General features: G+C 43.2%; 6 protein-coding genes and 1 non-coding gene across 16 annotated transcripts; 2 read left to right on the top strand and 5 right to left on the bottom strand.

The window, feature by feature from the left end:
* The first annotated feature begins 969 nt into the window (after positions 1-969).
* On the top strand, positions 970-2,791 carry il-8 (cxc chemokine-like). The gene is made up of 4 exons (NM_001124362.1): positions 970-1,207; positions 1,549-1,681; positions 1,929-2,015; positions 2,309-2,791. Exons 1-4 carry the CDS (start codon positions 1,144-1,146, stop codon positions 2,316-2,318), a joined length of 294 nt encoding a protein of 97 aa, NP_001117834.1. The 5' UTR covers positions 970-1,143; the 3' UTR covers positions 2,319-2,791.
* A 50,863-nt stretch (positions 2,792-53,654) lies between these two features.
* LOC110486528 (sphingosine 1-phosphate receptor 1) lies at positions 53,655-58,296 on the top strand. Its single transcript, XM_021558200.2, has 2 exons — positions 53,655-53,822; positions 55,361-58,296. The coding sequence occupies exon 2, from the start codon at positions 55,631-55,633 to the stop codon at positions 56,831-56,833; it is 1,203 nt and encodes a 400-aa protein (XP_021413875.1). The 5' UTR covers positions 53,655-53,822; positions 55,361-55,630; the 3' UTR covers positions 56,834-58,296.
* Positions 58,297-59,439: 1,143 nt separating this feature from the next.
* LOC110486529 (kinetochore protein Spc24) lies at positions 59,440-61,871 on the bottom strand. Of its 2 annotated transcripts, none has more exons than XM_021558201.2 (6): positions 61,718-61,871; positions 61,316-61,479; positions 61,072-61,216; positions 60,348-60,452; positions 60,132-60,208; positions 59,440-60,003 (listed from the first exon to the last, which is right to left on the bottom strand). In XM_021558201.2, exons 2-6 carry the CDS (start codon positions 61,467-61,469, stop codon positions 59,897-59,899), a joined length of 588 nt encoding a protein of 195 aa, XP_021413876.1. In that variant the 5' UTR covers positions 61,470-61,479; positions 61,718-61,871; the 3' UTR covers positions 59,440-59,896. The 2 variants fall into 2 exon arrangements, with proteins under 2 accessions (XP_021413876.1, XP_021413877.1); XM_021558202.2 differs by having other exon boundaries at positions 61,713-61,861.
* A 595-nt stretch (positions 61,872-62,466) lies between these two features.
* Positions 62,467-68,753, bottom strand: LOC110486527 (protein KRI1 homolog). The gene is made up of 19 exons (XM_021558199.2): positions 68,537-68,753; positions 68,154-68,230; positions 67,879-67,984; positions 67,660-67,762; positions 67,510-67,570; positions 67,372-67,421; positions 67,145-67,235; positions 66,966-67,043; positions 66,768-66,874; positions 66,494-66,626; positions 66,313-66,408; positions 66,035-66,205; positions 65,864-65,939; positions 65,642-65,769; positions 65,331-65,484; positions 65,075-65,205; positions 63,537-63,601; positions 63,331-63,426; positions 62,467-63,253 (listed from the first exon to the last, which is right to left on the bottom strand). The coding sequence occupies exons 1-19, from the start codon at positions 68,619-68,621 to the stop codon at positions 62,761-62,763; spliced, it is 2,301 nt and encodes a 766-aa protein (XP_021413874.2). The 5' UTR covers positions 68,622-68,753; the 3' UTR covers positions 62,467-62,760.
* Positions 64,766-64,863, bottom strand: LOC118938604. The gene has a single exon (XR_005035812.1). It is a non-coding gene; the product is annotated as a Z30 small nucleolar RNA (small nucleolar RNA).
* A 3,936-nt stretch (positions 68,754-72,689) lies between the features above and the next one.
* LOC100135849 (low-density lipoprotein receptor) lies at positions 72,690-86,502 on the bottom strand. The gene is made up of 19 exons (XM_021558198.2): positions 86,364-86,502; positions 86,203-86,263; positions 80,232-80,357; positions 79,985-80,107; positions 79,430-79,807; positions 79,172-79,294; positions 78,941-79,063; positions 78,639-78,758; positions 78,147-78,272; positions 77,852-78,023; positions 77,475-77,702; positions 77,241-77,359; positions 76,987-77,126; positions 76,710-76,851; positions 76,287-76,430; positions 75,924-76,172; positions 75,709-75,783; positions 75,412-75,575; positions 72,690-75,275 (listed from the first exon to the last, which is right to left on the bottom strand). The coding sequence occupies exons 2-19, from the start codon at positions 86,258-86,260 to the stop codon at positions 75,243-75,245; spliced, it is 2,643 nt and encodes an 880-aa protein (XP_021413873.2). The 5' UTR covers positions 86,261-86,263; positions 86,364-86,502; the 3' UTR covers positions 72,690-75,242.
* Positions 86,503-91,932: 5,430 nt separating this feature from the next.
* LOC110486526 (transcription activator BRG1) lies at positions 91,933-120,371 on the bottom strand. 9 transcript variants are annotated; one of them, XR_005035566.1, is made up of 32 exons: positions 111,780-112,446; positions 108,319-108,576; positions 108,010-108,145; positions 106,854-107,279; positions 106,520-106,618; positions 105,722-106,278; positions 104,487-104,660; positions 104,216-104,389; positions 104,014-104,064; positions 103,530-103,660; positions 103,272-103,326; positions 102,165-102,428; positions 101,803-101,966; positions 101,479-101,545; positions 101,225-101,335; positions 100,853-101,095; positions 100,645-100,758; positions 100,384-100,491; positions 100,170-100,256; positions 100,001-100,047; positions 99,717-99,883; positions 99,276-99,439; positions 98,831-99,097; positions 98,293-98,370; positions 97,848-98,066; positions 97,461-97,732; positions 97,028-97,136; positions 94,369-94,470; positions 93,976-94,117; positions 93,116-93,252; positions 92,704-92,810; positions 91,933-92,553 (listed from the first exon to the last, which is right to left on the bottom strand). XR_005035566.1 is itself a non-coding variant. In XM_036941248.1 (31 exons), the coding sequence occupies exons 1-31, from the start codon at positions 120,327-120,329 to the stop codon at positions 92,778-92,780; spliced, it is 4,842 nt and encodes a 1,613-aa protein (XP_036797143.1). In that variant the 5' UTR covers positions 120,330-120,371; the 3' UTR covers positions 91,933-92,777. The 9 variants fall into 9 exon arrangements, 7 of the variants coding, with proteins under 7 accessions (XP_036797143.1, XP_021413867.2, XP_021413870.2 ...); XR_005035565.1 differs by having other exon boundaries at positions 92,390-92,503; XM_036941248.1 differs by lacking the exons at positions 106,520-106,618; positions 106,854-107,279; positions 108,010-108,145; positions 108,319-108,576; positions 111,780-112,446 and adding exons at positions 117,580-117,826; positions 118,093-118,191; positions 118,454-118,855; positions 119,830-119,965; positions 120,153-120,371 and having other exon boundaries at positions 91,933-92,810; positions 105,722-106,022.
* Positions 120,372-120,626: the final 255 nt, after the last annotated feature.

Below are 120,626 nucleotides of genomic sequence, written 5' to 3'. Positions count from 1 at the left end.
AAGATTATTGAATTTAATTCAATTGGATTCAATTCAAGCCTGCTTTCCTCTACTATGTCTTCATTGAAACTCCCCATCATACAGTAGTAGGTGAGCGAACATACAGTATATCATGCCCCATTCAATGGTAGAATAAAATAAATAGGGTCTGAGGCCAGGTTGTCAGGGAAAACTACTGGCCCTCATATCATAGTTAGGGTCAGAAGTTTTGTGATCCGGTGAGCCTAATCACTGGCGATGATGATTCTTTGTTGAAACGTTCCATCCTGTGTGACGAATGTCTTGTGACACAATACGCATATTTCAGCCATTTGTCCACAGCTAGGTTGCATTAGAAATGTTCTATTAGTTGATGTCAGTTATGATTCCAATGTACTCATCTTAAATGTGTTAATACATAGTTGTCAGTGAGCAATATAGCACTGTGCACTTTACTCTTAGTTAGTAAAGACAAAATCTGGTTATTAAAGAATCATCAATGCATTCAAAACTCAAGCATTTCATCAAATTTCATGACACTTTCATTTGGCATTTTTCCATCTGTATGATGTGACAGGTTGTTCCATGAGAAAGCTGTTGATAAATCAAAATCAAATGTGCCGAATACAACTGGTGTTGTATTACCGTGAAATGCTTACTTACAAGCGCTTAACCAACAATGCAGTTTTAAGAAAATAGAGTTAAGAAAATATTTACAAAGTAAACTAAAGTAAAAAATAAAATCTATAGAATAGTAACACCATAAAATAACAATAATGGGGTTATATACAGGGGGTACCGGTACCAAGTCAATGTGTCTTACTGTCACTCATGAGTTAAAGGGAGAAATTCCCTACCTCAATCAGCCCTCAAAGTCAGCCAAATCCCCGATTTCACAATCTTTCACATGCCACAATGACTCACTTCCAGGACTCGGCTTTAAAACAGCTCTCTCCCCACAGTGGCAGACAAAGCGGTTCTCTTCTCACAGCGGCAGATTCAAACTCTCCACAGACAGAGAAGGAAGGAAAGAAAGAACTCGCAACTAGACTGACAAAGAGAGAAAGATATAACAATAAAATACTTTACAATACCTGTTACCAGCTAGATAACAACCGTAGACTTTATTAGAGGATTTCTAGTAGGATCATCTGTAACCCCAAGATGAGCATCAGAATGTCAGCCAGCCTTGTCGTTGTGCTCCTGGCCCTCCTGACCATTACTGAGGGTGAGTTTATATTATTACCTACATCACTCTGACTCAATGCATTGACACCAATGGACATGAATATAATGGTTATGAGCAGTAGGATTACTATTTACCTTTATATACTGTATCTTGTATCTTATTTTACATACAAATAAATCTGCATCTCTCTCTCTCTCTATATATGAAATATATACTGTATATATGCCATTTAACACACACTTTTATCCAGAGCAACTTACAGTCATGCTTGGATTACTTTCTCTCTTTCCCCCTCTCTAACTAATCAAGTGTGTTTGTCATCACGGTGGATGCCTGTGTATTCCTTCTACCGCTGACCCTTGACCTCTTACCTCTAACAGGGATGAGTCTGAGAGGCATGGGGGCTGACCTGCGATGTCGCTGCATTGAGACGGAAAGCAGACGAATTGGTAAACTCATTAAGAAGGTGGAGATGTTCCCTCCCAGCTCGCACTGCAGAGACACTGAGATCATGTGAGTCCTGCTGCTTCCTGATTATAGTCATATTACACTGGCAAATGCTTACTGTAAAATATGGTTATTATATGATGTTGACATTAAATGTGGTTACTATATAATGTTCATTTAAAAAATATATAACTTCAATTAATCAGTCCTACTCCCTGACTACCATCCAATTTCACTAGCTAATGCTGACACTAAAATGTAGTTATTACCAGGTTTCATGATTGTCTGACTGTGCTGTGTGTCTGTCCTGTAGTGCCACTCTGAGCAAGAGCGGTCAGGAGATTTGTCTGGATGTCAGCGCTCCGTGGGTCAAGAGGGTCATTGAGAAGATGCTGGCCAAGTAAGTACAATATAAACTTGTACAGCCCATGGATGTAAACCGACCGGGTAAAACAACACAGATAAGATGACTGTCTTTTAACAAAGACTAAATTGGACAAAATTATGTCAGAAATACAGCAGAACATGACTTGCTTCACCTGACAGAAATATGTCTAGGTTCAAGTGACATTATTTAATCTTTCCTTATCCTGAGCTTGGGGAATTTTCTAATCTAGCTTCACAAAAAGTTGTGAATCAACTTCACATGGGCAATTATATTGTAATAACGTAATCTTTTATTTTCCTCAACAGCAACAAATGAAGAGGGGTCATCATTCCATGGGTCATCATTCCATGGGTCATCATTCCATGGGTCATCATTCCATGGGTCATCATTCCATGGGTCATCATTCCATGAATTCTCAAGATACAAACCAAATAAGTATTTATAAGCTTGATAGGCTGAATTCTATCATGTTCTATCCAGGTTGGAATACAACATTAGATTTAGAGTGGCATGAGACTGTTTTAAGTGAAAAGACAGTCGGTTTCTTATATACAACCAAGTACTATGTACTAAACTTATATTTTATTTTAATTTATAAATTGTTTTTCTTTCATTGTTATAATCAAATTATGAGATTTACATGCATTCCGGTTGTATTGGAATGATTTCGTAATACAAACCTCAGTATATTTATTGATATATTTATTTGCCTATTTATTCAAATTAAACTGTTGGATCATGTTGAAACTTCCAATCTAATTCAATTACAATAAATGCGTGAAAAAAAACCTCTGAAATCTGCCTCTCACTGTCTCTATTTCCTGTATTTAACCATTACTCTAAAATGCAATCACAGCTTTTTACAACAGCTGGACTTAGACAAGCCGTATGACACTTTTCCCTGAAGCAAGGGAGGGTAGAGCATTGTAACAACAATACTAACAAGCAATCATTCAGTAAAAATAAGGACATCTCCTCACAGTAAAGCAAAAGTTGGATTTCCATTTGAAAGGAAAATGGTAATTTATTGTTGCCCGTTTGAGTCATGGATTAAGATAGTGCTTGTTTCTACACAGTGGCCAATGAGCTCGGCTTGGATACAAGTCACTTTAGAGCAGTGGTTCTCAGCTAATTTTGCCTGGGGACCCAAATTTGACAATGACAATTGAGTTGGGACCCAATATGATGGACTGTTGATGATTACATTTTGTATTGTTGTATTGCAGCTGCTTTCTTGGGCAGGCTTCACTTGCAAAATAGACTCAATTATGGTATTAAAGAAAGGCATTACACAGCCATATTAACAGAGAAAACATGTAGTATAAATTCATGAAGTAAGTCATTTAATTAAGCGACCAGTTCAGGAGTTGGTTGTAATAAATGATCAGAACTGTGGCAGTGTCATTTCCGTGAACTTCCTGCGAGATCAAATGACAGCTCCAACAGCAGATCCTTTTCGTTGCTTGGCAACATGATGCTTCCCATCTCCACTCAAAAGGTGTCCGGTGTCCAAGTCTACTGTTCTCCTCCGACAAGTAGTCGCCAAATTTTCCCTGCAAGTTGACAAGATGCTGTTTAGCGGGTTTTTTCAGTGTGTCGAGATGCGCTATGCTGATCAGATTCTGAATCTCGAAATCAGCATTGGGAAACATGTCAAACCTCCTGTTAGAAACATGATATGCCCAAACAGTAAGCTTAATATTGAAGGAATCCACTTCATCTGTTCAAATTGATTGCGCCCCCTCCCTCCCTTGCATTGACACATTGAGCAAATTCAGATGATCAAAAATATCCGCCAGGTAGGCAACCTGCGCAAGCCATTCCTCACAATCAAAATGTTCGAAGCTCATAAAAGCGACCCAAAAGTTTACCCTGGAAAGCCAGTGGACCCCTGCATGATAAAGCACCTGCTGGTGCTCCTTCCCCATATCCCCGCAGAAGGCCTGGAAACACCTGCTTTTCATGGAACTCTTTTTGATATAGTTGATACACTTGATCACATTCTGGAGAGTGGCGTGGAGCTCAGGCACGATGTCCTTCGCTACCAAAGCCTCCCTGTGTAGGAAACAGTGGTTCCACGTCGCACTCGGTGCTCTCTCCGGGATCAGCTTTACTAATCCTTAGTGCTTTCCCGTTATGACAGCTGCCCCATCAGTGGTCACACCAACGCACCCATTCCAGACCAGTCCCACGGAGCCCAGGTACATATCCATTGTGCTAAAGACATCCTCTGCGGTGGTGGTTGGAAAATCAGCACTAAAGAGGAACTGCTCCTCAAAGTTATTATCCCAGACGTGTCTGACATAGACCATTAGAATTGCATTTTTTAGCCACATCTGTGGATTCATCAAGCTGCTGTGCGTAATGGTAATTTGCAGTGTTGCCCTATGATGTCTGACACGATGTCTCCTCAGACACGTCCTGGATTCTCTTCCTCATGGTGTCATTGGATAGGGGTATGGTTTTAAGTTTGTTGGCGGCTGACTATCCCATGATTTCAGTGCACATAACAATCGCAGCAGGGAGTATGAGATCCTCTGCGCTGGTTGGGCTTTTTTTGCACTTAGCAATATGCTGGGCCACAAGGTACGACGCGCAAAGTGCCTTTTCTTGTACTGTGCATACCTTGTTCAATTCATCATGTGAGGCCTCCAGATATTGAAATTTCCTTTAAAAAAAGTCCGCTGTCTATCTTTGTGGCTTGGATGCTTGGTGCCGAGATGCCTTTTCATTTAGGAAGGTTTCATGCTCTCATTAGCTAACAGCTCATTGCATTGGACCCACTTCCGGCTACACCAGCGGAGGCTCCTCAGAGGAGGACCACCTTCCTCAGTAAAATTTCATAAAAATACTTTTAGTGAAACATTTTTTAAAAAATCATTTTTGAATAAAACTATACTAAATATATATGTCACCAAATAATTGATTGAAATACACTGTTTTGCAATGAAGGGTTGTGTGCGTTTGCTCGGCCATGGAAACCCATTTTATGAAGCTCCCGACAAACAGTTATTGTGCTGACGTTGCTTCTAGAGGCAATTTGGAACTTAGTAGTGAGCGTTGCAACAGAGTACAGACCATTTTTACGAAATTTGATGAACTGACTTCTTGGAAAGGTGGAATCCTATGACGGTGCCACGTTGAATGTCACTGAGCTATTCAGTAAGGCCATTTTAATGCAAATGTTTGTTTATGGAGATTGCATGGCTGTGTGCTCGATTTGCTACACCTGTCAGCAAGGGGCGTCGCTGAAATAGACGAATCCACAAATTTGAAGGGCTGTTCACATACTTTTGTATAAATAGTGTATGATCAGGGCTGGGCCTAGCCTTTTATGTTTTAAAGTTAATTTCCTGCAATTCCATACATTTTGACATTGAGTATAGAGGAAGTATTGCCATTTTAAAGCAAGTTTTCTGCAATTCTACACATTTTGCCATGTGTCAGAGAGAACATCTAGCAATTGTATAACTAATTTCATGCAATTCGGGCTAGGGCCAGCCCAGCTCCCACAGCATCACAACAAAACACACATAGGCTTTTGTTGAAGTAAATACTTATTTTCCTCTCACACTATCGGTTCCTCAAAGTGGTCTAATCCCGCCCCCTCCATTGTCCACTGCCCACCCTTTTCCCATCGTAAACCCCATCTCACAATTCAACGCAGGCCCTGGTGTGGTATCACTTCATGATTTTTCCCCATAGAACATCCGATGAAGGGATTAGGCTAGTTGAAACACACACTTGAATCCCAAATCACCCTCTTCCCCCCTCCATTTGCGTGTTCACGTACAAGCGTCCATAAACTGAAGGAGCAAAATTGTAGCATCTTGCCTATGCCGTTCGGCCATCACTCTTCCATATATTTATATGTACATATTCTTATTCATTCCTTAACACTTGTGTGTAAAAGGTAGTTGTTGTGAAATTGTTAGATTACTTGTTAGATATTACTGCATGGACGGAACTAGAAGCACAAGCATTTCGCTACACTCACATTAATTAATCTGCTAACCATGTGTATGTGACCAATACAATTTGATTTGATCTAATTAGACCCTCCCGTAGACACTTCTATTGAGCCTGCAACGCTGCCGCCTTCATAGCCAATTAGAATACCATAAGGAATAGTGTTATTTGAGTTTGCGCAATTTCACACAAGAATGGAGAAGCGTGACTAATTATGACAAGTGCATTTGTTTATGTCTGAATTCGAGACTTGACAAATACAAAAGATGAGATACTTATGAAAGTAAATGTTTAAGTGTTTATTTAGCCTACTGATGTTTTATTATTTAAAAGTGGAACATGAATTGTCCTGAAGTTGATGGGTTTACTGATCCTGTCACGGCTGATGAAAGGAGCGGACCAAGGTGCAGCGTGGTGAGCGTACATGTTCTTTAATAAAGAAAAAGACGCCGAACAAAACAATACACACTACAAAACAACACCGTGAAGCTTAAGGCTAAGTGGCATAAAGAAAGTCAACCTCCCACACACACAGGTGGGAAAAGGGTACCTAAGTATGGTTCCCAATCAGAGACAACGATAGACAGCTGTCCCTGATTGAGAATCATACCCGGCCAAACAAAGAAATAGAAAACATAGAACACAAAACATAGAATGCCCACCCCAACTCAACTCACGCCCTGACCAAACCAAAACAGAGACATAAAAAGGATCTCTAAGGTCAGGGCGTGACAAATCCTCTCACCACTCAATTCAAGGGACTTTATTGGGTAGGCCGTCATTGTAAATAATAACTTGTTCTTAACTGACTTGCCTAGTTAAATAAAAGGTAAAAAGCACCACTCTGGAAGTTACCCTCTGAGTTATGTCAGCAACACGTGACAATAGAGGGCACTCCGAGCAAGTTGGTAGCAGTCTTGCCAATTTAGCGTCAAAGCACCACTCTGGAAGTTACCCTCTGAGTTATGTCAGCAACACGTGACAATAGAGGGCACTCCGAGCAAGTTGGTAGCAGTCTTGCCAATTTAGCGTCTTTGTCGCTATATTTAGCGATTATTCAGACCCCTCTAGCGACACCTTTTCAAAAAGGTGACTAGCGACAAATCGAGTGACTTTTTCTGGTGTTATTGGAGACTTTTGGAGACTCTGACTTGAAAGCACATATCGTTCTTACTCTTCTCAATGAGCAGCGGGTGGGCCTGTCCCAAACCACTCACAGACGGCGCAGTCCTCGTGCAGCAGTCCCTCCCAGTTACAATCAGAGCAGGAGATGTTCACCCCTCGTCCAGACTGCAAATGAATTGCGCATGCGGGAAGCCGCCACTGGCTGATCCCGCCCTGGCTTACATAAAAAAAACAATTAACCTGAATTAGGGCCAGACTAGTTACCATCATTTTCTCACATTGCCATTGACAGTTTTTTCTGTTGTCTCTTTTTGGTCAATTTAAATTTGTTAATGTAGATTGTATACAAAAAAAAATGTCAAAAATGTTATGGTTAAAAATGTTCATGTTTTACTGTAACTTGTTGTAGGCTCCTAAGTGGACCACACGGTCAAAAACCAAACCGAATTTTGAAAACTAAACTAAAAAAATACTATAAAAATTAAATAAAAAACGAAGTAACTCTGCCAGAGTGTCTCTTTTGGGTCACTTTTGCCGGTCCCAAGCCCGGATAAAGGAGGAGGAGGGTTGGAATTGTGACATAAAAAAAAACAAGAATCGACAGAAGAAAGTTCATTTGTAGTTCTAAACATATTTAGGGTGTTTTTTTACTCACTTTTTGTCTCTCCCACAACGTTATTCCTCTCTCCTACATCGTCCATCACAATTACATGCACATGGCCAATTATGCAAATTAGTTAATGACGTCATCTAGCGACTGCTAGCGACTTTCAGGACAGCCAATAGCTACTTTTCTTACTGAGGAGTTGGCAACACTGGTTGGTCGGAGTGAGACGTGGTTTGGGAATAAACAAGAAGAGCTGCATTCCAAACACTTAGAAGACACACCCATTCCCCTCAAATTATGTGGATACTTCTGATGTCTGACGAGTTGACACTTGCAGGGCAAGGGAAGAGTTAATTAATTTTAGATGGACCGCTCTTGCCTGGAAATTTCTCACTCTTTCCTTCTACTGTTGTGTTTTCAGTTTTCAGTCATAATTTTCTTAGCGGATGTACAATAATCGCAAATTGAATTATAAGGCGTTTCGTGCCCCAGAGTGAATATAATTGTACACTCGCAAACTCGATGAAAAACGAGGGCTGAGGTGCGTAAATTGGCAATTTCTTTAGCCTGGCTAATCATTTGGGCTGACTACAGAGATGGCTGCGGGGATTTGCCCAAGGGCATAAGGCAAAGTAGAGGAGGGTGTCTTTTATGTGTTTGAAAGTTACTTTTGTGATTAAATTTGGCCCGATCACATGACCTGGCCAGCAAAAAAAAATATGGGCGCGTTCTTATCTCTTTTGTCAAATAATTTTGAAGTGTGTTGCATTATGGGGATACAAATTGTCTGACATGCGCCTACATGTCGACTGCAGGAACTTGACAAAAATCATGTGATCAAAGGTAATCAAGTTTTGACTGCGGCCATCGCTTGCATTGTGGGAGGATCTATTGTCAATCAATCAAATCAAATCGTATTTGTCACATGCGCCGATCAGCCCTTAACCACAATGCATTTCAAGAAAGTGTTAAGAAAATAATTACTAAATAAACTGAAGTAAAAATTTTAAAAAGTAACAAAATAATGAGGCTAAATACAGGGGGTACCAGTACCGAGTCAGTGTGTGGGTTACAGGTTAGTGGAGGTCATTTGCACATGTAGGTATGGGTAAAGTGACTATGCATAGATAATAGACAGCGTGTAGCAGCAGTGTAAAAACAAATGGGGGGGTGTCAATGTAAATAGTCTTGGTGGCCATTTGATTAATTGTTCAGTAGTCTTATGGCTTGGGGGTAGAAGCTGTTAAGGAGCCTTTTGGTCCTAGACTTGGAGCTCCTGTATTGCTTGCTTTGCGGTAGCAGAAAGAACAGTCTATGACTTGGGTGACTGGAGTCTGACAATTTTTTGGGCCTTCCTCTGACACCGCCTAGTCTATAGGTCCTGGATGGCAGGAAGCTTGGCCCCAGTGATGTAATGGGCTGTACGCACTATCCTCTGTAGCCTCTATGCCTTGCAGTTGCCATACTAGGCAGTGATGCAGCCGGTCAGGATACTCTTGATGGTGCAGATGTAGAACTTGGATCTGAGGTCCCATGCCAAATATTTTCAGGTGTTGCCGTGCCCTCTTCACGACTGTCTTGGTGTGTTTGGACCATGATAGTTCATTGGTGATGTGGACACCAAGGAACTTGAAACTCTCGACCTGCTCCACTACAACCCCATCGATGTTGATGGGGCCTGTTCGGCCCACCTTTTCCTGTAGTCCACGATCAGCTCCTTTGTTTTGCTTACATTGAGGTAGAGGTTGTTGTACTGGCACCACACTGAAATAAGTTATGAACATTACAGTGTTTGTTTGACCCATGCGAGGGTGACTGAAACAGGAACCAACTTTTCTGCAGTTCATGTATACAGTGGATATGTACAAATTAATGTGATATTTGAGGCTCTCTCTCACACTAATTGATTGTACAATGTACACATATATATTTTCAGTTTGTGAGTTTGTAAATATGAGGGTTGGAAACATGTTTGTTTGGACATAATAAAGAAAAACTTTTGTAAACAATGGGAACACTGCCATTTTGCACTGAGCCTTGCTGTTGGAAAACCACATCAGTTGCTAGGTTTCCATCCATTCGGCAACAGATTTTCATGCAAATATTATGAGAAAAAAAGAAGGAACCCGCACACTGCTCTTGATAGTATCACTGCTCTTTAATAAGCTTTACGTGTTGGCCGCACGGCCTTCATCAGAGCGTTTGTGAGTAAAAAAAAAAAGATCACTCTTATGTTAACCTAGCCTCACCCACATCTGTTCACGGCATCGAATGGGGTTGGAGTCGATATTATAAAATCGGCATAAAGAGTGTGTTTCCACCAAACTGACTTGTTGTTAAGTCAGTGCATGATGACATAGTTGACACAACATGTACTTTTTCCCTTGAGTTTTCATGTACCAAATAAAAATCTAAAGTTCAATGTGTTTCAATTGCATTTTCTACTCTACCGCCATTTTTGTACAAAATTAAAAATGCAAATGTGTCTACTCTCGTCTTGACACATGCACTCTAGCCAACAGCTCACAGTTACAGTGAGGGTAGTCTACATGATGAGTTTACTATAAATAAACACCAGTCTAGCATCAATAATCAGATACAGTGAGGGTAGTCTAGTCTACATGATGAGTTTACTATGGATAAACACCCGTCTAGCATCAATAATCAGATACAGTGAGGGTAGTCTAGTCTACATGATGAGTTTACTATGGATAAGACCGAGAATATGTATATTTGTCCCCCATAAATGTATAATAATAATAATAATTATATATATATATATATATATATATATATATATATATATATATATATATATATATAAATTATGGATAGCTATGTGCACACTCCAACACTAACATAATTTACAAACAAAGCATTTGTGTTTAGTGAATCTGCCAGATCATGGGCAGTAGAGATGACCAGGGATGTTCTCTTGATAAGTGTGTGAATTACACAATTTTCCTATCCTACTAAGCATTCAAAATGTAATGAGTACTTTTGGGTGTCAGGGAAAATGTATGGGGTAAAAAGTACCTTATTTTCACAAGTATTAAGACCTTTTGCTGTGAGACTCGAAATTGAGCTCAGGTGCATCCTGTTTCCATTGATCATCCTTAAGATGTTTATACAACTTGATTGGAGTCCACCTGTGGTAAATTCAATTAATTGAACATCATTTGGAAATGTACACACCTGTCTATATAAGGTCCCACAGTTGACAGTGCATGTCAGAGCAAAAGCCAAGCCATGCAGGCGAAGGAATTGTGCGTAGAGCTCCGAGATAGGATTGTGTCGAGGCACAGATCTGGGGAAGGGTACTAAAACATTTCGGCAGCATTAAGGGGCCCAAGAACACAGTGGCCTCCATCATTCTAAATGTAAAGAAGTTTGGAACTACCAATAATCTTCCTAGAGCTAGCCAGCCGGGCAAACTGAGCAATCGAGGGATCAGGGAGGTGACCAAGAACCCAATGGTCACTCTGACAGAGCTCCAGAGTTCCTCTGTGGAGATGGGAGAATCTTCCAGAAGGATAACCATCTCTGCAGCACTCTACAAATCAAGCCTTTATGGTAGAGTGGCCAGACGGAAGCCACTCCTCAGTAAAAGGTACGTGACAACCCGCTTGGAGTTTGCCAAAAGGAACCTAAAGACTCTCAGACCATGAGAAACAAGATTCTCTGGTCTAATGAAACCAAGATAGAACTCTTTGGCCTGAATGCCAAGCGGCACGTCTGGAAGAAACCAGGCACCGCTGGGGTTGTTTGTCAATGGCAGGGACTGGGAGACTAGTCAGGATCGAGGGAAAGATGAACGGAGCAAAGTACAGAGAGATCCTTCATGAAGACCTGCTCCAGAGCGCTCAGGACCTCAGACTGGGCCGAAAGTTCCCCTTCCAACAGGACAACGACCGTAAGCGCACAGTCAAGACAACACAGGAGTGGCTTCGGGACAAGTCTCTGAATGTCCTTGAGCGTCCTTCACCTCTGCTCAGGTTGGGGCTGCTTGTCGACGTAGACTTAATTTACATACACATGGCATGTAGAACAGGCCAACGAAGCCTCATATGCACCTGAGTATAAATATAGTACCAGATGGTAACAGAACAGATCACAAGTAGACTATGAAATGCAGGCACTGTTGTCTTTCCAAGCAGTATACTAAGACAGAAAGACAATACATTTCAACTTCTTGAGGAACCCATGTCTTTGATCATGGACATGAACGTGGGCTGGATAGAGGATGTTGTCTTCCACATGAGCCTTCACTGGGATTCTCTGTCCTGAGTGGGCTATGTAAGCAACTTTAACTCTGCAGACACAAGTGACAGAGAGCAAAACAATTGGACTACAAGAAAATTATGCTACTTTTGTGGGCAAAACCATTTTTTTCAATAAATGTTAAAAAGATAAGCAAATGGTGGCACTCCCAAACATAAGGCGTATTTCAGTTACTTTTAACACACACATAGAAAATATGCGAAACATATTTGGCCCAATTTCAAAGACATTCCATCATTTCAGTACCTGGTTATAAAGACTCTGTAATAGACTATTTGTACAAATGTTTCAAATTATACCAACTAAAGTATTACAGTTTATCCTATGGTAGTTTCAACGAGCAGCAATAGCCCAAAGGCTGGCAGATATTGAGTCATGTCATCTTACTTTCCAAAGCAGCCGGCTATACATATGCTCGTAACCCCGTGGACTGGTTCATACATAAAACATTCTCCATTCAACCTGCAAATAAGGTTTTCACTAGTTACCACAGTCACAAAGTCAAAATGGCTATATCGTAAAAATGTATGCTTTTTTAAATTTAAGGTTAGGTTAGCAGCGAGTTTTGATTAGGGTTCGGTTAAAATCAGATTTTAAGAAGATAAATCGTAGAATTACATGGGGTGTATGACTTTGTGGCTGTGGTAACTAGTGACAACCATGCTAGAAGTGGATGCTGATTAATGCGTTCAGCCAATCAGGTTGCAGCAGTCTGTTGTTTGTGCCTGGCTAACCTAACAAAGCAGGTGTAAAAGAAAACGCCTAAGCAGAGTTCCCACGTCCGGTTTTCAGAGGGAAAAAAAGCTACACTACATGACCAAATGTATGTGGACACCTGCTCGTCGAACATCTCAGTCCAAAATCATGGGAATTAATATGGAGTTGTTCCCCCCCTTTTCTGCTATAACAGCCTACACTTTTCTGGGAAGGTTTTCCACTAGATGTTGGAACATTGCTGGGGGGACTTGCTTCCATTCAGCCACAAGAGCATTCTACAAACATTTCTGTATGACTTTGTTCACTGGGGTATTGTCATGCTGAAACAGGAAAGGGGATTCCCCAAACTGTTGCCACAAGGTTGGAAGCACAGAATTGTCTAGAATGTCATTGTATGCTGTAGCGTTAAGAATTCCCTTCACTGGAACTAAGGGGCCTAGCCCGAACCATGAAAAACAGCCCCAGACTGTTATTCCTCTTCCCCCTTACTTTACAGCTGACATTATGCTTTCGGGCAGGTAGTGTTCTCCTGGCATCCGCCAAATTCGTCCGTCGGATTGCCAGATGGTGAAGCATAATGCAACACTCCAGAGAACGTGTTTCCACTGATCCAGAGTCCAATGGTGGTGAGCTTTACACCACTCCAGCCAACACTTGGCATTGCACGTGTTGATCTTAGGCTTGTATATGGCTGCTCAGCCATGGAAACCCATTTCATGACGCTCCCAACGATGTGCTGACATTGCATACTTTTGTATATATAGTGTAGGTTGAATTAGCTGTATCCCTGAAAACCGGATGCATCCGGTTGTTGGCAATTCCACTAAGGGTGACCCCTGGCTCTACACGGGGCACAACATCAGGAAGTAGCATTAGCCACTAGTATGGTGGTGGAAAATGACGTTTCATAAAGAAAGAACACACGTTTCCTGTTTTTTTTCCCGCAGTCTCATCATTAAATCGAGTTACAGAGGAAATCGACACCTTTACAGCCTGAACGGAGAATATTTTATGTACGAACCGGTCCACGGGGGATACAAGTTTATAACTAGCTGTATACAACGCCTTTGGACAGTAAGATGAAACAACTCATTATGAGCTCAGGACCTACTTTCAAGGATTTTTGATCCTTATAACATTTGACTGGAGAGGCTTGGGAATTCCCCAGAACAGCGAGCGTCAGTGGAGGAAGTGCAATGATGCGACGGTGTAAAAATTGTGCTGTTAAGGTCAGAGATTTGTCTCCTGAATACACATCTTTGTTCGAGGTGTACATACCTACGTCTCCTGATTACAAACCAATATGACTTATTTCATGCTCTCTTGAGAACGTTGATGATCTTGAAATGGAGTGGCAGTGGTGAAGGCTCAGAGGTTGAGCCAGTCCAGGATGAAGTAGGCCTACCTGCGGTGACAGGTGTAGTGGAGACTTCCAACGTTTGCCCTGAGAATCCTACCAGAGATGAGTTTGGACAGGTAGGAGTGAGACTTTTGGAAAGAGTGGATTCTTGCTTTTTGGCCAACCTATACATTATGTCGGGCTGGGTAAAGGACAAACTGGGAATGGATGCATGTGAAAGTTTCCAGAAGTGGAATTGTTTTGATTTGTTGTGTATCCGTCGCCCAGAGTAAGTGCACGCTTTGAGTCACGCGGCTCGGGGCTCAAACTGTGGTGTGCTTTGCTCTCTGGAGCTGCTGAAAGGGGTGATCAGTGGGGTAGTGTTGAGTGTAAAAGGGGTGATCAGTGGGGCAGTGTTGAGTGTAAAAGGGGTGATCAGTGGGGCAGTGTTGAGTGTAAAAGGGGTGATCAGTGGGGCAGCGTTGAGTGTAAAAGGGGTGATCAGTGGGGCAGTGTTGAGTGTAAAAGGGGTGATCAGTGGGGCAGCGTTGAGTGTAAAAGGGGTGATCAGTGGGGCAGTGTTGAGTGTAAAAGGGGTGATCAGTGGGGCAGCGTTGAGTGTAAAAGGGGTGATCAGTGGGGCAGTGTTGAGTGTAAAAGGGGTGATCAGTGGGGCAGCGTTGAGTGTAAAAGGGGTGATCAGTGGGGCAGTGTTGAGTGTAAAAGGGGTGATCAGTGGGGCAGTGTTGAGTGTAAAAGGGGTGATCAGTGGGGCAGTGTTGAGTGTAAAAGGGGTGATCAGTGGGGCAGTGTTGAGTGTAAAAGGGGTGATCAGTGGGGTAGTGTTGAGTGTAAAAGGGGTGATCAGTGGGGCAGTGTTGAGTGTAAAAGGGGTGATCAGTGGGGTAGTGTTGAGTGTAAAAGGGGTGATCAGTGGGGCAGTGTTGACCTATGTTCCAAACTCGCTTCTGTGCCTTTGGGGCCAAGGATTCGGACATGTTGCAGCAGTTTGTAGAAGGGAGATCCCACGATGTGAGAGGGCATAGTCAGAGGGAGAGTACATTTGGGATAGAGAAAGCACTGTGTCAACTGTAGGGGTGTACAAAAGCTGAAGAACAAACGCACATCCAGGTACGTGCAACAGCACGTCTTCAATCTCAGGAGGCTGAAGAAATTTGGCTAGGACCCTAAGACTCTCACAAACCTTTACATATGGACCATTGAGAGCATCCTGTCGGGCTGTATCACAACCTGATACAGCAACTACACCGTCCTGTCCAGAGGGTGGTGCGGTCTGCCCAACTCATCACCGGGGGCACACTGCCTGCCCTCCAGGACATCTACAGTACCCGGTGTCACAGTAAGGCCAAGAAGATCATTAATGACCTCAGCCACCCAAGCCATGGCCTGTTCACCCTGCTACTATGTAGAAGGTGGGGTCAGTATACTGTAGGTGCATCAAAGCTGGGACTGAGATACTGAAAAACAGCTTCTATCTTAAGGCCATCAGACTGTTAAATAGTCACCACTAGCCGGCATACACCCAGTACCCTGCCCTGAACTGTGACTGTCACTAGCCGGCATACACCCAGTACCCTGCACTGAACAGTCACTGTCACTAACCGGCATACACCCAGTACCCTGCACTGAACAGTCACTGTCACTAACCGGCATACACCCAGTACCCTGCACTGAACAGTCACTGTCACTAACCGGCATACACCCAGTACCCTGCCCTGAACTGTGACTGTCACTAGCCGGCATACACCCAGTACCCTGCACTGAACAGTCACTGTCACTAACCGGCATACACCCAGTACCCTGCACTGAACTGTCACTGTCACTAACCGGCATACACCCAGTACCCTGCCCTGAACAGTCACTGTCACTAACCGGCATACACCCAGTACCCTGCACTGAACAGTCACTGTCACTAACCGGCATACACCCAGTACCCTGCACTGAACTGTCACTGTCACTAGCCGGCATACACCCAGTACCCTGCACTGAACTGTCACTGTCACTAGCCGGCTACCAACCTGTACTAATAGAGACAGCTACCTTATGTACATAGTCATGGAACACTGGTCACTTTAATAATGTTTACATACTGTTTTACCCACTTCATATGTAAATACTGTATTCTAGTCAAGGCCTATCTTATTTAACTATTGGTTTACATATACTATCCATAATGTCTATACATCCCATCATATCTACATGTATATTTACATTCCGGACTCTGACATTGCTCATCCTAATATTTACATATTTCTTAATTTGATTATTTTACTTTAGATTTCGTGTGTATTGTTTTGTATTGTCAGATATTACTTCACTGTTGAAGCTAGGAACATAAGCACTTCAGTACACCCGGCTAAATATGACATCGGCTAAATATGACATCGGCTAAATATGACATCGGCTAAATATGACATCGGCTAAATATGTGTACGCGACCAATAAAAGAAGAAGAAAAAGAAGAATGAAACGATTCAATATCACCATCTGCTGGCATTTGGGTAGAGCAGCCAGAAGTTGGAACAGCGAGAGGACTTCCACTTCCAATTAGATGTTTGCAGGCTTCTTGTCGTGGTTCTGAAAATGTCCATGCTGCATTTCTCTGTCTGCTCAATATTCAAGTATTCAATTGAGGCAAATGAACATTGCCATGAGTGTGTTTAGGTCACACAAAATCGAACTGAACCTAGTCGAGAAACAATGTTGCCAGTTTGAAAAACAATGACACGAAGAAATGATTACATGCAATGGTTGTGGAATTACAAAATATGTCAATAGGCTAATTTTCTTTCTCTCGCCGGAAAGACAAAGCCACACAGTTTGTGTGGCACTTCAATTGCTTTTGACAACAGAGGGAGCTCTTGCATTGCATTTTAAAGAATAGGGCCAACAAGAACCTTTCATCAACAACAACCAGTGGTACATTTTTTGTTGTTGTTGTTATTTATTGAAATGGTAATAACTTTCCCAACAGCCTATACATTTTATGATAAACATTAAATTGAAAATAATGAGGGTAAGGTTAAAACACTAGAAGGCCTACACACACTTTCATGCTGTAATATGGCTGAGATATTCCCCAGAGCACAAACACCACTCTGTCAGGTGTCTCTCTCACACACACTGACAGACAAACTCCCACCTCATTTAGCTTGACTTAATTACCTTCTTTGACTGACACCATACTGCACTAATTAAATACTGCCTAGTCAAATAAAGGTTAAATACAATTAAAATAATACTAGCAGCTGTGCTGGCTGTTACCTCCTGAGAAAGCAGTCGGCTACCACTACATATGTGTTGTAGAGGCACTAATTAAGATACTATATAATGATGGCATATTGCCAACCTGGACTCAGGGGGTAGATGTAACATAGTAAATGTAAATCCTTTACATGTTATTTTTGGTATGGTATGTATTAATTTGTGGATGTCCATCATCCATTTTGTATAATATGTTATAAATTACAATTCATACAATATTTTAGGAATTTGCAAAATGTATGATGTGTTACGAATTCCAATTTGTTGTGGCTAAAATTGGCTAGGTGCCTAACACTAAAGTTAGCTAGGTGGCTAAATTAGGTGTTAAATTCAAGGGTTTGGGTTAGGATTAGGGGAAGACCAAGGTAACAACTAAAAAGTAGTAAATAGTTGCAAAGTTGCTAATTATCTGAAATGATCAGCTTGTCCGTGATGAAATTCAAACACGTATCCTTCAGGTTGCTAGACCTTCGTGTTATATGCCGATCCATCCACCCCAACCAGCCATCCTGCTTTTGTTTTTGCCTTAAGTAGCCTTCTGTTTTATGTAACCGAACTTAACATATCCTACTGATTTGAGCGTCCCAGATTTACATTTACTATGTTACGTCTAGTCTATGAGACCAGGCTGATATCACTGATAAAGGTATTACCTCAGCAGTTGGACATGTCAATTGTGTAGCTCTGCAGTAAAGATGGAAGCACAGATGGAAATCTTACCACACTTCCCATTATTGTAGCTACGGTTCTTGGCACCTAGAACATCCCTTTACCCAGTTGGCCTTGGTCAGTTGTTTGTTATTGTAGGATGTTTGAGGGGCATTAAACATTTTTGTAATATCAATGGTTTTTGGTTGTGTTCCTCACTCAACTCTATGCAGATTGACAGCAGTGGTTACAACTCTGAAACAGTAGTTTCCCCTGAGTTGTTGTCAGTGATCCCACAAAGACTGAGAGTGAGAGGAATGCTTTTGTTTTAAAGCTCAGTGTGTATCAGATTGACAGACGCTCTGAGGTCAGAGTACTAGGGGGGGATTGTGTACAGCAGCGAGTTGTTGGAGCGTATGTGAGATGAACAGTGTTATGACTGGACTCTACTGGGTGAGGAATGGGGAGTGTAAACGTTAGCTCTCAGGCTCTACGCCTCTACAACACAGACAGGATTCTGAGAGAGAGATAAGAGTGTGAAGATGTACTGTAAAGATGTGTACCTGACAGCTTTGTGCTCCTCTCACTTCCTGTGTCCCCTTCCAGGATCTAAGGGCTGCGATGTAATGCCAGTCTTGTATCTCTCATTGTTATCATAACAAGCAGTGAGTTAGGACTTGTCCACAAGGACCATTGAATCACGGCGTGTTTTGAAAAGCGTGGTTTGAAAAGTGTATTGTTTGGTCTAAGATCTGGAGGAACTGTGGAACAATGGGCTAGCCTCAGAGTAACTGGCAGGGATGGATCCTCTGATGTGCGTACATTGGGTCTTGGCAATGATACACGATTCCACTACACAAACACTACCAGAAGGGCTGCAGCCTGCATGTGGTTTTCAATAGTTAGGATTTGGTGGTCCTCAGAGGTCAATGGGATGGACCACCTGGTTTCAATAATCCCCCCCAAATATTACTGTAACGAAAGCTAAAACATGAGATTCCAGAGAAATTAACTCTGAGGCAACTGCACCTCTAGATAATCACTCTAACAGCTGTAAGGGAAAGGTGAGCAATATGTATTTATTTTATTCTATCACATGACATCTAGTGGCCTTTTTGGGTGCTTAAGATGATCACAGATGTCTGTAGTTATCTCTGGCTCTCTGTGTGGCCTTATCACATGTAAAATATATAAAATAATAAAATACTTTTTTTTAATTGATTTTCAAATACAAAATAGAATGACAAAGCTGTAAAACATTATTCTAAAAATAAACTGTCAACTTAGTGAATACCTTTGGTGTTTAATATGAGGGTTTCAGCATGACATATCCTTTCTTTTTTATGCACTTAGATTTTTTACGATGTAAATATGTCTGTCTTTTGGCACCAAACTGGTGGCAGTTGTCAAAAAATCAATAGTTGGAAGAGTTGCAGAGTTAATAGAAAACATTTCCATTGTTGATTTGATGCTTTTTTCAGTAATTACGCTATTTTCTCTTGAACCATGTTGTCTTTCCACTAGAAACTAATGGACAATATGGACACATAGAAAAATGTAATACTATATATGAACACATTTTTTAAAAAGTTATTTAAGTATAAATTACCAAAGTTACCGTAGATTGCCATAGATTTTGGTAACTTTGCTAAATTACTGGTAGTTCCACACACAACCATCACATCATCATTAAAATCATCATAGACCACAGGACAGGACAATACCGGCATTCACATTGACAGGTTTAAAAAGCATAATATAATTTATGTCCATAATAAAAGGTCAAAGGTCAAGTCCATTACCTGATGATGTATGTCTTTACATGGATACAGCCAGACAGAGGGAGCACCAGGCAGCAACTGCTTTCAAGGAGCCCTGGGGGTCATGACCCTGGGGTGGTGTGTGGTTGAGAGAGAGGCGACCGCTGCACTGAGGCCGCGTTGTTCTCGTACCCTGCCCAACCACCCTACACCCCTAATAATCCCCCCCAACCATCCAGGCAACTGCTCCTGACCCCCTCAGCTGTGACGGCACCACATTCCTCGGACAATTCGGCTGACAGATACATTCCGTCAGTGGCATTCTTTACACCCACCTGGGTCTCTCTATAGTTTAGATTACACCCATAAGGCTCCTCCATAACTCCTGTCAAACTAAATATTTTCTGTCCTTTCTGATGTGCTAGCACAGCAGTCATATATATGACAGCTAGGCCTTTGATTACTAGGGAAGTTGCATGTTGTTTGATATTGATGGAGTAGGGGATGCATTCCTACAGTGTCACCAGTCTGTGATGTTTGTACACTTGTGGATACCTCCTATGAATACATTTTCCATGTATTCATGTAGGAGTGAGGTTGTTTGTGCTATGCCTGTCAATGTGTAGGTGGTGATTATGCACGTAGATGTCTGTTGAACTGCTGGCTTACATTCTCTCTGGGCAACAGCCAAAATAATCTGAGGGGACGTCCCACTGTTCTCTCTGACTGCCTGCAAAATCCATTACTATCAGACAGGCCCAGGCGTAACACCACACACTTCAACCCAAAACAGCAAAGAATACACATCGGAGGGGCCATTTCATCTCCAGCTCATCCATTTGGGCCCCCTCTCTCGACACACCTACTGTAGAGACTGGTTGGGGGCCATGCTAAGACAGGTTGGAACCAGTGTCAGGACAGTGCTCTGGTCAAGGATAAACAGTCTTTTGTAAACTTCCCTCTCCTGGAGTCATGTGTCTGTGGACTGGGCATCTGATTTAATTGGTACAGTAGACGTTTCTAACCCTTTATAAAGCACTAAAGACCCGTGAAGCCAGGTATGAGCTGGATAGTCTATGTGTTTATTAAGTTTGCCAGGAGGTTTCTTAGGCATTGCCACAGGTAATACTACATTTAGATGTAGCATTACATTTGGACAGCAGTGAAATGTGTTTTACAATAACTTTACTGGAGGGAGTAACAGTATATACAGTGCCTTGCGAAAGTATTCGGCCCCCTTGAACTTTGCGACCTTTTGCCACATTTCAGGCTTCAAACATAAAGATATAAAACTGTATTTTTTTGTGAAGAATCAACAACAAGTGGGACACAATCATGAAGTGGAACGACATTTATTGGATATTTCAAACTTTTTTAACAAATCAAAAACTGAAAAATTGGGCGTGCAAAATTATTCAGCCCCTTTACTTTCAGTGCAGCAAACTCTCTCCAGAAGTTCAGTGAGGATCTCTGAATGATCCAATGTTGACCTAAATGACTAATGATGATAAATACAATCCACCTGTGTGGAATCAAGTCTCCGTATAAATGCACCTGCACTGTGATAGTCTCAGAGGTCCGTCAAAAGCGCAGAGAGCATCATGAAGAACAAGGAACACACCAGGCAGGTCTGAGATACTGTTGTGAAGAAGTTTAAAGCCGGATTTGGATACAAAAAGATTTCCCAAGCTTTAAACATCCCAAGGAGTACTGTGCAAGCGATTATATTGAAATGGAAGAAGTATCAGACCACTGCAAATCTACCAAGACCTGGCCGTCCCTCTAAACTTTCAGCTCGTACAAGGAGAAGATCAGAGATGCAGCCAAGAGGCCCATGATCACTCTGGATGAACTGCAGAGATCTACAGCTGAGGTGGGAGACTCTGTCCATAGGACAACAATCAGTCGTATATTGCACAAATCTGGCCATTATGGAAGAGTGGCAAGAAGAAAGCCATTTCTTAAAGATATCCATAAAAAGTGTTGTTTAAAGTTTGCCACAAGCCACCTGGGAGACACACCAAACATGTGGAAGAAGGTGCTCTGGTCAGATGAAACCAAAATTGAACTTTTTGGCAACAATGCCGTAAAAGCAACACAGCTCATCACCCTGAACACACCATACCCACTGTCAAACATGGTGGTGGCAGCATCATGGTTTGGGCCTGCTTTTCTTCAGCAGGGACAGGGAAGATGGTTAAAATTGATGGGAAGATGGATGGAGCCAAATACAGGACCATTCTGGAAGAAAACCTGATGGAGTCTGCAAAAGACCTGAGACTGGGACGGAGATTTGTCTTCCAACAAGACAATGATCCAAAACATAAAGCAAAATCTACAATGGAATGGTTCAAAAATAAACATATCCAGGTGTTAGAATGGCCAAGTCAAAGTCCAGACCTGAATCCAATCGAGAATCTGTGGAAAGAACTGAAAACTGCTGTTCACAAAGTCTCTCCATCCAACCTCACTGAGCTCGAGCTGTTTTGCAAGGAGGAATGGGAAAAAAATTCAGTCTCTCGATGTGCAAAACTGATAGAGACATACCCCAAGCGACTTACAGCTGTAATCGCAGCAAAAGGTGGCGCTACAAAGTATTAACTTAAGGGGGCTGAATAATTTTGCACGCCCAATTATTCAGTTTTTGATTTGTTAAAAAAGTTTGAAATATCCAATAAATGTCGTTCCACTTCATGATTGTGTCCCACTTGTTGTTGATTCTTCACAAAAAAATACAGTTTTATATCTTTATGTTTGAAGCCTGAAATGTGGCAAAAGGTTGCAAAGTTCAAGGGGGCCGAATACTTTTGCAAGGCACTGTATGTTAACGGGCAGTATAGTTGCCATCACATGTCTGTCAGGACTGGGCATCAGTGTGTGAAACGTGTGGATGGTAGATGATAGGTAACAGAACTGCCTGCTTCACGGCAGCTTGTCTCTCTCTCTCTCTCTCTCCCTCCCTCCCTCCCGGTGATGAGTGTTCCTGGTGATGGGAATCTGGGTCACCTGCTCCTCACCCGGTCCCAACACACACACACACACACACACACACACACACACACACACACACACACACACACACACACACCTCCATAAAGTATCAGCCCACTCATCCTAAACTCAGCAGCTTGCTCCCAGGAGGCTGCCCATGTGTCCTCACATTCCCCTCTGCTGTAAACCGATCAGTGTTTACCCTCCGTTTCCTCATCATGAGGACATTCTACAGACAGACAGCAGCCCCACTCCACTCATTAGCCCTGCCTTTGATCCCTCTTCCTCCCAGTCTGACTGTCCGTTACCTGTCTGACTGGCCCTCCACTTTAATGGAAGAATCATCTGAATGTAGCACATTTTTCCATCTTGCCTACTTTAGGTTATCATTCACTCAATGCATACTGTTTGTAATGCTAATTATTACATGGCCTTATTGGTCTTCCTCCAAGTTTGGGTTATTGACATAACATGACATGACATGACTAAAGGTATGTTCGGCAGGAATGTGACCTTAACCACTCTCTCTTTCTCTCACTCTCTCCCTCTCTCTCTCTCTCTCTCTCTCTCTCTCTCACACACACACACACACACACACACACACACACACACACACACACACACACACACACACACACACACACACACACACAAATGCAAACAGTACAAATGCAAACAGAAATGTTATTTGTCCACACAGGATCACACACCCATCACTTTGACACTATAAGCTCAGTAAGCATTCATGACAAAAGACAAACAGGTCACAACAAGTGTGCATATTGTTTACAGGGTTGCTCAATTTTCTCTAGAAGCAGAGATACAGTACATTACGAACCGCCTCTGCCACTCCAAGCCAACTCATTTAAAACAGGTTTCTCTATGTGACACCACTTTCAGTTGTGTATATGTGTGGGAAAATGTCACTCTATCTCAAACAAATGAGCAGAGCCACTCAAACTATGAGGAAATGTTTTCCCTCCTATTACAGTGAGGTCCCAGCTTATTATGGCCACCCTAACATGGGTTCTGGGCCAAGAATAGCAGCAATGAAAGAGTATTATCTCTTATCTCTTTTGATTGTGTCAATGCCTTCCAGCTATGAAACTGTCGTCTGGTAAAGAAGTGGATGTTTTTTAAGCTATCATTTTCAATTTGGTAAAGTAAATTATATGGTTAATCACACATACTGGCCTAGGTGTCACAGAGGAAGCAGTGAGTCAAAGAGATTTTGCCATTATCTGTCATTTGATCTTGTTTCTCAGCTTACCTCAAACAGATTTACAGGCTTTTGTATTGATCTTCCACTACGCTGTATTTATTTTCCTTCTCATTCTTTCTGTAACAACAAAACAACCAAACAGAAAGTAAACACAAAGTTCAGTTGAAGGAGAGAGAGTCCGGAACAAAGATGTACCAGTTAAACCTTTCCACCAGTTAAACCTCTCCACCAGTTAAACCTTTCCACCAGTTAAACCTCTCCACCAGTTAAACCTTTCCACCAGTTAAACCTCTCCACCAGTTAAACCTTTCCACCAGTTAAACCTCTCCACCAGTTAAACCTTTCCACCAGTTAAACCTCTCCATCAGTTAAACCTCTCCACCAGTTAAACCTTTCCACCAGTTAAACCTCTCCACCAGTTAAACCTTTCCACCAGTTAAACCTCTCCACCAGTTAAACCTCTCCACCAGTTAAACCTCTCCACCAGTTAAACCTCTCCACCAGTTAAACCTCTCCACCAGTTAAACCTGTACACAAATGATGTCTCAACTCTCCACTTGATGTTTCCGTTTGGCTACCAGCCGTCCACCATGGCTCCCGCAGTTCAGCTAATAGCTGTGTCAGCTCCCTGGTGATGTTACAGTAACTGCCTGGCCTGGCTGTATGCCTTTAGGACAGTGCACTTCTACATAGCTGTAGCGGCACATCCTCTGATGCAGCAGATCAGAGCGAGGCTCTCTCTGTCCACAGGGACTCTTTACTGAGCCAGGGGGAAGATTTATGGGTGCAACGGTCCTGAGGGATGCACACTACACTGAATGTCTTCACTGTGCTGAAAACATGTGTTGAGTGATATTGGGTGAAAGAGAGATGTGAGGCATTTCACAACCTTCCCATGGGATCTAAAGGGCAAACCATACCCCCCCCCCCACCCCCCTGCAGCTGTGATGCTGTGGTGTTCGAAAGAGGTCAAATGTTATTTCTGTACCCAATTTGATGTGATTTATTAATCCATCACATCTTGGAAACATTTTTTTTTTAAAGCAATATATCATGACAGCTCAACGAATTGAGACCAATTCTCTGAAAGCTGAATCCTCTGAAGACGGAGAGGGACAGTTGATGGCTTGAGTGAAGGGAGAAAGACAGAGGATGGTAGATGATGGTGATGGAGTCTGCTGATGATCTTGTAGAGGGCAAGTGTGGGAACCAGCCTGAGTCTTCGAGCCACTGGACTTGGCAGCCACTGGAGTGACGCCTCAGCAGCTCTGGGTGCCAGAAAGCTCACCACACAAAGTTCAGAGTAGTAGCCAGTCGTCTTCTCTACGATCCCTCTGCCTCGGCACTGCTGGATTCCTCTGTCTCCCATTCCAATCAATCTTCAGGCCACTCCTCAAATTATGTTCTCAAAAGATCAGGAATTGGCAGCCAGATGAAACAAGAAAAATACTGTCATCACTAAGCAGATGCATATGTAACATGGGAAACATAATGACTGACCCACCCACCCAAGAGTTCTGGTCCTGGAGTAGACTTTACCCAGGAGCACTATTCTGTCTGAAAGCAAGGCTACAAATCAAGCCTCCTGGCTGTTTAGACCTGTTCCATTTCATCTGGGTTGAATCCACACAGCCAGAGCCCTGGCTCGATGTGCTTGGCAGGAAGGCAGAAATCACACGATACCAAAATCCCTCACACACCGCATGAATTATGTGAGCTGCATCCTTTTCTCGCATTCTTTCTCTTGCTTTAGGCGAGCTTTGTAAAATGGATTTATTTTGTCTTCTAATCTTGACTTCCTTTCTTCACCAGAAGAATCATGTGCCAAAAGTAAAGTTCTGTAATACCAATGTTTGGGAAAAGGAAAGTAACACAGGCTTCCAGTTCAGATAAACCAAGGTTGTTGGAAGTTTGAGTGTCAATAAATCATCTTTGTCAATTTGAAATATATTCTTTCAGTGCTTCAACCGCAGTAGAGTGACATTTGACGGATGTTTCAATTCCAGGGATCTATTCAGAAGGTCACCCCATATTTCCATAAGGATGAGGTTAACAGCTTAGTGTGAGTGTGTTCGTTTGCTCCTGAACGGGTGGCAGGTAGCCTACAGGTTAAGAGCATTGGGCCAGTAACCGAAAAGTTGTTGGATCAAATCCCTGAGCCGACTAGGTAAAAAATCTGTCAATGTGTCCATGAGCAAGGCACTTAACCCTAATTGTTCCTGTAAACACTCCGAAGAAGAGCATCTTCTAAATGACTAGTGTGTGCGCATGCATCTTTTTGAGTGCACTTCAACATTTGTTTGTTTGCTTTTGTGTGTACGCACACATGTGTCTGTTCAGTGCGAGAGTACTACTATGTGAGGCAACTCCCTCTGATTAGAGGGTGGCATTCTGCCTGCAGAGTTCCCCTTGGATCAATTCACCCTGTCATTTTCCTCCACAACCCACACTCTCAATGAGGAGAGAGGGTGCGTGACCTCCTACCTACACACGGCCACAGGAGGTGGAGTTCCCCATTCACACACCCCTGCAGTTTAGGCCTCACTGACCCCTGCAGTACTCTACATTATAGTAAACAGGAGCTTCTAAAGCTCCAGCCTCTTGCTCTTTTGTACTGGAGCTAAAACTGTATGTCCATTGTCCTCCATATGATACAGTATGTACTATGTATACGGAAGCCGTCAGTGAAGATGAACTGATGATATTTATACAGGGTTAAGGCCGTCTTGTGTGGATTTAGGCTCGCTTCCCTAAATCTCTCTGAGCCGGAGAAGACACATAAAAGGGCCCACAAAGACACTAATGTTGAACCAGGCAGCATGTCTTTGAGGATTTATTTGTCAACCTTTTCTCTTTCCCTTGCTCCTCCTGTCTCTCATACTCTCTCACTTTCTCTCCCAGCCATTTGGTTTCAGTCTCTCCTGTCCCTACTCTCTCCCTCTCTCTCTCCACCAGCCTGGCTTTTTGAAATGCTTCTAACTGAGGCACTGGTTTAGTTTCCCTGGCTCTCTCTCCTCTCTTGCACACTTACACTGCACTCACCCACATCCAAGTCCTTCTAAAGACGTCAGAGTCCAGAACCATCCAGAAAGACAGAGGCACTGAAGCAAGCACCACCGCAAAACAAACAGCCTGAGGGCTCCTTGGCCAGGCCATGGCCTCTCTCTGACGGATGGGAAACCTAGTGCCTCAGAAGGAAAAACAAAGGGAAATTCCCCACGCAGACAAAAACACTGGATTCCGTTGTGCTGAAAGTTTGACCTTCGGGACCATTTTAAGGAGAGCTACAACAATACTGGAGGTGGATTAGAGGCTGTACTTCAGAGCAGAACAATGTATGGCAAACAGTGCTGTGGTCCTGCTGTCTGCAGTTTGCAATCAGATGGATCTGATGAAACGCATGGGTCTGAATCCAGGGTTCTAATCTTCTCATAGGGAGGGAATAGGGAACCACACAGTCAGAGCGGGGTTCAGTCTGCAGTGTTGGAGGCCAAGACAGACTCCATGCAAAACAGGCACAATGCATTTGGCAGGTACTGCACTTCTGAACTATGAGGGAGAGAAGTTAATGTGACGAAGACAGCTCTCCGTGTGCTTTAGATGATAATAATCTAGAGCAACACCATTTCAATGACCTTGATATACAGCTTCAGCCTGGCTTCAATTAGCATTAACCTCTCATCTAACACCAATTCTTGACACTATAATTCATGGCAAGCTTATCTTTATAGGAAAGTAAGATCACCTGACAGATGGGACTCACACAGGGCACAATATATGACTACTGTAACACCATGGGGAATACCATTTATCCGACAGGGACATTTATCCCCATAGGGATCTACCTGTAGGCCAACTTCAAAGGGCCAACATAGATAGGGTACCACAAGGGGCCTCAATCAGCCCACAGGGCATGTATCTGACCCCACAGAGGAGGTCAATTTCCACTGTTGTGGTGGGAGTTTTCACCCTGGGGCAAAACATCATCACCATAGGGACTAATCCTCAGGCTCAACTCCACAGGGCCCCACACTAAGCCTTTCATTGACACCATAGAGACCACATTGACCCCACAGAACCAGGCCTATTCACCACTTTGTGATAGCAGGACTTTTTACAGGTGTTGTTTTATTCATTGTCCTTGTATCCTTACAAGTAGAAACATAGTACTTTTTTATTTTTTGTAAGGCTCAGAAATGTCTATACTCTTCTGTCAATATTGATTATCACCATGTAATACCAAGATGAAGAAAATAAGTAGTCTCTTGTCTTCCTCTATGCCATGAATGAATTAAGGTGAAATGTAGTGTCCATTGAGAGAATGAGGCCACTTTGTTTCCCACAGATATTCTATATGTGTCCCTCACACTGGTCAGCATTCCTCATGGAGCCCCAGCTAACAGACAGACAGATACCACAGGGGCTACACTCATTGTTTGTGGTCACATGGAGACTGTGGTGCACACACACACACACACACACACACACACACACACATAGAGATACACACACAGATATATATACACACACACACACAAATACACACAGAGAGATCTATATACACACACACACACACACACACAGATATACACACACACACACACACACGCTTATATACACACACATAATCAGAGATATATACACACACACACACACACACACAGATATACACACACACACACAGATATACACACACACACAGCTATACACACACACACACACACACACAGAGACACACACACACATACACACACACACACACACACATATATACATACACACACACACACACACAGATGTACACACACACAGAGATACAGTATATATACACACACACACAGCTATACACACACAGAGAGAGACACACACACACATACACACACACAGACACACACAAAGGGGTCCCCTAAGATAATGATGTTATCTGTTTCTACGTACAGGGGTCCTAATCAGACAAAGGGATTTCTGGTAAGATTACCCAACCCTGAATAAGGGTTTGTTTTTAGTCAGGACCACTCAAAACGGTCATCACTGATAACACAGGCTGTCCAATGTTCAAAACATTGCATTGTGCATTCATATCTTTAAAGAAACCTTGCACTTGCAGAATCATTGGTTCAAATAACTCCTTTATCATGAAATACCATAGGACCATTCATTTAGATCACCCACACACAAGATACCGATAGTTTCACTGTGTAGTTGTTCATACAATCATTAAATATTGTGGTACAAAATATGTCACATGTTTCATTATACTACTAAACGTAAATACATCACTGTAAAATAACTAGTAGAGAGAATACTACAGACACAGTGGAATCATTGAACAAAATCTGACATTTATTGATGAAATACAATAAAATCTCAACATAGGTTTCTTTGAATCAAAGCAAAAATAATTAGCTACAAAAAAAGAAAAAGCAGTTAAAGTTTAACTGCAGTGTTCCTCACCTGGCTTACTGTAAAACATCACTGCAGTGTTCCTCACCTGGCTTACTGTAAAACATCACTGCAGTGTTCCTCACCTGGCTTACTGTAAAACATCACTGCAGTGTTCCTCACCTGGCTTACTGTAAAACATCACTGCAGTGTTCCTCACCTGGCTTACTGTAAAACATCACTGCAGTGTTCCTCACCTGGCTTACTGTAAAACATCACTGCAGTGTTCCTCACCTGGCTTACTGTAAAACATCACTGCAGTGTTCCTCACCTGGTTTACTGTAAAAAGCAAAACAAAATATTGATTACTGTACTTCTATATTTCCCTCAACCCTGTCATGTGGATTTGGCCACAGGTTCTCATCAAATCAAATTCAAATCAAATTTATTTATATAGCCCTTCGTACATCAGCTGATATCTCAAAGTGCTGTACAGAAACCCAGCCTAAAACCCCAAACAGCAAGAAATGCAGGTGTTGAAGCACGGTTGCTAGGAAAAACTCCCTAGAAAGGCCAAAACCTAGGAAGAAACCTAGAGAGGAACTAGGCTATGAGGGGTGGCCAGTCCTCTTCTGGCTGTGCCGGGTGGAGATTATAACAGAACATGGTCAAGATGTTCAAATGTTCATAAATGTCCAGCATGATCAAATAATAGGTCTGGGACAGGTAGCACGTCCGGTGAACAAGTCAGGATTCCATAGCCTCAGGCAGAACAGTTGAAACTGGAGCAGCAGCACGGCCAGGTGGACTGGGGACAGCAAGGAGTCATCATGCCAGGTAGTCCTGAGGAATGGTCCTACGGCTCAGGTCCAACGAGAGAGAGAAAGAAAGAGAGAAAGAGAGAATTAGAGAAAGCATACTTAAATTCACACAGGACACCGGATAGGACAGGAGAAGTACTCTAGATATAACAAACTGACCCTAGCCCCCTGACACATAAACTACTGCAGCATACATACTGGAGGCTGAGACAGGAGGGGTCAGGAGACATCCCTAGCTCACAATGGATGTTTTCATTAGCCAAACATCTTGGGAAGAATCTTTGGGCATGGCGAATCCAGGCCTGACACTGGTCTGCCGTGATGTCGTTGCATGCGTCATCCATGGCCTGGAGAAGGGTGGCTTGTTCGTGAGGGAGCCTATCATATACCTTCCACCTCCACGTGGAAAAATGATTTAATCGGATTAAGGAAAGGAGAGTATGGGGGTAAGTACAGGGTGGTACATTGTGGATGGGCCTGAAACCATGCTTGCACCATTTGAGCATGGTGGAACCTGACATTATCCCACACAATGACATAGGTCCGCCATCAGCTCTACAGACCTGATTTAGCTCATCAAGGAAGGTTACATTTGAACAGCGAATCATGTGGCTGCCTGCAATTCAATGTATAGAGTATATAGGGTAGAGAGCTTTAGATGTTGTTTGACCAAACATTAGAGTGGGCAAAATGTGTAATCTAAGCAACTTTGACCGTGGTATGATTGTTGATGCCACACATGGTGATTCCAGCATCTCAGAAACAGCTGCCCTCCTGGGATTTTTACGCACTAAAGTCTCTAGAGTTTACAGAGAATGGTGCGATAAACAAAACACATTCAGTGAGCGGCAGTTCTGTGGGCAAAACCACCTTGTTAATGAGAGAGGTCAGAGGAGAATGTCCAGACTCATTCAAGCTAACAGAAAGGCCACAAATGCTCAAATAACAGCTGTTTAAAACAGTGGTGTGCAGAAGGGCATCTCTTAACGTACAACACCATGAATAATTCAGGCTGTTGTGGAGGCAGGGGGGTCCTACCCGGTACTCGATAGGTGTCCATAATAAAGTGGCCGGTGAGTGTACATTAATGTAAAATCTGAAAACATGGTCTAGAAAAGTGGTACATGAGACCATAGAAACAGTGTCTGATAAAGAATGATGATGAAATATTACATCCATAGATAATGTAGTCCAATTGGTTCATGTTCCACGGTAATTGGTGTCAATGGATCTCGTTATCCTGAAACTTTCATGATCTAAACATGGAATATTGTTTGTCAGTTTCCATAAAACTATGCATTAAGAGTAATGCAACAGTTACTTCTAATTTTGATCAGTTGTATCAATTGATAGTTAGATCGTTGTAATGAAATGAATAGACAGTCATTTCAGATGTAATGTGTGAATTGCATTCTGAAATGGTAATACTTTGATGTTATGTTGTGTCATTTTGAACAGGTGATTTTAGTTCAATGAACAAATGATCTTAGCTTTATGTGTATTGTATCCAAGCAATTGGATAACGTGTTAGAGTTTTGAAAAATGTACATTTTGATCATTGGTTGTGAGTTTTGTGTCTAGAGTTTTGAAAAATGACGTCAAGGTTCCCGAAATTAGTGCCAAAGTGACTGTAAAAACTGTAGTGTTGATTATGTCAGTGTTAATCATATGGGCATATACTATAACAGGAGAAACTGCCCCACATACTTGACTATAGTAAATAGAAGGATTATATTCTTAAGTGAACTGCACTTGATTGATGACACTGTTCCAGTCAAAGCCTTAGAGGGCCCTGTCTTTAGGGCAGAATAGTTATACATCTCCACAGAGAGAAATAAAAGACATGTGAGCCTTCACAAAAGCACCTCTTAATGGCATCCAAATGTTTGTGATTAGAACAGCTTAGCACTCTCCCTCTAGTTGGAGGATGACTCAATTATTTAATGCCCCAACTGTTCCTGTGTTCCCATGAACTGTGTGAAGTTTACAGACCCAACTTTTCCCCCTCAAAAACTATCCCTAAATACTTGCAGTCCCATAAATACTTCCAGTCCCCACAAACAGCATTGGGAAATAACCCCCAGGGGATTTTACAGTGTAGGAGGCTGTGGCTGGCTGCCTTTGCAAGGGCCTCAATGCCTGACAAAACCCAGTCAACCTCAAATGACAATGACCTGAACTGATAAAAGATAAGGGTCAGACAGGCATGGGTCGGGCAGTCTGGTTTCCTGGGTCCTGGCATATGTTGGAGGACTGTCACAATACATGATGAAGATCCTGCGTAAGTAGTGTAAATCAAGGGTTGAGATGTTCTGAAATACATGCAGTGGTGCAGAAGGCCTTACCGTACATCCAGAACACACAGAGACTGATTGACAGGATACTTGGTTCTGCTGCTGTGGTACAGGATGCTCTGCACTGTGCTTGTCTGCTGGTGGCAGCATTCAACTCTTTTCCTCTCTGTCTAGGAGAGTTGTTGAGTTACTCTGTCTGTAAGACAATGGGAATGTGAGCGTCCACAGGCACCTTACCTTATCACCACAGGAAAAGAGAGGAAGTATGTATTAAACACATTATGTAATGAGGTTTCAAGGATTCGCCTAAAGAGTTTCTATATTACAGAGAAATGCAGTACTTGAGCTCATTTTTTAAAAGTTATCTCGCCATTATCTTGGAGGGGCTTATCTGCATCGATGGTAGAAAGTCAATGAAAACAGTGGTGAGGGATCCCTTGATGTTTTCTGGAGGTGAGTGGGGACATGTGGCTCTTCCTTTTCCAGTTATGCAGCTGTGGTGGACAGCCTGCCGATCACTGCTCTGGTCTGACCCCGCCTCCACCGCTGAACAGCACGTTCTCCAGACCTGGCACTGCGCCTACCCAAACACCCCTGTGCCTCCACCCGACCCAACAACCCTTCCGCTTGACCCCTACGTCACACACAGCCACAGCTGCATCCGCACAACCAGGGAGAGAGCTGTGTGTGAGGGATGAAGGTGGAGTGAGGAGGGTGACAAGAGCACCTCTACTCTAAATAGACACAAAGAGGATCTTCAAGGACTCATGACTTGGGCAGATACAGCCAATGTGCCTTCTTAAAAGTTGCCTTGTTTTTGCCCAGGCACCCTTCCCCCTTCTCCTGAGATGGAGGGAGAACAAAACAGCGAGGAGTTGGACTGAGTTTATACTGTATCTACAGCTGAGAGGTCAGCTTTCCTCTGGGACAATGTGAGGATATGACTGTTTGATGACAAGATACGATAAGCGACTCCGAGGGGGAGCAGGGGGGATGGGTGCAAGGCCAAGTACACTTTCTTTTATTTATTTTTGCCACAGCCCTGGCTTACCCTTTCATTTTGAGCTGCTGCTACATTTCTGAGAATATTACTAATGTGTCAGTGTCCTCGACTGACTGTGTGACTCTTTTTAACTAGGAAGTGTGTCTCTCAGAGCTGGGACTGTGTTGTAAACATGATGAACGGTCAGTCAAACTCACAATGACTTGTTTTCTTCTACTGTAAACTGAAAATAAACTTTGTTAAGAAGCTTTTAAAGACTCTCCTTGGCCCTCCAATGTATTTGGAGGGACCTTCATGGGTCACTGTAGATATCATGCTCTAGAAATTCAGGGAATAGCTTGTACAACCATACTGTCGTTAGTTATATCACTGTAAAAATCTGTATTTATTTGAAAAAGCCTTATTTCCCGGCCATTCAGAGGAAATAAACAGCTCATCAGTGGTCAGGGAGGGCACATGTTTTCCCAGGGCAGAGTTAGTGATGAGCAAACACACATCCTTCACATCAAGGCCTCTATCTGCCGTACCAAACAATGCACTCAGGATTCCTGCTCTGTTCCGCAAAGAATCAGGTAGCAATTTAGATAACAATATCTCAGTGTTTAGACACACAAGCTAAGTCAATAATATAATTTGTTGAAACAGTGCAGTGTTAATAGCTATTCAAGAACAGTTTCTAAGTAACAGAGCAAACAGTCAGTTGACAGAAGGATTCTGATTGTTCAGTGGCCTTTGATGTTTTAAACTTTGATTAGGCACGTTTGTGTTCTTCCTAGGTACACAGGAGATCTTTTAATGGTTACATCGCAGAATGTAAATGACACTGACCAGTGGAACATATGTACAACAGTGCCAAACATTCCCAAGATCAGAGGCACTGTTGTTCTGCGCTGGGGTATCTGATGCTGAATCTGTGATGGAGGGAGAGAGGGAGACTACTAAACTAACACTGACATTTCAGCAGAGTCCACCATTGAGTAGTGGTTTTAGGAGGAATGTGTAAGCTAAAAACTGGACCCATATCTACTCTGCGTCAGACTCAAGAGACTCTAACAGTTAGACCACTCCCAACACCCACACCAATCTGAAGACTGAAGAAAGGATATAGAACTATGAGAATGGAATGGATTAGTAAGGATTGGCAAACAATGTCTTCTTGTAAAGAACGCATTGATGTAGAATTACCATTCCTCCATGTCTCATTAACCCTCTTAGACATTATCCAATACAGAGCTCTGAAAACTATCAGCTCCCAGTTTTCTAGGGATCTTTTGTAATGGCAAGTTGTGCTCTTCGACTACCATACCCACAAAGATGTTAACATAGGCGAGACAGGGCAGCAGGAAAAGGAGGAGTGGGTTGAGCTGGCTCTTGGGTGAAGACTGTGAGTTTCATGGTTATGGGCTGCAGGGTGGTTAGTTACAGGGTGAAACAGCTTCAATCTAAGTTGCTGGCCACTCTTAGAAAGTGAGAACCTGAATGTGGTTCACCAGGCTTTATTGGCTATAGTGCTAACACTTCTATTGCCATCACCACCCATTCTGACTACATGTAGCACATGATGATGTGTGAAACTTATACCTCAGCCTGAAGTATCCCCACTTGTGCCTGTGTACAGCTAGCTTTTTGTGTGGCGCCGACTGGTAAGAAGCTTCAGGAGGGCGGTCGCTTGTGCTAGCAAGGCAGAGGTCTCCTAGTTTGCGCCTGGTATGGGCCGAATCGGGAGAAAGTGGTACTCGCTAAGCAAACAACGTGATGTCCTTTATATATGCATGAATAAAACCTAGGAAGTCGCAAAACTCAAGGTTTGCTTTATACATGAAACAAGTTCCTCATAAATGGATGTGGTACATTTTTGGGCAATCGCACACATTCACACATTCATATGAACTTACAGTGCCTTGCGAAAGTATTCGGCCCTCTTGAACTTTGCGACCTTTTGCCACATTTCAGGCTTCAAACATAAAGATATAAAACTGTATTTTTTTGTGAAGAATCAACAACAAGTGGGACACAATCATGAAGTGGAACGACATTTATTGGATATTTCAAACTTTTTTAACAAATCAAAAACTGAAAAATTGGGCGTGCAAAATTATTCAGACCCTTTACTTTCAGTGCAGCATACTCTCTCCAGAAGTTCAGTGAGGATCTCTGAATGATCCAATGTTGACCTAAATGACTAATGATGATAAATACAATCCACCTGTGTGTAATCAAGTCTCCGTATAAATGCGCCTGCACTGTGATAGTCTCAGAGGTCCGTTAAAAGCGCAGAGAGCATCATGAAGAGCAAGGAACACACCAGGCAGGTCCGAGATACTGTTGTGAAGAAGTTTAAAGCCGGATTTGGATACAAAAATATTTCCCAAGCTTTAAACATCCCAAGGAGCACTGTGCAAGCGATAATATTGAAATGGAAGGAGTATCAGACCACTGCAAATCTACCAAGACCTGGCCGTCCCTCTAAACTTTCAGCTCATACAAGGAGAAGACTGATCAGAGATGCAGCCAAGAGGCCCATGATCACTCTGGATGAACTGCAGAGATCTACAGCTGAGGTGAGAGACTCTGTCCATAGGACAACAATCAGTCGTATATTGCACAAATCTGGCCTTTATGGAAGAGTGGCAAGAAGAAAGCCATTTCTTAAAGATATCCATAAAAAGTGTTGTTTAAAGTTTGCAACAAGCCACCTGGGAGACACACCAAACATGTGGAAGAAGGTGCTCTGGTCAGATGAAACCAAAATTGAACTTTTTGGCAACAATGCAAAATGTTATGTTTGGCGTAAAAGCAACACAGCTGAACACACCATCCCCATTGTCAAACATGGTGGTGGCAGCATCATGGTTTGGGCCTGCTTTTCTTCAGCAGGGACAGGGAAGATGGTTAAAATTGATTGGAAGATGGATGGAGCCAAATACAGGACCATTCTGGAAGAAAACCTGATGGAGTCTGCAAAAGACCTGAGACTGGGACGGAGATTTGTCTTCCAACAAGACAATGATCCAAAACATAAAGCAAAATCTACAATGGAATGGTTTAAAAATAAACATATCCAGGTGTTAGAATGGCCAAGTCAAAGTCCAGACCTGAATCCAATCGAGAATCTGTGGAAAGAACTGAAAACTGCTGTTCACAAATGCTCTCCATCCAACCTCACTGAGCTCGAGCTGTTTTGCAAGGAGGAATGGGAAAAAAATGTCAGTCTCTCGATGTGCAAAACTGATAGAGACATACCCCAAGCGACTTACAGCTGTAATCGCAGCAAAAGGTGGCGCTACAAAGTATTAACTTAAGGGGGCTTAATAATTTTGCACACCCAATTTTTCAGTTTTTGATTTGTTAAAAAAGTTTGAAATATCCAATAAATGTTGTTCCACTTCATGATTGTGTCCCACTTGTTGTTGATTCTTCACAAAAAAATACAGTTTTATATCTTTATGTTTGAAGCCTGAAATGTGGCAAAAGGTCGCAAAGTTCAAGGGGGCCGAATACTTTCGCAAGGCACTGTATTTGACAAAAAGAAAGCTTAGAAGAAGTCACTAACATCGATGACACTTTTACGAGAAGCATAGGCCTATCTGAGTTCTTAGAAGTGTGATATTTATTTACTGAGGGGTGAAAACAGCTGCAAGCAAATGTGTCAGCCTAACTCCAGCCCGGCTGTCTAGTTGAGGTGCAGCGTGTCACATATTGTAATTAGGAGGTCTCTGAAAACAGTGCAAACAGCTCATGAACTCATGGCTAAAAACAGACACACCCACCTCAGACCGTAAAGGCCTGAGTGATGCTATTAACATCTCCTCCACAGCTATGCGACTCCACACTGGAATTCTCTCACAAAACACATATAATTATAGCCTAAATGTAACACTGTAAGATTTATTGTTGTGACAAAGTCATAAAATAACTAAGATTTAAAAGTCATAAGTAATCTTTAAAATAATATAGAAAACTTTTGAAATTGGATTGGATGCAATTAATCATCATAGTAAATGTAATATGATCCTCGTATAAGGTTGTAACTGTTAACCCCAGTCAGTCCAGCCTGCATTGGGCAAGCTTTAGCACCTTCTATTACCTCATGGTCATACCCCAAATTACCTTGAAGAGACAGGCCTTTATGAGAACCTGAAATAACCACAACCTGTCTGTAATGAGAGTGGTGGTCTGCAACCCCACCTTTTAAAAAAAAAAGTATTTTATTACCTTTATTTAACTAGGCAAGTCAATTAAGAACAAATTCTTATTTTCAATGACGGCCTAGGAACAGTGGGTTAACTGCCTGTTCAGGGGCAGAACGACAGAGTTGTACCTTGTCAGCTTGGTGATTCAAACTTGCAACCTTTCGGTTACTAGTCCAACGCTCTAACCACTAGGCTACCCTGCCACCCCTTAAAGCACCTCTCTAAGTAATATCACATTGATTTGATATATCAGGTTTCCTAAAAATGTAATTTCACATGATTAATAACAGTTGCTATCGGGTCCGTCTAACAGTCAAATGGCAGGAAGTAAAACTGCTGCTGTCTGCAGGAAATGGCCCTGCATCTGAAGAAGCCCCAACAAGATGGGCCAAACACAATCAGGCACAGATGATGAAAACTAAATCCAATCAGAGAAATAACAGGAAATTCAGACTTGATAACAATAGTATGTCAACCCTCCAGCTAACATTAGCAGGTCAGGAGAGATACCGTACATATCTGACCCCAATGTCATATTATCTGCTTATTGTGGATGTACTTTTTAATAGCAGTTGGGGCTTCATAGAGGGGTTTCGTCTTCCAGAGAGATTCCCATTCACATTTTCCTCTGAGTTCATCTAAAATAACCCCTTCAATGATTAGTTAACAAACAGGGTTATTAAAGGGTTCAGGTGATTGGTCTGGCCTGTCATCATGGGCAAATGGTTAGCACTGGCTTGAATACAATGCATACAGTATGAAGGCATTAATTGAGGCGCTGTGGGGGAGGAGCCAATATCAAACCATACTGACACTGACACTTTCTACGTTTCTCGTGTCCAGGTTTTAACATCAAAATCTTAATGAACCGGTCTCCCAGGTGGCGCAGTGGTCTATGGAATTGGTTCATTAAGATTAAGCTGTGCCACCAGAGACTCTGGGTTTGAGCCCAGGCTCTGTCGCAGCCGGTCCGCGACCGGGAGGTCCATGGGGCGACGTACAATTGGCCTTGCGTTGTCCGGATTAGGGAGGGTTTGGCCGGTAGGGATATCCTTGTCTCATTGCGCACTAGCGACTCCTGTGGCGGACCGGGCGCACTGCACGCTGACCAGGTCGCTAGGTCACACAGTGTTTCCTCCGACACATTGGTGAGGCTGGCTTGTGTTAAGAAGCAGTGCGGCTTGGTTGGGTTGTGTTTCGGAGGACGCATGGCTCTCAACCTTCGTCTCCCCTGAGCCCGTACGGGAGTTGTAGCGACGAGACAAGATAGTAACTACTAACAATTGGATACCATGAAAAAGGGGGTGAAATTCAAAAGAAGAAAAAAAATCTTAATGAACCAATTCCATAATCACATGGCTCGCTGCATAGGAGATGAACTACATAGTCCTAAATCAACATGATCCCTATAGAGTAGATCTTTGAGAGCAATGATAACTGGCTGCAAAGAGTTGCAGTTGCTCTATTTCTGCACCTAGAGTTGGGTGTTAAATGAAACAACTACTCCATCCCAACAACCACAATGATGATGATGTGCACATTCTGCAAAATGGATTACTAGATAAGAGGCGGAGGGAGGTGTGTGTGTGTATTTCCTTTCCTAGTGGTTGCCCTCAGGTTACTGAACAAGTCTGAGCCTGAGTGTTGTGCCAGTGTAAAGAGTTGCGGTTAAGCAAATATCAATGGCAAACCTAAAGCTCGAATCCTACGTCCCTTTGGGATATTACAACAAACACAATTCTCTCCCGTCGGACATCACTGCACACGCAATAGAACAGCAGAATAAGTACTGCAATGCCTTTTTCCACACTGACGGATGCTTCTCTGCTCCGTTTTCATCAACAAAACAAAAACAATAGCAAAGGTACTAGGGGGCGAACGGTGGCTGCCGATTCAATCTTTAAAGAGCAACTGCCCCTAAAAACAACTTCTCATTTATAAAACAGCCTATGTGGCATCAATATGAGTCAGAAACATTTATTCTACTGTTAAAGTAGATCAGTAAGATCATTTTGGTCGTAGTCAGTCTCGTCCAAAACAGAGTTTTGTGACACTTGTGGTCGTAACTGCATCACAACAAAAATTTATGTTGGGTTTGTTTCAATCTTGCCCGCTTGCCCACAGCTGGCAGCACACAAGTAATCATCAATTCGGAGTGCAGTTGCACACAACCCGATTGTAATGCCTGTGGTAAATTTGGGTTGGCTTTGGATATACTGTACCTCTGGGACTAGTTAGGGACCATTGACCAATGACTTAATTAAAAACCTCAACCCAACTATAAATTGTAGAAATTCATATACAATATTGAAAGCATTTAATGAGAAAACTTAAAGCTGTGCAACATGAAAATATTGTCTCATATACATTCCTAAATTATTGACGATCTCAAATTAGCCCCAGAGATAGGCTGTCCAAAGTCAATCCAATTTTGCCACAGTCGCACACCAGCCAGCTGAAGGTAATTGACAAAATAATTTGGCTTATTCTTCCCACATCAAACCACACCTAAAAAACTCCCGCTTGAATTCAGTCATGACCACTTGAATTTCTTAGTGAACCAAATCTAAAACGAGGCAAAATCAGAAAGTGCAGTCACCCTTTAAGGTCAGTGTGCTGAATAGGTTTGGTTGCACACTGATAAATGTCTCAGTCAGGCAATTTTTTTGTCTTCATTTGAAGTGCTGAAATTACATCCTTATCTCAGGTTAACGCAATGCTTAACCCCTGTACTGCACTCAGCTCTATGCTGACTACAGTAGTTGCTGCCCTGTACCTTGTACATGTTGTACAGTATGTGAAGGTTTTGTCTATTGTACTTCAAGGGCGCCTCAAGCATTCCATAAACCCCAGAGTCTTATACCGGCCAAAGACAGCCACAGGACACATGGTGGATCAGAGCAGAGGTTTATGGGAAACCAGAGCTGTTCTACAATATCTCCGGTCATCTGCAGCCCTGCACATGGTCCAGCTAGTGCACCTCATAAAGCCCTGGCTGCTGCTGCCTAGTGTAAATATTTCACCTCCCATCGAAATGCTCTCCCTTTTTAACTGGCACAAAGAGCGGCTAGGCCTCTAAAACAACAAGGCTTTGTCCTCTGTCACTGGCCTGCTACTCATTACTCCAGATCAGCCCTTTCATTTCACAGGTGTGCCCCCCACTGCACGGTTTAAGCCCTTATTTGTCACTGTGCCATTGTCCGTGCTCACTGCACCAGAGAATGACATCCGTTTGTGACTCAGTGGCCATCAATTGTGTTTGTCCGGGGCAGGAGGGTGGTGGGGACTGGAGGGGGGGTTGTATGTCATTAAAGTTCCTGCTGTGTGAGTCATAGCAGGAGCTTTAATGACATACCACCACCACCACCACCCCCCCCCCCCCCCCCCCCCCTCCTGCCCAGAAAAAAGTGTTAGCGGTTGAAGCAGCCTGTGCCTTACTTGTTTCAGTATGTGTTTCCTTACAGTGACTACAACACACACTGAGAAGCCCGGCAGAGCAACTAATAACGATACACAGGCCACCCTCCAACCATCTTTCCCTTGTTTCCTGAGGAAATGCCCAGGGTCGCAACTTGCCTTTGCTTTTTTCCAAACCATTTGTAAACTGGATTCATGTTTGAGAGAGGGAGCATGGGCTTGTATCGCAGCAGAGGAGGAATGAGCAGAGGTTCTGCAGTGACATGAAACATAAAAGATTTCCTTCAGGGCATTCAACTCTCACAGCTCCTTACACACGATCATGCAATGGCCTGCAGTCACCGTTCAAGCATGGCAATCGAGCATCTCTCCCACTCCTTACCCTCTCATCACCTATATTCATTCCCAGTTGCTTATCCAATGCCCAGCTCTGAGAGACAGGTTGCAATGAGTTACACTCATTGCCTTCAACTACCAAGACATCTGTATCTCAACTATAGAAGCCCTATATTAATGAAATGTTGATTCAGTCAAGTAAGAGTCTACATTTTTATTTGATTACAACATTAATTCATACAGTATAACCTTATCTGCACCAATCACAATCAAGTAAATCATTCAGGATCAAGACAAAATATATGACATGCTTTTGTAAAACACATTAAGAAATATATTCTACGAAAGACTCATGGACATGGCCAATAGCAAAGTTGGTTAACTATTAAAGCTCATCACTAAGCTAAGGACCCTGGGACAAAACACCTCGCTCTGCAACTGGATCCTGGACTTCCTGACGGGCTGCCCCAAAGGTGGTAAGGGTAGGTACATATACATCAATGATGTTGCTCTTGCTGCTGGTGATTCTCTGATCCACCTCTACGCAGACGACACCATTCTGTATACTTCTGGTCCTTGTTTGGACACTGTGTAACAAACCTCCAGACGTGCTTCAATGCCATACAACTCTCCTTCCGTGGCCTCCAACTGCTCTTAAATGCAAGTAAAACTAAATGCATGCTCTTCAACCGATTGTTGCCTGCACCTGCCCACCCGTCCAGCATCACTACTCTGGACGGTTCTGACTTAGAATATGTGGACAACTACAAATGCCTAGGTGTCTGGTTAGACTGTAAACTCTCCTTCCAGACTCACATTAAGCATCTCCAATCCAAAATTAAAATTGTACTCACTGTTCACTCATGACTGCACGGCCAGACACGAATCCAACACCATCATTAAGTTTGGCGATGACACAACAGTGGTAGTCCTGATCACCGACATCGACAAGACAGCCTATAGGGAGGAGGTGTCACGCCCTGGCCATAGAGAGGCTTTTATTCTCTATTTTGGTTAGGCGGGGTGTGACTAGGGTGGGCATTCTAGTTTCTTTATTTCTATGTTTTCTATTTCTTTGTGTTTGGGCGGGTGTGGTTCTCATTCAGAGGCAGCTGTCTATCGTTGTCTCTGATTGAGAATCATACTTAGGCAGCTTTTTCCCACCTGTGTTTGGTGGGTAGTTGTTTTCTGTTTTGTGTCTGCACCAGACAGAACTGTTTTGTTTTGTTCCACTTTGTTATTTTGTTTCAGTGTTCAGTTTTGAATAAATAATCATGAAGACGTACCACGCTGCGCTTTGGTCCTCTTCTTCAGACGAGCGTTACAGGAGGTCAGAGACCTGGCCGTGTGGTCCCAGGACAACAACCTCTCCCTCAATGTGATCAAGACAAAGGATCTGATTGTGGACTAAAGGAAAAGCAGGACCGAGCACATCCCCATTCTCATCGACAGGGCTGAAGTGGAGCAGGTTTTCCGGGTCTCTATGTTTTTGGTTGGACAGGTTTCTCAATTTCTTTCTTAGATTTTTGCATTCTTCATCAAACCATGTGTCATTGTTATTCATGCATGCAGAGCAGAATTACTTGACACATTGGAAAGAATTAACAAAAAAACAGAGCAAACTAGAATGCTATTTGGCCCTAAACAGAGAGTACACAGTGACAGAATACCTGACCACTGTGACTGACCCAAACTTAAGGAAAGCTTTGACTATGTACAGACTCAGTGAGCATAGCATTGCTATTGAGAAAGGCCACCGTAGGCAGACATGGCTCTCAAGAGAAGACAGGCTATGTGCACACTGCCCACAAAATGAGGTGGAAACTGAGCTGCACTTCCTAACCTCTTGCCCAATGTATGACCATATTAGAGACACATATTTCCCTCAGATTACACAGATCAACAAAGAATTTGAAAACAAACCCAATTTGGATCAACTCCTATATCTACTGGGTGAAATCCACAGTGTGCCATCACAGCAGCAAGATTTGTGACCTGTTGCCACAAGAAAAGGGCAACCAGTGAAGAACAAACACCATTGTAAATACAACACATATTTATGCTTATTTATTTTCCCTTGTGTACTTTAACCATTTGTACATTGTTACAACACTGTATATATATAATATGACATTTGTAATGTCTTATTGTTTTGAAACTTCTGTATGTGTAATGTTTACTGTCAATTTCTATTGTTTATTTCACTTTTGTATATTATCTACCTCACTTGCTTTGGCAATGTTAACACATGTTTCCCATGCCAATAAAGCCCCGAGAGAGAGAGACTATATTCTGTAGGCCAGTGAACTCACTGTGCTGTACAACTCATCAAGTCTGTCTTAATGAGAAAAACATTATTCTGAAAAGTCTCTATTGAAACAAGGTCATCCATTTACTGGTTTCAAAGCAATCACTCAACTCAACCTTTTATTTTGTATCCCCACACTCAACTTCAACCTCAAGTGGTGAAGGGCAGCCACGTACATCCTCATATCTAAAATAGAGAGGCCATCCACGTAGTGTGTTTCTTTTGTCTCTGTCTCATAAGTAGGGCCCTGTGTTTTAGGTACGGTTGCGAAATTCTTGTAACTTTTGATAAATTCCCTGGTATTCACAAAATCCAGGTTGGATGTTTCATGGAATCAGGGAGGAATAAGCAGGAAAACTGTAATCCTCCAAATAGGATTTCTGGAAAACCAGGGAATTTATTGAAAGTTCCAGGAAATTTGCAACCCTAGTTATAGACTGTCATGTCAAGCCTTTTCTATAAATGAGAATTACACAAAAAATGTAAGTGATTATTTGAAGATAGTGCTGGACCATCTGACATAAAAAATAAATAATATTTAAATAAAAGGTTAAACTCCAGGTCATGTGACATGACTGTCCAAAACACAGGGCCCTAGTAGACCAGTGTCCCCCAGTACTACTACCACTACTACCAATGTTCAGACAGAGGGCCTCCAGTCAATCCTATTCATTCCGTACCATGTGGCCTATTGTACATGCAGTCCAGAGTAACATATGCTCACCAGGTCCTGCTGTTGCTCTCTTTGGGTCAGAATCCTCCATGATAAAAACACACATGTGAGGAAACTGACATTCCTCCAGCTAGCGCTGGTTTGGAGGTTTGGAACCATGGACAGCTTGTGAAAACCACTGGCATCCAAACAGGGCTCTGCTTTCCCTCTAGTTAACAGTCCCCCAATAAGCCTTCCAATAAAACTACATTTTAAAACAGTCACCCCATTTAATGTTTTTAACATAATTTAACATGAACACCATGCCGGACCATTTTTCAGGGTTATAAACATGTGATGTACAGGGGAAAGAAGGACAGTGGGGTAAATTACTTGTGGTAATTGGTTTAAATGAACAGAAGATCAGGATATTGTAAACCTTCCAAAGGGATCACACATAAAGAACATGGAATCCATACGGGTAATCATGTTCATGATAACAGAAACCATGTGTCCAAATAATCAGCCGTCCCAAACAATGATACGTCTCTCAACTCAATTTAGACAGCTCATCAAAATAAACAGAGGGATGAGCCTGAATGGAAAGGCATGTTACTCATTTCCAAAGAACATCAACAAAGAGCTTAAACCAATATGAGCCTGTGCTGTAATTCCTTGTCCCTGTGTGTGGATGAGGAAGGATTTGGGGATTTGAAACCCTCTCCTGGGTTGAAGAGGGGGCTGTTCCAGGGCTACAGTTACAAAGTGCAGGAGACAGGAGTTTGGAAATAATCTACTCCTTGTCTCCTGGATACGTTTTACAGCGGAATACCTCACATAGCTCCACAGCCATACGGTAACACAGACAGAGCGCAGACACAGTGGGGTGTTGATGTCCCCTTGCTGCCATGTGTTGAGCACTGTCACCATCATGCCCTTCACAGTTACCGTACGCACTATCACCACCGGCAACTTGGCCCCACAGCTGTTTCCCATCTTTGATGCCTGTTTCCAACACGCACAGACTTGACATGATACATGATCGGAGAGAGACTGCCACAGACCACTACCGCCATGACCCAGATGAGGAAGTAACTGGTCCTGGTTTGTGTAGTCCAAGACAGGGAAGTTAATCGCTGGTGATGGGTAGAGAGAGGGAGGCAGGGACACAGATGTAGCTAGAGACCCATCAAACTCATGCCCATGTCTGAGTGTTCTGACTGTTCTCCAGATTGTGCTGGCTAGATCTACAGTAATGGGTTCTAGAGGGTTATTGTCAGCCAATGACCACACAGTCACAAAAGGCAGGACAATTCACTTCCTGTAGAGATGGGGGTTATCACCACCACAGGCAGCATGCACAGCATGCACACTTCTCTTACTAAAATATGTCAGGTTTCAATTATATTCTAACAATAGTTAGAATATAGTTAGATTCACAAGTTTTTAAGAGAAAATATAAGGCCTTTGGGCTGTAAGTCCATTTTAAGCCCTTTGCTACAATGAAAGGCCAAATATTGCGCTCTCTTTTATGTGAGATGTAGTGCAGGAAATCAGAGAAGCAGAGACAACAATAGTTTTGGTTTGGGTTAAGCTGAGCATCAGTGGAACATGCACGGCAGAACCTCTGTGATGGTCTGGGTAACTCTAAAGGCTCCCTGGTTTCCCCCAGAGCGGGCCCGTACCACATTGACAGAGCACAGACATAATTAAGGGTTTACGTTCTGCTTTTAGGGAATGCTATGAAACAATATACAGAACATATATTTAACATATAGGCGAGGGGGGTGGAAGAAGACAGAAAGTGAGAGGTCTAGTGATAGCTGGGTGCTGGAAGCAAACTCATAGATTTGTTTAGTTTCTCACTAAGAAGGGTTTAAATCTAGCCTATTTGGTGGTTAGCATGGATTGAGCTAAGGAAATCCAATCCTGGTCCAAGATACAAACTTCTTGTTTATTCTTTGATTTGATTTAGTGCAATGATGGTTTGGTGAATCATGACTTATTAGAGCTATTAGGTTTGTTTATTTGCTCGTGAAATGACAGATCCCATCATACTTTAGAAGTTACTGTCCAAACGTCCTCACCACAGCACCATACGGGTTGAGCCAAGTGCATCTTATATGTAAACATCCATACCCTTGATTGAGAGAACTGTGCAGGCATACAACCTGAGGAATCTCCAGCACCACCATAGACCCTCACTTGAGGGAATCAGTGGGCTGGTTTCCCTCCACTGTGCTCATTTAACCCTAATAAACACACCAAAAAGCACGGGGGAATTAAAGAAGGAAAACTTAAATTGTCTCAAAACATTGTTAGTCACGCTACACTTCACCCCGACTTGACTTGAACAGGGCCGTATCAACAGTCCAAACGCTTGAAGCAAACCGCATCCAAATCAAAAGAAAGAGCGGAACAAGGGAAGAAAAAGACTCCAGGGCATGGCAGTAGTATCGTTCTGCCTTATCAGCCTTTACACATGTTTTAACGATTAACCTTCCTCTCGGGAAGCCTGCCACTCCAGTCCGGCTCACTTCTGACACTGTAGGTTCAACTTTATGGTCTTATTTTTTATGGAGGTAAAAAGGTTATACAATGGATTGGAGAATAGTGATGTTTGTGACGATGACTGGCCTGTGGGTGGTCGTAGTTAGGTACGGCCATTGAATACAGACAATGGGCCTGAAAAAAGCTATTTTTAATGTTGACGTGTGCTTATTAGAATGGTTTTACATTACATATTAGGTCTGTACACTTCCAAATTCTGTCCTAAATACAAATCAGAGATATTATATTACTTCCCCCAAAACCCATAAAAGTCATCGCTGAGACACTGTTACACTAACCCATATCCTGTACCTCAGTAGCTAACACACAGGTGATGTGGTCAGAGGGTATTCTCTCCTCTCTACAGGAAGAGAGTATGAACCCAGGGCTAGATCTCATTATTTCTGGAGTTCACCAGAGGAAAAATGAAGACAACTTTATTCACTCTTTTATCGTGTACCAGGGGAACACCAAAACTGGAAATGGTCCCAGGGTCCCAGGGTCGGATGCTAGATTTTCCCATCGTCTTGATGAAAAGAGTCTTGCTGTTTATCATTTAATTTTGGATTCCGCCCCCCTCCAACACGGCTGCCCAAATAGTGTGGAAGCGAGGGTGGCTCTTCCCAGAATCTGACTCCTGACTAAGACATGGTGGGCTGTTTGGTGCGTATTGGTCATTGAAAATGTTAGAATAAATCTTGTGATAGACCTAACTCATTCACATGACTCACCCAGAACGGTTACACCCCCAACCCTTCTCCCCTTCTCCATGGGAATGTTCTTTCTTCCATCCCTCCGTCCAGGATGAACTCATCCCAAACCACGATTCAGTGCGGCTTCGAGGAACAAAACAGCCTTTCATAAGACTCTTCATTCAAATCACACTCAGCAACAGCTAACCTGGAAAAATACTTATGTAATAGCATGAGCAAAAATGTTAGGTCATCCACCATGATGCCAGCTAGGGAGCCTGAGAATTGAAAGTGACAGGAAGTGTAACATTGTCAGTAAAACCCTTTATCCTAAGGCCTGGGGAGGGGCTGGGGACCAAACCAACCCCTAGAATGTAGTGTTTCAGAAGGTTGCTACGTCAGTGAAAAGGGGACCTGGAATGCTTTGTTATATTATGTTGATAGACGAGGAGACACAGCAGCAGGGAAAATGTGTTGACACTGCACTTTTATGGTGATATCTCTGTGGTAGGGGTTTGTATTGAAAAAGCAATGCAAGTCAGCTTCAGAGTGAGGATTTGTAGAGGTTTAGATAAAAGCTGAGGATGTTTGTGTTAATGCATAGACAAAGTCACATTCACATTTGCGGAGTGTGTGTATAATCAAACTGTTCCCAAATGGGAGCCTCTTCCTGTGCTTATTTGTCCCAGAAAATCCCCGCTGACTGCAACGACAACATTAAACTGAACAAAGCGTTTTCCATCTCCTGTTCCACTCAAAAAGAGGAAAAATATACATGGGAAAAGATTAAAACAAGTTTGTTTACCCAGTGAAATAAATGAATGCATTCCAGTGTAATTTCTGTTTTATTGCACCACCCCTCTCTATAAAGTCTGCCTGGCTTACACACAAAGGCTAAACTTCAAGAGTGTGTTTCCTTATAAAAACAAAAAGTCTGGATCACAGCAATTTGACATTCTGCTCTACTTGAGAATTTCAAACACACAAAGCTACAGACCTACAGCCTAGTAAAGACTATGGCCAATACACTTAATACAACAATTGCTGCCCATGTTTGATATATTTGCATGCATTTCCATGTAAGACATGCTAGTTCACATACTAGAAGTCACACACAGGGAATGGACAAGAGAGGGAGGCAGATACAATCTTCATCCATCTATCCATATTCAAATTGTGACAGAATAGTGTAGTGAGTCCTGTTGTGTGGCTTAGAAAAGGACTGCATCACAGGACAGCCTCAGAGTGCTCCAGACAGCCAGTGGCTGGGAGGAGACTCAGGTGACGTGCCTGACAGAGGTAGGCAGACCAGTAATGGAAAGGAAACAAGTCCAGCAGTTTCATATGTTCCTCTTACTTCCTCTCATTTGGAACTTGGGCTGAGGTCATTGTTTGAACACTAAGCTGTAGTTAATCACCATCAAAACCTGGACATTCTACACAGAAAGGCAGGCGAGCAACTTGTTGCGCACATTCAGAGACATTTTTATGAACTCTGTCAGTTTCTGTCCTTTAGTCTCTCCACTGTAGTCTCTGTGAGAGGTTGTGATGGACAGAGGCTGTGTCCAAGCCACCCTACCCAGTTACGGTACTCCAGACAGGAGGAGTGGAAATCCCATGACCTCACTTCACCCAGTGCAACATCGAGTCAACAAGCCGCCCAACTCAACAACTTCCAAATGAAAAAAACAGTCACTCCCTCAACCTACTGTACATCTGAAATATGACACCTTGCATATAACTAAGAGAGAAATAGAGAAAAGAGAAGAACGAGTGCAAACACTTTCTGCTCATGTGGATCTTATGGCTTGCATCTGTATGTTTTGTGTGCATCTGTACGCGCTGTATGTTCTGTGATGAATCCTGCCAAAAAGATAGCGTGGAACAAGTAAGGGAGCAAGGGAACGGGGATGGATGAGAAGACATGGCCTTTTGAGTTCAACCAGTCATCCAGATGAAATATTGTTTAACCCCTCACTTTCATCCTCTGTTCTGTTGACCCTGTGAAGTGAAGGGGTCAACGTTGAATCAGAGGATGAGGATATCTAACAAGTTCTTAATTGGATAAACACACTAAAGAAACGCTGTTCTAAGCAGTGGGAAGGTGTGAGTGCTTTTCTCATGACCTTTTCAGGGTCCTTCATACAGTATGTATGACAGGCTCTGTGTTATTTCCAGGGTCCTTCATACAGTATGTATGACAGGCTCTGTGTTATTTTCAGGGTCCTTCATACAGTATGTATGACAGGCTCTGTGTTATTTCCAGGGTCCTTCATACAGTATGTATGACAGGCTCTGTGCTATTTTCAGGGTCCTTCATACAGTATGTATGACAGGCTCTGTGCTATTTTCAGGGTCCTTCATACAGTATGTATGACAGGCTCTGTGTTATTTTCAGGGTCCTTCATACAGCATGTATGACAGGCTCTGTGTTATTTTCAGGGTCCTTCATACAGTATGTATGACAGGCTCTGTGCTATTTTCAGGGTCCTTCATACAGTATGTATGACAGGCTCTGTGTTATTTGCAGGGTCCTTCATACAGTATGTATGACAGGCTCTGTGCTATTTTCAGGGTCCTTCATACAGTATGTATGACAGGCTCTGTGCTATTTTCAGGGTCCTTCATACAGTATGTATGACAGGCTCTGTGCTATTTTCAGGGTCCTTCATACAGTATGTATGACAGGCTCTGTGTTATTTTAACTGAGGTGGGAATATTATTCTGAGGTGAGAATGTTGCTCATCAACTGGATTAGCGCTGAAATGCTGCAGCCAAAGGAAGTTGTCATAGTCTCAGAATGCAATACTACACTGAGGTGTGATTGGCTTTCTCACATCCCACAATGGACAAAATAGTAATGCATATCTTTCAGCAGAGAAATGATCCTGTATCATTATGAAACAAGCAGAATTGTCAGACTGATCAACAGGGTCCCTCTCTTTTTGGGGTTTCTGGCTCATCAATCAAGACATGACAGCCGTACTGGCAACGTGCCTTCCCTAAAAGGACAACAACACACAGAGCACACAAACAACAGATACATTAAAAGCTTATCTTTTCTCCCATTGAGTTCCACATTACAAGACCAACGTCACAGAAATATATCATCCAAATCCAAAGCACTTCATGCATGTACTATACTCCCTAGGGGCGATGGGCGACTAATGAAGAGTACAGACACAAGACCTGAAGGAGAATAATGGGGGACTGAGTAGATTCCTACTGTGGGAAGCAGCTGGGCTGAGTCGGGTGTCATTCTGTCTACTCTTTGTGTGTTAATGAGGGTGATATAGTGAGATAGTGTCACAGCAGGAGGCTAACTGCCACTCGGGTGACAGGCCCATGGAGAGGATCACCTCCTGAGCAAGCAGCCACTGGGTGGGCCTTTGGCCAGGGGACAACTGAGACAGGCAGGACAAGTCAGGGCTTACCATCAGTTCTCTACTGCGGGGCCAACTGGAAATTAATGGGGGCAAGAAAATAAATAGTTTAACTCCAGTGAAGCAGCTGACGTGAAAAGTATGCTTCCTCAACAGTTAAATAAAACAGCCTTACAGAGAAAAATTGCTTAAATAGATTTAGCCTCTAGAAGCTGATGGAACATGTCAGAGGAATGGAACCCAATCGACTAAAAACGAGTCTCAAGTCTCATGCAGTAACAAAAACAATGTATGTGTGTTTGGTAAACAATGATTTGTTTACAACGTATTGTGAGTCCTCTTCCAACTGGAAATGAGTAAGGTGGCAAAGGACAGTGTGTTCAACGTCAAGCTGGAATGCACTGTGTCAGTGTCCAATCCGTCTTACTATGACTTCATAGGTGTTTCTCAAGGAAATCCCTCTCCCTTCTAGGCACAATGAGATGGCTTCCTGTTTAGAGAAAGTAGGATCCTGCCACTCAGCCACCCTCCATCCCTTTACGTCATTTCCACATACTAATGTAGTAATTTCTCATAACTGCACATATTGCTGAATTTCCATCATCCTCCTCATCCTCAGAAACATGTGCGGTTATGAGGAAGGTCTGCATACTCTATACGCATTGAGGTGGGGGACTGACAGAGAGCGTTGTCCAAATCATGAAAAAATAACCATGGCCCACGTTTTCATTCAGAATGTGAGTAAAGATAAGAAGTAAACCAATAAAACTGACAGTCTTTAAAAATTAAATATCATTGTAGGAAGTGCAGCCTGGTCTCATATACTAGATGTAACATAGTAAATGTAAATCTGGGCCCTCAAAATATTCAAAACAAAAAAATTAATGCACATGTAACAATTTCAATGATTTTACTGACATTTAGATCACATAAGGAAATCAGTGAATTGAAATAAATTAATTAGGCCCTAATCTATGGATTTCACATGACTGGGCAGGGGCACAGACAGGGGTGGGCCTGGGAGGGCATAGGCCCACCTACTTGGGAGCCAGGCCCACCCGCTGGGGAGGCAGGCAAAGCCAATCATTATGAGTTTTTCCCCATAGAAGGGCTTTATTACAGACTGAAATACTCCTCAGTTTCATCAGCTGTTCGGGTGGCTGGTCTCAGTTGATCCCGCAGGTGAAGAAACCGGATTGGAGAATCCTGGGCTGGCATGGTTACACATGGTCTGCAGTTGTGAGGCCGGTTGGACGTTGTGCCAAATTCTCTAAAACAACATTGGAGGCGGCTTACGGTAGGGAAATTAACATTCTCTGGCAACAGCTCGAGTGGACATTCCTGCAGTCCGCATGCCAATTGCACACTCCCTCAAAACTTGAGACATATGTGGCATTGTGTTGTGTGACAAAATTGCATATTTTAGAGTGGCCTTTTATTGACCCAGGACAAGGAGCACCTGTGTAATGATCATGCTGTTTAATCAGCTTGTTGATAGGCCACACCTGTCAGGTGGATGGATTATCTTGGCAAATGAGAAATGCTCACTAACAGGGATGTAAACAAATTTGTGCATAACATTTGAGAGAAATAAGCTTTTTTGTGCGTATGGTACATTTCTGGGATGTTTTATTTCAGCTCATGAAACGTGGGACCAACACTATGTATGTATGATATGTTACATTTGGTATGGTTACATGAGACAGAATGTTACTTAAAGCAAAACTAAAGGAGGGAACGGGAAAGGGGGGTACCTGGTCAGTTGTACAACTGAATGCCTTCAACTGAAATGTGTCTTCCGCATTTAACCCAACCCCTCTTAATCAGTGATTGGTCGAGCATGTAACGTGAATGTCTTGCAACCCAAACGTTGCGTGTTCAAATCTCATCACGGAAAACTTGTGCATTTTAGTTATTTTGCAACTTTTCAACTACTTGCCACTTTTCAACTACTTTGCAACTACTTAGCATGTTAGCTAACCCTTCCCCTAACCCTGACCTTAACCCTTTTAGCTAACCCTTCACCTAACTCTAACCTTAACCCTTTTAGTTAACCCTTCCCCTAACCCTAACTTTAACCCTTAACCTAAACCTTAACCCTAACCCTAACCCCTAGCTAACATTAGCCAGGTAGCTAAGGTTAACGTTAGCCTCCTAGCCCCCTAGATAACATTAGCCACTACAAATTGGAATTCATAACATATCATACAATTAGCAAATTCGTAACATATTGTACAAATTGAAAATGTATAACATATCATACAAATTGTAATTCGGAACACATAATACGAAATGGATGATAAACATCCACAAATTAATATAATCCATACGAAACGTAACATATCATACTAAATGGAGTGTGAAGTATTTATGTACAGAATCATATGAAATGCTCTGAGACCAGGTTGGGAAGTAGTATAGTGATCCATTTTACAACCACAGATCAAAACAGATCAGATGGCATTGACCTAGAAAGAATGCACCTTTATACCTTACAGAATGCGCCTCTGCCTGTAGCCAAAACAGATCATAAATGCCTCACACATCCCTAAAATAATTGTAATCCAGAGAGTAATGCTATTTCATCTCCAAGCCAGCTCGGGCAATGTATTTACCTACAGTTATTGCGACTTCAGAAGCCAAGTAAAGGAGATGTAGAGAGGAAGGCTGAGCGTTGGAGGGCAGAGTCCAGCCCAGCCCACTTCAAGTCGAGTCTCGCACCAGTCTATTTTCTCCCATCACAATCTGTCACGTCTGATCATCAGTCAGAGCGTACTGTATTCAAACGCAAGACAACTGCGCTAAATAAGAACACGTTCTCAGGCAAAGCTAAACTTCTAAAAGGTATGTTTTTGTAGTTATACTTGTGTAATAGCCTACTTATATTTGTACTGGGTATTATTAGTTTTTACAAATATTTGAATGATACTTGTTTGGTATTTATTTATTCAACAGATATAATGGTGTTTTAGACAGTTGATCGAAATTCTATAATTTGATGGCATATAATAACTAGGCTAAAGCAAGGACAGGTTTATTTGTCTTATATTTGAGAAAAACAGCAATGTTGGGGAAAATCCAGATATTTAGCTTCACAATTTTGATACAAGCCTGTAGCCTATACTTGCCCGCTGACAAGTTGATGACAACAGATTTCAGTGTTGTCTTGTTCTTTTTCAGAAATAATAAAAACTTGAATAACTAATCATTATTTAAAAAACGTAACTTAATTCATACATTTGCATACCCAATCCATAATCATTTTGAAGTAGTGTTTTATCATATGCTATGTTTCAAACAGATAGGCAACAGTGCCTCAAATACAATTTAATACAATTGTATTTGCACATGCTTCATAAACAACAGGTGTAAACTAACACTCAAATGCTTACTTACTGGTCCTTTTCCAACAATGCAGAGTTAAAGATTTTAAAAATGAATTAGAAATAGTGGGACAAGGAATAAATACACAGTGCACAACGAATAACAATAACGAGTACAAATAACAAGGCTATTCAGGGAGTACCTGTACCTGAGTCGATGTGCAGGGGTACAAGGTAATTGACGTAGCTGTGTATATATAGGTATGGGTAAAGTGACTGAACAACAGGATAGATAACAGACAGCAAATAGACAGTAGCAGAAGCATATGTGGTGAGTGGTCTCTGTGTGTGTGTGTGTGTGTGTGTGTGTGTGTGTGTGTGTGTGTGTGTGTGTGTGTGTGTGTGTGTGTGTGTGTGTGTGTGTGTGTGTGTGTGTGTGTGTGTGTGTGTGTGTGTGTGTGTGTGTGTGTGTTTTGAGGTGTTAGTGTAAGTATGTGTGATTGTAGAGTTCAGTGTGTGTGTGTATAGAGTCAATGCAGGAGATTTAGTGCATACAAAAAGTGTTTGTGTTGAGGTATGCATGTGTGTGTTGGGGTGTCATTGGAAGTATATGTGTATATGTGAGTGTGCCTACATTTCTGTTCATGTGTGCATCAAGATAATTCATCAAAGTTGACAGGCAGAATGATAGTTTTGCCCCCCAAAAATAAAACTGAGCTGGAAGATAAAGATAAATGTGCTAAAGATCCATATGAATTAGTGACATAAATGGCCAAGTTTCTCCAGGACAAAACACTAATATTGGGAATTCTGTTATTAATATTTTCAATTGCGCCTTAGCTTGGTAATTTCTCATTTGTAAGGCACCTGTGGAGTAATGTCTTTGCTAGTTTCATACTCCAAAACATTCTATCAGAATTTGAACAAAGACAGGTACTGTTAATTACAAGATTAATGAGGAATGTACGCCCCCCCCCCCCCCCCTTTCTTTACATGTGTGTGTTGTTACAGATAAATATGCTATTATACTGTATTTCAATACTGTTATTTTGTTTCCAGGTTTCCTGCTTGTCTGAGCCATCCAGTGGATTGTCCAGGCATTGCATCGTTTTGGATAATGCTATCACATTGAAGATTCTCATTACCATCCATTCTAATACTAAATACAAAAAACTGGACTGATCAGAAACAACATTCAAAGATAGATTTCCTAAGGAATGTACATTCCCCACTTCCAACATATTGAATTATGGACTGCCTAAGAACTATGTGACGCAGAGTGGAAAGCATCTTGTCAGCTAAAAAGAAAGCAACATTCTCAGAATACCAATGGAAGCATCGCATGCCGCTTACGCTGCTGTTGCTGCCCCCACTGTGGTTCCCATGTCCCACTCGGCAGGGTACCTGCTCCGGATGTTCCACGAGTACCAGAGCAATGCTGTCATCAGAGAACACTACAACTACACAGGCAAACTGAAGGAGAACAAGTACAAGGATGGACTAAAGCCAGAGGCCATAGCCTTCCTGCTGATCTGCTTGCTCATAGTGCTGGAGAATGCTGTGGTGCTGTTGGCCATCTGGAAGAATAAGAAATTCCATCTGCCCATGTACTATCTGTTAGGCAACCTAACACTCTCAGACCTGCTAGCAGGCTTCACCTACATGGTGAACATTGTGACTTCAGGGGCCAACACTTTAAAGATGACCCCTGTGCTGTGGTTCCTGAGGGAGGGGGGAGTCTTCATAACGCTGGCTGCCTCCGTCATCAGCCTCCTGGCCATCGCCATTGAGCGCCACGTCACCATGGTGAGGATGAAGCCCTACCAGGGGGCCAAGCGAGGCCGGATGTTTGCCCTGATCGGGGCCAGCTGGGTGCTGTCAGTGTTCCTGGGGGTGCTGCCCGTCCTGGGTTGGAACTGTATGGGCCGTCTAGACCAGTGCTCCACTGTCCTGCCGCTCTTTGCCAAAAGCTACATCCTCTTCTTCATCACCGTGTTCACTGCTGTGCTGCTGGCCATTGTGGTGCTTTATGTGCGCATCTTCCACACTGTCAAGTCCAACACAAAGCACCTGGGCTCTGGCTCGCAGCGCAAAGGCCTGGCCCGCAAGTCCCAGAAGTACATGGCCCTGCTGAAGACCGTCACCATCGTGCTGGGTGTCTTCATCGTCTGCTGGCTGCCTCTCTTCATCCTCCTCTTGCTGGACTTCTGCTGCCCGGCACGGAGCTGCCAGGTGCTCTTCAAGGCGGACTACTTCCTGGGCATCGCCATGATCAACTCTCTCCTCAATCCCATCATCTATACCCTGACCAGTAAGGACATGAGGAGGGCCATCCTGAGGCTGCTGTGTCGACGCTGCCTCCTCACCAAGGATGGCCAGGTGAAGAAGATAGGGATGTCCTTTCTGGAGTGCAGTACCAGTAAGACTGAGGCACCCTCCCATAGGCTGGAGGGCCTGGAGATCACAGTCTCTTCTGCCAACTTCACCCCTTCTACTATTAAAGCCATCTACCCCAGGATGTCAAAGACATGACTTGTCCATGACGGCCCAATGTGACTCAGCAGTAATAATGGGTCCAATTACAATAAGAGCAGAGTTCTGGATACCCCCTTGACTGGACCACTCTTCGGCACCATCTTACAGCTGTGAGACTACTACATGTTATGTATGGGTTGTAAATGGAACTACAAGCAGGGAGGAAGTAATACTCTTCCTCTCACCTCAATGGTAGAGAACACCAGCGGAACCCACCATTGTCTTATGTTTTGCCTTCCTCCCCTGGTCTGGCATTTTATTCCTTGACAGATAAGCTGGAGGTTTCCACTTAAAGACTGGTCGGTCTATTGTAAGGAAGTCAAACCTCAGTCACAGTGTTAGAGAAATAAATACCTTGTTGGTTTTTAGTCTTCGGCGCCAAGCATTTAATGGATTAATATGCTGTTCTCATACTGTGAAAATCCTTTTCTCGTATGCTGAGATACAATATATCTTTCATACGTTAACAATCTTCCATAAATCCAAACTGCAGAAAAGAAAAACCCTCCTGAAGGAATGGATTCATGTTTGTAGCAGTATTTTGAATTCACAATTTACCGGTGTGTAAAGAGAACCACTCAACCAGCAGCTGTGAAATTAACATAATTCATGTTTTTTTATTATACAAACATTGAAACACATGCAGTGCATTTTATTTTGATTCATACACATAAAGTATACATTTGAGTCATGCTAAGGCTCATCCTTATGTTCTCTCTCCAGAAAATACATAATACAAACATAATGACATGTAATTAAAACATGAAGCATCCACACCATGGCATTTTTGTCATCTGATCTCAGGTCTGCTGGAATTCTGGGTAGAGGTCCCCAGACCGACATTAGAGACTTGGTGGCTTTGTCACGTTGATGCCTCTTCTGGTTTGCACATCTTTGGAGGTCTCTAAAACACACGTAGCAGCAGAGATGATTGTGAGCAATAAAAAGGACAGATTAGGCTTATTGACTGGCTCTGGTTTTGTGGACTCACAAGTATGGAAATCATATTGAACACAGCCTGTTCACAAAAACAATAGCCTTCAGAACTTTCCTGAACAAGCTGGAGAATATCCCTCTCATGCAATGAAGAGTTATGTCTATCTTCTGTAAACAGTGGTTAATAGACATTTGTACAGAAAAAACCACAAATGCTTGGGGTTCCATGTATAAAATTCCATTGTGACAGCAGTGATGTTTGAAAAACAAGCAAGCAATTCAAAATCTGTTTTCACATTGTATATAAATGTACCAATGAAACTATTTATATTTCTGTCTTACTGTACTACACAGTATATTGTGTAAATAAAATGAACTATAGTTTCTGTATTTTGTTTATTCTGAACTAAACCTAATTTATGAGGCCACTGCCAATTCAAACAATAAATAAATGTATGTGAACAATATCTACAAAAACAGTATTTTTGGTCATTGTTTTGCAAAATAAACATCCTTACAAATAACATTGAATCTAGTTATTTCCTCTCAACATATCTTTGTGAAGCCAGAGGCCTCATGTGTGAGAATATGAAAGTGCTATTGTCAATGTGGTGAGTGCGATGTTTCAGATCTTTCACAGGAAACATACCGTCCCATCATCCACCAGTTATAAAAGGCTTTGACCTATATAGTCATGACATACCATATACTTCAACACTGATAAGCAAATGTCAACTTAATTCAATTGAGAAGACGGAACAGTCTACAAAATATACGTATACACAAAGGTGTACTTTCCCACTATAGAGCAGACAGATGCCAAAGAAACAATGTAGTGCATATCAAAATAAAATGTAAATGTCTGATCGATGCTGAAGTTATGAAAGTAAACACACAAGCACACACACGACAAACCCCCCACTTAACCCACAGTGCACCAAATCCATACCAGAAGCAACCACTCAAGAAGAAGACATGCGCTTGTGGCAACACATAGAGAAGGCAGCAGTCATTGGGGACAGTATACTTGACGCCCCATTTCCAGTAAGATTATAAACAACCACCAGCTGACGAGGTTACACGAGTTGAGATCCAAACGAAACCTGACCCCCGCCCTGTATCAAATCAACTACTCACCACATGCTACACTGGCAGAAACGTACCTAAGCATTGACAATAAAATATTACTAATTTTCAAAACATGCAATGAAGAGTAATGGTAAGATTTCCATATATTGTGTGTGAGCAAAAAACTGCCCTTTTCCATTCAAGACTAGAAACAAGTCCCCTCAACCATAAATGGTTGAACTTACTTTGTCAACACAGACTTTTGCAAAAGTGGGTCAAGTTTGGGGTGGCCACAAATGTAATAAATAGTTGCTATAAAATGAGATAAATCTCCACAATAACTAATGTCAGGCTTTCTGCCCTGCCAAAAATGATTTTATGCCTTGGGCTTTTAGACTCACAGACGTTCATTAGGAAAATGTAATGGGTAGACAACTAATAACAGCAACACATTATTACTGCAGCAGTTACAATTATCTTTTTATTCAACCATAACCTCAAACACTAGTCAATTGTGCATCCTCCTTGCTTGGAAAGCCCATGGAGGAATAGCATTTGCCATGAATAACAGTTACCATTCCAGAAAATCTTGCAAAAAAAAAGTTGTTTTTATTTTTATTGGTGCAATGCAGTACAGAATACTGTGTTGCATAAGCACACCTTCACATTGGACATTTATTGCATTAAAAAGGTGATCAGCACCCAACTTTTCAATACAGTAATTTCAGTAGCATATTAAAAAGCAGTGGGATTGCAATGACACCTATTGGCAGAAAATGGTCTTTATAAAAAAAAACTATGTCTATGGTGAAAGTGGATACAAATAAAAGCTAGGGTTATAGGTTACTACCCAAATAAGTATTCTAGGAAATGTGATGCTTAGAAAAACTGCTTTATTCAATATAACAAAATGTAATGCAAGTCAATGCCAACAATAAGGAATACAATCTTATTATAAAACAAATGTATTACAACACACAACACATAAACAACAGACAATCTAACCACAGGACAAACAACTACTGGAGAGATATGGCAACTTTCCTTTGATCTCTTCTACCATTCAGTGCTGACAAAGTTCCACAGCTCATCACTGACTGAACACCGAGACCGCACAGAGGAGTCTATGTTGATTGGTGTGGCCAGGTCAGCTCCATAGTGCACTGCAAGAGATTAAAGTACACTCAAGCGTTAGTTAAACGCAACCAAAACCCACATCAACCAGCCATTAAGTTCCACAGTTGTGACTTGTCAAAGGGTGATGGAAAAATAGTTATGCAGTGACAAATACCTCCTCTCAGAATGTGTGGCTCCGTGTCATACTCCCACTTGATCCTGGTCACTTTGTGGTACAACTGGGCCACGTATCTGCAGAATTAACAGTTTGTCAAGTTCCACCATGCTGTTCATGATGTGAGATCAATGCTCACCGACTATCATGGTTTAGTGTGGTGGGCTAGTGTGGTGTTGGGAGTGATTATTTCAGTATGCTGTTAGTCCTACTCACATGGCTGATGGGATGACTTCTGTAGTGTCATCATCAACCTCCTGCTGCAGGGTCTGCAGCTCCTGCTCCGAGTCACGCAGACTCTCCAGCTCCCTCTGCAGGAACCTGAGGAACAGGTCAAGGAAACCAACACGGGGAGAATCTCAATTGGTGCTGTTCGACTCCACGCTTCCTCAACTCCATCCTCTCCTACTCAACTCCAACCTCTCCTTGCCTGATTTTGAAAAAGGTCAAATGGAATCGAGGAGCAGAGGCAAGGAAACAAATGCGCTTGTATTAAATAAGAATCCTTGTCCACTAGTATGTCATCAGGCAAATTATATTTACAGGGGTGGAGTCCCAAAATAAGTAACGTGATAAAAACATTTAGCTAGTAGATAAAATTTGCATAGATTTTAAAAAATGTTTGCATGCATTTCTTTTTCAAGAAAACAGCTGATTCAAAGGGGTTGTAGCAGATTTTAACACACTTCCACGCTAGTCACCAGGAGGATCCTCTGCATGCTCACTGTATGGCATATAAACTGAAGTCTCAAAATACTTTCATCAATGGATGGCAGCCTGGTCAGCCTGCAGCAATGGACAAGCTCAGTGTAGAATGTGACTGCTCCCTATATGTATTATCTGGGCAACACAGCATTCATGTGCACGTTAGAGAGCACCAATTGCAGTACATTTATAACTTGTTCTGTGTAGAGACAGAGCATGACTGGGTGAAGGATACTGTAGTTCTGAGTCCATGTTCTGGCTCCTTGCTGTACACTGCTGCAGCTCCTGCTCCAGACTGTCCAGCTCCCGCTCTGCCTGGCTCTTCTGCCCCTCCATGTCCAGCAGCTTCTGGCTCGCCTCATCTTCACACTGAACTACACCTGAGGACAATGGCGAGCAAGATTAGGCTATATATCTTGAAGGTATGGAAAGAAAGTAAGTTATATGACAGGATCTACAACTTGATTATTTTTCTTTACCGTTTAACACCAGTGTGATGGTTTTCTTAATGTCCAAGTGTCGCTCAAAGAAACACTGCTGTTTTTCTCTCACTTTTCTTAATTCATCGTCAGCTTTGCTGCTTTTCAGGATTTTGACCATCGACTCTCCCGTGTCCATAACATCCTGAAGCATGGTGACACGTCTTTTGTGGAATATTTTAGTAGAAATAAATAATAAATTACTTACTGCCTGTTCTAGAGCAGACTAACTGGTGAATCATCAATACCACTCAATTTTTTGCTGCCTACGGTCAACAAAATCCAATGCTATGTCTAACTAACGTTAGCTGCAGAGGCTCTTGCTTGAAAACAGCAGCTACTGTTACTAAGTTCTAAATTAGATACGTTTAGAAAGGTATACAATAACAAGCATTACCTTACCGTGTTTGCCGAATATAAACAGTTCGCTGACAGCTTTGCTTCACTTCAATCGTTTCCGTAATTCAAAGTTGTCTTGCGAATGCGCGCGCTTACATGAGGTGCCAGCGAAAGTGCCTGACGGAATTTTTGTTTCTAAACAAAAAACGAAATTACAGGAGAAACTGTAAAATATGTATTCACATACACAATATAAAACAATAAGTAGATGCATACAATTGAAAATATACAATTAATAGAAAGCACCAAAAATATCCAGCGTTCTGATTGGCTAGATCCACATGGGGGCGCCAATGTCAAGAGATTGCAAGATTTATTTTACACAATGGAACCTGATGGACCCACGGAGTTTAACTTGCATTAGACGCACAACGTACAGCAGTGGTTCCCAACCTTTTTCGATTACTGTACCACCAACTGAATTTTGCACTGCCCAGAGGACCCCCCCGTGTTAATTTTACCAGTAGGCCTATGGTATATTCTTCTCAAGTACCCCTGGTTGAGAACCAATGATTTATAGTATACTGTAATGAAACAGGCAGGGAGCAGGTCGACTGTGCCGCAAAAGCATGCTCGTGCGGCAGAGTCGATATCCGCGCTTATAAACCTAGGGTCGTTACAATACATACTATACTCTCTTCAAAGGAACTGCGGTTGTGTTGTGAGATAGGTAGGTTCACTGTGCCTCCAGAGGTTATTTTTGGACAACATTTGTACATTTTAGAGAGTCATTTTCTTATCAAGAACAACAGTTGGGAGTACACAAAATGTCCTACAATTTTATTGCAGTTTGCAAAATGCAGTTAAGTAAATCACAATTTTTCCAAGAGTTGTTCAAGTTGATCTGATAGTTTTCAGGAATAAAATACAAAATATACAAAAAGAGGCACTCCGAAAAATTGCTGGAACGTCAACTATCAGTGCCAATGCTATTGTAAGCTCATTCAACTTTGATTTATTAGGAACTATACTGTTCTCTGGTCCATGTATATTGTGCAGTTTGTCACTTTATACCAACCATTCACAAAAATATAAGGGGACATAAATTATAATGGTGCCATTCTCTCCCTCACTCCTTGCTTCTCAGTCTTCGCTTGAGCCTTTCGTTTCTGCCTGCCAAGCTGCCTGAAGTGCAGTCTCTTGGGATTCAGTCCATAGGCCTTCAGTCTCTGTCCGCTGAACTCTCGCCCACCCATTTTCACCCTGAATGTCCCCTTCCCCGACATGAGGCGGCTTCCTGGGTGCCTGTTTTTCTTCTTTGGCAATTTTGGCCTTTCAGTCCTTGTGTTTGCAGTCTCCTGAGTGGTAGCAACTGTTTCCTGCTCCAGTTTCAACTTCTTGGATTTGGGTACCAGGAACTCCTCTTCGTGGTCTCCTGCCTCTCTCAGTGCCTGGACTACCACCCCCTCCCCAGAGTCCAATGCAGAGCTTTGCTGACTGGGTCCAGCATCATCATCATCCTCCAGATCCTTGTCACCCTTCTTCATCCTGTCTCTTCTCTTCTTACCCACTTTGGTCTTGCCCTCTGTTTTGTCTTCCCTGCAAGGAAATATATAATATAATTCAGTTTTCTTATAGAACATATTCTGCCAATCTGCATATGGTAGAATACTCACTCAGCATAGAAAGAGTTCAAGACTTCTATCTTTTTCTTCACATTTTGTCCTTTGATTTTGTAGTTCTGCAAATCACTCATCTCCTCCTTGTCAGACCTGAAAAAGAGATTGAAGAAAAAAATAGAAAAAGGAAAAATCTGAAAGGCCATTTTCCCCATAGGCAGCTGATTAGTAAATGCCTACTGTTTTGAGACCAGGTTCAGTACCTGAACATGCAGGTCTTCTTTAGCGAGGCCCAGCGGTTCAGCTCTTTCTCATCTGCTCCCAGGATCTGAGGAAGGAAGAACAAGTTACTTTCTGTAATAGTAACATATTCATACAGCCACTTTAACCTCTCTGGGGTAGGGGGCAGTATTTTGACATCCGGATGAAAAGCGTGCTCAAAGTAAACTACCTGTTACTCAGGCCCAGAAGCTAGGATATGCATACATTGGTTGATTAAGATAGAAAACACTTGATCTAAAACTGTTAAAATGATGTCTGTGAGTATAACAGAACTGATATGGCAGGCAAAATCCAGAGGACAAACCATCCCAAAAAAAAAGATTTCAGCTTACCACTATTTTCAATGGCTAGTACCATAATTATAAGCCCAAGTCCTCCCGCATTGCAGTTCCTAGTGCTTCCACTAGATGTCAAGTCTTTAGAAAGAGTTTCAGGCTGGTTTTTGGATAAATTACCCAGAAATTGTAGTTTTTCTAGGTGGCTCCCATTTTGGCTGTAGTGTTTCCAAGCGCGTGGACGAAAGCGCGTTCTTTCTTATTCATCTCCGGTAATGAACATACTATTCTCAGTCTTAAATTTTATTGTTTATTTGCGTATTAGGATACCTAAGGTTTGATTATAAACGTTGTTTGACTTGTTTGGAAAAGTTTATTAGTAGCGTTTGGGATTCATTTTGTATGCATTTTAATGGAGGGAAACAGTGGATATGAAGGACATTATCGAACAAAAGGACCATTTGTGATGTAACTGGGACCTTTTGGAATCCCAACAGAAGAAGATCAAAGGCATTTTTTTAATATTGCTATTTATGACTTTCGTGTCGCACCTGTCTGGTTGAAATATGTTTTTCATGTGTTTGTATGTGGGGTGCTGTCCTCAGATAATCGCATGGTTTGCTTTCGCCGTAAAGCCTTTTTGAAATCTGACAAGGCGGCTGGATTAACAAAAAGTTCAGCTTTATTTTGATGTATAACACATTTTCAAGAATGTTAAATATTTGAATATAGAATTTTTGAATTCCGCGCTCTGAAATTTCACTGGATGTTGGGCAGGTGGGACACTACCGTCCCACATACCCGTAAGAAAAACAAAGACGCTAAATCCACAGAAATGACTTTAAACCTAATTTGTGCAGATAAGGCTCCAAAGCAAGTTGATAACTCAGTGAACACAAGCATTTCCCTTTCTATCATTCTCTCCTCATCCTCGTCTGCTCAGAGAGAAGATTAACTGAAGTCATGCCCTGGTCAGAGCCTTCCCCGGAGGGTGGCAATACCAGGTCAGTCACATCTCAGCTCATCAGTGCAGGACTCAGGGTCTGTACAGTGCAACACTATAGCACAACCCAGGGTTCGGGGGTCAATTATATTTAAATTCCAGACAACTAAAAAAGTTAACCAAACTAAAAACAATTCTAATTGAAAAGCATGGGAAAAAGTTAGAATTTTTGTGTACTTCCTGAATTGACTTGAACCCAACCCTGAGACAACCTATTAGGAACTAGAGCTCCCAGTCTCACCTCATCAGTGGACAGGCCAAAGTCATTGGCCAGGACCTGCCTGTAACGAAACCTGCAGGGGATGTCGTCTATGATGTCCTCATAGTCCAGCTTATAGTACTCATCCAGGTACTGCTCAAAGGACTTCTCCTCTGAAACACAAAGGATGGATGCATGAAAGAGCATTCAGTCTCAATATTTATAGTACATCAAACAGAATCGAAAAGGTTATGGAAAATAACCTAAGATTCATGGTGCTGAACCTCCTGAGACTTACGGGGGTCAAACACAGGCTTGTTTTGGGTAATGACCTCAGCAAAATGAGACTTCTTTCTCTTCTTTCCCATCAGCGGGGCATCCACCTTCATCTTCTCCTTTTTCTTCTGCTTCTTGGAGGTGCTTGGCTGACTGGGATCATAGTCTGCATCCATCTGCTCAAGTAAGAGTTCAGATGAGTGAGTCACATACAATCTCAAAGGCCTGACTATCTCCATCAACAAGACCTTTATTTCTGACTAGCCTCCAATAAATGTGTTTCTGAAGGTCTGCAGGCAATGCTGAAGTGATGATCATATTAGAGGAACTCACAATAAAGTCTGGATCTTCACAGTTTGGCTGGTCATACTCTTCTCCTTCATGCTCTTCTTCCTCCCCTTCTTCACCAACATATTCATTTTCTCCACCCTCTCCTGTCCATGTGTCCCAGTTCCAGTGTTCTGCAGGACAGAGAAAGCTACCTTATTACAATGCCACCGATTCTAAATTATTCCATTCTACTTGAGATAATAAAATCAGCAACGAGTGACTTACCACCCTCTAGCTCTTCAACTTCAAACTGGGGCTTCTCCCCCTCTTCCTCTCCATAATATTCATCACCAAAGAATTTCTGGAAGAAGAAAAGAATACAAGGAGAGACAATAAGAGGAGTGTATTTTTTTTATTTACAATCCTTCTCTCTTCTTGAGGTGTGCGAGTGGTCACCTGCATGAGCTGGTCATGCTGCTGGGGGTCAAAGTCTCCCTCTAGGTCCACCTGACTGAAGGCCAGCTGCTCGTTGCCTGTCAGCTCCTGCAGCCGCCGCAGTTTCTGCATGATCTCATTACGCTTCAGATTCTTCAGCTGCTTCAGCTGCTCGTGCTTCTGCTCCTTCTCCTGCAGGGGCCAGAAGAGTGACAGGTCAGTTTGTTGGGACGGTGAGAGAAATGAGGAAGGGATGGTATGATGTATAAGATTAACTAAAAGAGAGAGCGTCTACTGACCTTTTTCTTCCTATCCTTCACTTCCTCCCTTTTGAGCTTCCTGCGCTCGTCTTTGGAGCGGACAGAGGTGGCAATGGTACGGGGGTAAGTCTTGATCTGTAAGGAACAATAAGATACCAATGTACATACACTACACCATACAAACAGACATGTGCATGTAGAGACAGACGGGAAAGTCCACCTTCTGTGCATCAGGCTCCTCAAAGCGGAAGTTGTAGTGTCTTTCAAAGTCCTCCTGGCGCTCCAAGAACGACTCCCCATCCTCTTCTGAGTCCTCCACGTCATCATTCACCAGCTCGTCATAGCTGGGGATCCTGCACACAGGCATGGCAGATTAGTACACAGTCAGAGCGGTGCTGAGCACTGCTCTATGATTACAATTGAAAGCATATATGGACAAAACAAAAAAAAATGAAATGTATAAACACATAAAATAACTTATGTAAATAACTTACCTGTCCACGTCATCTTTCTCCATGTAGCCCTTATTCAGGACAAAATCCCTAAGGAAACACTCCTTCTCATCCAGCTCGGGGTCGTTCCAATAGTCCCTCAGGTATTGCTGTCTCAACACAGAGAACATATTTCAGTCACAGCAGGTCATTACATATCGCTCTCTTGCCCTCTATTCCAACAGTTTCTCCATCACTCACCATGTCCTGCACCTCTTCTGGGCCCCCCAGCTCTGCCTGGCCTTTCAGCCAGTCCACATAATCCTCTTCCTCTTTATCCTGTTGGGTAGAAAGATAACAGTTTAGAGGAATAGAATGTTTTGCTCTGCAGTGCTTTATACTGTAAGATAAGACAAAGTCGGGTACCGGTTCCCACAGACCTTCTCTTCCTGTGTTTTGGTCCTCCTCTTCAGCAGCTGAAAGTCCTCCTCACTGCACTCCTCATCACTGTCCTGTATGAACTTACGGAAGCTGGAGGAAGCATGATACAGTGTTTATGTTCCAAAGACAGTTATAAAAGACAAAAAACAAGGGTGTATTTACACAAATAAAAAAACTGTTCTTTAGGACAAAGGACACAGTGATTATGAGAGAATTTAACCCTTACCTCTCTTTCAATTCTCTCTGCTCCTGGATGTAACTTGGAGATGCAGCTCTCTGTCAAAGAAAGCAAATGCAAACAAATAACGTCTCGTGACATACCTCCATGTAAATGTGTCATAACATACAATGTATCATAACATGCCTCTCTCCTCTTTGCAGCCTCTTCATAATCACTCTCCTCCTCCTCATCATCCTCATATTTACTGGGAATGAGACAAATTGTTATTGTCAAACCATTTGCCCAAAATTAGATATAAAGATATGCACAGTAGGACATCTGCAGCTCACTCACCCTCCCCTTTCCAAGATAACTTTTCGCTCATAGTCTTTCAGATACATTGGCTTCTCTGTTTTATTTGAAGTTGAAGGCTGGGCATCGTCCCCAATGGATGCATCTGATTAAGAATGAAAAATTGGGTGGTGAAAGACACCTCTTAAAAAAACAAACACATAATCAAAGTGTCATACTGTAATCAGTTGCAGCAACAAGACACGCTGACTGATGACATACCTTCCACTGTGTAAAACGTTGCATCAGTCTGATAGATCTTAGGATCTTTCTTCTTCAGCAGAGACAATGTTCTGTAGAAGTCCCTTTCAACTTTGGGGTCAAGTTCCTAAGAAGACACACATTAGTCTGCATTGAAATTACAAACATACAGGTCAAGGACGCAAAAGGTAGGGCCAAAAACACTGACAAACCATAAACAGAACACCATGGCAGTGTTTGTATTGTGAACTTGAAACGATATAGCTAGCCAAATTAGATACAGTAATAGTACTTACCACCTCGCTATCACCATCTGACTCCGACTCTGAACCAGACTCACTCTCGTCAGCTTGGTCGCCATATTTGTCTTTCACTGAAATAAATCAATGATGAACATGACAAGCCATCCAATGTGGTGCACGCATTCTGCCAGGAAAACAAGTCAGAACTAAATTGCTATCTAGCTGGACATTCTAGCTACCTATTATAATAACCAAAAATGTAACGATGACTAAGTTAACTTCTGAATATAAGTTAAATAAGTTACAGAATAAGATTCATTTCAAATGGGATCAAAAGTTAGCAAGCAAGTTGAAAAGTATAACTTTAGCTAACATGAGCTAAAGGGCTGGCTTGCTAGCCATCTAGCTAGCTAACGAGCTTGGGAAGTCACACTTACGCCTTTGTAACTCTTCTTTTTGTCTATATTTGTCATATTTCTCTGCAAACTTTGAATTAATCTTGAAATCCGATTTGCCTGACATGGTTACATGTGAACTGGATACTATTTATCGGGAAAATAATTCAGTGAAATCTGTTCATGATGCTAACATCCACAGCAGCATGTATAGAACTACCACGTGGTTTCCTGAGGGGAGAGTCAGAGTTCCAAACTACGATCAACCAATCATAGGTTTAGAAAATATGTACGTTTTATCCACAAAAAATATTTGTTGCCAATATAAAAAATATTTTTTGTATATATAAAAAATCACAAAATACATATTGATTTGCAAATATTTCTTAGAAATATTCATATTAAGGGTCCTAGTTTGAGAGCATTGATGGCCTTTGCCTTTTGCGTTAGTTAGTAAGAATATTCGTATAATTTATGTTGAGTAATAATCTCCAACCTAGTAGCAATGTGTTTGTCGGATACAATGCGAATATACTCTGTAGCTATCTAATGTTTTTGTGTTGTCTGTGTGTAGTATGGTGTAGTAGCCCATCACAATGTTTTTGGAATGAGACTCAGTAGCACAGCTGGAGGCGCTCTAGTACAAATTGTCAATATGTATAGGCCCCTATGTACCATGCTGGTCCATCCCTATGTTTTTTTAAAGATCATAAGGTGACCAGACAGTGAAAGTACAGGAGATAATGTCTAATGGGAGAATAGTTTACACACTTATGAATGTATTTTAAAAACAGTAATAGAGTTCATTATTCCAATTATCTGACTCAGAAAGAATAGGTCAAAGACACCAGTTTACTCACCCTGTTTTCAATTGCAATTATTGAGACAACTATTATTTTTTTATACTTCATCAATATAATGTTCTGTTTTTGTCTAGTTGGACGATTTAGGCCTATACCCAAATTCTCTTAGTATATTCTGTTTGTCACCTCAACATTCCTGTGGCTCTGACCTCTCTGAATTGGGCTTTACTCGGATCCTTTCAAACAACAACCTCGTATATGGTCTTATATGGCATCAATTATTATTCATGTTCTCTTTGCTGTTTGCTCTTTGTACTCAGCTACTCTGAGTCAGTCTTCATCTCCCTGGGCCCCACAATAATTTACATTGCAATTCTTTGCCAATCTATGTAGCTTATCACCACTGTCAAACGAGTCTGTCAAATAATAACACATCCCACCTAAAGCAAATAATAGTGCCTGAGATAAAGAGACTGTTTCTGGAATAATTAATGACTTTAAATAGCTTCATTCACCTCGTTCCCTGTGTCATGTCTTGAATAGTCGACCAGGTATTGGAGGGCTCTAGGGAGTAAGGCTGCAGTGGGATTCAGATAGGAGGAAGGTGTTTATTTGAGGTCGGAGGTGATAGCCAAGGGACAGCAATATACAGTGCCTTGCGAAAGTATTCGGCCCCCTTGAACTTTGCGACCTTTTGCCACATTTCAGGCTTCAAACATAAAGATATAAAACTGTATTTTTTTGTGAAGAATCAACAACAAGTGGGACACAATCATGAATAATTTTGCACGCCCAATTTTTCAGTTTTTGATTTGTTAAAAAAGTTTGAAATATCCAATAAATGTCGTTCCACTTCATGATTGTGTCCCACTTGTTGTTGATTCTTCACAAAAAAATACAGTTTTATATCTTTATGTTTGAAGCCTAAAATGTGGCAAAAGGTCGCAAAGTTCAAGGGGGCCGAATACTTTCGCAAGGCACTGTAACTGGGTCGCTTCACGAAATGAGTGCCTTTTGTTGTTTTAAGTAGAAATTGTGCACCAATGTTTCATTTTTAAAGCTTGTTATATTTATTGAAGTGCTCTTCAATATAGACCACATAGATAATTAAATAAATCCGATTTTTTAAAATGTAAATGAAGACAACATTCTGTATTTTGACATGTTCCTCAGTGCACCCTCTGTGACCTTCACCATCATTGTAAAGCCCCAGTTATTTTGCTGCTTTGACAATGTCATTTCTGAAGATAAATGTATATTTAATGTGATTAGTGATTCATTTTAAGGTAAGAAAACCCAGAATTGTCCCTCATTTTAAGGTCAACACTATTACATGAACTGAACTCTTGTTTTAATATGGTGGAACTATTACTTAACATCTAATGATCAAATCACAGCGTTCAAGAAAGTGAGTTGGTTCTACTCTTTTTGGCCATTTTCTGGTGTTTTGGAAAATTGAGTGGTTCGAGCATAACATGTCAACCCTGTTACCCATGGATAAACAAGCTAGAAATATTTTAACAATTTCATTTTTTTGCATTCAATTGCACCTCCCTGTGGCACAGAACAAGCTTCATTTTCCCCTGTCACAAGGGGATGTATGGCTAATTGAAGATTAAATCTTCAACCCTGTTACTTTGGGAGTCAGTGCCACTTAGTAGTAAGTTAGTTAGTTCGTTTTTGAACACATTGAGTTGGGAAAACTAGTTTTTTATTAAATTGAACATGTGCTCTTTATCGTAGAATGTTAAATGAAGTGAAATCAAACTGTTTTTCTTAACCAAGTTACATATCTCAAAAGGCACCAAATTGGTGTAATTTATGTATCCTTTTATAATAGCCTACCCAGTGGCTCAGGAGTTTTTCTCACCTGACCTGGTATAAATTGGAGTTAAAAATTAGATGAAGATTGTCTTCATCTGAAGAAAATAGGTCAAGAAGGGAATTTAACTGGAAGCAAAACTACAAATCCAAGCTTTCTGATGTGTAGAATGACACTGTATCGTGTCATCGTTACGCGAGAGGGCTCACCTAAAAATGTGAGCCATGATATATAGGTAAACAATGGACAAAACATCAACAGGTTTCAGAAGGAAGCAGTGTCCTTCCCTGGCCTATTTCCACCCTCCGCCCACTGCTTCCCCTTCTGGGAAAAGTGAATACGTCCAACCTCTGCATAGAATATTGGCAGATAATCAATGTACACAAAAAAACATCAGGATGGCCTCACCATTTATCTCTTCTGTAATGTTTACGGAAAATGAGAGAGTATGGTTATTAATATGTTTCCATATAGATAGGTTGTATTTCATGTTAACTCCATTGATGATGTAAACTGTTTATTACACCAATCTTTATGAATACCAGTATAAAGAATACTGCCAATATTGATAGTTTGTTACAGTTTTACACTCTGCTGTACCTCTAATAAACTCCAGCTCCAGTTCAGCTGTACTGAACTCATGTTGTTATGTTAATGATTAAGGACAACCCCAGGTTCTTTGCTTCAAAAAAGCATCATGCCAACAAAAACAACCAGTCTAGGACACTGTGTTAGGAAATGAAGTTCCAGGGAGAAGTTATTAGTTTGGATGAATGTCACAAGTAAAGTAATCAAACAAAAGGAGGCTAAATATCCAGCTGAATAAGTGTCCTAGTTACTGACAGATGGTTAACATTATTCAGCCAGTGATCCAAACCCAACATCTACTTTATCTTTAAGTGTGTGCAGTATTGTCCTACTGTAACATGATAACCTAGTGTCCAAGGTCAGTTACCATCCATGACAGTCTAATAAGGACTCTTCTCATTTTCCTAATTTTCCATCTTTCACGATGGCAGCCAGAGTCACAACCTGAATGGAATGGAGTTGTATGTGTGTTTGTATGTTTTTTATGTATTTACTGTATATCCATAAGTACAGGCGTGACTGTGTGTGTGTGTGTGTGCGCGTGTGTGTGTGTGTTTTCTTGGTATGTTATCATTTATCCCCCCTTCACAGCCATGAACTTTGTCTACAGTAGGGAGCCTGCTGCCAGGACACATAGACAGTTTGACCTGAGCGATATAGCCTGAGACCTCATTTCTTTCTTGGATGCTGTTCCTGTTATTCTTGGACACTGTTTTTTAAGGCTGCCACCACAATCTGCAAAATTGTTTCAGTTGGAGATTTGTGCTGTAAAAAGTGTTCTCTTGAAGTGTTCTTGTGCAGTAGCTTTGACATAAACTGGTGTCATTATGACTTTGTAGACCAGAAAGCCCGTGGCAATATGACATGAAGATGAGATATTGCAGTCTACATATGGAAAGAAAGTACCCATACACACTACCTCCCAGCTTGAACAAAAAGTAGGCCTACGTCCCGTCAATAAATAATCAGATCTGTGCAGAAACAGAGTGCTCCTTTTTCTTTATTTAAGACAAAAACAAGCTCACACTAAAAATCAGTCGTTTGAGTCCATATAATTAAACACAATAAATCAACATAGTCCGGAAATATAAAACACCTGTGTGATTTGTGTATTTACAATCATACAATTTCATAAATAAATACATCATACCTCCCATGCTTCTGTCAGGAATTACAGAACGTTTGTGTTATTCAACAGGCTGTCATCCTGCTAATGTAATAGCCATTGGTAGTGCCCTTATTATCTAAAAGGTTAAAGAAATGTAATTCCGGAAACATTTAATTCTCAAATTAGTGCTAAAAATCTGATGGAATTATAAAGTATAATAGATCTATGTGAAAGGTGACTATTTTGAAACTACTAAAGCATCTCAATATGAATTAATTCTGGAAAACCAAAGGCAGTAAACACAATTAACACAGTTAACTTGTAACCTGTATTTTGTGTAGGTATGACACATTTACAACACAAAAAGGCTTATCAGACCAAAACGTCAGGCTTCAAGTAAAGTACCAATCAGAGTGTAATGATTCTAAAATAAACATAAGCATTTATTTATGTACATCAAATGTTTAACGGTGTACAAATTCTACACTGGGACATCATGACCAATTTTTTTAATGAATATTTACAAACACATTATGAACATAATATTTACATATTCATGATCTGCACTGTTGATGTTAGTTAACACACATTTCTGGATTTATTGCATATGGCTATTGAATTAAACAATATGTTTAGTCCCAACCCCACAGAAAAAAAACACAACAGAAACATAAACAAAAACTTTCACTGACTCAACAATAATGTCTTTGTTAGACTTAGGCCATATATAATTACCCAAACTCTCTGTCTGTCTAATACCTGTAACACTGTGACATCCTCAAGGTCAAACACATTTAATTGTAAACAGTTAGACACATTCATTTCCCTCTGATCTCAGAGAAAGAGGTGTCAAACATTGTGGCCTAAAGCCACCTCAACACTATCATGAGTATTTGACTAAATCATCTGGTTAAAAGGTTATCAGCATGATATATAATGCACTTGGGTGGCTTCTATTCCAGTACCTAGAACTGTCATAATCAGTTTTTACAAATAAATCTCTCTCTCCAGTAAACAATGCTGTGAAAACCATTAAAAGGCAACTTGTGTTTCTGAACCTGAATGAAGACATGATTTGCTACACTCTTAGAATAAAGGGTTTTAAAATGGTTCAGCTGTCCCCATAGTAGAACCCTTTTTGGTTCCTGGTAGAACCCTTTTGAATTCCATGTATAATCCTCTGTGGAAAGGGTTCTACATGGAACCAAAAAGGGTTCTTCAAATGGTTCTGCTATGGGGACAGCCCAATAACCCTTTAAGGTTCTAAATAGCACCCTTTTTTCTAAAAGTGTAGTCTGTGCACTACTGTTGCATGAACAATGAACATGGTTTAAGTCTTTCTGTCATAGAATAATTACACAATTATATACTGCTTTCACACAGTTGGGCTGAAAGAAAGGGAAGCTTGAGAAGGAGTGAATGACAGAAAGTAAGACAATGGAGAAAATGAGAAAGATACATCTCAGACAGACTGTCGTAAATCTACTGTCTTGGCTTGCAATTAAACACCATATTAGGGAAATTGAATGTTCCCACAGCAATAGTGTTAGAAATACAGTATAAGTGTCAGTGTGTTTTAACCGTCCATTTGGATAGTGCACCACTAGTGAGGCAATGTGGACGATTGATATAAAAAGACTTTGACTTTGTCCCTGTCTGTTGATGATACAGAGGTAAAATTGGCTCATTTATAGAATTCAAGACGACATTCACTATCAAAGGGTTTCATTTCAACAGGTGGCTCAGGTGTTATCAGATATCAGATTTGGATATTAAAACAATTCAGGAACAAAGAAATGAGTCTAGACATAGTAAAAGATATGATCCGCTCATTATTTCTCAACATTTTGTCAGTCTCAGAAATAAGTCAAATAAATACCTACGTTATTTACAATACCTCATTTCTGAATTCTAATTCTAGAGCGATTTTTCTCAATTGTAAGTGGTGTTAAATAAAGTTGCAGTCACCTCATATCAAGGGCACTTCTTCACAAACACAAAACACTCAAATATTACAATTACATTACTGTTCTTTCATAATGGGGTTCAGCGTCTGAACAGTCTTGCATTTGTTAAACAATTCACAGTTCAGACAAATCGTCTGAGAAAAATACTACGGTGTAGAATTGGCCAATAAAACTCCAGCTTGGTGGAGATGAGTTGGTGGTCTCTTATGGCTCTGGATTGTACACAAATGGGCAAGAAAGACACATGACTGAGAAATCTTCCTCCTTTTCTTTCTTTCTTTGTCTTTGAGCATACAGTGGTTTGGTCAGCGGTATGACACTTTCTCTGCCTTCTCATGTCTTTGAGGTTGTGAGGTAAAAAAAACAAGATTGTCCAGGTAGCTTATATAAAATGTCTCTCTTACTCTTCTGCTCTCTCCTCTTAAAGTGTTTGTGTTGGCAGGGAACGGCAGCACTACGGTCAAGCCTCATCATCAAGACTCACAATCTGTCTCTGAGGGGAAGGAAACAAAGAGGAATACATTAGGTCACTGATCTACAGCTACTGTACAACATACCATAGGCTACATATGCTAATACAAAAACACAAGCAAGTGACATTGAGTGTGTATGACAGATTGGCCTCTTACCGGTGGGTAGGAGTAGCCGTCTGGACTGTGGCTCCTGCATATGTGCACCTGGTCTTCAGTGGTCTTCTGGTAGACTGGGTTTTCAAAGTGAATGGTGTTGGTGTTCTTCAGCCTGTAGTTCCTCCACAGCAGCACGGCACCAAAGGCCACCAGACACACAATGGCTGAGAGACAGAGAGAGAGAGAGACATAAAGGTCAGAGGGGATTTGTTGATGCTAAAGTGGGGTTTTAACGTCATTGGTGTGTAATAATCATGCTAACTGTGTGTCTAAGTCAGTGATGTTAAAGCAACTTACCTATAGGCAGCGCGATGTATAAAGCTGCAGGGGTTGAAGGGGCTGTGGGTATAGCAGCAAATTCATGGCGGATGTCTGAAGGGCAAAACAAGAACAATTTAGATCAATGATACACCATGTCAAAGTGTGATGTTCCAGGAAAGTTTTATCTTTCAAAATATTAATTGCTGATAACTCCTGCATTTAATGAGAGCACACATTTAAGTCGTGCTTACCCTTAGTGGTGACTTGAGGCACTGTGGTAGTCTGGGCCTGGGGGATCCTGGGTGTATCTGGCTGGGCAGGCTGGGGGTTGCGTGGCACAGGCTTGGTAGTGCGGGGAGGCGCAGGCGTAACTGTGGTAGCGATGATGCGGGCCTTAGTGGTGGCGCGGGCTGGAGGTGCAGGGGAGGTGTGGGCGGGTGCCGGTGGGGGGTTGGGTGGGGGAACAATGGGCTTGACTGGAGTTGCAGGTGTTGGTGCAGCTGGTCAATATACAGATAACACTTAGGTTAGAGATTATACAGGAAGCAAGGGATCATATATTTCCCCTGAGTTATGCCACATAGAGAGACTGAGGGTGCTAGCTAGATATATACCTGGTACACATTTCCTCATGTCTTTGGCCAGCAGCATGTTGTCAGGGCATGCACAGGTGTACTTGGGGGAATGTATGCCCACCTGGGGGGCTGCCAGACACATGAACTCACAGCCTCCGTTGGCCACCTTGCACCAGTCCCTGCCTGGAGTGGGGCAGAGGGGAGGAGGGGATTAAGTCTGGGGACTGGTTTGTCTCAATAGAAAGCACATTGCTATTGCTATGCTACTGCAGCATTGTAACTTAATTGTAATAGTCTGAGGCTGCAGACACAAAAATAGCACTTTGAATAAAATGCATCCCTGACGTGCAACCGTTACGCCAAAACATATTGGTTCCTAACTCTATGGCTACTCTTGCATAAACAAACTACTGATCTAACTAACTATGGGAAGATTAAAAAGCTGAGAGACCTGATACATACCAGTTGGCTGTTTGAGGTTGTGGTACAACACAATGTCCTCTGGGGATACCAGGTGCTCTGCCACAGGCTTGATGTCCCTGCCTGTCACACGGTTGGCACTCAGAATGGCATTGTTGCTGACATCTGTCCAAAACACTCTTTCCTACACACAGAATACACAGTACTCCATTTAAACATTTCTCATCTCTGCATAAACATATGAAATACATATGGTGATTTTCCGACTTATTTTCATAGTGCCTCATTTAAAAGTTAAAGTTGTAATTTTGGCACTCACCTCAAACACAGTGATGCCTAGGGGATGGGCTAGCCTGTGTTCATCTATAATGAGTGTCCTTCGGCCGCCACCCTGGACGTCGATACTGGAGAGGGTGTGCAGCTTGGAGTCCACCCAGTACAGCCGCTGGTTCAGCAGGTCTGACCAGGGGATAGGACAAGAGAAACTAGTCAGACCAGAGTGACCATGCAGAAACACACAATTATGCATGCGCACCCTCACACACAAAGGTAGGAAGTTATGAAAGTGCTCACCAAGGGTGATTCCATTGGGCCACACAATGTTGTCTGTGACCAGAGCAGCACGGTCTCCTCCATTCAGACCTCCCTTCTCAATCTTGGCTGGAGTTCCCCAGTCAGTCCAGTACATGAAACTAGAAGGGCAGTAGAACACATTTATTGAAGCATGTCATCATTCAACAAATATCCTGTGTAGGCTCAATGTTTCAGTCATTGTGCTCAATCCTGAAGCCAATGTGTGATACCTACTTGCTGTGGGGGTCGACCACAATAGCGCGGGGCTTGGCCAGGTCATTCTGGAAGAGAGTCTTGCGACGGCTCCCGTTGGCGGTTGACACAGAGATGCTGCTGCGGATACTGTCGGTCCAGTAGATGTTGCCGTGGACCCAGTCAAAGGCGATGCCCTCCGGACCTTCGATGTCGCTGTCAATCACAACTTTGTGTTGCGCTGTGTCTGCAGCCAAGTCCATTGATGTGCTGGATTGTAGGAGAAGGGTGGAAAATAGAGAGAAAATATATTTATTATACCATCATCGTCATTCTAATCATCATCATCAAGATATCACTGGGAGCAATAGGAAACAACAGGGCTCTATGGATAAAGGTAACATGGAAGCTTTGCTCACCTGTAGATCTTCTTCTGGGAGAGGTCAGACCAGTAAATCTCCTTGGCAACCATGTCCATGTCCAGAGCCACTGCATTCTTCAGGTGGGGGATGACACGCGTGTACTCACTCTTGTCCAGTGTCATCTTCCTCACCTCATGGCGATTGGTGAAGAACAGATAGGCTACAGTGCCTGTGTGATCAGACGAGAGAGTATCGTTCCAATAACTGCAATGCATGACCCATGACATTTAAATAAACTTGATCAAAACATGAGCTAAGTAAGCATTCAGTCTTTCTTAGGACCAATACTTACCGATGGCCTTGCAGGCTTTGGTCGCTGGGTCGACCTGGTAGCCCTCCTCACACTCGCACTTGTAGCTGCCCATATTATTGACACAGATCTGACTGCAGATGTCTGGGTTGGCACACTCATCGATATCTGTGGGAAGAGGTACAGGACAGATATGACGTCTGTGTGACTGGCACAGTGTTGGAGAAGGTAAACGGTGGCATAGGGTCAGACAAAGGGGGTGTGACAGTAACAGCACTGAGTCATCATGGCTCCACAGGGAAGTGGTCCAGTCAGGACAGAGACCTTCTCACCCCACTAGCACCAGCTTACACTGCCATACAGGGTTGAACTAAGGCAAAGGTATCAATGGGCACATCGCCTGGCTCTAGGCCTAAAGGATGTACAGTCTGAAGTCCACATTGGCACGGACATCAGATCCAATATGGCTGCTGATTGAGCCAACTTTTTGAGCTCTGTGGACACACATGCAGCTACAGTGGTAAGGAGTTTTACCTTCACAGCGTTTCTTGTCTGTCAGGTAGTAGCCGGTGGGGCATTGGCACTCATAGCCGAACTTCAGGTCATTGCAGATGTGTGAGCAGCCGCCATTGTTGTACAGGCACTCGTTGGAATCTGCAGGGAGGGTTAGAGGAGAGAAAAGTGACAGTTCAACACCAGTCCACAGCTCCTTCTTTCTTTCAGCAACCACAGCTAGATAACATTCCCATTGTTTCCATCCAACTCATTTTACGTGAGAAGCTAACCATAGGCAAAACAACATTCCCCCTAAGTACATGTTCCATCTTCATACTCACCACACTCTCTGAGAGGCTCATCTGACCAGTCCCTGCAGTCACGCTGCTTGTCACACACCTTCTCCATGCTGATGCACTCCCCACTACGGCACTTAAACCTGGTGGGACCCTTGCAATGGCTCACTGTGGAGGAGAGGAGAGTGTGACTATAACACAAAGGTAGTATTACCATCCCAGTAGGTCACAGTAGTAGAAGCAGAGGTAGTAGCTTTATGTGGGGCAAGAGCCTACCATTGACACAGCCCATTTCATCACTCAAGTCTCTGCAGTCGTACTGGCGGTTACATTGGCGACCGCCGTGGATACAGGTGCCATCACCGCATTGGAACTCATCGGGGCGGCAGGTGATGTGGCCTATGGAGAGAAGGAGAGATTGAGAGGTCAGTCATAAATCCATATGCAACTTACATATTAAAGACAGAAAATATTAAAGCGAATATAGCTAACAGAAGTAATAAAAGGGTAATAAGAGAGAGGGAATGTACTCACTACAGTTGGTCTCGTCAGAGCGATCCAGGCAGTCGAATCCTCCATCACATTTCCAGCTGCTGTGGATACACTCCCCGCTGCCACATTGGAACTCCCGAAGGGAGCAGGGCTTGGGGGCACCCCCAGGGGCTCGCGTCCCACAGTTCTGGGGCCACTCGTCAGAGCCATCCGAGCAGTCAGCGTCTCCGTCGCAGGCCCACAGGCGCGGCACACATACAGAGTTGTTGCACTGGAAGGAGGTGGAGCTACAGGTGGTGGGTGGGCAGGAATCCTCGTCGCTCCCGTCATCACAGTCCAACTCCTCATCACACACAAAGGAGGCCGACACACACTGGCCGTTACTGCAGTGGAATTTGTTATCTGTGCAGTGCTTGGGCGCTGTGGGAGGAACAGAGATGCGTGTGTTAGAGGGGAGCCTCATTTGTCAGGCTTATATCAGTTGGGAAAGAATGGGACTGAGAAGGAAAAGAGAGAGTAGATGAGAGAAGGGGAAATGTTGGGAGGTAAGTTGGGGAGAAAGGTACAATAGAGAGTGGAGAAGACAGGACCACTTACCACAGCTCTCCTCATCAACTCCATTCTCACAGTCTGCTTTGCCATCACAGAGCCAGGTACTGGGAACACACTGGTTCAGATGTCCACCACAGCTGAACTCTGTGGTTCTGCATGTTCTGGCCGCTACAGATGCAACCGAAAAGAGAGAACAACCATCAGTGACTGAAACTGAAAAAGATGTTGAACTAGAAGTGTGGTTCAATCCTCTGTTGTATTCCTATTAGCTACGGCGGTATGTGTTACTCACAGCAGGTTCCGGGGAGCTCGTCAGTTCCATCTCCACAATCATCTGTGTCATCACACACCCATCTCAGCGTAATGCACTTCCCGTTCCCACACAGGAACTGCCCGATCCCGCATACTGTCTCTGTGTCTATAAGGGAAAAACACACGTACCCACACGATCAGTCCATGACTATTCATTCTGGTGAACAACAAAATGTCAAAATCAAAATGGGCTTTAAGGAGCATTTAACTGAATAACATTTACAACCGCGGATACATTGTATAATGGGACAATAAATCTCTCATGAATGAAACCAATTGCTGTTCTACAGTGCCTTGCGAAAGTATTCGGCCCCCTTGAACTTTGCGACCTTTTGCCACATTTCAGGCTTCAAACAAAGATATAAAACTGTATTTTTTTGTGAAGAATCAACAACAAGTGGGACACAATCATGAAGTGGAACGACATTTATTGGATATTTCAAACTTTTTTAACAAATCAAAAACTGAAAAATTGGGCGTGCAAAATTATTCAGCCCCCTTAATACTTTGTAGCGCCACCTTTTGCTGCGATTACAGCTGTAAGTTGCTTGGGGTATGTCTCTATCAGTTTTGCACATCGAGAGACTGACATTTTTTCCCATTCCTCCTTGCAAAACAGCTCGAGCTCAGTGAGGTTGGATGGAGAGCATTTGTGAACAGCAGTTTTCAGTTCTTTCCACAGATTCTCGATTGGATTCAGGTCTGGACTTTGACTTGGCCATTCTAACACCTGGATATGTTTATTTTTGAACCATTCCATTGTAGATTTTGCTTTATGTTTTGGATCATTGTCTTGTTGGAAGACAAATCTCCTTCCCAGTCTCAGGTCTTTTGCAGACTCCATCAGGTTCTCTTCCAGAATGGTCCTGTATTTGGCTCCATCCATCTTCCCATCAATTTTAACCATCTTCCCTGTCCCTGCTGAAGAAAAGCAGGCCCAAACCATGATGCTGCCACCACCATGTTTGACAGTGGGGATGGTGTGTTCAGCTGTGTTGCTTTTACGCCAAACATAACGTTTTGCATTGTTGCCAAAAAGTTCAATTTTGGTTTCATCTGACCAGAGCACCTTCTTCCACATGTTTGGTGTGTCTCCAAGGTGGCTTGTGGCAAACTTTAAACAACACTTTTTATGGATATCTTTAAGAAATGGCTTTCTTGCCACTCTTCCATAAAGGCCCGATTTGTGCAATATACGACTGATTGTTGTCCTATGGACAGAGTCTCCCACCTCAGCTGTAGATCTCTGCAGTTCATCCAGAGTGATCATGGGCCTCTTGGCTGCATCTCTGATCAGTCTTCTCCTTGTATGAGCTGAAAGTTTAGAGGGACGGCCAGGTCTTGGTAGATTTGCAGTGGTCTGATACTCCTTCCATTTCAATATTATCGCTTGCACAGTGCTCCTTGGGATGTTTAAAGCTTGGGAAATCTTTTTGTATCCAAATCCGGCTTTAAACTTCTTCACAACAGTATCTCGGCCCTGCCTGGTGTGTTCCTTGTTCTTCATGATGCTCTCTGCGCTTTTAACGGACCTCTGAGACTATCACAGTGCAGGTGCATTTATACGGAGACTTGATTACACACAGGTGGATTGTATTTATCATCATTAGTCATTTAGGTCAACATTGGATCATTCAGAGATCCTCACTGAACTTCTGGAGAGAGTTTGCTGCACTGAAAGTAAAGGGGCTGAATAATTTTGCACGCCCAATTTTTCAGTTTTTGATTTGTTAAAAAAGTTTGAAAAATCCAATAAATGTCGTTCCACTTCATGATTGTGTCCCACTTGTTGTTGATTCTTCACAAAAAATACAGTTTTATATCTTTATGTTTGAAGCCTGAAATGTGGCAAAAGGTCGCAAAGTTCAAGGGGGCCGAATACTTTCGCAAGGCACTGTATTTATTTCTGGGAAGCACACAAACCAGATGCTTTCCCGAGAGGACACTGTATATAGCTGCACATTGATCTGGTACTTGTACTCCTGGCAAAGTACGCAAATTAGACACTTTCCCGAGAGGGGTTGCGTGGCAAGCCAAGCCCATGGCACTACAAAGCCTTAGCAGGATAGGACAACCAGTGGTACCAGTGGTATTTCTCTGCTTTATCATCTACAGGTCAGTCAAGAACACAATACATTATTTCAACACCTGTATCCTGACATAATAAACCACAGGAAAAGGAAAACGTGTCTGTTTTCTGTAACTCTGTGGATGTTATCTGAGGCAAATACTTGAGCAGACCATAAATCAGAATATATAGAGTTAAAACAAAAGTGCTAGAGCAGGTTGCATCTTCTGGGTCTCATTTCCCAGCTTGCAGTCATACAGTATGTGACAGTGAGTGGTGGAGGGGATGGCTGTTCGGTGGGCTATGGCAGGGATGCTGGTAACACATCAACAAAGAGGTAGGGGGATGTGTGGGAGAGGCCCATTATGACCCTCTCCCTCAACATACACACATATACATGTACAGACACATGCAAATTCCAACCTGCCTATAGAGGAGGAATGTGGAGAATCTACAACTCAAACACACTGACACATGCACACACACACACTAATTTTACACCTGCCATTGGTAGTGGAGAATGTACATTTTTGTCAGTAATTGGGTGGTGGTGACTGAAGACAAATGAGAAGCATCTTCATTATCCTCCATGCTGTTCTGAATGCTCTTCATCCATCAAACAAAGACCTTCTAGACCTCCTACAGCTCTCCACCCAACCCCCTATCTATATCACCCTAGTTAGTGAACTGGAAGAATCAATTAAGACACTGTACTGTACATCAGTGCCCCTGGCCACAGAGATGACTCACAGCAGTGTCCAGATGCCACTGGGAATTTCTTATCCTGCACTTAGGCCTTAAAACACTGGATGGACACCTGTTTCTGATAGGAGCCAAAGGGAGGAGCTAGACCAATGGGAGGAGCTTGAATCACACCACTGGTAGCTGATTGGGTCAAGCGGAAGGTTTGCATGATAATAACAGTAGAGACAATAGTGGGCTAGGTACTCTTTTCACTGACCACTGAGGATGGATTTTCAAAACAGGACAGTTCCTGGGTGAGGTTTCTCACCAACAGTTTCAGTTGCAGGAACAATAATACCTACTGAATTGCACTACCATGTTATTTCAAGAATGTAAATAAGGGAATTTGGAAAGATTTAACAATTTATGCTCATTTAACAGAAGGCTCATAGTTTGGCCTACATTTTCTTTACTGAGATATTTTGGTCATAAACTGTGACAGTGCAGTTCTGTTGCTTTTCATTCCGTTCTATTCAACAGATGTCAACAGCAGATCTGGGAAAGTGGATGGAAATTAAATGGGGAAATCTAGTACAGATATGACTCTGTGAACAAACAGTATGAACATGAGAAGTCAATGTCCTCATTCACCATGTCTCCACAGCTGAACAGGTTAATGCCATTCCAGTTCTGGACCCAGCTGTCCCCATATAAGAGTGTACTATGGGTGGGACCCTCTTCCATGTGCACTCCCTTTCTTTAAAGGTTTTATCATTAGTGACTTTAATCTTATCTTACCTGGTTGTCTTATCTATAGAGTTCCCTTGTCAGTGAACAAGACTAGCCACAAAATAAGAGCAAAACAACAAGTGAATGAATACCCACACAACTGAGAGAGAACATAAAAGAATACCCAGATGTGATCACATTTCACACTGCCATCCCTTGGAAAACAGTTAGTGTTCTAGTAACTCACACAATATGACCCTCTAGGGCCAGGTGAGTATATTGACTTAATACCTGCAAACTCTAATTAAAAGCTGTCAACGTCTCTGTCTCTCTTTATCATGTCCACCTGTCCTCATTCTCAGAGAGAAATGATGGTCAGATGCAGGCGAATGCCCTGCCTTCAATAACATTTGGTTAGGCTTAAAGTTCAGTCCATCAAAGGCTCGGACTGACAAGGTTTACTGATTAACCTTGGGGAGAAATGCAACGTGGCATGCTTGTTTGTCTGTCCTCTGATGTGTGGTGTGTTTAATTGATCTTCCGTTCTCTATCAGGACAAGCTGGAGGAGAGGAAACAGCTCTGCCCACTGTTTGATGAGCTATTGAAGCTGGCTAATAAAGTAAAAATATCTTCATATGACACTTAGAAGGCATGAACATGGTTCACAGATAGCATGATAAAGTGATTTGCACAGGCTTACAGTTAATCAGTACCACTTTCTAAATAGGTGATGGAACAGATATGTTGATATGTTGAACCAATATGTTGGAATGTTGCCTCAAGAGGAATACTGAAAAGTCATGCTTTGTGGAGGTGGGCAAGAGGGATTCCTTTAATTCTCAGGGTGGCCCACCACAATGATGTCATAGGGCCATCAATGCATCATGAAAGAGTCAAAAACATGAGTGAACACCAGAGAATCTAGATTGCAATGTGACTGGTTATTGCATCAATTGAGAACACATTTAGTCTATTGCAGCCTTGCTATGTAGCCTAATTATACAATAACTCACTTGTAATCTGCTGTACCTGAATTGGGAAGATTTTTGCACTTTAAAGCTAGAATGAGCAGTTGAAAAAAATAAAGCAACACCCCGCCTCTGTTTTGGTAAAAAGCTGAGGGATAGGCCTGAAGAAATGTAACCTCTCTCAAATTCATAGACACAGCCAGACTATAGATGCAAGGACTGACCATCCAGGATATCAAAATTATAATTTGAACCATGTTTTGAGACTATGCATGGTTTGTTTACATTTAGCCTATATTGTTTACAAACATTGGAGGGAAAAAAACGCATATATTTTGGGTTCTGATGGTGTACAACAGCTGGACTAAGCTCATTAGGTATGTATAAGTGGCACAGCAGTCTAAGGCACTGCATCTGAGTGCTAGAGGCATCACTACGGTCCCTGGTTTGATTCCAGGCTGCATCACAGCTGGCCATGATTGGGAGTCCCTAAATTGGTCGAGCATCGTCCGGGTTTGTCCAGGGTAGGCCGTCATTGTAAATAAGAATATGTTCTTAACTTACTTGTCTAGTTAAATAAAAAATATAATCAATGGGTGTATATATAATTAGGTAGATACCCATAAACTTCTAATCATTGCGCTAATACTAGTTAGCATTGGCTCGCTAAACTACCTCAAACTTCCTTCATACTGGCCAATGGTATCCACGAGTTCATCTGACTCCGACTCTTTACTTCCCAGTAAATAGCCCCATTGGCAAAATCCCGTACTATCCCTTTAATTTATAAATACTAAAATTGATGTAGCAATGAAGGATTATAGCTTTAAAATAACAATAGCCTACTAACAACATAATTGTCTTACACAAAAAAAGTATTGCACAATAGCGCAAAAATGTAAACTGCTACTCTTCTCAACATGCACTACAACGCAAACATAATTTAGCTTCGACCCGGCTCCTATACCACAACAAGCTTTCGGAAACGTCTCGTTGCACATTCTCAAATCTGATTGGCCACGGAATCTCATGGCCAACAACAAATCAGAGGCAGTGAACGTAGTTAAATCATACAAATGCCGGTAAAAATAGATCATGTAAATGTATCTAAAGGTAAATGTGAGTGCAATGACGAAATAAATAATCGCCTACGGATTGTGTTCTGATAATAATAATAAACTATTTGTGTTGCACATTATCGCAGCTTCTTCAAGATGCAACACAAATTTGACCTACATTCTACAAATAACTAGCCCCCTCCCCCGTCGTGATGCATCAGGCGATGTCCAAGAGTGGGCTATTTAAACATTTCAAATCGATTGATAACTGCCATTTACGATAGACATAATATTTAACAAGAAGGTAGGCTATGTTTAAAAATATACTTACTTTGCCACTATGCATTAATGGAACAAATAACAAATAAGCCAACTGAATTGGAAATTATTCCCGAAGTTTACGATACACTAGAGTAGACCTATGTTAGAATAAAGATACTTACTTGTTTGGACAACACAGCAAGCCAGGAACACCAACAGCACGCACAGCAGCCGCCCCATAGTCTGCAGCCAAATTGTTCAAATTATTTACACTTTACTCTGACTGTCAATAAGGTACAATGACACAGCTATGACAATGTATATGATATGGTTATTCATTTACCAAGTTAAAACGATTGTTTTATTTTAAAGTCACTGCTTCCAAGCTATTCAGTTCCTCTGCTCTTATGTTCTGGATTAAGATGCGCTTGGGACGAGAGGTTAGGCAAGGATGCTCCTGACAGTGTAATCGTGTTTGGCAACATCAGAGCAATTTCAATGTGGTCCAGGAGTGGGCTGGAACGGGAGGAGCCCAAGAAGCATAGGGCGGGGTTTGGAGTGGTGTGATCTCTGGAATACAGAGAGCCTCACTATCGAAAGGCGTGTCTCCAGACGCTCCATTTTACTACTGTTTAACCCTTTGTGTGTGCGTGTGTGTCTGTGTGTCTTGAGTTCATTCTTAAAGCTCCATGCATGAACCGAACACACACACACACACATACACACACACACACACACACACACACACACACACACACACACACACACACACACTAGAGGGGGGCCTAGACATACCAATATTTGTCTATAAACTCGTTCTGACAGGCGCTTCTAAGTATTCAAAAGCAGGATCTCCCTGGTCAAAACAATGGATAAAGATTGTTTGAAGTTTTGGTCAAAACATATCTGCTTGCTTTTCCGTGGAGTTGGTAAAAGTGGTAACTATAAAGGTGATTCTTAATAGTGATAGTTTTACTGAGATATGTAGAACCTATCTTGTGACATTTTGATAAAACTGTACATTTTCATGACTCAGCTCAATCCAGACACAAACAGAAAATGACATAGGGACAACCTCGAGGAACCCCAACAGCCTATGAAATACAACAGCACTGAGTTTGGGGAGAGAAGAAAAATAAATAGGATGTTAGTGAACCAAACAATAAGCACAGAACATGTGATCAGATCTATCATGATGGCCTTGAGGACTAATTCTCTTCTAGTTTGTACTTGCTCTATTTTTAATATTGATCTATCCAATGTCCATCAGTGTACAATGACGCACCATCTCTTATACAAAACACAAAAATGCCACAGCCAAACGACTGTGCTTTTCCCTCATGGTCAGAGCAGCAACGCGTGACAACACAAATAATAGCAAAACAAGAAGTCAAACTGCTCTAGTTCTCATGGGTCTGCTGCACCGACCAGTATTAGTATGACATCCTGCCATGCCTCTGTCAACCAGTAACTGACTACAGCTCCCTATCTTATTTCGGACCAAATAGAACAAGCTAAAAACTGTAATCTAATAGTGGCTTCACATCAGAGTTGAGGATCTCGCTACACAGAGTAGCTGGAAATAAGATGGCAGGAGAAGCCAAGGCTTTGATGATGACAGCAAATTATATAGCTATTACCCTCTCCTTCTGAAGCAATGGTGTTTTATTTAGTAACAGGGAGTGGTAACACAGATGTAATCAAGATTATGTCAGACAGATTTGGATCATACTACACTACATCAAGATGAAAGAGTAACAATTCAATTTCATGTTACAATACCTTACAAAATAATCATTGCTAATTGGTTTTTACTCCAGGATTGAGATGTATTTCCTTCACATGGATTCTGAGAAAGCTAACCTAATATTTGAGACCATTAATAGGAGTTGACAGTCACACAACTCTCTGCCCTCTGGTGAGAGTGGGTCCTCTCAGTGACCGGCCCTTGAATAGCCCGCCATAGGGCATGAAAGCTTCTGAAACTGTGCAAAGGAGAACCACAGAAGTGCCTAATGAGACTGTCACTAATTGTGCTGCCCTCACTGCTCCCACTATTGGAATGCTGATTGAGCAGATATGTCTCATTGCAGGGAAAAGCTTTCTTCAGATACCATCTATTCAGTTTCCTATAAACACAGTCCTTAAAGAGCAGGAACAAAGCCATTAATTCAGAGTGGAGGTAAGGTGAGCATACTGTATCACTCCATCCTATTTTCACCTGAAACCAGAAAGTGCACCATCCCCACTGCCAACTAACCCATCTCTCCGCCCCCTACAGCATCTCACCATTTGCAGTCCCTCCCACTGCAGCCTATGTAAACAATGAAGACAACAGTGATGTAAAGTACTAAAGAAGGATTACTTTAAAGAACTTCTTAAATCATTTTTGGGGGTATCTGTACTTTACTATATATGTTTTTGACAACTTTTACTTCACTACATTCCTGATGAAAATTATGTACTTTTTACTCCATACATTTTCCCTTACACACAAAATGTATTTGTTACATTTTGAATGCTTAGCAGGGAAATGGTCAAATTCACACACGTATTGTATCAAGAGAACATCCTATGATCTGGCGGACATCCCAAACAAAAATCTAAGTTAATGAATAGGACTAAATAAAATCAAACTGTAAACGCACTTTAAATAAAGTTTGATTTGATTTAGTCCTATTCTTTACCTTCAATTTTTGGTTAAGATGGAGATGTGAATCCAACATATCAATTATTCATTTGCAGACAAACTGGAAATAAAGACAAACTAAACCAGTGGCACAGATGGAACTATCCAAGAAAAATATATTTCTCCTTCAAATTTTGATATTTGAATGTTGATAACATTGCAAATGCTATATAAGCCTATATAGCATCAATGGTGATATATATAATTTTGTATTTAACTAGGCAAGTCAGTTGAGAACAAATTCTTATTTATAATGACGGCCTACACCAGTCACACCAATTGTGTGCCGCCTTATGGGACTCCCAATCACAGCCGGGCTGTGATGCAGCCTGGCTTCAAATCAGGGTGTCTGTAGTGATGTCTTTAGCACTGAGATGCAGTGCCTTAGACAGCTGCGCCACTCAGGAGAATATGAGTGATAAAGTATGGTCACATTTAATTTGCTCTGTTAAACCTACCCTTTGGAATGATTTTGTTAGCAATAGTGAATCTAGGCTGAATAAAAATATAAACGCAACATGTGAAGTGTTGGTCCCATGTTTCATGAGCTGAAATAAAAGATCACAGATATTTTCCATTCACACAAAAATGCTTATTTCTCTCAAATTTTGTGCACAAATTTGTTTACATCCCTGTTAGTGATCATTTCTACTTTGCAAAGATAATCCATCCACCTGACAGTTGTAGCATACCAAGAAGCTGATTGAACAGCATGATCATTACACAGGTCCACATTGTGCTGGGGACAATAAAAGGCCACTCTAAAATGTCGCATAGCCATTGAAGAGGAGTGGGACAAAATTACACAGGCCATAATCAACAGCCTGATCAACTCTATGTGAAGGAGATGTGTTGCGCTGCATTAGGCAATTAGTGGTCACACCAGATACTGACTGGTTTTCTGATCCACGCGCCAACTTTTTTTAAAGGTATCTGTGACCAACAGATGCAGATCTGTATTTCCAGTCATGTGAAATCCATAGATTAGGGCCTCATTTATTTATTTAAATTGACTGATTTCCTTATATGAACTGTAACGCAGTAAAATATTTGAAATTGTTGCATGTTGCGTTTTTTATTTCTGTTCGGTGTATTTCATTTTTCAGGTGAAGATCCCTCAACAATCATTCCTATGACAGCCCATTGGTAGTAGTCAGGGACAAATAAGGTTTTTGTTTGGGATGAAGCAGGGCTGGGCTTGGTTACTACCCTGAATGGGAGACCAAAGGGTAACTGTAGACGGAAGGGGTTCTGCCCAGCCTGTTTTTTTTCTTCTGATAGTGGCTATAACTTTTAAAATCTGACATTGTTTTAAAGGTATTCTACGTATTTCATCTATGTTGGAATTTGGTTACCATGATAACATAATCCTGTGGTTGAAATTTCACCCTCAAAACAACAGTTTACAATGACAACTTTTTTCAAATCTAATGTGTTTTCCATGCAGATTCCACATCACAACACGTTGACAAATTACATTTGAACAACGTTGATTCAACCAGTTAGTGACCAGTGGGTTGGCTGGGAATGAGAGTCGTTTCTCCCTCACAAGAGAGGAGACATGAGAGTCAGATCAGGTTCCTCCAATTGCAGTAGAGCCTGTTGGACCAGTGATCCATCCTGACAGACCTGGAAAGCATATGCTGCGTAGACATCGGGTGCCTTGCACTAGATGCATTATAAAGTTAAAATGAGGAAAGCACAAGATTCTTGGCATGTAGCCTAGTCTGTTTCACGTGGAGGCCTTCACCTAGCAAACATCAGTCTGTAGACTACAGGGCAATCCATCACCAATCAACTGGAAGGACTGCCATTATTTATTTGCCAAGACCTGTCAAACTCCAGAAAAAATATGGCTCTAATATCTCAATACAAAAGCATTGTTTTATTTCTAATGGGAGGGAAGCATACCGCTTTTAGAATTGTTTTACAGTGTTTTGGCTTTGGACAACTGAATATATATTAAAATAACTACATTGTCCTCAAATGAGAGATTGTGTCCGACACTCAAGGTCACTTCTGTTGTAACCTTGCTATCCAGCTTCCTCTCGTATGTCACGAGTCTTGGAGATATGACAATGTGAGACAACTTGTGTAGATACATGTTGAAACATATAACCAACCACTGGTTGCAACCCCTCTGCCTTGCCCTCCACTCAACCCCTCAAGACAGCTCACATCCATGACACACCCCTTGTTCATAACAGACCGTCTCCTCTGCCTGCCTGCCTGCAAAGCAGTGAGAGGAACTGTTCCACTGGTGACTCGGTTCTTCCACCCCTGCGGTGAGCCAGCTGTAAATCCTGTACACTGATCTGTTCTCCTGGTTTCAACACTCACATTCTTGTCCATAATCCATATCTCTTCAGATTTCACCTCAACTTCACCACTCCTGACCATCATCCCTCCTAGCAAATAAGCTTTCTTATTGGAATGTATTTTTGATCAATGACAAAGTAAAAAAAACAACAAAATAAACTGGCCATGTTAACCCATAGGATAATAAGGCTAGTCAGAGGTTGGTCTCAGCGCAGTCAGAATCCCTGGCTTCATGTTTAATGTGGTGACGGTAGCTCTTCAGAGTCACTTGAAACGAGTCGACAAACCATTTGAGGAGAGAACGGACTCTACAGCAGATCCATTCAAAAACGTTCCACTGAAAAACGACTTTCCACACACACCAAAAAAAAGTATTTGTCCAGGTGTTATGACATGAGCCCATGGCTGGAACAAAGCAGTGTGAGGGGGAGCGGGAAAAAACAGCAGGGTCCTGAGTGACCTGAGGAAGAAGAAACTGGTGTGTATCTGAGATCAGAGGCATGGAAGCCCTGGCAGGATCTCACACATGCCCAGAGTAATACTGTTTGAAATACAACTGTGTGAGTGCTTACAAGCCTTTAAAAAGCACTGTGGCCTAAAATACTTAAACTGAACTATATAAATTATCCCAAACTAGCATTAATTTAGTAGTCAGCATGTTTACAGTTCAGACTCAAGGAGAAAATCTTAAACCTAAACATCAACAAAACACCTAAATCTTCAAACCGTGGCTTTTCATCCAGAGTACTGTTATCTGGTCAAGGTGAGAGGGCCATCTAGTGTACATACAAGATAACTACAATTTGTCAAAGATGGCTTAACAGTTCATTCTATTCAGCACATTTAGGATACAGCAATCAATCATGTGTAGTGCATAAAGTGAATAAAGACAACAGCAGATAGGAACGTTTAATTACGAGACACCTTTATTGTACTTTTTGGAATCCAGTGACACAGACGCGAGACAGAGTCCCGCCCTTCCCTTCTCACTTGTAGCCGGAGGAAGGCCTAAGGGGGAACGTACCGTTATCTCACTTGTATTCTTAAATTAAACAGAGATATAATAGAACGACACACCCAGGTGCATTTCCACAGACCAAACGACATGCATTCAGGGGACTTAGAAACCACAGCGACTCCGGTCACACAGCTCCATCTCAAAGGAAACAAAACGACAAAACAAACTCACTTAAAAAGTCAGCACTCTCTCCCTGTGGTCCACGATCAATCTGCTAATCAAACCCTGTCCACCTTAAATCACTTTCAGGAGAAAACAACAAGGCAAAAAGACATACAGTCCAGCTATTCATACCAGGATTGCTTAAATATGTAAGTGTTTTTTTTTTTGCTATCATTTTTTAATTTTTTTATTTGATGGTGTATTTTAATTATGGAATACATTTGTCTGACTAAAAATCATCTCATCTAGCTAAAACTAGGCCCCTCTCCACTGGCTTGTCTCCCTGCTATAGAATCTAGGTAAAACTAGGCCCCTCTCCACTGGCTTGTCTCCCTGCTATAGAATCTAGGTAAAACTAGGCCCCTCTCCACTGGCTTGTCTCCCTGCTATAGAATCTAGGTAAAACTAGGCCCCTCTCCACTGGCTTGTCTCCCTGCTATAGAATCTAGGTAAAACTAGGCCCCTCTCCACTGGCTTGTCTCCCTGCTATAGAATCTAGGTAAAATATATAAGTTCCAGTCGAGGGTCTCAGTGGGCCGTTGGTCCTCGCAGAACAGGAGTGGTTCAGTTCAGTTCTCCTCACTGCCGCTGGCCGAACCCGCCTGAAATAGAAGCCCGAAGAAAAAAACACTTAATCCTTCAACCCAATAAAACATATCTTATTGATCACCAGCCTAGTCTACTGTAGACGTTTAAGAAAACATTTCTGAAAACAATAAACGTAAGTGTTAAAGACAAATAAAAATACTGCTGGTTTGAGTTACACAAGTTAATCAGTGTTGCTAGACAGCCTTCAGTGCAGAGAGCTTAGAAGAGGTCAACTTCAGTCAGGACAGTAGACAGCTTCGAATGGAAGCTTAAATTGACAGTTAAGTAGTGTCTCAATGTATTTGTGCATGTGTCTTACCTCCTCCTGTTCCTCCTCGCTGTCGTCGTCGCTCACTACAGGTTTGGCCCGGGAGCCACGGCCCCTCCGGCGCTGGCCCTTCCCTCTGCCCTCCTTCTCCTTCCTCCCCAGCTTAATCTTCACCTTCACTGAACGAGCTGAAAGAGGCATGGACACAAATCCATGAGCTTACAATTCTTCAAAAGTTCAACAAAATATTCAATAGTTTAAAAGGGGCAATTCCTGATTGCAACATCTATTTTTTGACTTTTAAATGAATGATTTACACCCATTGATTCTTGAAGAATATAAGTTCTAAATGAGCTGAGTTAAATTGGCACATTCCACCAGAATCAAAAAATATAAACTTGTTTTACTCCTTTGTAAACAATGTAATTGTAAACAAACACTTAGGCCTCAAAACATGGTTAAAACTATAATTATGCATTCATAGCTCAGTCTATGAATTTGAGAGTGGTTTCAACAGCCCCACCAGTCAGCTATTCACCAGACACTGGTGGGAGGAGGGTGGGACACGTTGTTGCTTGAGCGGCAGATTGCCCTTTTAACAGTGGACTATGACACTAAGTGCATATGCTTTTAAACTGGAAGAACTTGCCCCGATTGGTGTTCTTAAATCACTGATGAAGGATTTTGAGGCTGATTCCCTGCCCGGTCAATGTTTTTAATTTGCAGTTTTATACTCGTGTGAATTCAATGGTTTTTACTGGATGTCCGTCTGTAATTTTTTTGTATTGACTTGGTGCTGCCTATCTTGACCAGGGCGCTCTTGAAAAATAGATTTTAATCTCAATGAGCCCTTCCTGGTTAAATAAAGGTTAAATGAAAAAATCTATATATGTAAATACTGTAACACTCACATTCAGACTCAGAGCCTTCGTCCACCTCCTCCTCTTCTTCCTCCTCACTGTCCTCTCCCTCACTCTCCTCCTCCTTCTCCTTTTCAATCTTCTGCCTGACACTGGTGAAGACTGACTGCAGTACGATGGAGTCCTCATAGATCTGGGGGGTGAGACACGCCACAGAGAAATATAGAAGATGTCAACAGCAGGGTAACAGGCTACTGTGACATTTCTTCAGAGTATGAGAGATTCCATTCAATTCACCATAAAGGTTGTGACAAGTCTCCTCGGATCTGTAATACATTGGGCTGAAACAGGCCCTCCATATCCCAGCACCCCCACAGCGTTGTCTTATCATGCCCAACAAAGATCAGCCCTCCCCTCACTCGCTCCCTGTCGCCGGACACTCACCAGAGAGCCCTCCAGGTTGAAGGTCTGAGCGTTACTACACAGCAGCATCACATCCTTCTCCAGGTCATTCAGGCTGCGGTACTTATGGCTGCGGATCCTCTCCTGGAGGGGAACAGAGGAGAGGACATCAGAATAGTCATCAGAACAGTAGAGGACAACACAGGACTGAGAAGATCAGAATTAGACAGCTAGATGTGACTTGTCAGTCCCCTAACCTCCCACAAGGACTGTTTTACTGAATGTGATTCCCTAGCCGATTCCCGCAATGTCTAATATTAAAGAAGTCTCGAGGTATTGCTCGCCTGAGGTAGATTACCTTATGATAAGCTGTAGACCACACTATCTTCATTATTCGTAGCCGTCTATTTGCCACCACAGACAGATGCCGGCACTAAGACAGCAATCAACCCTACTCTATAATGACATAAGCAAACAAGAAAACTAAAATCAGTTTTACCACGTATTTTCCAGCATGTCACTAGTACAACTAGAGAGAAAAAAAAAAATCTAGACCACCTTTACTCCACACACAGAGATTCATACAAAGCTCTCCCCCGCCCTCCATTTGGCAAATTTTACCATTTTACCATTTTACCATCCTCCTGATTCCTGCTTACAAGCGAAAGCTAAAGCAGGAAGTACCAGTGACTCACGCTACAGGACTGTTTTGCTAGCACAGAGTGGAATATGTTCCCGGGATTCATCCAATGGCATTGAGGAGAATACAACCTCATTCACCAGCTTCATGAATAAATGCATCGACGACGTCGAGCTGCCGCTTTTCAAGGAGCGGGACACTAATCCGGACGCTTATAAGAAATCCCGCTATGCCCTCAGACGAACCATCAAACAAGCAAAGCGTCAATACAGGATTAAGATTGAATCCTACTACACCGGCTCTGAGGCTCGTCGGATGTGGCAGGGCTTGAAAACTATTATGGACTATAAAAGGGAAATCTAGACGCGAGATGCCCAGTGACACGTGCCTACCAGAAGAACTAAATGCCTTTCATGCTTGCTTCGAGGCAAGCAATACTGAAGCATGCACGAGAGCACCAGCTGTTCTGGATGATTGTGTGATAACACTCTCGGTAGCTGATGTGAATAAGACCTTTAAACAGGTCAACATTCACAAGCCACAGGGCCAGACGGATTACCAGGATGTGTACTCAAAGCATGTGCGGACCAACTGTCAAGTGTCTTCGCTGACATTTTCAACATCTCCCTAACCGAGCCCGTAATACCTACGTTTCAAGCAGACCACCATAGTCCCCGTGCCCAAGGAAGCGAAGGTAACCTGCCTAAATGATTACCGCCCCATAGCACTCACGTCGGTAGACATGAAGTGCTACCAACCTGAACAAAAGGAACACCTATGTGAGAATGCTGTTCATTGACTACAGTTCAGTGTTCAACACCATAGTGCCCACAAAGCTCATCACTAAGCTAAGGACCCTGGGATTAAACATCTCCCTCTGCAACTGGATCCTGGACTTCCTGACGGGCCGCCTACAGGTAGTAAGATTAGGCAACAATACATCTGCCAGGCTGATCCTCAACACTGGGGCCCCTCAGGGGTGTGTACTTCATCCCCCCCTGTCCTCCCTGTTCACCTACGACTCCAACACCATCATTATGTTTCCTGACGACAACAGTGGTTGGCCTGATCACCGACGATACAGCCAACAGGGAGGTCAGAGAACTGGCAGTGTGGTGCCAGGACAACAACCTCTCCCTCAACGTGAGCAAGACAAAGGAGCTGATCGTGGACTACAGGAAAACGCGGGCTGAACAGCCCCTCATTAACAACGATGGGGCTGCAGTGGAGCGAGTCGAGAGTTTCATGGTCCTTGGTGTCCACGTCATCAATGAACTATCATGGTCCAAACACACAAAGACAGTCGTGAAGAGACCACAACAAAACTTATTCCACCTCAGGAGACTGAAAAGATTTGGCTAGGGTCCCCAGATCCTCAAAAAGTAATACAGCTGCACCGTCGAGAGCATCCTGACGGGTTGTATCCCCGCCTGGTATGGCAAGTGCTCGGCATCTGACCTTAAGGCGCTACAGACGGTAGTACGTACGGCCCAGTACATCAGTGGACCAAGCTTCCTGCCATACAGGACCTATATAATAGGTGGTGTCAGAGGAAAGCCCATACAATTGTCAGAGACAACAGTCACCCAAGTCAGACTGTTTTCTCTGCTACCACACAGCAAGCTGTACCAGAGCGACAAGTTTAGGACCAAAAGGCTCCTTAACAGCTTCTACCCCCAAGCCATAAGACTACTAAACAATTCATCTAATGGCCACCGGACTATATACATCCATTTGTTTTGTACACTGCTGCTACTCACTGTTTATTATCTATGCATAGTCACTTCACCCGTACATACATGTAAAAACTACCTCAACTAACATGTACCCCTGCACACTGACTCAGTACCGGCACCCCCTGTATATAGCCTTGTTATTGTTATATTTTATTATTTTTTACTTTAGTTTATTTGGTAAATATTTTTTTAACTCTTCTTGAACTGCACTGTTGGTTAATAAGGGCTTGTAAGTAAGCATTTCACGGTTGTATTAGGCACATGTGACAAATAACGTTTGATTTGATTTAGTCTTATAACCGATATTAAAGGGTTAGTGCCGTACCTTAATCTTCCTGAAGTCGACAGGCTTGCGGATGAGCTCGTAGTACTCAGGCAGCTCCTTGCGGGAGGGCAGCTGGATGAAGACTTCACTCAGCTGGCGCCCATTGCTGCTGTGAAATAGGAGAACAGGGAAACTCCGGGATTAGTCCACCTCAACATGCTCTGCTCTGACCATTAAATGACAAAGTAGGTTGCGTTTGTTGTCATGTGCTGACCTTCACTGAGTTATCTAGAAGAAAAAGAAACGTACACCTATTTAGGCGAGGTGCTGGCTAGCGGAGTAGAAAACTTGAAAATCAAAGAGAGCCGCACACTCTAGGAGCTCAGATGCAAAAATGCAATTACCAACGTTTCGATAGCCAAGCTGTCTTCATCAGGGTATAATCAGGACCTTCACTGAGTTGTCATCCAGACATAGGAGCCCACCAACTCACCCGTCCTTGTACTTGATGACAGTGTCCACCACCTTCTTCATCTTCTTGGTGAGGGATGGGGGGTTAGGGGACAGTTTTTCAGCCGGAGGGCGCCCGCGTTTCTTGGCCTTCTTGACCTCCTCGTCCTTGTCACGGCTGCGACCACCGCCACCACCGCTGGAGCTGGGTGTGGCTGGGCCGGGCATGTCGTCGCGGTCTCGCTTGCGCTTCCGGGTCGTCTTCTTGTGACGCACCTCCTCCTCGAGGTCCTCCAGATTACCGTCCTCTATGGCCTGTTGGAGGGGGAACCACACATCAGCATTGCAGGTCATAGACCATAGATTTCAGTTATAGGACTTTCAATTATTAGCTAAAAGCTTTTTCAACTACAACAGCTGGATAGCTGACCTTGAGCCACTGCTTCTCTGTGAGTGAGTCGCTGTAGTCCACCTCCTTGCGCTGGCGAGAGCCGCGACCAAACATCTTCTCCTCCTCCTCCTCACAGGTGAGCCTCTCCACCTCGGCATCATCCTTTAGGATCCAGGTGGGCAGCTCGTCATCCTCCATCAGACGGGGCTTTCTCTTGGGGTTGCGGGCGTCCTCGCGGCGCCGGTCCAGGTCCATACGCTGGAAGGGGGAGGTACAGTGTAAGAAAAGAGGGGGAAACAACAGTTGAAGAATGGTAGATTTCCATCTTAAGTCTACGCATGGGTGTCATTTTATCAGACTTGAGGTTGTGTCAAAGCCTCCAACAGGGCAGTCTTCAGTCTAGAGGTTGACCGTGAAGCCTCCAGTTGCCTCAAGAAAGACTCAGACTACATTTCTGTAAATCCTGAAGAACTATGGGACTGACCATGAACTGGTCAAACTCCTCTTCGCTCCTGGCAATCATCTGGTTGACGGTCTCATCATCAGGCACCTCGTCCTCCTCCTGTCGACAATAGAAAGGGTGAACACAGGGCTGTTAGTGGTGCCTCAGAGCCACGCCTCTGAACTAGAATTCTTGAATGCTTATCAGTTTTGTTAGTATCATATGAAGTGCATTATAACATGTAGCGTGTGATGTATTGGAGTAAATATCCTACAACAGGTGTGATGCATACGTCTACCAGGAAACCACTGCTCCTACTAACTGTATAGATAGAACAGACTTCCAGCTAGGACGGCTACTATGTTATTGAAAAAGAGCTTCATTAAATAAATAAAAAGTAAAATTTGTTTAAGAAAACGCAGGAAGAGGAGAAGAGGGGAAACCAAACCTAAAAAAAGGAACATCTCCTAAATCCAGAAGGTAGAGAGGAGGAGGAGGAGAGAAAAGTAAAGAAAGGTTAAATGGTAGGGAGGCGTGTGGGTGGTTGGGTAGTGTGGTGGACGGTCATGATCACACCCACCAACGCCCCCCCAGCGCGCCAGCCCCCCGGGGCCCCGACCTCGTCCTGTTCCTCATGCTCCAGGATGGCCTGCAGGAAGGCACGGCGCTCGTGACTCGACGACTTCTGGTCAAACATGCCGGCCTGGATGACCTTCTGGTCCACGTTCAGCTTGTACTTGGCCGCCGCCAGGATCTTCTCCTCCACACTTTGAACGGTGCAGAGACGCAACACACGCACCTCGTTCCGCTGCCCGATACGGTGGGCTCTGTCCTGGGCCTGCAGATCCTGTACAGGGGAGGGAGAGAGAAAGAGAGGGGTGAGTGATCAGAGTTAGGGGGAGGGCAGGACATGGGAGTTGGCTGTTACCTCACAAAATCACCTCAAAAGCCACTAATCCTAGCTGTTTTCTAAATATATATTAATAACTAAGCATAATACTGCAGTAGAGGGTAATGAGCTGAACCTGATGTGGGTTCCAGTCGGAGTCAAAGATGACCACAGTGTCAGCAGACTGAAGGTTGAGGCCCAGCCCGCCGGCCCTGGTGCTGAGCAGGAACACAAAGTACTTAGAGGCGGGGTCATTGAAGGTCTTCAAAAGCATCCCACGATCCTCAGCCTTAGTGGTTCCTATGGAGACAAAGACCAATGGTGATAGTTACCAGTTTCCACAGGAAACAGCAGGAGGGATATGCAAATAACATGAGCTCAGCTTGTGATCGTACATCAGGCTCCCCACACCACAATGTTGAGCTATTGTGTTCTAGTAAACTGCATACTGTAAGTACAAAACAAATCCTACACATACTGTTTTTCTCATAGTACAAAATACTTCTGGAATTTGTCTTGAATTCATTTTCCGAGCACAAGCCACCAGACTAAATAACTCTCCTATCCTGCCTCTCACCGTCCAGACGCAGGTACTTAAAGTTGCGCCAGCCAAAGTAGTCCTCCATGATGGTCATGGTGGAAGTCATCTGACAGAAGAGCAGGACCTTGTGTTCGGTGACCATCAGCTTGGGCAGGATACGGTCTAGCAGCTCAAACTTCCCAGCGGCGCGGTACAGATCAGGTCTGGAGGAGGCAGGGGATGAGAACAGAGGGGTGGATGAGGGAACGCGCCACACATAGTAAGATCAACCACAGCACCATGAAGCATCAACATGCAACGTCAGCAGATGCTTTGCTTACCCAGACACTACGCCTCCAGTGAATCCCAAATGCTCAGAGAAGGACTCCTGTGAACAGACGAGTCACAACTTCTCGGTTAAAATGAGAAGCTTTAACCACAATCTTGCACTTCAGTCAACATCTCTTCTCAATTCATGGAAAAGAGTTGAGGTGGACCCTTGCACTGTACCTCGATCTGCTGGAACATGTAGGGATGGTTACAGATCTTCCTCAGCTGCATGATGGTGTTCATCAGGGTCTTGGTGCCTCCTTTACCCTGAAACACAATACTCCGCACTTAGTCATCCTGTAGTACCCACCTAAACAGCCCAGTATAACTGACCCCCAGTCAGTTGTTAGGGGGTGTATGGAGAGCAGTGAGGGGGTTCTCTACTCCTCCTTACCTTCTTGTCTTTCTCAGAGCCGTCGGTGAGCAGCACACCCTTAGCCTGCATGTGTCTGTACAGCACTCTCTGCAGGGCCGACATGTCACACTTGATCACATACTCCACCTGGGGAACACACACACACACACACACACACACGGAGAGAACAGGTTAAAACATTGCATTGATTGGACTGATATGAGTTTAAAGTACTGAAAGAGTCAATTCATCTTTATTGTCCTTGGAGACTGAAAGCCAAGTGATTGACAGGAGTCAGACCTTCTCAGGCAGCTGGGACTCCACTTCCTTTTTCAGTCTGCGCAGCAGGAAGGGGCGGAGCACTTTGTGCAAACGACGGATAATCAGGATGGTCTCTTCCTCGTTCAGATCCACCTAGGGTCGAGAGAGGGGGGGGGGGGTAAGAGTCCAGCCATGATGACCCCCAATGTCTCCAGAACACCCCTCTCCAGAGCCTTGACTAACTCACCTTCTCTCCGGTCATGGCGAAGGGGGCGTTGAACCACTGCTCGAAGGTTGTGCAGGACTTGAAGATGGTCGGCAGCAGGAAGTTGAGCAGGGCCCAGAGCTCCGGCAGCTTGTTCTGCAGCGGGGTGCCGGTCAGCAGCAGACGCCGCGGGGCCAGGTAGTGGGTGTTCAGAACCACAGTCAGCTTACAGTGGTGGTTTTTCATACGGTGGCCCTCGTCCACTATCATGTACTTCCATCGCAGCTGAGAGGGAAAGAGTACCGTGGCATGAGAAGATGACATGGAAGTTTCCATAGGTTCACCTGTCTGACTAGGGCCATTTCTAAGGCGGTGTACTATTGCACGGGGTGATTTGAAGAGGTGGGTCCCTACCTTAGCCAGCACTTGCTTGTCTTTGATGATGTACTCGTAGGTGGTGAGCAGTACGTTGAACTTGCCGCTGCGCAGGATGGGGAGGAATGCCCGGCGAGCCTGTGGGGAGCCCTGGACAGAGATATAGTAGAACACACATCAACTTTACATCTACAGAACACTATAATCAAAGGATATTCACATGTACATGCGGACCACCTCCTATGCAATTGTCAAACTTCACCCTGGAAGAAGCGTTGAAAGGGGCTACTCACTTTGTAAGAGACTTTCACCACCGTTGGAGCCCACTTATCAAACTCATACACCCAGTTGGACAGCGTTCTGAAAACAAAGACGGGAGATAAATTGATAAACATACACTTGCTCTGTCCACCTCAAGTCGCACTGACACAACACAAGGCACTGACACAACACAAGGCAAAAATATCTATGACCGTGGAAAATACCCATAACAGCCCTTTCGGGCTTGTATCCGTATAATTACAGGTGAGAATCTCGATTGAAACAACAGAAATACTGCATCAGTTCCGGTCCATAAAGGAGCTGAGAACCAACTAGAGGAAAGGAGAGGGACTCACGAGAGGGGCACGATGATGAGGAAGGGGCCGTTGATGCGCTTGTGCTCCATGAGGTAGGTGATGAGGCCGATGGTCTGGATGGTCTTGCCCAGACCCATCTCATCAGCCAGGATCCCATTCAGGTTGTTGTTGTACAGGGACACCAGCCACTCCAAGCCCTTGATCTTAGAGGAGAGAGGGACACAAACCAGTCATTCTACTGTCTCACCTGGTCATCAGGTACGCATGGCTTTGGTCATGTGTCAGCTCTTCTTTTTTTGTAAGCATTGTGAAAGGTAATGAAACACTACAGCATGCATTGTGTATGGGAAATGCATTGTGTATGGGAAATCATGTTACTGTGAAGTGGGTAGACTGTGTACCTGGTAATGTTTGAGCTGCCCGTTGACCAGCAGCGTGGACTGTTTGTCCACCGTCTCAGTGACGGCGTGGGCCACAGCATAGTATGACTGCAGGCCTCGGGCGAACGCCGCCTCGGCACTGTTATACTCATCATCCACATCCTGCTTGGCTCCCTCGATGATGTAGCGGGCGTCGACCTCGGACACGTCCTCTGTGTCGGGGTCTGGGATCTTCTTTTTCTCCTCGGTGGGAGCCTGGGAGGGCTGGGGCTCCACCTCTTCCTCCTGAGGGGTGCGGAGCAAGAGGATGGACTCAGATACAGACGCCACACAGCCTGGCTCAAATTGTCTCAGCCAAGGTCAAGTCAAAAGACGTAATCGAATTGGAATAAAATATTCTTTATGGAAACTAGAACACAGCTTGTCCCATGAACTGGTCAGGATTAAGATTTATCTGGAAAAGATCTCTGTTCCAGTAAAGATATTTACCACACAATGTTTTGATTTACATTAATATAAGCTTTATAGTACACAATGCAGAGAAAGGGTTACATTAGTTTGGGCTTGGCAATGGCCTAGTTTCTGAAAGCCCAAGGCAAGAGTGGTACGCCTCTGAACAGACTCCACACGCAAGGTCTCATCCACAGAGTGGTACGCCTCTGAACAGACTCCACACGCAAGGTCTCATCCACAGAGTGGTACGCCTCTGAACAGACTCCACACGCAAGGTCTCATCCACAGAGTGGTACGCCTCTGAACAGACTCCACACGCAAGGTCTCATCCACAGAGTGGTACGCCTCTGAACAGACTCCACACGCAAGGTCTCATCCACAGAGTGGTACGCCTCTGAACAGACTCCACACGCAAGGTCTCATCCACAGAGTGGTACGCCTCTGAACAGACTCCACACGCAAGGTCTCATCCACAGAGTGGTACGCCTCTGAACAGACTCCACACGCAAGGTCTCATCCACAGAGTGGTACGCCTCTGAACAGACTCCACACGCAAGGTCTCATCCACAGCGGTCTGCTTACATTTATTTAAAGGCGACTTGAGGTTTACGATATACATATATGAAAGGGGAAAGTGGGGGGTAAGGAGAGCATTGTGGTCTCTAAGGTACATACCTCCTCTTCCTCTGAGCCACTGTCCTCGCTGTCTGAACGAGGGGCCACTTCATACCTGCAGGAGAAAAGTTTAAATGATTAGTTGTGATGCCCGATGAAATTGTTTTGAGATGACAGTGTGAAAAGCATTTAAATTTGTACAATGTTCATCCTTTCCAAAGGGAAATGGTATTTCATATTCCTCAGGCTCTCGTGTCGTCATTATTCCCACAGTCTGGGCAAACAAACATGTGTTCTAGCTAGCTGTGTTTAACTGACCCAGGGTTCATCTCCAGCCAGGTGTCCAGCTGGCCAGCCCGGGGCGCATCCAGCCCAGTCAGGATCTTCCCACTATCTACATGGATCACCTTCACAGGCAGGTCACTCATCTGACTGGTCTCATCCAGAGGCTGAGAGTGGAAGAGGGAGCGAGTGAGAAATTGACTGGAAACTGTGATATATTACCTGCCCATATGATCATTTCATGGTAAATTAAACAAGTATTCCTGTGGCTTTGTGAAAAACAGGGAGCCTGGAAACAATGCTACCTTTTAGTTTCTTATCAACACATCATGAGGCAAATGGCCTATTACCAGACATGAAAAGGGCCTATTAGTTAACATGTTGAGTGATGGGGCTTGCATTCGTTCATTATATTGTTCTTCATGAACTGGTGGCAGAGAAGATGACTTTGTCAAAAAGCTTGGTGGGAAATTGTCTGGATTTTATCGGACCAAATCTTTCACCGGGATCTGAAACTCACCTCTCCGTCGGGTCCCAGGGCAGGAGGCTGGCCCTCCCCACTCTCTGGCTTCTAGGGAACATGAACATCAGTTTCTCATATTGCAATGACAGGCTCAACAACGTAAACACAGGGGGCCACATATCGCAGTAAAACACAAGGCAACACAAAACAAATGGAACTTCAGAAAGATGCACTTTCAACATTTGGCCTCATTCTTCACCTTCTTCTTCTTCTTTTTCTTCTTCTTCTTATCCTTGAGGGCCTGATCAGCCTTGTGGGCTCTGACCAGATCGGTGAGGTTGGCCACGTACTCGTCTGTCTGCTGCAGCAGGTAGGCCAGGCGCTTGTCTTTCTTCTGGTCAATCAGCTTACGGTAGCCCTCCTCATCTTCAGCCTAGGGAAGGACACACATTGACTACAGGTGTTAGAGTAAATCTATGGCTACTTAATAGTGAGTGTGTAAACGATCACGCAGCTGTATGGTCACTCACCATCAGCCTCCTCATTCTCTCCTTCTCAATGCGCTCGTTCTCCTTCTTCTGCTCACGCTCAGTGTTGGCGTGGTACGTGGCCACAGCTTTGGTGGCCTTCTGGAGCTTGGCTGTGATGGAGCGGTGGTACTCCTTGAAGTCTTTAGCATGCTGCAGGATGCTGTTAAGGTATTCCTACACAAAAACCTCTGAATATTAGTGTCTATAAAATACAACGCCAAGCACTGGAGGTCTTACAAGAATGTGAGGATCATCTGACATCTAGGTTGGGAACCTGGCGTCTCAGTCCCGACCCCTCTGTGTACCTGGCGTCTCAGTCCCGACCCCTCTGTGTACCTGGCGTCTCTGTCCCGACCCCTCTGTGTACCTGGCGTCTCTGTCCCGACCCCTCTGTGTACCTGGCGTCTCTGTCCCGACCCCTCTGTGTACCTGGCGTCTCAGTCCCGACCCCTCTGTGTACCTGGCGTCTCTGTCCCGACCCCTCTGTGTACCTGGCGTCTCTGTCCCGACCCCTCTGTGTACCTGGCGTCTCTGTCCCGACCCCTCTGTGTACCTGGCGTCTCTGTCCCGACCCCTCTGTGTACCTGGCGTCTCTGTCCCGACCCCTCTGTGTACCTGGCGTCTCTGTCCCGACCCCTCTGTGTACCTGGCGTCTCTGTCCCGACCCCTCTGTGTACCTGGCGTCTCTGTCCCGACCCCTCTGTGTACCTGGCGTCTCTGTCCCGACCCCTCTGTGTACCTGGCGTCTCTGTCCCGACCCCTCTGTGTACCTGGCGTCTCTGTCCCGACCCCTCTGTGTACCTGGCGTCTCTGTCCCGACCCCTCTGTGTACCTGGCGTCTCTGTCCCGACCCCTCTGTGTACCTGGCGTCTCTGTCCCGACCCCTCTGTGTACCTGGCGTCTCTGTCCCGACCCCTCTGTGTACCTGGCGTCTCTGTCCCGACCCCTCTGTGTACCTGGCGTCTCTGTCCCGACCCCTCTGTGTACCTGGCGTCTCTGTCCCGACCCCTCTGTGTACCTGGCGTCTCTGTCCCGACCCCTCTGTGTACCTGGCGTCTCTGTCCCAACCCCTCTGTGTACCTGCCGTTTCTGTCCCAACCCCTCTGTGTACCTGCCGTTTCTGTCCCAACCCCTCTGTGTACCTGCCGTTTCTGTCCCAACCCCTCTGTGTACCTGCCGTTTCTGTCCCAACCCCTCTGTGTACCTGGCGTTTCTGTCCCAACCCCTCTGTGTACCTGGTGTTTCTGGCGTCGTTTGCGCTCCTGTTCAATCTTCTGTTGCTTCTCCAGTTTCTCTGTGATGCGGGCCTCACGGAGGGACTGCCGCTTGCTGCGCTTGTAGGCCTTAGCGTTGAGGGCCGTCTCCAGGGCCGTGTCACGACGCATACACACCACTACCTCCTGACGCAGTTGTCTCTGGAAATTTAGCAGCCTCAGGGCCTTTAGCTCGATGTTGGCTTTGGTGCGCAGGTCTCCGGCCAGAGACCCTGGTAGATGCTCCAGCTCCTGGATACGGTGAGTGATACGAGCCTGCAGCCTGTACTCTCTCTCCTGGAGGATCTCCACTGGGTCCAGGCCACGGGGCTTCTGGATGGGCGTGATGCGGTTCTGTTTCTGGTGCAGCACCATGGGTGGGGGCAGGGGAGGCTGCCCAGGGGACTGGGTCTGGGGGGGCATGACCGGGGAGGCAGCAGGGGGCACGGAGGGGGGAGCAGGGGAGGGTCTCCCAGTGGGCTGAGGGGGAATCAGCTTCTGGGGGGCACTGGATGGAGCAGCAGCATTCACCATGGGCCCTAGAACATATGGCATTGAAAGAGCTATTAGTTCTGCCATCCCAGAGTGCTTTGGTGCAATTATTATCTGTTCAACGTGTGTATTACTTGTTTAATTTTTATTTAATTAGGCAAGTCAATTAAGAACAAATTCTTATTTACAATGACAGCCTACCGTTGTGATAGGTCTGGTGAAACTATCAGCACAGGAAAGAGAAGAACATGGACTAAAAACACTATAGACTAGTGCCCTCTCACTCACCTTCGGGCCATTGTTTAGGGGGGCCATTGGTGGGCTGTCCCTGCATACCAGGGGGAACACCTGAGGGTCCTGGAGGAGGCATGTTTGGGCCTACCATTCCTGCAAGATGACATTAGAAATGATCAGACACTGCCTGGGCATTCATGCCTACTGAAGTCTAGTTAACGTAGAAAATGGTGCCTGAACTGAGAACATGTGTTCAAGTTTCACCACCAGGGGTCCCCGTTCAGCATTCAAATTATTTATTTTATTTGTTTGAGAGAGAGAACATTTGTGTCATTCATAGGGTTGCATTGACAGCCTGTGTAGCATAACTGTACATTCCCCCACTCACCATGAGGTCTGTTGTAGTTTGCTGGTGGCTGTCCAGGCCCCGCTCCAGGCCCAGAGGAAGGGGGCATGTTGGGCATCCCTGGCTGCTGCTGCATCCCTGGCATGGGCCTCTTGCCCTGCACGGCCATCTGCAGGTGGTCTGGCAGGGGCTGGCTGCGAGCCAGCATCTTGTAGGCCATGATCTGGGCCCTGAGCTGGTGTAGCTGGTTTTGGTTGAAGGGGGTGGGTCCACCTGGCCCAACACCGCCTGGCCCAGAACCACCACTCGGACCTGGGACCCCAATGCGGTTCTGCTGGCCCATGGCCTGGGGGTCACCTCCCTCCATGGGGACACCTGGGCCAGAGGGCATCATGGGGCCGGGGGGAGGGCCGTTGGCTGGCACGGGGCTGGGAGAGTGCTCAGAACCCCCCAGTGGAGAGGGGTAGCCTGGGGAGGAGAGACAACAGCACAGGTGAGAAAAGTCCTCTTCCCTGGGAATGGTAGGGCATGACTGTCCCTTTAACTGAGAACAGTGGGAAACTGATTTGAATGACTAAAATAATGGCTAGATACATCGAAAATGGTGGCGAAATGGATGCTAACAGACCAGTAGAAATGTTAACCAAATCCAGACTGGTATTATGATTATGAGCTGGACTGGCGATACAAACACTTTACAAATCAGTCTCTAACAGACATGCACACATTACAGCTGAGCCTTGCCCACTGTCACACCAGTCAATACAGGGTAGAAGAGTCAACAGAAAAACACCCTCTCCTGTGTTACAGTATTTCAACAGCCCCTCTGTCCCTCTCTCCTTGGTGACTGAGTAGTTTTGTAGCAGACAGCTGCCACCAGCATTGTCTGAAAGGGGAAGCCTCATGCCCCGCCCCTCCACTGAGCGTCTGCTGCTCACGCTACCCAACAAAAGACAGAAGTGAAAGAGGAGAAACTAGCTGGTTGAGTTCACAGTACAAGTGCACACGCGTCTACACGAGTTAGCATTCTCTTCTCAAGTAATTGGCTTTAAAAACAATTGTGCTTAACTCTAAAATCATAAGCACCATATTTAGAGCATATGGAAAGCTAATAAGTTGACCTTTTGTGTAAAGCTCCTTCAATAACAGAGTCAATGTTTCTTCTATCCAATCTAATCAGTACCCCATGGTATGGTACCTTGGGAATGTTGGTCCATGGGGCTAGGAGGGGGTCCCATTCCAATGTGGCCTCCACCTGGTCTCATGCCCATGCTCTTCATCGGTCCATAGCGAGGGTCATCAGACATGCCCTTCTCATGCATGCCTTCCATAGGCTGGGAGAACACAACAAACATTAATACATTAACATAAGCATGTCTTACTTAGATAGCACATACATTTCTTATATACAGTAAAGGAAGAATAGATTAATGCTAACCTAGTATATATTTAAAAAAAGTTGTCATAAAATTACACCGCATACATTACATTTAAGGATATGTCTTACTTTGTGCATCTGATGCATATTCTCCTGAGGATATCCTGAGGGCCCCTGTTGTGGGTGGGAGTGCCCAGAGGCTGGGGGACCTGGGCTGGGTCCCATCATGCCATGAGCAGAGCCCGGGGAAGGGCTGGGGCCCATCATTGCTCCTGGAGAAGGCCCCGGTCCTGGGGAGGGGCCCGGCCGAGGCGTCCCTCCCATGGGGGGGTCTGGGGTGGACATCTCTCAGCTGAGTCTGAGACTGTGACAGCACCAAGCACCACTCTTCAGAGAGGACAAATTACAGATGATACTGACCAAATTGTAGTTGACAATCTTGCAATATTTGTTTGCGTTTGTTGGCTGAACCTGCACCAAATCTCCAGTGGTTTACCTTCATAGCTTGTTTTCCATTATCTTTTTGTTGTGCAATTTTACTTCCATGACGGATCAAAAAACATGTTTTCTCATGACTCTTGTCCCGTCGCAGCAGACATATGGTATTATAATTGGATTTTAAGGCTCGTATGAATATCCTGCTTAATATAATATTTGTGTCATTATCACAAATCAACTGCATTATACTTAAATACTTCAACCAGCAAAATGGCTCTTTGGCTGGCTTTTGCCACAGCATTTATCAATGAGCGTTAGGATTCTAGCTAACATTTGATGCATCCAAAAAAGTTATTTTGCAAAGACGACAACTAAATATAATCTTAGCAACTTTCAAGCAAGAATCAAAACATAATTGTAAGCGTATGAGAACCCTAAAAAGTTATTTTGGTTCAAAAGTAAAATCTTGGCTATGTTGAATGGGCGCAGATGGCAACCTGTGTGTAACGCTAGTATTTCATGTACTGTAAAAGGGTCTATAGAATCATGAGAATCACAATAAATATTTTATCGCACCTAAGTATCGTGATATCATATCGTGATATCGTGGTAGCCCTAGTGCGTACCAGATCTCTATGTAGCCATCATCCACAAATGGACTTTGTGTTCTCCGAGCTGTGGGTTCTCGGATGTGCCCAACTTACCCAAAATACACCAGTTGGTCTGAATAACAAGAACCAATTCTCAAGATAGCCTTTTTGTAGTCATTTGAGTATGTTTTGTGTTAATATGCACGGCTGGCACAAATATACACAAGTAGGATTAGAAAATAAGACACTAGACTGGTAGAACCTGAAAGCACAGCTCACACATCTCCTGAGTTAGTTTATTTGAAAGCCAGTTTCTGCTTCAGTCACAAGGTGGCTAATTATGTCAAGATATCAACTTAAGACAAAAGTAGGAGCGTAGGCAAAAACACATCAACCACACCGACTCTCGAAATGGGGCCACCCCAGGGGTGCGTGCTTAGTCCCCCCCTGCACTCCCTGCTCAGTCACGACTGCATGGTCGCACACAACTCCATTAAAGAATGAACATGGTCCACACACACCAACACAGTCCCGAAGAAGGCACGACAATGCCTCATTCCCCACAGGAGGCTGAAAAGATTTGGCAAGGGCCCTCAGATCCTCAATAAGTTATACTGCTGCACCATTGAGAGCATCTTGACAGGCTGCATCATCGCTTGGCATCCAAATGCAAGGCACTACATAGGGTAGTGCGTAAGGCACAATACATCACTGGGGCCGACCTCCCTGAATTCCATGACCTCTTTACCAGGCGGGGTCAGAGGAAAAACACTAGAAATTGTCAGACTCCAGTCACCCAAGTCATAGACTGTTCTTTCTGCTACTGCATGGGAAGCGGTACCAACGCTGGAACCAACAGGACCCTTAACAGTTTCTACCCCCAAGCCATAAGACTGCCAAATAGTTAACCAAATAGCTACACAGACTTTCTGCATTTACCCCCTTAAGCACTAACCCTGACTCATCATATACACACACTACTGCTACTACTTATTACCTATCCTGTTGCCTAGTCACTTTACCCCTACCTATTTGTATAGCTATCTACCTCAATTCCCTCGTACCCCTGCACATCGACTCGGTACGGGTACCTCTGTGTATAGCCAAATTATTGTTACTCATGGTGTATTTTGGCTATTCCTCATGTTATTTTAATATTTTCCCCTGCATTGCTGGGAAGTTAGTCTACACTTGTTCGTTGTGAAGCATTTGATTTGTTGAAAGACACCAATGTTCTGTTGATCTTCAGTTTGCACAGGCCCACCTAAAGACCTCTAGATGATTACATAGAGTGCCTGCCTTTGATAATACAACCCATATCACAAATCAATTATAAAATGGTATACTTTTATTAATAATTGCTTTCCTCAAATATAATAATTGCACAGATAGTTGGAGAGAAATATGTTCTAATGACTAAATATTTTTCCCAGTGTGTGGCGATTGACAGAATGAGGAGAGTTCTTGTTTGGAAACCTTACACTCAGACGAGGTGATTCAGATGATGCTGCCCAGCAGCAGCTGCATGCATAAAAAGAACCTTCATACACTCCCGACAGAATAAACAACATAAAAGGTAAACAGCAACCATGATGTGTGGGTAAAGTTGTCGACATCATGACATTCATGTTAGTGAGACGAGTAACGCTATTTAAACGATTGAAAGTGGAATCTATTGTCGTTCCTCCTCACTTGATATTGTTATGTTAACAGTTATGTCCAAGGACTGATGCATTCTCTTTGGTGAGACTGTAGCTTGATACTGTAAACCCTGCTACCGGCGACTTGACTTAAGCTAGCTAGCTTTAGTAAAACACGGATATTTAGCTAGCTAGGTGGGCCATAGTTGCCGGTTGCAGTTGGTAATCGTAGAAATTGAATTACGGTAGCTAACTGGGTAAAGACTTCGTTCGTTAACTACTTGCTAAATATTTAATTATAGACGCTAACTAACCAACTTTATAAAAAAAACAGTTAACGGATGCTAAGCTAATGTGGTGTACGGTGTAGTTAGCTAGCTTTCTAGCCAAGCTATGCTATGTATAGTAACTCAGTTCCGTTTACAACACAGGTCAGAAACCATTCAGTCATGTGATGTGCTAACAAACATTGTTTTCTAGCTACATAATGTGTATAAAATGAAAACTAAAAACACAAAGAAACATTGCCAGACAGTTGGCTAACGTTAGCTGGTATAGTCTCTACTAGCCGAACATGCTGTCGTTACAAAATGTATGGTGAGAATTGGGTTATTTTGCTGACTTTGGAGATGCAGCAAGAGTGTAAAAGTTAAACAATCCTTTCAGTTGATTGATCCAACCTGCATCCCGTACCCCCGCTCTAGCTAGACAGATACATTTACCAAAAACACAATTCATTCATTTCACTCTGACGCCAGTCTGCACTGCAGACAAGACTAATAAATATGTCGGTCTTGATGCTAACGTTCCGTCCAACCCAACGATAAGCAAAGGGTATTAGAAACTGAAATTACGTCTCAATAATCCAAATAAAGATAACATCGACGAAGTATTAAAAATAAAACGGTTGAATCTGACTTACATTGAAATCACCCTTCGCGGATAGGTCCCTTCGATTTCCAACGCTAGCCAGAAACAAAGAGCGACCTAGCCTGTTAGCTTTTTTTCTCTCACCACCCCCACTTCTCGTCTGATTGTATCGCCAAGGAACGGCCTTCACTACAGCAACCGTGATACAAGAGCGCCCCCCCTACACGTTCATCCCCCATGAACGACTGGAAAATCAACGCATGCCCAGTCTAGGCCCCATTGCAGAGAAGAATGTGGGCGAAGTATGTCGACGTGGGGGATGGGTGTACAAATTATTATAGAACAGCATTATTACACGTAGTAAAATAAGATCATGAGGTATCATTGTTGATAGTAGTCATTGACAGTAACAATGAAATCAATTGAGCTCCGTTTACATACATTTTTCTGCCTGAATAAAATGTGCAATGTCAAAAAAGCATTTGCCGATGTCAACACAAGCTTTTTTTTTTCCTAGGCAAGTCAATTAAGAACAAATTCGTATTTACAATGACGGCCAAACCCGGACGACATTGAGCGTATTGTGCGCCACCCTATGGGACCCCCAATCATAGCTGGATTCGAACTGTCGTGACGCCTCTAGCACTGAGATGTAGTCCCTTACACCGAACCCAAACCGGCTGCGCGCGTGCGCTATCGTGCATAAATGTATCTTGTCTCCCTACACCAAACGCGATCACGACATGCAAGTTAAAATATAAAAACAACCTCTGAACTAATTAGTGTGCGATGGCGCACGCGCGCAGCCGGTCTGGGTTCCGTGTTTGACCGCTGCGCCGCTCAGGCTCGCCACTCAGTAGATGGCGTAGAATAAATAGGCTTGGGCCTTCCGCAAATGACTTGTGTGGGAATGATACTATAAAGACACAGAAGAGCCTTGTCTAGAATAACTCCTGGGCTGCAAAATAGAAAGTAAACATGATTTAGGCTAGGCCTATTCCACTATCTAAATATGTGTTATTTAATGGACATATAATTGCATAATGTATTTTTATAGCCATGTGGGGCTACTGTAGTGAGCATGTAACCTAATGAATCACACTTTTTCCAGTATTTGGGAGCGCAGACTTATATTAGGCATTATGTTAGGCATTTTGACCGTTGTATTTGCAAATTCCAGTCTGTATGTAGGCTTGTTATAACCATTTGCATTGCACAACCCCAGCACACAGAGGCTATATCCATAACAAATAACAGACAAAACAAAATATTGATTAAGTGTTGGCTATAACCTGTCTTGAGCGAAATAGTCTTGACTATTTGGGACCTATTGGCTATCCATAGCCTATTCTTAGTGCCAGATCTGTTTTTCCCTATCAGCCACTGCATATGCTTCAACTGTTTTGTTTAAAATGTATTTAGAGGCCTGTGAGCTAGGGTCTTTTTTTAAGGGGAGGCCTATAATAAAAACAGTTATAAAACACAAATAGAATTCTACAATTATTCCACAACACACCAGTACCCAAAATGATAGCCTACATTGCAATGCTTCAAGTTGATGGCCCATTGTTTTATTTGGATAGCCTAAATTAAACATTGAATTATTAAAATGATAGGCTACTTGAGAATTTAGATACCTTTGAATACACGTGGATTTCAATAAACAAACATAAGACTGTTCTATTCTCTTTGATTTAGTTCCTATTGGAACTCAGACCATAAACAGAATGGATGACATACTGACTGACTGAACTGAATGATGAATTAAATGTTGAAATATGTTGGGATGATGAGTTGCACGCATTGTGCATGCTCTGTACTTTATTTGGCTAGTAGGCAAATAGGCCAAATTAGGGTATAATGACTATGGCTGCATGCCCCCAGAAGGGCATCTTCTGAGGCTGAGGGGTGCTTTTCCGAAGGCGCATAGTGCTGTGGTGCTGCATGGAGATCACACGCTCTTCAACTGGGCAGCTACAGGGAATAGCCTACATGGAGACTACTTAAGACCACTGCAACAGAGTTATTGTAATGTGTGGGAATAAGATCATGCTAGACTTGGCCTACGTTTAACCTCTCCCTTGTTCATTTTAAAGGCCATATGTCCATGACCCGATTCATATAAATCATGTCCAATTATTTTAAATTCATATTAACCCCTCCTACAGAATATGCTTTGGCAAGATTGAGTGATTAAATAAATGTCAAAATATTCTAGAAAAAATATTTTGAGTGGCAAAGTCTCTTGTGGTCATACATAATTCATAGACTCACCAAACATCTGTTTCATTATTTCTGGTATATACTACTGGTTATGATTGCAGACAGAGAATGGGATGGTGCAGTACTAATTAGTCATATTTTGATTAAGTGCATGCATGGGGATGTCCACATAACCCAGAGATATGCCCATGCTGTAGAGATACACCTAGCTGACTGAAACTTCACTGTTGTAGGCATAATACAGCTAGTGCTATCTAGACCTGCGAGGGCAAAGAAATCCATTACATTAGCTACCTAAATGTGAAGTAAACTCAACTAGGGAGTAATAGCGATTGGAGACTTTTTACTAGAAAACGTGCAGGATAACTTTCCGGTTTCTCCGGCTTCCATTTGTTTTTACATTGTGTTATGGTTGTTCGTGTAGCACTCCACACAGGCCATTTGGTGTACGTTTTTTTGTTTGTTGGTGAGACGAAACTGCCAAAACTCTGAAAGGTATTATTGTACGTCAGAATTGCAACACAAGATTTGTTCAAGCCTAAAATGTTAGTCCGTAACCATAACGTGGTGTTTGTATATTCACAGATTCAATTTCACGTTTACATTTTGTGTTTCACACATGGCTTTTCTTACGATCCTAACAATTTACGTATGAATTTTCTTACGATCTTAATGATATGTACGTTCAACCTTTTGTCAGCTATCTGGCTCCATAGAAAAACTACGACATTTACCTGGATTTCACTCTGCAAGTAGCACTGCTGGTGATTTGAAAAGTTAGTCAATCAATAATATAATACTCTTAGAAAAATGGTTTATATTTAATTTACAATCTGTAGAAAATTTGACAATAGAAAGGTTCCAAACTTTTGTGAAACACCACATTACAGCTGAAAAATATATGGCAAATAGACATCAAAACTGGATGGTGTTCAGAGATGGATGGGAGGTGTTGAGAGGAGCTGAAGGGTGGTACCAAAAAATAACAAAAAACAAGATAACTAAAGTAAAATGTACTGTGTCAAGGGTTTTTCTTTATTTGTACTATTCTATACATTGTAGTAATAATAGTGAAGACATCACAACTATGAAATAACACATAACACATGAAATCATGTAGTAACCAAAAATAAGTGTTAAGCAAATCAAAATATGTTATATTTTTCAAAGTTGCCACCCTTTGCCTTGATGACAGCTTTACACACTCTTGGCATTCTCCTTGGCATTCTCTTAACCAGCTTCATGAGGTAGTCACCTGGAATACTTTTCCAACAGTCTTGAAGGAGTTCCCACATATGCTGAACTCTTGTTGGCTGCTTTTCTTCACTCTGCGGTCCAACAAATCCCAAACCATCTCAATTGGTTTGAGGTCGGGTGATTGTGGAGGCCAGGTCATCTGATGCAGCACTCCATCACTCTCCTTCTTGGTCAAATAGGCCTTACACAGCCTGAAGGCGTGTCGATTCATTGTCCTGTTGAAAAACAAATGATAGTCCCACTAAGCGGAAACCAGATGGGATGGCGTATCGCTGAAGAATGCTGTCGTAGCCATGCTAGTTAAGTGTGCCTTGAATTCTAAATAAATCACAGTGTCAACAGCAAAGCACCACCACACCATCACACTTCCTCCTCCATGCTTCACGGTGGGAACCACATATGCAGAGATCATCTGTTCACCTACTCTGCGTCTCACAAGGACACGGCAGTTGGAGCCAAAAATGTCAAATTTGGACTCATCAGACCAAAGGACAGATGTCCAAGGTCTAATGTTCATTGCTTGTGTTTCTTGGCCCAAGCTGGTGTCCTTTAGTAGTGGTTTCTTTGCAGCAGTTTGACTATGAATGCCTGATTCACGCAGTCTCATCTGAACAGTTGATGTTGCGATGTCTGTTACTTGAACTCTGTGAAGCATTTATTTGGGCTACAATCTGAGGTGCAGTTAATTGCCGATTTTTGAGGCTGGTAACTGTAATGAACTTATCTTCTGCATCAGAGGTAACTCTGGGTCTTCCTTTCCTGTGGCGGTCCTCATGAGAGCCAGTTTCATCATAGCGCTTGATGGTTTTTGCGACTGCACTTAAAGAAACGTTTAAAGTTCTTGACATTTTCCGGATTGATTGACCTTTGTGTCTTAAAGTAAATATGGTCTATTGTTTCTCTTTGCTTATTTGAGCTGTTCTAACCATAATATGGACTTGATATTTGACTCAGGTATCTTCTGTATACCACCCCGACCTTGTCACAACACAACTGATTGGCTCAAGTGCATTAAGGAAATCAATTCCACAAATTAACTTTTATCAAGGCACACCTGTTAATTGAAATGCATTTCAGGTGACTTCCTCATGAAGCTGGTTGAGAGAATGCCAAGAGTGTGAAAAGCTGTCATCAAGGCAACGGGTGGCTACTTTTGACGAATCTCAAATATAAAATATATTTAGATTTGTTTAACACTTTTTTGGTTACTACATGATTCCATATGTGTTATTTCATAGTTTTGAAGTCTATACTATTATTCTACAATGTAGAAAATAGTAAAAATAAAGAAACTCTGGAATGAGTAGGTGTGTCTAAACCTTTGACTGGTACTGTAAATAAACAGCCAAAAAATATATGTGGGATTGGAAATTATGCAGATATTTTCACTGATAGAAGCCACAATCAATTTGCAACATTTGAGCTTATCGAACACCCCCTGCCAAAAAAAAATAGTGTACACTACATGATCAAAAGTATGTGGACACCTGTATGGGGACACTGCTTCTTGAACATATCATTCCAAAATTCATGGACATTAATGTGGAGTTGGTCCCCCCTTTGCTGCTATAACAGCCTCTACTCTTCTGGGAAGGCTTTCCACTAGATGTTGGAACATTGCTGCGGGGACTTGCTTCCATTCAGCCATAAGAGCATTAGTTAGATCGGGCACTGATGTTGGGCGATTAGGCCTGGCTCGCAGTCTGCGTTCCAATTCATCCCAAAGGTGTTCGATGGGATTGAGGTCAGGGCTCTGTGCAGGCCAGTCAAGTTCTTCCACACCGATCTCAGTAAACCATTTCTGTACGGACCTCACTTTGTGCATTGGGCTATTGTCATGCTGAAACAGGAAAGGGCCTTCCCCAAACTGTTGCCACAAAGTTGGAAGCACAGAATCGTCTAGAATGTCATTGTACGCTGTAGCGTTAAGATTTCCCTTCACTGGAACTAAGGGGCCTAACCCGAACCATGAAAAACATCCCCAGACCATTATTCCTCCTCCACCAAACTTTACAGTTGGCACTATGCAGTCGGTCAGGAAGCTTTCTCCTGGCATCCGCCAAAGCCAGATTCGTCCGTCGGACTGCCAGATGGTGAAGAGTGATTCATCACTCCAGAGAACACGTTTCCACTGCTCCAGAGTCCAATGGCGGCGAGCTTTACACCACTCCAGTCGACGCTTGGCGTTGCGCATGGTGATCTTAGGCTTGTGTGCGTCTGCTCGGCCATGGAAACCCATTTCATGAAGCTCCCGACGAACAGTTCTTGTGCTGACGTTGCTTCCAGAGGCAGTTTGAAACTCGGTAGTGAGTCTTGCAACAGAGGACAGACGATTTTTAGTCGCTACGCTCCTCAGCACTCGAGCCTGCAGCCTGTACTCTCTCTCCTGGAGGATCTCCACTGGGTCCAGGCCACGGGGCTTCTGGATGGGCGTGATGCGGTTCTGTTTCTGGTGTAGCACCATGGGTGGGGGCTGCCCTGGGGACTGCGTCTGGGGGGGCATGACCGGGAAGGCAGCAGGGGGCACGGAGGGGGGAGCAGGGGAGGGTCTCCCAGTGGGCTGAGGGGGAATCAGCTTCTGGGGGGCACTGGATGGAGCAGCAGCATTCACCATGGGCCCTAGAACATATGGCATTGAAATAATTATTAGTTCTACCATTGATTCTACAGTGTTTTGGTGCAATTATTATCTATTTAATATGTGTGTATTCCTTGTTTAAATTGTATTTAACTAGGCAAGTCAGTTATCAATGACGGCCTACCGTTGTGATAGGTCTGGTGAAACTATCAGCACAGGAAAGAGAAGAACATGGACTAAAAACACTACAGACTAGTGCCCTCGCCACACAGGTGAATCACTGCCCAGGGGTCAAGCCGAGGCTCACCTTCGGGCCATTGTTTAGGGGGTCCATTGGTGGGCTGTCCCTGCATACCAGGGGGAACACCTGAGGGTCCTGAATGAGGCATGTTTGGGCCTACCATTCCTGCCAGATGACATTAGAAATGATCAGACACTGCCTGGGCATTCATGCCTACTGAATTCTAGTTAATGTAGAAAATGGTGCCTGAACCAGTTTCACCACCAAAGGTCCGTGTTAAGCATTTAAATGATTTATTTTCTTTGTTTAAGATGAACAGCATGTGCGTGATTGACTGTAATTATGCGCATGTGTGTGTCATTCATAGGGTTGCAAAACTCATTGACAGGCTGTGTAGCATAAACTTGCATGTGCCCACCCCACTCACCATGAGGTCTGTTGTAGTTTGCTGGTGGCTGTCCAGGCCCCGCTCCAGGCCCAGAGGAAGGGGGCATGTTGGGCATCCCTGGCATGGGCCTCTTGCCCTGCACAGCCATTTGCAGGTGGTCTGGCAGGGGCTGCCTGCGGTCCAGCATCTTGTAGGCCATGATCTGGGCCCTGAGCTGGTGCAGCTGGTTTTGGTTGAAGGGGGTGGGTCCACCTGGCCCAACCCCACCTGGCACAGAACCACCACTCAGGACACCACCGAGGTTCTGCTGGGCCATGGCCTGGGGGTCACCGCCCTCCATGGGGACACCTGGACCAGAGGGCATCATGGGGCAGGGTGGAGGGCCGTTGGCTGGCACAGGGCTGGGAGAGTGCTCAGAACCCCCCAGTGGAGAGGGGTAGCCTGGGGAGGAGAGACAACAGCACAGGTGAGAAAAGTCATCTTCCCTGGGAATGGTAGGGCATGACTGTCCCTTTAACTGAGAACAGTGGGAAACTGATTTGAATGACTAAAATAATGGCTAGATACACCGAAAATGGTGGCGAAATGGATGCTAACAGACCAGGAGAAATGTTAACCAAATCCAGACTGGTATTATGATTATGAGCTGGACTGGCGATACAAACACTTTACAAATCAGTCTCTAACAGACATGCACACATTACAGCTGAGCCTCGCGCTCTGTACATATTACCTGAATTACCTCAACACCCCCGCACATTGACTCTGTACCGGTACCCACTGTACTTAGCCCCGCTATTGTTATTTACTGCTGCTCTTTATTATTTGTTCATCTTATCTCTTACTTTTTTAAAAGGTGTTTTCCTAAAACTGCATTGTTGGTTAAGGGCTTGTAAGTAAGCATTTCACTGCAAGGTCTACATCTGTTGTATTCGGCACATGTGACAAATACAATTTGATTTGTCACCAGTCAATACAGGGTAGAAGAGTCAACAGAAAAACACACTCCTGTGTTACAGTATTTCAACAGCCCCTCTGTCCCTCTCTCCTTGATGACTGAGTAATTTTATAGCAGACAGCTGCCACCAGCATTGTCTGAAAGGGGAAGCCTCATGCCCCCCCCCCTCATCTGAGCGTCTGCTGCTCACGCTACCCAACAAAAGACAGAAGTGAAAGAGGAGAAACTAGCTGGTTGAGTTCACAGTACAAGTGCACACGCGTCTACACGTGTTAGCATTCTCTTCTCAGGTAATTGGCTTTAAAAACAATTGTGCTTAACTTTAAAATCATAAGCACCATATTTAGAGCATATGGAAAGCTAATAAGTTGACCTTTTGTGTAAAGCTACTTCAATAACAGAGTCAATGTTTCCTCTATCCTCTATGCAATCTAATCAGTACCCCATGGTATGGTACCTTGGGAATGTTGGTCCATGGGGCTAGGAGGGGTTCCCATTCCAATGTGGTCTCCACCTGGTCTCATGCCCATGCTCTTCATCGGTCCATAGCGAGGGTCATCAGACATGCCCTTCTCATGTATGCCTTCCATAGGCTGGGAGAAGACAACACACATTAATACATTAACATAAGCATGTCCTACTTAGATAGCACATACATTTCTTATGTACAGTAAAGGACGAATAGATTAATGCAAAAAAAGTCTCATAAAATGGTACTGCAGACCATAGAAGACATTTGACATCCATTACAGTTATGGATATGACCATTTTCTGTCTTACTTTGTGCATCTGATGCATATTCTCCTGAGGATATCCTGAGGGCCCCTGTTGTGGGTGGGAGTGCCCAGAGGCTGGGGGACCTGGGCTGGGTCCTATCATGGCTCCTGGAGAAGGCCCCGGTCCAGGAGAGGGGCCCGGCCGAGGCGTCCCTCCCATGGGGGGGTCCGGGGTGGACATTTCTCAGGTGAGTCCGAGAATGTGACAGCACCAAGATCCACTCTGCAGAGGACAAATGACAGATAAATACTGACCATTATTTACAACAAACCAACCCAGCAGTGGGGAGTAAAATGTACTGTGTACTAGTGATGGGGGAATTGATACCGTTACAATATATCTTCAACAATATCCCGATTTGTATCGTTTTGACAATATCACATTAGTTGGCTGTATCTAGGGTTGCAAAGGGCTGGGAACTTTCAGTAAATCTCCCCAAAAAAATCCTTTGAAGTTAATTAAGGCCTGGAATTTGGG

This window comes from Oncorhynchus mykiss, chromosome 13 (genome assembly GCF_013265735.2).
Source record: "Oncorhynchus mykiss isolate Arlee chromosome 13, USDA_OmykA_1.1, whole genome shotgun sequence".
Taxonomy (NCBI): Eukaryota; Metazoa; Chordata; class Actinopteri; order Salmoniformes; family Salmonidae; genus Oncorhynchus; species Oncorhynchus mykiss.
The sequence above is the reverse complement of the archived record's forward strand: the minus strand, read 5'-3'. Positions and strand labels throughout refer to the sequence as shown.

What these genes read in the sequence shown, in the direction of transcription:
- il-8 (NM_001124362.1), top strand. Translation starts at nt 1,144, where the DNA reads ATGAGCATCAGAATGTCAGCCAGCCTTGTCGTTGTGCTCCTGGCCCTC. An exon ending in CCTCCTGACCATTACTGAGG is followed by an intron (nt 1,208 to 1,548) that starts GTGAGTTTATAT and finishes TACCTCTAACAG; the next exon opens with GGATGAGTCTGAGAGGCATG. An exon ending in TGCAGAGACACTGAGATCAT is followed by an intron (nt 1,682 to 1,928) that starts GTGAGTCCTGCT and finishes TCTGTCCTGTAG; the next exon opens with TGCCACTCTGAGCAAGAGCG.
- LOC110486529 (XM_021558201.2), bottom strand. Translation starts at nt 61,469, where the DNA reads ATGCTTCAGGATGTTATGGACACGGGAGAGTCGATGGTCAAAATCCTG. An exon ending in CATCACACTGGTGTTAAACG is followed by an intron (nt 61,217 to 61,315) that starts GTAAAGAAAAAT and finishes CATTGTCCTCAG; the next exon opens with GTGTAGTTCAGTGTGAAGAT. An exon ending in AACATGGACTCAGAACTACA is followed by an intron (nt 60,453 to 61,071) that starts GTATCCTTCACC and finishes CCTGTTCCTCAG; the next exon opens with GTTCCTGCAGAGGGAGCTGG.
- LOC100135849 (XM_021558198.2), bottom strand. Translation starts at nt 86,260, where the DNA reads ATGGGGCGGCTGCTGTGCGTGCTGTTGGTGTTCCTGGCTTGCTGTGTT. An exon ending in TTGCTGTGTTGTCCAAACAA is followed by an intron (nt 80,358 to 86,202) that starts GTAAGTATCTTT and finishes TTTCCCTTATAG; the next exon opens with ACACAGAGACAGTATGCGGG. An exon ending in CAACCTCAAACAGCCAACTG is followed by an intron (nt 76,431 to 76,709) that starts GTATGTATCAGG and finishes GCCCCACTCCAG; the next exon opens with GCAGGGACTGGTGCAAGGTG.
- LOC110486528 (XM_021558200.2), top strand. Translation starts at nt 55,631, where the DNA reads ATGGAAGCATCGCATGCCGCTTACGCTGCTGTTGCTGCCCCCACTGTG.
- LOC110486527 (XM_021558199.2), bottom strand. Translation starts at nt 68,621, where the DNA reads ATGTCAGGCAAATCGGATTTCAAGATTAATTCAAAGTTTGCAGAGAAA. An exon ending in CAGATGGTGATAGCGAGGTG is followed by an intron (nt 67,985 to 68,153) that starts GTAAGTACTATT and finishes GTGTCTTCTTAG; the next exon opens with GAACTTGACCCCAAAGTTGA. An exon ending in AGGAGCCTGATGCACAGAAG is followed by an intron (nt 66,409 to 66,493) that starts GTGGACTTTCCC and finishes TGTTCCTTACAG; the next exon opens with ATCAAGACTTACCCCCGTAC.
- LOC110486526 (XM_021558192.2), bottom strand. Translation starts at nt 108,534, where the DNA reads ATGTCCACCCCAGACCCCCCCATGGGAGGGACGCCTCGGCCGGGCCCC. An exon ending in ATATGCATCAGATGCACAAA is followed by an intron (nt 108,146 to 108,318) that starts GTAAGACATATC and finishes GTGTTCTCCCAG; the next exon opens with CCTATGGAAGGCATGCATGA. An exon ending in ACAAGCAAGTGCTGGCTAAG is followed by an intron (nt 101,096 to 101,224) that starts GTAGGGACCCAC and finishes TTTCCCTCTCAG; the next exon opens with CTGCGATGGAAGTACATGAT.